Below are 141843 nucleotides of genomic sequence, written 5' to 3'. Positions count from 1 at the left end.
CAGCATCAAGTCAGGCTATTCTCAGCACAGAAAACTATCCCTGGTGAAGTCCTTTGCCATCATGCACAGTCTTTTGGCAAGACTGACACCAAATGCACATTCCTGGCAAAGTGGTTCTTGAGAATGTGTCTTATTCTGTGTGTACTGTCCTGATGAGTAAGACTAAAATCCTTCACAGCAAAACTCACTTGTTTGGTTGAGCCTGACAAAGATATTGTGTACTTTTTATTCCCAAAGATCATTTCTTTTTAATTACTCTTTGAACTGAGCAAGAGAATCCAAGGTAAGTTAGCAAGCGGGAATTAAGCTAGATCTGCAGTTAGGAGCTGGAAGCTCAGGCCCCGTGGATTACCTTCTTGCTAGGGCAAGAGATCAACAACAGAGTTGTTCGGAAGTTGTGGGAGAGGGGTGCAGGAGTACTCCTGTTTCCTCATAGTCCACATAAAATGTGAAATACTGACAAGGAACAGGCCTGGTAAGCTTTTTTCTGAATGAGAGGCTGTGGGCTGATTGGAGCAAAGCTTCTCTTCTGTCTGGGAACACCCTGAGGAAAGAAAGTGGTGGTTCCGTGTGCCCTGCTGTCACTGAATTGCTGAGGACTGCTGTGAGGTGGGAATGGTGGACAGTGTTCTGTCACTCCAGTCTCCATTTAAGCAAAGTCTTAAAGAGTGCGTGACTAACAAACAGTCACTGTGGCTCCATGTCAAGATGCAGTCCTTCCTATCTACAATACTCCTTGAAAGTGGTTGCCCTTATTATTGGTTCCATTTCACAGATGAGCAAGTGGAAACAGAGAAAGAAGTAATTTCCATAATATCTACAGTTTGTAAAAGATCTCAGATTTCAAGCTTATTGTACCTGAAAGCCCTCACATATAGAAATAGTATAGCTTTTAAAATAGACTCTTACTCTCACTTCCTTTGCATGGTGTTCCACCCTTCCTGCTGCTAGTATTGACAGCATGCTTTCCAAGGCTTTCTTTGTACTAGTGAGTAAGTGTGGGTCTTCTGGTCATGAGAAACCTTGGCTGGTGTAGATTGTCAGCTGTGGTATGTGCCTCAGGTCCTCTAATGCCAGCCCTTTTTGTTCCCTGCTGCTGCTTTCAGTGTACACAGCCACAGTGAAAAAAGGGACTTCTAGATTCCCTAGAGTTAACCTGCTGATGTTGCTGTGTAAAGAGAGAGCCTTATCAAGAAAGGTTACAGGAAGCCACTTACTCATACAGGAATTTGGCAAAAATCTATGATGGTGTATACTTATATTGTTATATATTTACTGTATCCTGTTTGTAAGGGTGAGTTTCAAAACATGCCTGGAGAAGTCCAGCCCAGTATTTCCCAGTCTTCCATGACCGCCAAGCAGTTTTCCCCGAGACTAACTTGTAGTTCAGGAGAGCTGCCCTTGGGAAATGTCTTGGGCACGCCCATCACTCAGGAGAGAAAGTGGGATGATGGGGTGCTGGTGTGGACACACAAAACTTGACTTGAAAAGTCTTGGTCATCAAAGCCGGAACTTCCTTGGAAGAAAGTGATGACTCGGCAAGGAGACAGTGAGCAAACCAAGTCTGGAGGAACACCACAGTGGAGACACAGAGGGACTCAGTGTACCTACTGATCTACATGAGCACTGGGACCCAGCTTTTGTATTATTAGTGGGTTTTGTGTTAGCTTTGTGTTGGTAGTGAGGCTTAGTAGGGACAATATCGGGTAGAACCATAATTGTTTACATGCTTGGACACTATTGATGGTTGTTGATGCTCTTGACATAAGCAGTGGTGGATGAGGACCATTTCTTGATTTGATGTAGTGTTCAAATTGTGGGTAGTGTGACTAGCTGTGTGAGACAGGTGGCCTGGGTTGCACGAAAATAGGGTGCAACTGAGAGATGTTAAGAATTTGAAGGCCAGAATGCAGAGGGATGCTGTGGGTTGTCAGAAGGAAGGAATTCTAAGAGGTGAAGCCCTTGGCTTGCTACTCTGTAGGGTGTGCCTGGGGGCTTAAAATTAAGTCCCTAAGAAGCTATGTTGAAATCTTCTCCTAAATACACTGCATCCTTGGTAGATATGGTTGGGGCAAGAGAGCTTATTGTGTGAGGTTTTGTCCTGGGGTAGAAATTTCCAAAACCCAGTCATGCAGTCAACAAGGTGAGAGTGCAATTCTGCTGTTAATTATGGCGACTGCTCTCAATGAAATCAAGTTTTATGAGTATTCTACTGTAAGAAACTGACAGTTTACACAGCATCCCAAGATGTACTTTTAGCTCTGTGGACATGGACTATTGACCAAAAGGAAGAAAAAGCAAATATTTTCAAAGCTACACAGAAGCAGAGTTGAGTTATCACATAAATATTACAGTATAGCTACCTTAGTTTTGTTGTTGTGTTTTAGGTTACAACATTTTATAGGTTAGACAAACATAACTTCATAAACTTCAGGAGCAATACATTCTTGTTTAACAAAGACAAAAAAAAAAAACCCAAAACAAACAAACCCAAAATATATTCCAATTTTACTCCTTCAGAATAGAATGGGGAAGCTCTTTATTGATTGTGGGTTTTTTTTGAGACAAGGTGTTACTGTGTGACTCAAGCTGGCCTTGACTGCACCGTTGTTTCGCATCAACCTCCTGAGTACTAGGATTCCAGGTGCACCGCCACATTCCACACGAGAAAACTTGAAACAGGTTAACATCATCGTCCTTCCACAGACAGGTGAGAAGAACCTTGGCCATCACTGCATGTAGAATCCATTAAGTCTTGCACTTAACTGGTTGTCCATCAGTGAAAACTCTTCATTATGCGATCCTTCTTCATCACTTGAGTTATTCCTTAGTAGGAGTGACCTGCTCATGTTTGCAATCCTTACAGTAGCTATGGTGTTTCATAAATATTAAGGTAAAAATTTCCAGGGTCTAGAGCGATGGCTCAACAGTTAGGAGCACCTGGTGTTTTTGCAGAGGGACAGAATTCTGTCTCCAACAGTCAATAGCAAGGCTCACACCCTCCAGGGACTTCGGCTTCAGGTCTGATACCTTCCCTCTTCTGGCCTCCACAGCTACCTGTACACATATCCTGTGCTCACACAGATACATTCCTAAAATTAAATCTTTATACTTTCAGGGATGATTGCTATACTCGGTTACTAGAGAAGTTTCTCTGATTATAAATAAATAAATAAATACATAAATAAATAAATAAATGTATGTTTGTTTTCAACTTTGAGTCCTCTATTTCTTCAGTGATGCTGCTCCCACAAATGATCATGAGGGGAAGAGGGGAGTTGAAAATTGATACTTTTCTTTTGCTCAGGTTGCCTTTTAAGATAGTGACTGAGTTTTCAACTAGTCAGCCTGCTTGGGAGGAAGGTAGAAGGGTAGTGTGAGTCCACCTCAGCGGACAGTGTGGAGATCCTTGCATTACTTTTTTGTGTTGGTGCCTGGAGAATGGGTACTTCCTTTTCCCTGACTCTGCCAGTGAATGTCACCAGTGAAATTGAGAAAGAATAGCACATATTTCTCACAGACATTAAAACCTAAGGTTTGAGTAAAAAACAGCAATAAGACCTGTTGTAGTTACACATTGCACAGCTCAGGTGCAGCCCCAGTGACTTAAGAGCTCAGTCAAAGGTAGGCATCACTGGCCAAGCTGAGCTGCCTGGTCAGCACACATATTAATAAGCTCATTGTTCACTTGGTAAGAGGGCTTTTAAAGGATGTCAGCATTCATTTCTTTCTTTTTTTTTTTTTTTTAATTTTTTTTTCAGAGCTGGGGACCGAACCCAGGGCCTTGCGCTTGCTAGGCAAGCGCTCTACCACTGAGCTAAATCCCCAACCCCCAGCATTCATTTCTTGAAATCACTTCTTATTGGTTAACTAGTCTTATCAAAGAGCTGGAGAGATGGCCCAGTGGTTCAGAGCACTGACTGTTCTTCCACAGGTTCAGTTCCCAGCAACCACATGGTGGCTCACAACCATCTGTAATGGGATCTGATGCCCTCTGCTGGTGTGTCTGAAGACAGCTACAGTGCACTCACATATATAAAATAAAGAAATCTTTAAAAAATTATTAAAAACTAGTCTTATCAAAAAATTCACATGTAGTTATTCATTCAATCCTGTTTGTGGTTCTGAGAACCCAATTGAGAATCTCAGGCATGCTAATAAGCAAGGGCCTTCCCACTGAGCTGCACTTCTAGTCCCCAGATAGAGTTCTTTCAATAGCCTGCATGTGTTGTCTATTTAAGCTTGGATGGATGGCAGAACTTTGATTTAGTAAATCCCAAGTCCAAATAGTTTTTTTTAACTTGTGGATTTTTAAGAAGTGAATCTTAAATTAGTCTTAACACTCGCCAGTTTCAGAATTCCACCTTCAGATATACTCTGAATTCAGATGTACCCCGTGATGTGTTTATAAATGATAAGGGGGGGTTATGTTCTATGGAGGTGTGGTGAGGTATGGGGGAAATGGGTGCCTCTGTGGGCCCATGCTGAGACATACCTTCCCCCTGAGGGACCAGCCCTACGAAGGAATAGTATAGAAAAGAGTTTATTCAGGGCTTGAGGAAGGGAATCAAAAGGGTAATAGAGGGAGAGGGAGAGGCTGGCCATGAGCACGTGGGCGGGGGGGGGAGGGAATGTGGGGGAGAGTGGGGGCAGGAAGGCAAGAGCAAGAGAGGAGCAAAACAGCATGAGAGTGAGGAGGGGGCAAGCAGCCTTTTTTATAGTATCAGGCTTACCTGGCTGTTGCCAGGTAACTGGGGGGCAGAGCTTAGACAGAATGCTAACAGCCAGAATTCTCACTGGGTCCTCTTGCAAGGCTATTGTTCCCACTCTTCTTTCCCTTTTTTGTCCTGATGTTCTGTACATCAGAGATGGAGTAAAGAAAGCCTGGATGCAGGAGTGGTGTGTACAGTCTGCTAAGCCAAAGGCTATTGCCCAAGAAAGGATTCTGAATGTCACAATAGCACTAGCTAAGGAGTGCTCCTCAGTGCCAGATTCAAATCACTAAGTTCAAATCACCAGTTCAAATCACCTTGTTTATAGATGAGAGACAAGGCCAGGCCTACCTGTCTTCAGTTCTCTCTACTCCCATAGCCCTGTTACATTTTCTCATTTAGACTGAGTGATATTTTTTAGCAAGTTTAACAACGAGGGGGTCTTTGGCACCCCACATTTGATCTGAAGTATCTAGCCTATTCATAACGATTTCTTTCTTTTTTTTTTTTTTTTTTTTTTCCTTTTTTTTTTTTTTTTTTCTGGGGCTGGGGACCGAACCCAGGACCTTGCGCTTCCTAGGCAAGCGCTCTACCACTGAGCCAAATCCCCAACCCCCATAACGATTTCTTAACCAGTGGCACAAGTGTCTGTCTCTAATGAGGCTGGAAGTTGACAGCCCCAGTCAGTGTCATTCGGGGCTCTAAATGGAGCAACTTTACTTTGATGTGAATAGAAGAACCATATTCGTGTGTGAAAGCCCTAGTGTAAATCTCCAGATTCCTGACCGGCATCAAGCTGGCTTAGGCGGAGTGTGCGGGGCCCTAGTGATAGAGCTTGTGGGTTATTTTTATTATGCTGCAGCAGCAGGTTTTTCTTAGAGCGTTATTTGAAAATTTAAAAGTTACTGAAAATTTTAAGTGTGTTTAAGGATTCTAGTTTTAATATGTTATAAAAAGGGAAGAGGAGGAAGAATCTGTGTCACCTTGAAACTGGAATGCTTTAGTTAATGGGCTAAGTGCAAAGGAAGTCGAGCCTTTGATACACAAAAGCCAAGTATGAATGGGTGATGCTGCCTTTCTTCTGTCTAATTCAGCCACTTCCTATTCAGTCTCACATCCTGGTGGGAAAGCAATTTCCCTCTCTTGACCCATTTTTTTCTACAGTGTATCAGAGTACTTTTTTTGGGGGAGGGGGTCCTTTAACACAGAAGTTCACAGGAATAGAGTCTTGTAAGCCTCAAAGTCTTCCTGGCAGAGAGACTCACACAGCTTTGGGATGAGCATGTTATCGTTTGTTTCTTTATTTGGCTGGGTTTTACTTTTTAGTTTGTGATTGTGCTTTTCAGGAGAGACATGTGGTTAAGTAACTGAAATTTGTAGAAAAGCAGGAAGATCACTTGAGCTCAGGAGTCAAGAGACGAGCCTGGGTCTCATTTTGCATCCTTGGCCGACTTTGAACTCACAGAGATCTGCCTATCTCTGCCTCCCAAGTGCTAGGATTAAAGACATGTCCCAGGCCTGGGACAGAAAACAAAACAAGCCATCATAAGTTAGTAACATAGAAGAGATTTCAACAGACATTTCATCAGGTGGCTAGCATGGGCTAACACTGGGGAAATGACTGAAAGTACAGTGAAGCACCTATGAGAATGGCCACTATCAGAAGCCAGGAACAGGAGGGGTGGAGATGGTCCAGGTGAGGGTCACTGGTAAGTGTATAAAGAAGTGTGCAATGTACTTCAGAGTACTGCTCAATAATCGGAAGTAATGGAACCCGTTATGGGATGGGATGAGATGGGATGGGATGGGGTGGGGTGGGGTGGGGTGGGATGGGATGGGATATATGGCCTGCCTTTAATCTCAGTACACAGGAGGCAGAGGCAGGTGGATCTCTTAAGTGTTACGCTAGCCTGGTCTATATAGGCCAGTCCTAGCTACATCATCATCCTAGAACAAGTTGAGTCTATACTAACTGGGGTGTGGTGTCTCTCAGTGAAGTACTTGCCCTGAGATTGATTCCATCACTGTTGAGCAAGTCAGTCAGACACAAATATATACCAAGTAAAGACCCTAGAATTCACACCTAGGATGGTTTCAGAAAGGGGAATCTTCAGGAACTAGAGTATGTCAGTGGATGTCTGAGGCTAACATGAGAAGGTGCTGACTGAAAATGGGCAGAAGGATTCTTTGGAGATAGTTTCCTGAAAGTTCACTAAGAGGGAGAGGGAGAGAGGTCTTTTTTTTTTTTTTTTTTTTTTTTTTTAAAGATTTACTTATTTGTTTTATATAAGTACACTGTACACTGTCATTGTCTTCAGACACACCAGAAGAGGGCATCAGATCCCATCACAGATGGTTGTGAGCCACCATGTGGTTGTTGGGAATTGAACTCAGGACTTCTGGAAGAACAGTCAGTGCTCTAACCGCTGAGCCGTCCCTCCAGCCCCAAGAGAGGTCTCTTAGTGTTGCTCTTTGATGTTCTGTGTGATAAGGTCATGATGACTCACAGCGATGACAGTGTTTAGCAAGCATCAGCTCTTGCTTACCTGCTGTTTCCTTCCAACCATCAGTTTAACTAATGTAAACTGTTTAGAAGTGCAGTTCTAGGCAGTGGGAGTGCTTTCCTCACTTGCAGAAGGCGCCTTTTCCATCCCCAGCACTGAGGCAGGTGGGGGTGGGGGGGGAGTGGGAGGGGAGGGAGAAGTTACATAGCTCTGTAGAGACTAAGACCCAGAAACAAAGGCAGACAGTCACTCATTCCCAGTCTTGGAGAAACTAGTTCTGTGCCTCTGGGCCTAGATAACTGTCAGATATGTAAAGAAGAAAATGTGTGAAGTATATTAGTTGACAAAGGTTCTTTAAATGGTCTTCTTGCTAGTAGCCAAAGAAAAGTTAAAGAAAAATTCATCAGGAGTTAAAAATTACTGGGTTGGCAAAATGTGCACACAAGTGTGAAGACGATGAGGGAGTGTGATCTTTCAGTGGCTGCTCAGGGTGCAGCAGGAGCTGCAGAGACCCCAGGGTAAGAACGATGCCTAGAAAAGGCCTTTTTCCCTCCCCCACGAGGGTTTCTTTTCTTTTTTATCTTTTTTTTCTCTCCAGACAGGTTTCTCTGTGTAGCCTGGCTGTCCTAGAACTCATTCTATAGACCAGGCTGGCCCCCAAATCAGTGGGATCCACCTGCCTCTGCCTCCCAAGTGCTGAGATTAAAGGAGTGCACCATCATCGCACCCCCACCACCCCAGATTTTCTCTCTCTTTTTTTAGCATATATACTAAGGATTTTTTCTTTATAAATTAGTCAGTACATGTTTAAAATATGCTAGGCAGTAAATTTTGATAAGTATGTGCTTTTAAAATCATCTCCACAATCTGAGTAAATAGCTCTCTGCTGAGATGAAGTTTTGGATTGTGTGAGTGGAAGGAAAAAGCAATGTCTTAAAAGTTGGGCTTCCCTAGAAAGACAGTGGACAGCGTTCTCTCCAGGAACAGACCTGATAGAATGTGTGATTGGTAGACAGTGTAAAAGAGTGGTTATTAGAATGCTAGGCAGTTCAGCAGTGGCCGTCTGTGTTCTGGAGAGGCTGCGGACCTGGTAGCTCTACAGTTTCAAAGGTGACAGCAGCAGCAGAGCAAAAGCACACGCCCAGCATGCAGTGACGGCAGTGAGCAACTGGTACCTAATCCCTGCCTGGGACCTTTGGGCCTGGCATACTCTGGAAGAGGGTCTCCTCCCTGACCACCCTGAGGTGGTATGTTTTTTAGTTGATTCTACATTCGATTAGATTGACAGGATTGGTCATCATAGCAGTCCTGTGATTCTACCTTGTACATAGCTGTACATAGCTGAAATATTAAAATAGTTTATTTTAGGAAAGTAATAATCTCAAATATTATTTTGTCTTTTTTGAGTAAAATCTGTTTTCTGTGATAGGATCTTGTATAATCCAGGCTGACTGTAAACGCCTAATTCATACATCCTCAGCCTACCAAGGGCTGAATTACAGGCATGTACCACCATGCACAACTGCAAATATAAATCCACATGTGTTGGCTCACCCCTGTACTGCTAAAAACTTGGAAGGGTGAGGTCAAAGGATTGCCATACGTTTGAAGCAGGCCTGGGGTAGAAAGAAAAGGAGGGAGGAGGATGAGAATATAGGAAAGCATTGTACACAAGTGAAGCTTCCATGAAAATGACAGCTAGTATGGTGGCTTTCTTTGTTGTTTGTTTTTCAAGATGGGTTTCACTGTGTTGCTCTGGCTGTCCTGTGTAGACCAGGCTGGCCTCAAACTCACAGAGGTTTGTCTGCCTTTGCCTCCCAGGTGGTGGGATTTAAGGTGTGGGCCACTACACCAGCAATTGGCGGCTGTCTTTTAGCCTTGGACCATAAAACATGGATAGAAACCACATCCACGGGGTTGGGGATTTAACTCAGTGGTAGAGCGCTTGCCTAGGAAAGCGCAAGGCCCTGAGTTTAGTCCCCACCTCAGAAAAAAAAAAACAAAAAAAAAAAAAAAAAAAAAAAAAAGAAACCACATCCACTCTTCACCATTTCTTTGTAAAACAGTATACTGCCAAGCAAAAGGGCAAGGGGAGGGGGAAGCCACGCAGATAGTAGACTAGTTACCTTTCTTGTTGCTGTGACATAAGCGATTTAAGGAGAGAAGGGGTTATTATTAGTAGTCTATCCTGATAAGAAGGCATGGCAATGGGAACAGGAAGCTGCTGGTCGGTTACATGGTATCCTTAGTTGGGCAGAATGCTGCTGCTCAGGTGTCTTCCTCCTCTGCCTTCAGTCCAGGACCCTAGCCAGTAAGATGACACCCCTCCCCATGAGGACTGAGGATGGGGACGGAGACACACACACACACACACACACACACACACACACACACACATAGAGTCTTCTTCAGGTAAACTTCCCTGAAAACACCATATGGGTATCCCAGGAGTCTGTCTGCCAGGTGATTCTAGATCTTGTCAAGATGACAATCAAGGTTAAGTATTTTAGATACCTTTTTTTCCAGCGTAGTCCTTTATGTTAAGAATAGCTATGAAGACACCGTATCCTTTTATTTTTTTCTAAACAGTTGATACTAGTTTCTGACAACTACTGTCAAGTATGCTCTTGAGAAAGTCATTTCTGGTTTGTATTCCTGGATATGTCACTTGTGAGGTGACTTTAGCTTAATTTCTGGGTGCCTTTGCTATCTCAGCTGAAGGAGGTACTTAATAATGTACCCTGTGCAGTGTGCACGTGTTTTCCACACAGCACAAAGATAGGTCGTCTGTTTCTCAGTCACACCTCTGCTCTGTAATTACCTACTTGTATATGCATTACTTGTAATTTCAAAGAAGAGCTTCAAGTCTACAGAGTGGCATTGTTTTAACCCTATCATGCACATGGCTATAGTAATTGATTGGTATAATTTGTAAGGTGGGCTAGGAAGTTTCTTTACCCTGAAAATATCCACAAATGCTGATATATAAAATTACTCTTCAAGCAAGTAATGTGGAGTAGACACTGTAGCCTTTGGTTAATGTGGAGTAGACACTGTAGCCTTTGGTTAATGTGGAGGAGACACTGTAGCCTTTGGTTAATGTGAAGGAGACACTGTAACCTTTGGTTAACAGTGGAGGAGACACTGTAGCCTTTGGTTAAGACTATTTGTATGAGGGGTTGGGGATTTAGCTCAGTGGTAGGGCGCTTGCCTAGGAAGTGAAAGGCCCTGGGTTTGGTCCCCAGCTCCGAAAAAAAAGAACCAAAAAAAAAAAAAAAAAAAAAAAGACTATTTGTATGTTTTCTGAGCATTAGTAAGTTTTTTTTTCTTTTTTTTCGGAGCTGGGGACTGAACCCAGGGCCTTGCTCTTGCTAGGCAAGCGCTCTATCAAGTAAGTTTTAATCTCTGCATTTTACAAAGAGAACTGTCAAAGGTTTGAGGAATACTTACAAACCTGCCTCTTATGCTCAATTTCTGTGATGTGGTGGAGGTTGGGAACTTTAACAGTGAATAAGATGCCTGTGTGTACGTATGTGTATGTGTGTACATGTACATATCTTTGTGTCTGTGTATAGCTTGGTTTCCTCCATTTTAGAGGCTTGTGAACAGTAAGAATAAAATGCTTAACATGGTGTTGATACTCTGCACACACTTGGAAGAATTGTTAGTAGCAAATGTTTCAGGGTTTTCCTTGGGTGTCTTTTTTTTGTTCTTTTTTTTTTTTTTTTTGGACTTTTTGTTATCTTAATTTTTACTCTGATTATTTTTTGCTTTTAAGACTAAATAACATTTGTCCATGTTTTTATTTCTATTTTTTGTATTTATCCATTTTCCAACCCCTGGTGTCTTAACTTTTTTTTTTTTTTTTTATTAACTTGAATATTTTTTATATACATTTTGAGTTTTATTCCCTTTCCCGGTTTCCGGGCAAACATCCCCCCCCCTCCCCTTCCTTACGGGTGTTCCCTCCCCACCTCCCCCATTGCCGCCTCCCCCCCAACAGTCTAGTTCACTGGGGGTTCAGTCTTAGCAGGACCCAGGGCTTCCCCTTCCACTGGTGCTCTTACTAGGATATTCATTGCTACCTATGAGGTCAGAGTCCAGGGTCAGTCCATGTATAGTCTTTAGGTAGTGGCTTAGTCCCTGGAAGCTCTGGTTGCTTGGCATTGTTGTACAGTGTCTTGACTTTCTATTCCCTTTTTTTTTTTAAGATTTATTTTATTTGTATAAGTACACTGTAGCTGTCTTCAGACACACCAGCAGAGGACATCAGATTCCATTACAGATGGTTGTGAGCCACCATGTGTGTGCTAGGAATTGAACTCAGGACCTCTGGAAGAGCAGTCAGTGCTCCTAACCACTGAGCCAACTCTCCAACCTGACTTTGTATTTTTTTTTTTTTTTTTTTTTTGGTTCTTTTTTTCGGAGTTGGGGACCGAACCCAGGGCCTTGCTTTCCAGGCAAGCGCCTACCACTGAGCTAAATCCCCAACCCTGTATTCTTTATAATGATCATAGATTACTACCTTTTTGCCTTTCTTAGACTATTAATCTTGTAGGCAGGATTTGTGTTTAAATAAAATTTAGTTTATTGACTTAGAGTAGGCATGTGGTACACTGCTTGGCTGGTGAAAAAAACAGTGGATGTTTTGGGGCTGTGGTGACTGCAGTTCCATGAGCTTTGGATGACAAGGGAGGTACAATGAGCAGTGACATCTCATTTTCAGTTCCACTGATTTCTTTCTTGATCTTTAATCTCCAGAATTATAATGTTAGAGTTCATGAAAAAGCAACCTTCTATCTTAGAATCAGAAAATAACTTTTTATGGCTGGTTTATAACGAAACAGAAACTTTTTAAAAAAAATTGGTGGTACTGGAGGTGGATCCGAGGGACTTGCTTGTGTTGGGCAAATGCTTTATTACTGAGCTTAGTGGGGTGGGTGTGTGGTGTTGTGTTTTGTTTTAGTTGTTGTAGAGTCTTACACATAACTTAGGCTTACCTCGAACCCTTGGTCTTCCTGCTTGCTTCTTGAGTATTGGAATTATAGGTATATGCCATCTTACCTGTCTTTAAAAGTAATATCTTCTAGGGGCTAGAGAAATGGCTCAGCAGTTAGGAGCACTGGCTATTCTTGCACTGACAGTTCCCAGCACCCACATGTTAGCTCAAATCCATCTGTAACTCTAGTTCCAAAAGGTCCAACACCTTCTTCTGGCCTCCATGTGTACCAGGTACACAAATAGTACGCATGCATACACAGCAGGCCAACATATGCATAAGGTAAAAACAAAACACTTTTTCTGTTTTAGATTTGTTCACTTTATTTGTGTGAGTGTTTTGTCTTCATGGAGATAGCCGGATGTCCTCAGAGTTTAGAAGAGGTCATCTGATCCCCTGGAACTGTGGTTATTAATGATTGTAAACCACATGTGGGTGTCAGGACCTGAACCTGGGACCTCTGCAAGAGCACCAACTGTTTTTAATTACTGGGCATTGTCCCAGCCCCAAAAGATTCATTTATTTTTATGTAGGTGGTATGAGTGGTTTACTTACATTTATGTTTGTACCACATGCATATCTGGTCCCTGTGGAGGCCAAGAGAGGGCATTGGGTTTCTTGGAACTGGAGTTACAGATGGTTGTGAGCTGCATGTGGGTGCTCAGAACTGAACTCAGGTTCTCTGCAAGAACAGCCAGTGCTCTTAACTGTCGAGTCATTTCCGCCAATACCTCTCCCCTATTTTTAAAGTCACTTTTTAGAGGAAGGAAATAAATGTTTATTGATCTCTAAATTTGTGTTAGGTAGGATCTTCACTTTTCAATTTGTGTTAGTCTCTATAGAGTCCAAAAGCTTAACCAGGTCAAGGAAGGAAATTGATAAAATAACTTCTCTTCTAGTGGCTGGGGGGGTTTAGCTCAAAGTTAAGGCCTGAGTCCCCACAACCAACCAAGTGAACAAACCAACTCTAAACTTCTTTCCCATAACTGCCTACCTGTTTGCTGTGTGTGATGTGTGTGTGTGTGTGTGTGTGTGTGTGTGTGTGTGTGATGTGTGTAAGCCACCTGAAAACTTAGAAAGGATTGGTTGTCTAACTTATTTTATGAAACTAGTTTAGTTATGAACAAAGAATGAAAAGTGATAGCCAAAATGCTTTAGTTTTTAAGCTTAGTTAGGGTTCTCTAGAGGAAAAGAACTTATAGAATGAATTCCCCTCTCTGGGAGTGGGGGAGGATTTATTAGAATGGCTTATAAAATGTGGTCCAGCTGACCCAACAGTGCCTGCCTACAAACCAGAAGGTCCAAGAATCCAATAATTGGTCACTACATGAGGCTAGATATCTCAGCTCTTCTTTCGTTTTTATGTTCTCCAGAATCTTGAAAAAGAGGGCCAGTGAGGGAATGGACTTGCTAATGAAAGCAAAAAGAGAAGCTTCCTTAAGAGTCGTTTGTACAGGCTGCTGGCAAATGTGGTCCAGTTCTTTAATCTTTAACCCCTTTGGGGGTTTTCCCACCTCAGGAGATGAAGATTAAAGGTTTGTTTTCCCACTCAAAGATCTGGATTAGAAATGGGTCCTCTACTTGAAATGATTTAATTAAGGGGAAAAAAGTCCTCACAGGTGTGCCCAGTTATTTGGGTTTTAGTTAATTCCAGATGTAGTCAAGATGACAACCAAGATTGGTTAACCAGTTAACCAGAAATTCCCCCCGCTTCTGTGTGGAGTTGGTGAGTGTGCACCATGCCACCTGTATGTAGGCCAAAGGCCAGAGGTATAGAGTCAGGTATTAGGCATTTGTAGCAAGTGCTTTTACTCCTGAACCATTCTCCGGCTCTAGAATTGACATTTCTTTCTTTCCTGTTTTGTTTTTTCGAGACAGGGTTTCCCTGTCCCTGGCTGTCCTGAAACTTGCTTTGCAGACTAGGCTAGCCTCAAACTCACAGAGGTCTGCCTGCCTTTGCCTCCTGAGTGCTGGAATTAAAGGTGAGCACTACCACTGTCTAGCCTGGTGTTTCTTTAAAATCGGATACTTAAAGAAAATTTGAGAAGTGCAATCCAACCACACTAAAACAAATAGACTGGGGACATGTCTTAGTGGTAGAAACACTGGCCACCATGTGTGTGAGAACCCTGAGTTCCATCCACAGCCCAGAAGAAAAAAAACCAAAAGAATATTAAGATAAAGAAAAATTCGCCTTTGGACTACACAGAACATTAGAAAACAATGTTCTACACTGTAGCAGGTCAAGTGAGAAAATTTGTTAAGATTCTCCCTGTTTCTTAATGGAGAGAATTGCCATAAAGACTCGTTTCCTTCTGCTTCCTCTGCATTGAGTAGTCCAACCTTCTGCCAAAGACTGGAAGGCAGGTACGTGGTTGAACCAGTGTCTGAGGTATTGCAGTTGCCAATGTGTGTGTACTTCTGAGAAGCTCGATTGTTGTTAAGGAGAGAGAAACTCCAGTGCCTTTCAAAGGCAGTTGCCGGTTGCATGCTTGGAAGGACAGAACTGAACGGCAAAATTAAGACATTGAAGAGAGTTAAAGCAGACACACAAACTGGGACTTAGAGACTGAGGACTCCAGAGAAGGATAGCAAAAGAACCCAGTTTTTGTTGGAAACCATCTGAGGGTGTATGTGTATGACAGTTTTTACATTCAGAGTCAGAGTAAGGTAAATTTGGAAGTTTTGAACCAGCTGGAATTAAGTGAATTGCCCTAGTCTTAAATGCACAGCAAAACAAAATTGTATCCTTCCTAGAGGAAGGTAACATCCAGAAGTTTGCACAGTCTACAGCTTTTGACACAAAGACCAGCAGTTGGCCAAACAGGAGATGCAGAAGATGACCTTTCAGAGTAAAGATGGGAGATCCAGAGTGAGACCCTTGTCAGGTGGGGACCTCAAGGCCGTGTCAGTGAAGTGGTTGGTGAGTGTTAGTGCACTTTTAAAAGTGATAATTTTTTCCTTATTCCAGACAGTTCCCAAATAAATGAGATAGGGAACTATAAGATTTATTTCATCAAGCTTTAAGGCACAATAATTGAGCAGATATTATTCTATTCTAATCCTCTAAGCTAATCTGGCTACCTCCCAACCCAAAATCCCCAAGATACATTTTAATACTGATTTGGCTCTCTCTGCCCCAGATGTGTCCTCATGGTGGCTCCTGGAACCTTTCTTTGTTACCAAATCCCCTCTTCCTCTCCCTCTCTCCCCTTTCCCTGGCTGAGATTGGAAGTTGAGCTTTAGTCTCTCTTCTCTGCTCAGCCATTGGCTGATCAGCTTTTATTGACAAATCAGAGAATAAATGGGGAGCAGTGCTTACACAACATCGACACAGGAAATTTTTAGAATAAGCCTTACAATGCCATGTCTGGATTACTGGGGCATTTGAATAATAGGATAGTCTTTATTCTGTGCACAATAACATTATGCCTACAGGTGAGTTAGGTGACAAATGGACCATTCAGCAGAAAACTGGAAGCTATAGGTATTTACATAGAAATTTTAGGATTGAAACATATAATCACTCAGGTTAGAAAATTTGCAGTTAGAACTTCTGTTAGTGAATGGAAGATAGACCAGGAAAAAAAATCTTCAGCTTCCCAGCCATGAGATAGAAGGCTAGAGAGTAAAAAGAAAATAAAAATAAAAATACCCCAGAAGGAAATGGGACACTGTTAAAAGTCTAAAATTTATAATTGAAATCTCAGAAAGAAAAGCAAAAGAGTGAAGTCAGGAGTTGTGTTTTAAAAAAAATGTTTCCAAGACTGGAAAGATGGCTCAGTGGTTAAGTGGTTAAGTTGTTCTTCTAGAGGACCCAGGTTTGATTTCCAGTACTCATAACCATGTGTAGCTCTAGATCCAAGGAGTCTGAAGCCCTTTTCCGGCTTCCACAGGCACCGCATGTATGTAGGGCATAAACATACATGCAGGCTAAACACCATGCACATATAAACATTTTTTTTAAAATTACTAAGGTCTTTGACTGTCACTCAAAAATTCAAAGATTCAAGAATCACTATAGATCTGCGCAGAATGATGGAGAGAGGTGGACAGAAGGAAGAGGAGGAAGATGGCTGAAACAAAAACCCAAAACCTTGACATGGGTATCATCCAGGGGAACAAGCCATGTAGTGGGACACACCTATACTTTCAGCTATTCAGGAGGTAGAGGCCAGAGGATACTTGAGCCCCAGAGTTCAGATCAACCTGGATAACACAGTGAGACCCTGTCTTAACCAGCCAAAAGGCAAGAAGACACATTTGCTTCAAAGGAGCAATAATAAAGATTAGTTGTAGAATAACTATAGAGACCAGAGGACAGTAGGCAGGAATGTGTCCTGAGACAATAACTGCCAATCTAGAAATCGGCATCAGAATGCCTTTCACATGTGAGGGTGGAATATAGGTGCTTCCAGACAGGCTTTCAAGGAAAGCTTGAGAGACCATTACCAACAGACCCATGTTGGCAGAATTTCATCAATAGAAGGAAACTTTTTCCTCAGTGGAGGCATAGAAAAACAGGAAGGGGTGAAGAGCACTGGGGAGGCTAAGTGCTACCAACTGAAAGACAGGAAAACAGTGAGCAGCAGCACAGAGCCCTGGGAACAGTGTAAGTGTCGTGTGCTCCCTGGAGTTTGTGTTGGACTTCTGTGATGCCACATCCCAATCAGTCTTTCCTACACTGTTAGTGAGAATCACACTCTAGTGTCCAAGGGTGGGATCAGTAGTTCCAGCCTGGTGCCCTTAGTGGACAGCTGTGGCTGTTGGAGTTCTGTAAGCTCATGCTCCCACCATGTCTATTTGAACCTGCGTGTGGTCTGCATGTCTTTGTTAAGAAGGGGCATTAGATGCATGCTTCTTTCCCTCCATTTGCTCTCCACCCGTGAGCACATCTGAAAGCCATGAAGAGGCTCTACCATAGCTCAGCCATGCTTGCTCCCTGATCTTGTTGGTCACTTCTACCTCTACAACAGACATGCTATTTAAACTACTCATTCCGGGCTGGAGAAATGGCTCAGGGGTTAAGAGCACAGACTGCTCTTCCAGAGGTCCTGAGTTCAAATCCCAGCAACCACATGTGTCTCTCAACCATCTGAAATGAGACCTGGTGCCCTCTTCTGTTGTGTCTGAAGATAGCTACAGTGTACTTATATAATAAACAAACCTTTTTTTTTAAAGGTTTTATTAAAAAACAAAACCTATCCATTCTGTGATGACTAAAAGCTCTGTGCTAAGTCCTCTGTTGTCTATGGTGAATCAACTTCCTAGCAACTAGAATGGTAGAAGTTATGTATTATACTCATAGGAAATGAAGAGTTCTACAGGACATGATTTTTTTAAAAATGGAACTTCAAGTTAAGAGAAGCCAGAAAGAGCATTTATTGACTACCAAGGTAATGGTGGAGAGAGAGGGGAGAACTAGAATAAATAGTAACTGTTCAGAAGATTGGGGAGAGAGAACAAAACCAGACAGAAAGACTAGATAGGGCAAATGTAGGAGCAACACAGTCAGCTTGAGTGATTTACAGATTCCTCCTTTCCTGCAAGTCAACAGTGTCAAAGGAGGAAGAGGATGTTCCGTGTTCCATCCGCACAAACTCACAGTCCTGTTTTCAGTGACGTACTTAATGGCCGACTCCTGAGAGCAGCCCTGCTAGTTTCACATCTGATAGCACACCCAGAACGACCTCTTGTTTTCCTGGCAACTTTGAACTGAGCTAGGATTTGAAATAAATATTTCTACCAGAGGTCACAGGACAGTTTTGCTGGATCAAAAGATAAAGATAGCACCTGCTTAGAGCTCTTCATGCCAGTGAACCAAAAAGTAGAGGAGAGATTGCTCTTCTCCCTGGAATACTTAGTCCTAGTGGCTGAGGAGACCGAGGTGATGCTGTGCAGTGAGGCATGGGGGTATCTGTAATTAGGGACTCCCTGGGTTGTGTAGTAGAACTTCTGTGCTGAAGACTAATGGAACACCACTGCCCTCTGTTAGTCATCCTGTCAGGGTGAGAACACTGGCTGGCTGACATTCTGATGGAGAACAAAGGGAGACATAGGGTGGGTGCTAGGAGAGGAAGCCAGGCGCACTACTTATGGCCTGGAAATAAGGAGTAACTTCTTTTCCCCTATATTTTATATACATACATTTAGAAGTTAGTTCAACAGTTTGTCTTTAGAGAAGAGACTGTTTGGTAGGATTGTGCTTGAACTGCGATGTGTAATTAAGTCAGCTTCTTATCTAGGGAAGAGAACATCATTAAGTAGAAATACCATTTTGATGTTTTATGTGAATTCAAATCCATGTTCATTTGCCAAGAGCAAAGGGGATAGGCTGCCAATAGTCAGTCTATAAGATCCCAGCCTGGTAAATCACATCCATCCGCCTTGCTTTTAATGCAGCCAGCACTATGAACATTTCATTTTGGTTAGCTAGTTTCATGTTAGGCCTCCATAAAGGGCTGTGTCAGGACAGTAGAGAGGGGAGAGGGTCAGAGGAGGCTTTCTTCCCTGCTTTTAGTGTGCTTGCTTCTGATGCAGCTACTAGAATTGTCTAAGAGTTTGTAGGGTCCTCATTCTGGTTCTTACAGAGCACCCCCACCCCTGCAGTGTCTGCCTACGCAGAAAGCTCTTCTGTTCGGGAGTCTTGTCTTGTTTTTTTGAGACAGGGTTTCACTATGTAGCCCCTGGTTAGCCTGCATCTAGATCTGTAGATCAGGCTGGTCCAACTCGGACCTGAACCCTCAGCTGGAATCCCTCATTGCTGACTGACCATAGAGCAGCTGTGTTCTCTCTTCGAACATCCTCTTCAGTGCTGCAGAGGGAGGGATGTTCTTTGCAGCTCTTTGCCCGTTCCCGATTCATAGACAAAATGTTCATCTTGTAGGTACTAAATATCTGCCCCACCATTTTGCCCCTTCAGGTCTTCTTTAGCCCCCTTAAAGCATATCCACTTTTTTTTTTTTTTTTTTTTTTTTTTTTTTTTCCCGGAGCTGGGGACCGAACCCAGGGCCTTGTGCTTCCTAGGCAAGCGCTCTACCACTGAGCTAAATCCCCAACCCCAGCATATCCACTTTTAAATGGTTAACAAATCCTTTTAGTAAGTTTACTCTGTTGTAATTACTGGGATAATATGACTCCTGGCTGTTCCTGAACTAAAACTCCTGAACAGAACTGGGCAGGGTGGTGCATGCCTTTAATCCCAGCAAGAGGATCTCAGTGAGTTTGAGACCAGCCTGATCTAGGTAGGTAGGTAGGTGCGTGTGTGTGTACATACATACAGGCTAGACAGGAGCTACACAGTGAGCCCCTGTCTCAAAAAACAAGACAAAACTCCTGAACAGTGTTTCTACTTAGGCCTCAGCATTACCTTCAAGTCCAAAGCACGTGAGTGAGGCAGTTGTGTTGGTTTTCTGTTGTGGCATAGCAGGTGACCGCAGCTTAGAGGTTAAAAAGCAGTGAGTCTTAGGTCACAGTTCTTTAGATGAAAGGACCAGGATGGGTGATGGCCCAACCAAGTTTCCAGATGGAGCCTCTATATAAGCTTTTCCTTGTAGGCTCATTCTTGTTGCTAGCAAAATTCAGTTCCTTGATAGGCCTTTATTTTCTGACTGCCTGAAAAGTTTCTTACAACTCCTCCTTCCTCCCATTTTCAAATCAGCATTTCTGTCAAATCCTCATCATATGTTGAACTTCATCCTCTGCCTGTGCTCACAAAGCCCAGACTTAAAGGGTCTGTGTGATTAGGTCAGGTCTACCTGGGTAGCTCCTCTGTCTTGAAGTCAGTTGATTAGCAACTTGAAGTACACCAACATCTCCTGAAAATTGTACTTAGCTTGGTGTTTCGATGTCTGGGAGAAGGTTTATGTACACTGGGGGCCAAGACCTTTGAGGTAATCCTAGAATTGGGCCTCCCACAACACAAAGTAGAAATGAGGAGTGAGAAGATAGTTGGAATTTACAGCTTGAAGCACTCAGAGTTTAGCTGATTTATTTATTAAGAGTGCGTGCGTGCGTGCGTGCGTGCGTGCGTGCGTGCGTGCGTGCTGGAACTAGAGCTGCAGGCAGCTTTTAGCTGCTGTGTAGTTGCTAAGAACTGAACCTGGGTCCCCAGCAAGAACAGCAAGCCCCTCTTAACTATTGAGATGCCTCTCTGACCCCAGTTAGCTAGTTTTTTTTTTTTGGAGCTGGGAACCGAACCCAGGGCCTTGCGCTTGCTAGGCAAGCGCTCTACCACTGAGCCAAATCCCCAACCCCAGTTAGCTAGTTTTTAAAGGAAAAATAAAAATAGGTAAGTGGGTAATTTTACTAAATGCCTACCATTAGGCAGTACATGTAATATCTGCTCCTTACATAAGAACATATTAAAGTCATAGAGCACAGACATGAATTCACTGCATTTAGAAAGTGCATGGAAAGAAATGGAGCGTAGCTCACTGGTTAGAAGGTGTGGGCGTGGCCCTGGCTTCATTAATACACATAAAACGACAGTGTTATTAAAGAGGAAAGAAACGATGGAGAAATGTTTATGAATGTGGAAAATACAGGGCCAGAGAGATGGCTCAGCGGTTAAGAGCACCCGACTACTCTTCCAGAGGTCCTGAGTTCAATTCCTAGAAACCACATGGTGGCTCACAACCATCTGTAAAGAGATCCGATGCCCTCTTCTGGTGTATCTGAAGACAGCTACAGTGTACTTATATAAAATAAATGAATTTAAAAAAAAAAAAAAAAAAAAGCACTGACTGCTCTTCCAGAGGGCCCGAGTTCAAGTCCCAGCAACCACATGGTGGCTCACAACCATCTGTAATGGGATCTGATGCCCTCCTCTTCTGGCACCTGGTGTACATGCAGATAAAGCACTCATATTCATAAAATAAATGAATAAATCTTTTTTAAAAACCCAACGTTTTAAAATGTGAAAAATAAATACAGAGCTTTCAGTTTAATTAGGTTTAAGGCAATTCTGGGTTTGGCTTTCTGAGATGAAGTATTACTATATAATCTAGAATGGTCCTGAATTTGAGGTCCTGCTGCCTCTACCTTTTGTGTGCTAGGATTATAGAAGCTTGTAACCATTCTTAGCTAAAGAATTCAGATTATTAGTTTTGTTTGTTCATTCATTCATCCATTCATGCATTTATTTGTGTGTTTGTTTGTTTGTTTTTTGGTGGGGGGGGTTATTTTTGAGACAGGGTTTCTCTGTGTAGCCATGACTGTCCTGAAACTCACTCTGTAGAGCAGGCTGGTCCCCAAATCAGAGAGATCCACCTGCCTCTGCCTCCCAAGTGCTGGAATCAAAGATGTGCATCACCACTGCCTGGCTTATTTATTTCTTCTGAGATTGGCTCTCACTATGTAGCCTTTCCTGGTGCAGAACTCTCTGTGGAGACCAAGCTAGTGATGAAATGAGAGGTCTGCCTGCCTCTGCCTCCTGAGGGTGAGGAGTGACTGAGGCATGTGCCACCGCACGTGGTGGTTCAATTCGTAATTTTAAAAAAATTATCTAAAATATTTTAAATGTATTAGTATTTGTAAGAGAAAGCAGGTGTGTGTGTGTGTGTGTGTGTGTAGACAACTTTTGGGAATTGATTCTCTCCTTCCACTGTTTTCCAGTGTTTCCCGATTGAACTCAGGTTTTTGGTTTTTGGGTTGGTTTTTTTTTTTTCTTTCCTTTTCTTTTTTTCTTTTCTTTTTTTTCCGGAGCTGAGGACCGAGCCCAGCGCCTTGTGCTTGCTAGGCAAGCGCTCTACCACTGAGCTAAATCCCCAACCCCCTAAACTCAGGTTTTAAGTGGCAAGAACGCTTGCCTGCTGATCCACCTTTCCAGCCCTACATATTTTTCTCTTCAAAATATAACAAGATGATTGTAAATTTCACTTGAAAGGATGAAAGAATAAAGAATTTTTAAAAGAGAAATAGTAGCAGTAACTGTGACTTTATGAAATAGAGTTAAGAAAGAAGAGGAGCCCTCAGGAAATTCATAGCAAATACAGGAGGTATGTCATTCATAATCACGAATCGTGAATTAAGGCCAGTAAGATAGTTTTTCAGAATTAGCAAAGATGAAAAATTATATTGTGTATATATGAGGAAGTTTTGAAATAAGCACATTGATGCTTAGCTAGGAAAAGCATTATTAAAGTCTCAGCACTTTCTGACAGCAGTTGAGTGATGTGCTGAGCCCCCCAGGAGTCCCCTCTGAGGCCTCCCTTCAGATGGTGATGAAAGCACAGAAGAGGCCCCACTGTGAGCGCTGGTATAGGCCTTGTGGGATGGAAACATGGACAGACCTGGGATCTGAGTGTGCTGTAGAGCATCCATAAACACTCTGTCTGTCCTCTTTAATAGTTAAACTTGTGAGGCTTGAAAATGTGCATTTACATGAAAATTGTGGCAATCATGAGGTTTTGTTTTTGTCCTTAAAATATTCTCTAAAGCAAATGAAATACTGTCTCTGAAAAAAGAAAAAAGTATTTTAAGTCTAATACAGAATGCACACCTTATATTCCAGTACTTAGGAAGCAGAGGCAGGCAGATGTTTGTGAGTTTGAGGCCAGTCTGGTTTACATAGCAAGTTCTAGACTAGCCAGGGTTACTTAGTGAGGTTCTGTCTCAGAAGACAGAGATAGAGTGACAGACAGACTGTCTGCTCTTCCAGAGGACCCAGGTTTGATTCTCAGCACCCATGACTGTTTACAACCATCTGTAACTCCAGTCCTAAGAGATTTGACACCCTCTTCTGGCCTTTGGGGGCACTGCACTAATGAGATGCACAGACACACATGCACACAAAATACCCACATACATACAAATAATAAATAATGTAAAAACATTTAAGTTGTATTTTTGATTATGTGTTAGAGTGCAGGTGCCCCTGTTGCTATTCGCATTGCAGGCATTTGTGAGCCCCCTGATAGAGGTGCTGGGAACTGAACCTTTGTCCTCTGTTAGAGCAGCTCATGTTCTTAGTCACTGAGCCTTTTCTCCAGCCCAGTGACCAGAGCATTCTTGGGAGAGGTGGCTCAGCTGTTAAAGGCTAGGCTCACAACCAAAATATACGAGAATGTAAGTTAGGATGGTGGTTTCCTGTATCCCTGTGACCCGTTTCAGGTAGAAGGATCTAAGGGCTATTTATTCTCTCACTGCATCGTTGAGCCTCTCTGAGCCTGTCTGTCTTGTGTCCACTCTCACAGGGATTACTATCGAACTTTGAGACACTGCCACCATAGCCTTTGCTTTGTTTTGATTTTGTCTAACTATTTGTAGAGCTAAGATTCAGTACTGATTAACATTGTACCCAATAATATCCAGTGCACATTTCACTCTGGGATGGACTCCCTCAGTGGGCTTACACCATTCCCCTTTGTTTTGCACCTCACTGGTTGGGTGCTTCAGATTTAAATTTCGGTTAATGGTCCACATGTGTGGAGATAAATGACAGTGAGGGAGTGGCATTATTTTTTGAGGAAAAATATAATTGTGTTTTATTTATTTTTGAATGTGTCCATGCGTATTATAGCATGGAGGTGGAGGTCACAGGATGGTTTGGCTTTCAAGAGTCAGTTCCCGGGGTTGGGGATTTAGCTCAGTGGTAGAGCGCTTGCCTATCAAGCACAAGGCCCTGGGTTCAGTCCTCAACGCCAAAAAAAAAAAAAAAAGGGTCAGTTCCCTTCCTCCACCAGGTGGATTTCTGGAACTATCCCGTACTTTGCAGTAGTCTACCTGTTTCCTGCTGAGCCATTTTGCTGGCCTAGGAAAGTTTTCATATTTTTTCTCTAGACATGGTCATATATTACAGTCTGGCTTTGAACTCGCTGTGTAGCAGAGAACAATCTGGAATTTTTATTATTATTGTTGTTGTTGTTGTTATTGTTATTATTCTCCTGCCTCCACCTCGGAGGCTCTGGCATTATAGGCATGTGTTGCCATACCCAGCATTTTAAGCGCTAGTAATTAGTCCCAGGGCTTTCTGCATTCCAGGCAAAGGTTTTACCAACTGAGCTACGGCTTCAGCCCAAGTTTTATACTTTACCTCAGACACATAAAGCTGTATGGATCTAAAACACTGCGATCTCATTCGGGACCATTGCTTAAATGGCTTTGCTGACGGACTCTGAAGACAGGAACCAGGCCTTCAAGAGGTGGAGTGCAGCCAGTCTCGGTCAACCTGAGCTCTTCACCTCTGGAAGCTGCTTCCTCTGGAGGTCTTCCCACGGAGACCTACCTCAGCATTGCTATTTCTTGGCATCTGTGTCTTTAGCACAGTGCCATTCCGTTGCCTTAACAAATGCATCTTGACAGTCGAGGCGCTCACAAGTGGCATCAAGTGGGCGTTAGGGAGCGTGGAGCTATGGGCACCAGGGAGTGGAAAGCTGTGTGACAGGAGCTGGGCACAGTGCTGTTGCTGAGCAGTTGATCTGGGGGCCCTCGGTGCTGTGTGCAGTCTAAACCAGTTCTGGGATGACTATTGTGTCTCAAGGTTTTTGAAAATGCTGGCTATTTATGTGAGAAACATGAAATTTGACTCCTGTCTCTGCTTGTGTGTGATGCATGCCGCCCCCTCGAGGAGAGCAACATCTTGTGTTTACAGAGATTATACCTCTGTCTGGATTTTGTTAAAGCTCATCTCTTAACGTAGTGCCACTTAGGACATTTCAGTCACAATGACAGTTTAAACTTCTCAGTTGTGCTTAGGCTTCATCACTGTATGCCACTGGAGAGAGGGAACGGGGCCTCTTACGTGTGTGTAGTCACTGCTTCCTGGTGGGTGTGTGTGACCAGCTTGTAACAGGGAACTTTTGGTTTACAGTGTTGGTGTCAAGTCACATGGTCCCTGTAGAGTCACATACTCCATCCAGTATTAAAATTGTCACTTTAAAGTGGGACAGTTGATAGACATTTGATTTGTTGGGTGATGATATTGAGATATCGAGGAGTAGGAAACACTCTTTACAAAGTGGGGGGTTCTCTGGTCTCGTCTGTTTGGTCCAGTGAAGATTATATGACTTTGTATTTGTTGAACAAATGACCAAAGACCAAATTTCACGTATTTCTTTCAGGTTTCCTAAGCTAGTGGCTCTCAACTTTCCTGATGCTGTGACCCTTTAATACAGTTCCTCATGTTATGGTGACCCCCAACCATAAAATTATTTTCATTGCTATTTCATAACTGTGATTTTGCTACTGTATGAATCATAATGTAAATATCTGATATGCATGCAGGACATCTGATATATGACCCCTGTGATAGGGTCACTTGAACCCAAAGGGGTCTTGAGAATCACTGCTCTAGATTGATATTTAGACCTCTCTTTCCCTCTGATCTGAATCTGATGTGGAATTGAAAATAAAATTTAAAAAATATTTTAATAGGATTTTTCAAACATTTTCTGAAACAGTTTTTTTACATTACGTATTTTCTATGGAAACTCAGTAAATATTTTTAGTAGTAATGTCTTTACTGTAGTTACAATTAGTCACAGAAACTTGTCGTGTTGCTAAGTTTTGTTATAGAAATTGGGCAGATGTCTGTGCTGCAGCCACATCGTTGCTTATTTAAGGCAGGCCCTCAGCTTTAAATGTTTCTAGATCAAGGAACAGCTTGGAGGGTGTTGTCTTTTTTTATATTTGATTTTTCCTTTGCGTAGATTGTCATCAAGTTATTTCTGCCCAGGTCTTGTCTGCCTCTCCCAAATTAGAATCCAGCTTGAGCACAAGGTAGCTTAATGACTCCTGAAGCTGAATGTCTATGTTAACAGCCCTTCTTGTTCACAGAACGAGTTGCAGGGGCTTTGAATAGGCATGTCCCCTGGAGACACTGGTTGATGGCCCCCGCTTGCTTCCTCACTTCAGTGACCGGCCTGAGGCTGTGGCGCTGGGCTCTAGGTCCTTTTCCTTTTTCAGTGGTGAAGGGGCCGCCTGCCTGCCTGAAATGCGGCTGTGTGTCCTAGAGATGACACAGACTCCACCCACAGCCGGGGCGTGTGTGTGTGTGTGTGTGTGTGTGTGTGTGTGTGTGTGTGTGTGCGCGTGCTGGACTAACCCCAACCCCCTGCTGCTCAGAGAGTCCAGGCTTATGTGATGATAGTTAAATTCAGCTTATAGTGTTATACTCAGACTTAATTTATCCATCATTTAAGCACATCTGTGAATTTGTTTATTGGTGTGATAGTATTTTTAACTTTCCAGTTTATTGGCAGGCTTTGAAATAAGCTGTCACTTGAAGGTTTCTCTATCAGTGAAGAGAAAACAAACAAACTTGTAATCGTGTGATCAAGGAAAACAAGCCTGAGAGTCAGTGTATCGAGGGTTAGGGTGGGAAGATGAGCCCTTGTAAGAGGTCATATCACTGTGAAGGGTATGTGGACCCAACCTGCCAGAAAGCTCCAGTCCCCACAGTGTGTCCTTGCAGGAGCCTGCCCTGGAGCACCCAGCTGGGAGGTATAAACTTGTCCTCTGCTTCTCTCCAGCGCCCTCTGCCAGAGAAGCTGGACATCATGCCAGCTGGTGAGGGAAAGTAGTTAAATGTCACAGATCCATTTTCACAGAGCAGGCAAGAGGCAGAGGTTGGCACTGTAGATAGTAAATGAATAACCAGCCAGTTCCCACCTCAGCAACAGGAAGTGCTGGTCATGGGTATATAGTGCATGTTGTCAGATCTCCCAGCAAGCAGTGAGATTCCATCATTGTTAATAACTGAACATTGTGGCACACACAGCAAGGTGAGCCGCCAGAGGCTACTGCTCAGACATCAGCGGGATTTCCTTTGTATTCCAGGCTGTGCTATACACATGAGCACAGAGAGGGGCTCTGTGACTCTGACCCCGGGACTGTTGCTAACACTGGCTTTCTTTAGGGTTCTTAATTACATGTGATAGAAAACAACAGTAATTTAGGGAAGAACAAAAACAAACTTTGCCCAGACAAGAAACGAGTGGCAACCCAGAGAACCTGGGCAGCTGTCCCTGGTGGACAGGAGACAGCCAGCAATGCAGACTGGTTCCCTGCGACTGCCGCCTCCCTTCCGAGCCTGGTGTGTGTGGCTGAAGCTTTCTCTAGTCATCGGCCAGCTTTGTGCATTAGGCTCAAGGCTGAGCTCTGGACTTAGCCACACACAGCATGCTTCCCTGAACCTACAGCCCTTCAAGGACTTTGAATTGAAGCAGCTCTGTACAGGAAATTGAGGTGCAGTTCCTAGTGAGGAAGGAAAGGGTGTGATGTGTGTAGGTGTTCACCATAGTTCATAGAGGAAAGCCTGCAAAAATGAAAGCCAGTTGTTCTGTGTGTGTGTGTGTGTGTGTGTGTGTGTGTGTGTGTGTGTGTGTGTGTGTTTTAAAGCCACACAACAGACCATCTAGAACATAGGAGAACTCCTGTGGGACCAATTGGTATTCAGAAGACAAGCCTCAGAAAGATGTATGTCTGAGGTAGGCAGCAGGGGGCATTGCTTCTAAAGTCAGATAAACTGAGAGTTGCTGCTGGGATCTGTCTTGCTTTGTTTGGGCCACAGTAGTTAATCTTAACAAGTGAATCTTGGATCTGAAGCCCACCTTAACACCAAATGGCAGTAAGCTGGGATTTCTTTGAAAAGCTGGAGACCACTGTTCAGATCTCTGACTCTTCTCCACATTCCAAAGTAAAAGTCACAGTTGTCTCCAGACCATTTCATTCCGTGGGACCAGGCTCCAGGGTCAGCCCTGCACTCCTGGCCTCTGGTCTAGCTAGGGCTGACTGGATTGGCACTGGGAGTGGGTATGACTGTTGGAGGGTGTTGTCCTTGCACTGCACGTCTCACAACTTGCTGTTTGTGTCCACCGTGTGCAGTGAGACCAGAGGTAAGCCCATCCTCTGACAGCTGCTGTCAGAGCTGGGAGAATCCCTCTCCCTGGCTGATTCCTCCCAGGCATCATACCATCCCAGCTAGCTCCTGGGAGCCCCTTCTACTGAGAAAACTGGATTCTGTCCACTTTAGCTACCTGGGCCACCTTTACCCCAGCACAGCTGTGAGGGTTACCTAGACCCTGGTCAAAACTTAAGAGAGAGATGAGAAAGTCACCTCACACAGGTTGAATTCCTCTCAGCTGCTCTTCGGAGAGTCCACATTAATTGTGCTTACTCCTCCTGCTTGTATTTCATTATATTTTGTCTAGTGTCATTGTAAGTCAGCAGAAGAGTCAGTAGTGGGCGCTCTCTCCTTTGGTCAGCCTGAGAAGTTCTAATTCATTGTATTTTTTATGAGTAACAGGTTTGTGAGCTTGGTGGCTTACAGCAGTACCTACCTATTCAGTGTTTCACGCCTTCTGAGCATTAGAGGTCTATAATCAGGGCAAGGTTGGGTTTTTCCCTGAAGGTTCCTTTGGGGGGAAGGGTCAGTCCTCAGTCTTCCACAGGCCTTGAATGGGCAAAATTCAGTTCCTGTAGTACTGTAATAAGATTTACAGTAAGTTGTGACTTCAAAGCCCCTCTAATCAATAGAGAGATTTTAACAGTCTGCTAGAACAGTGTCACATAGTGAGTAAGGGAAGTTGTTGGTATCAGGAACTGCATTGCCTCCGTACCTAGCAGTGATGTCCCTGCAGGCCGACAGGGACCTGTGCTCCGTCTGTTGCTATGGCATACATTCCCAGCATACCTTTGGTTCAGCTCCCACCTTCACCTGGGAGCAGTTACATCACAGTTTAAATAAAAGGCAGACCCTTCCTGTCCCCTTTCTCTTTTTCTTCTTTCTCTCTCCCTCACTTCTGTCTCCATTGTCCTCAATAAACCTCTTCCACATGGGACTGTATTAGTCTGGTGTGGTCTGTCTGGACAAGACCCGCTATTCTTTTTTTTTTTTTTTTTTTTTTTTGGTTTTTTTTGGAGCTGGGGACCCGAACCCAGGGCCTTATGCCTTCCTAGGTAAGCGCTCTACCACTGAGCTAAATCCCCAGCCCCAAGAGCCGCTATTCTATCACAACATATAAGTGACACAGACCAGTGTGGTGTTGTGATGGTTAGAAGCAAGCCACAGGTTTTCCCTCTCATACTCAAGAGAGGTCTGTCAACTTGTTACCCTTTAATGCTCGGAGGACATACTTCCCAACTTCATGTCCTGTCCTTCAGAATCACTCAGCTCATGGGTCCTCACTGTTGTAATGTGTCCTGCCGGGTGACCCAAAGCGTTCCAAGCACCTACTCCAGGACCTTTCTGCCCCATGACTTTCCCTAGTCGATCAGGTACTAAATGTTACTCAGACCATGCTGCGCCTTTCCAATCAGATTTTCCCTTGAGGTCTTTGCCGATTCTGTTGTCCAGCCCTGAGTCCTGTACACACTTTCTGAGCGCAGCAGGTAGCAGAAGTTGAATAAAGTGAGGCTTAAATGTCTGTGCTGAGCGGACGAGATGCCCCTCACATTTACAGTCCTTCCTAACTAGCCTAGCCTATCCAACAGTGCCAGGAAAACGTCCTCAGTTAGCCAGGCTTTCTAATGATGGTGGGACCTGTGCCCTCCTTCACTTAAAGAGTGAGCAGTGCTGAGAAGAGTCTGGAATGTAGCCAGATTGACCCAGGATGTGGATTCTTGGGTTTCTTGCAGATGAAACTCAGGATGAGAAACAGTTTTGATTTCAGGTAACTAGCTAGCCCCCAGAGGCAAACACAAGCCCCAGTCCTTTTATTGACTCCTACTTTATAAATTCAAGGAATAATCAACTAACAAGAGTTTGAGAGTGAAAGAAACAAATGTATTGAAAAACTAGCTCGCCAGACACCCCCACCCCACGCCCTCACCACCCAGCAAAATATGTCTCACAGGTGCTTCATGTCCTGCTCGTCCTGCACCTTAGAGCCCCACATCACATTCCTCCTTCCTCAGTTCCCACTGCTACAGAACAGAAGCTGCACTGCCAATCAAAGCAAGGCTGTTTTCTTTAACAGAAGCTGGACAGGAGAGCGGGAGCTCCTTTGTAGTGACAGTAAGCTGAAACTAGAGTGAGCAGTGAGCGTGATGACTGAAGGGAGGGTGGAGTGCATTAGAGGAGAGTCACAGCACACTGTGCTAAAGAGCCATTAAAGAGGGGATGCGTTTGCTGCGGGTGGGGACTCCTTCACCTTAGCTGTACAGTAAGAAGAGCAAGGCGCAAAGTGGAATACGAGGCGGGTCTCAGTTTTACAAAACGAACAATTAAATAACATCCTTTGTGGAAAACACAGATGGATAGAGATGTGGTAGTTGGCATGGGCTTCTGGAGGTGTGGGAAGTACACAAGAGGATGAAAGATCTGGACAGAGTGGAAAGGATGAGTTAAGCTCAAGGTCAAGGAAATTAGAAACAAAGGTGGTACCTCCCCCTCCAGGGAAGAAAGCTGGGCATGGTGGCTCGTACCTTCAGGGAGGGGGAAGCAGACTATCTCTGATCTCTGTGAGTTCAAGGCTAGCCTAGTCTCCGTAGCAAGTTCCCAAACAGCCTAGATTACATACTGAGTCCCATCTTTAAAATAAAAATTAGAAGTAAATAAATGAAGTTGTAGGACTATGAGATGACTCGATGCGGGGAGGGGGCAGAGACCTGCCTATGATTCTAATACAGGAGAGGGATGGCAACAGGAAATTTCTGGAACGAGCAATCTGGATAGCCAGATGAGCCAAAACAGTGAGCCCCGGGTTCAGCCAGACACCTTGCTTCAATATAGAAAATGGAGAGAGACTGAGGAAGACCTCCTTCATCAGCCTCAGCCTCTAGAAATGTACACACACACGCACATGTGTACCTACACACACAAACATGAGCCCACACACATTTTTAAAAAAAACTGACTTAATCCTCATTTAATCTAGCTTTTTACAGCTGTCCCATAGGTCCAGAAATCTCTCCAAATTCAAGCTTACAATCTCACTAACCCCACAAGAGAGGTAGTAACTTACTAATTATTGCTTGATCAGAAAAGAATGTGCACTCTTGGAAGAGCTGTCCTTTGTGAGCATTAGCTGAGATTAGGCACCAAAAGAGGGAGATAAGATAAAGAAGCTTTAAATGGCTCTAGATTTTTCCTGAGGTCAGAGAGACAGGAGAGGAGTCTGCCACCAGGGCACCAACAGCCCAGAAGACAGAGGAAGCTATTTCAAAGCCAGGAATATAGTTCCCCTGGCTGTCCTGCACCCAGGCCTGCCGACGATGACGACGCATTCTCAGCCACCCCTTCCCTTACTGTGACCAAGAGCAGTGCTGCTGACAGCCGCTGGCCAGTGCCATTAGATGCATGTCCTCGAGTGTATACATTGCCTTGTGCTGTGATTCCAGAGGACACACAAAGCTGTCAGCTGGAAATGCGTGTGAAGTGAATCAGTCCTCCCTCCCAGGTCTGCTGCCTTCCCCAGCGAGGAGCACGCTTTCCATCATACAGTCAGTGAGCACACAGGACGGTCCTGGGAGGCCATCTCTTTACAAAGGAAGGTAATGACAACAGCTTGTAGGGCACGCAAGAGTCAGGAAATAGATGTTTCAGTGAGGGTCAAGAGCAGATATAGCAGAAACAGGAATACGGACAGAAAGTCAGGGTGAGGATCCAGGACTGTCCAGGACAACTCCAGCAGGGGCTGTTTTGGGTAGTTAAAGCTAGATCAGATTCCTGCTAACCAGGAGTTTGAGGCTGCTTAGCATGGCAGACAGCTCCTTGACTGACCTTCTAAGACAGGAATCCACAGTGAAGTAAATCTACCCACAAACACTAAGCTCCTCAGCTGAGCGATTATTAAGGAAGAACAGACAGGAACATGAGTGTGGGAACAGAGACTGGCTTTCCTCTCCATCTGCAAAACAGGGGCAAGGTCATGAAGCCGGCACTCAGGAGGGAGGAAGGGGAGGAAAGGTACCTACGGAAGAGCTGATGGATTTACTGGCTTAAAGATCCATAAGCCAAACGCTGAGCATGAACAGTGGCACCAAACCACTGAGGTGCACACTCAGGAAGTTTCAGAGCTCAGGCGGAAGAGGCACATAGGGCTCTGTTGGGGGGCGGAGGTGGAGAAAAGCATTTGACTGGAAAAGAGTTTAGTACTTAGTGGCATGGCCTTCTGACAAGGATGGTGTGCTGAGATGCAGCCACATGGTGCCTTCAAACCACTTCTCAGCCAGTCATGCCACCAGTCCAACGAGAAGGAAGCTTGCACAGTTTCTAGAAATTTACTTCTGCAACCCTTTCTCTTTTCCTTTTTAAAAATTTTCTTTATATTTTATATGTATAGGTGTTCTGCCTGTATGTGTGTCCATGTACCATGGTGCATGCAGTGACAACAGAGGCCAGAAGAAGATATCAGATTGCCTGGGAGTAGAGTTACAGAAACATATATAGTAATGGGTTCTGGGACTCAAACCTGAGTCAGTTCAAGGGCAGTCAGTGCTCTTAACTAGTGAGCCATCTCTCCGGCCCCTTCCTCCCCACCCTCATTCCCACTCAGACAGGGTCTCACTATGTACCTCTTGCCATCCTAAAACTCATGATATAGACCAAGCCGGCCTGAAACTTACACAGAACTGCCTGCCTCTGCCTCTAACCCTCGCCCTGCCTATGCAGGTATTAAAGGCCTGCCCATCCATGCCAGGCTTCTTCTTCTTCTTTTTTTTTTTTTTTTTTTCAGAGCTGGGGACCGAACCCAGGGCCTTGTGCTTGCAAGGCAAGCGCTCTACCACTGAGCTAAATCCCCAGCCCCCCCATGCCAGGCTTCTTAAAGAGACTTTTGTTTTCCAGCAGGATGAGCTAGCAGTTGCAGGAGGGCAGGTCATGGGATAACTGAGTTAAAACATTGAAGTGAACAGTACTGGATAGGTAAGGATGTCAATGATTCCTTAGGATCCATTTCTGTCCTTGTCTCTCCCTGTCAGTTTAATCAAATCACAATGAGTGAATCAGGGGTTCAGGATAGAGCTTAGCCGTTAAATGCACTTGTTCTTAGAGAGGACCTGGATTCAGCCCAGCATCCACACAGTGGCTCACAACCATCTGTAACTCAGTTCCTGGAGGTGAGACACACCCTTTAGCCTCCACTAGCTTATGTATGCAAATGGTGCAAATGCACACATGCAGGCATAATACTGATGCACACAGAATGAACATCAAAGTTTTTGATTCAAAACAGAAGTTGAATGTAGAAAAATAACTAGACCTTGACAAAGAGTTACCATAGGATCCTAGAAAGATGTACAAAGTGCCAGTGGCCTATGAGAGTGTGCTCAGCATTGCCGAATCCATAGGAGGATCTGGATCACAGCTGAATTAGCTAGTTAGTATAGTCAGATTCTCAAAGAAGGACAGAAGAGGCAGGAAGAGGGGAGAAATGGACAGCTTCTGTTTGGAAAGGGGAAACATGCTAGTTCCATGGCACTGAAAATAGTAACACTACTACTTTTTCTTTAATGATATCTGCATGTGCATCACGCTCACCTTCCTCTTATTCCATGCTCCCTCCCTCCCAAATGTTTAATTATTACTGTTACATATATATATTCATATATGTGCATGTGTATATACCCACATTATACACAACTTTATGCAGTCTGCTGAGTCCATTCAGCACTGCCAATTTGTATGTATGTGCAGGGTTGATCTCTTGGGATTGGACAACCTATGAGAGAGCTCATCCATGGAAAAAGTGGTTCTCCTTCTCTAGCAGCCGTTGACCATCTGTGGCCCTTCATTTAGGGGTAGGACCTCGTGGAGTTTCCTGTATCCATGTTGGCGTGTGTGCTGGTCTCGTTAAGGTGATGATGTGAATTCCTGAGTGCTTTTTCCCTGGCATGCATGACTAAACAGAACTGTTTAACTGCAGGTGCCCCAGTCTGCTCCCTGAGCTTAGGAGTTGGGGTTGTCCACTGTCACTGCTCTCTGCATGTGGCCAGTGTGGACCTCTGTAGTAAGACCTTTATCTATTGCAAAAAGAAGAGTCTTGCATAAGGGGAGAAAACTAGACTCATTTGGTGGGGCCTGAGGCTTATGAACTGCACAGATAGACCTGAGCTGCACATGCTCGAAAATGCTTAAAGGGGAAATTGCAGCACACACTTTAGCAGAAGTTTTAATTTTTAAAAACTGGTGTGCATGTTATGTTGTCAGTTCTAGTAAGGACTGCTTCCAGCCAAAGGAGCTAGAGCTCTGGAAATAGCAGCACTTGGGAGATAAATGTACCTAGATCAGGAGTTAATGGTCATTCTCGGCTACATACAGTTCAACACAGTGCCAGCCTTGATAGATACATGGGGCCCTGGCTTTTGTTTGTTTTAAAGGCTGGGTTTTTAAACTTTAGGTGAGGGGAGAAGTGTAAAATACGATCACATGCAGGAATAATTAAAAACTTAAAACCAGAGATGGCTAATCTGTTCTGAGCACTGTCTGCTCTTTAGAGGAACGAGGTTCAATTACCAGCACCCACATGACAGCTCACAGCTGTCTGTTATTCCAGCTCCAGGAGTTTTGACACCCTCAGACAGGCTGGCAAAACACTAATACACATAAAGTAAAAAAAAAATCATTAAAAAATAAAAGACTTGAAACAGCAGCTGAGCCTGGTGGTGCACATCTTTAATCTTAGGATTTGGGAGGCAGAAGCAGGTGGATTTCCATGAGCTTAAGCCTGGTCTGACCTACATAGTGAGTTCCAGGCCAGCCAGGGGACTACATAGTGAGACCCTGCCTCAAAGGAGTGAAGAAAAAGTTCCACAGAAAAGTTAAAATGTGACCTCCATGTGCCACATGTTGTTCGCCTGTTTGAAGCAACAACAGAGTCAGGCTGTAGGACAAAAGATCAGATTCCTCTCTTGAAATCTCTGCCCTGGGACCTCCCCCTCTAAGAAACCCTGTGTAAAACTTGTCTCCTGCGCAGTTTCCTGCTGCTTCTTGCCCAGTCAGGGGCAGCTTCCCTCCTAGGTCTCATCCAGTAAATCCCTGGTGTGAGGTTTGTTGTGTAGTGTGACTTAGGGTATTTATTCCTTGGCTCTCCTGTGCTAGGATGTCTCTCCCTTTAGAGCTGTAATACCTTCACTGAGGAAGCATTCCTCCACAGACCTGTGAGCCCCACTTACGCTGGTCCCACCCACCATTACCAAAACCACAAAAAGGAAACAAGCCCCATCTCCACTGGGACAAATCAGTAAGTAATACAGAGGAAAGGGGATAATAAGTACACCTCGTTCATTGCTTTTAAAAAGAAGCATATAGCCAGGCAGCAGTGGTGCTCTGCAAGTTAGTTCCACTACTCAGGAGACAGAGACAGCGGGTCTTTGTGAGTTCGAGGCCAACTTGGTCCATAAAGCTATTCCAGGCCAGCCAGAGATGTTAGACAGAGATACTCTTACCTGAGACGGCCGGGGGTGATGGGGGAGGAAGAATTGAAGGGAAGAAAGAAAACGCACATGAAGAATGTTTTGGTTTAGTTCACTTTCAAGACACTCCAGCTTCCTGGGATGTGCAGGTGCGCACCACCAGCAGCCACCAGCGGGTCACAGCTGCTTTGTTTTGTGAAGGGTGGTGACCCAAGGCCATAGATGTGCTGGAGCAAGTGCTTTGCCCCCAGTCCTTTAAAGAGCATTCCTGGATCCCCAAGAAACTTTCCGCTTACATTGCCTCTAAGATGATACCAGTTGACACACATGAAGGGAGTCTTTCCTTTCGTTTTTGTACTATGAGTGCTTTGCCACGGGCATGTATTAGGTTATAAAATAAAAGCGTGATTAGATGTTGGTCTTTTAAATTAATAATGAAAAGTGGCAGATGTACTGTAAGAGTTAGAGAGTAGGAGTGACGCTGCTGGGGCGCTTTGTCATGTAAACAAGGAGCTGTAAGGAGCTGGCCTTAGTTCTTTAATTTGCTGATGAATAGAATTAAGCTGAAGCCATTTTCTTCTTCCTGCTGTTGAATAAATACCTCTGTAGCCAGAACAAGGCCCTACCTCCCTACCTGCTTTCTCACATTCCCTCTCGGGTAATTTAAGGCTCTCCATGTGCTGCAGATTAAGAAAGCCTGAGGGCAACATGTTTTCTTTCTAGATGTGTGACTGAAAGCTGCATGGTTGCAACATACCTGGTCATACTCAGAACTGCCTGCAGCTAGAATTCTTGCATGCAAATGGCTCAGCTATATGTACATCGTTTACCATGAAAACATTCCTGGAGAGCATCTCTCAGATCATTAGATGAGTAGTCACTTTTCAAAGTTCATAATATGTAGAGATTCAGGAGTCATGGAAAGTTTTAAATACTGCTAAGGCCAGAGTCTCGTGCACAAAGATTTCATCCATCTGGTTGAAGCAGTCTTGGTTTTGGAAGTTTTTAAGCTTCCCAAGTTAATTCTGATTGGAAGTCACAGACTGAGTAATCACTGTTTCGAAGGAAGAATATTCACAGATAACCCCCACCATATCAATTTAAATTGGTTTTATTATGATAGTATTTTGTTATGAACAATCTGGCTTTAGTTTGAAATTCCTTATATGGATAGTTGTATGCAAAATACATTGTTAAATGCGAAATTATTAACTACAAAGCAGCATCTATGCATGGGTGAGTGCTGCTTGGACGAGGCTTGGGTTATGTTGTTGTTCTAGTTTAGCTGTTGATCTCACTGGTACCTGCATTAGTCTAGGTCCAGTAGGGATATGGAAGCCTTGTAAATGGATCTAGTTCATTCAAGGAATAAGTCATGATAATAGGATTAACTGTAAACTGGGCATGGTGACACATGCCTTTTATTCTAGTGCTCAGGAGTCAGGGGCAGGGGCAATCTCTGCGTCTGAGGCCAGTCTAGTCTGTCTACTGAATTCCAGGCCAGTCAAGGCCACATACTGAGACCCTGTCTCAGCAAACAAACAAATGAAGACTTAACTACAGAAGCGGCAGAACCCTAAGCTGATGAAGCCCCGGCTAAGAAGGGAAGCCCCACTGGAAAGCTGGTGCACGTTCACAGGGCATGGCACAGATGTGCTGAATGAGCACCAGGAAGCACTTTAAGCTAACTCCCTGTTCTTCAGCTAGAGCACATGCAGAATGCAAGCCAGTCACAGCCAGGAGCCCCTCAGCTTGTGCTCCTATTGGAAAGGAGCCCTGGGCGTGTTGATGGATGGCTAGGTGTGTGTGTGGACTATTGGTGCAGCAGACTTGGAGTCCGGTGTGTGTGTGAGGAGGAGTCCCATGAGAGACCGTTGGGAGGTGGCTAGTAGTAGGGACTGGAATTAGTTCAGTGTTAAGAGTGCCATTGGATGGGATGCTAGACTGCCAGAGCCAAGGTTGCCCATGCTAAGCCTAGGCCTGTAACCAGCCAGCATCTGGGCTTCAAACCCACATACTAACCTCACAGTGCCACAGTAACAGGTGTCAAGAGGGCCCTTCCTCCTGCAGCTCCCCATGGTGCTGACTGAAAGAAGGGCCAGAGCCTGTGTTACTGGGAGAGCATGGAGCCATCAGGAAAGAGATAGTGACCCCTGATGCATGCACACCACTTGGGCTAGCTATAGCACTACAGCCTAGCTGTTAGCTGTCTTCACTTTTTAAAACAGAGTTCTTCCATGTTGCGTATCTTGTAATAGCTCTCCAGCTGAACAGGGCTCTGTATAAAAAGATAATCCGTGTCAGACAAACATGAAGTTAGAGCATACATGGGAATCACCTCCACAGAGCCTGATCTGTTGGATGAGGTGGATAGAAATCACAGATCATTTCTAATAGGGAGCACCAGTGATGGCAGTCTCTGAGACAGCACTGAGTGTCCTTACTCTGTAGACCCCACACAAAGCCCTGCACTAGTCGATTTCTCCACAGTTGTGGGCAGAACAAACGAGACAGCTAAGCCACTTGACAAAAAAGCAGGGCAGCAGCTGTCATACTGGAGGGGAACCTCCATTTCTGACTCCTCTCAAAGTGGCTCTATCATGTTGATGACATTGTCTAGCTCAAGACTTTGTGCACAAATAATATCCCTGCCCTGTGTCCTGAGTGTGGAGTTTCAAACCCAGGGCCTCACGTACAAGGCCACAAGCACCTGAGCTATGGCAGCAGCACCCTCCTACATACAGGTTAGTCTAGGGGTTAGCCTGTGGGCCACTCTGGCCTTAAACTTGTGATTCTCCTGCCTCAGCCTCCCAGACAGCTGGAATTACAGTCCTGTGCCCTCACTCCTGGTTGCTTCTTTACTTCTTCATTGGCTTTAAAGTAGTCATCATACTAACACTGCTTCTTAAATATTTAATAGGGTAAAAGAACAGGAAACACAAGAAGAGGAACGTTTGATGGAAGAAAAGAAAAAGAAAAAGCAGGAAGACAAGAAAAAGAAGGAAGGTGCTCAGAAAAAGGTTTGCTAGGACTCCTTCCATGTCCTCCCATGTCATGTCTGCATTAACATGGCTGTCTCGTGTCCACAGTTGATTCTAGTACTGTTTTACGTCAATATGCTGAGTCTGTAATGAGTAAATATAGACACTTGGCTAGTGAGGCGAGTACAGAGTGCCAGTTACAGAAGGTCTTTTCTACAGCGTCGGACGCACTGAAGCTATGTCCAGGGCAGCGTAGCTTCTGTGTAAAGAACGCACTTGCTACCTCCTGAGAATGGACTGCCCAGCCCAGCCCACCCACAGTAGCCCTATCTGAGACATCAGGGAGAACCAGGAAACTGACAGTATTAGAAAAGCTAGAAATAATTGTTATAGTCTTAGTAAACATTCTTTATAAATCCTTATAAATAAATAAGTTCTGTAAACCAGTTTGGAGAGATGACTCAACAGTTAGAAATATTTTCTTTTAAAAAAATTCTGTTTTTTAGAGCTCTAATTTAAACCTTATAGTCATATTTTTTATTTTGTTGCATGTAAAATAGCCAAATTATACTACCCACCCTTGCTTTCATCTCTGTACTGAGCTGTGAGGTTGGAAGGATCCTTCTAGACTGACACACAGGGAGTTCAGATAGTGTCCATTAAAATGTTTGCCAGTCACTAACTTAGCACTGTCCTGTAGTCAGAGGAGGATTTTTCTCAGTAGTAAATTAGCTAAATAAAAGGTTTGCTTTTAAAATTTTAAGAATTAAAAGTCTTAGTCCCAATAGTCACTCACACTCACTCGCTTGCTCCCCCGACCCCCAAATTAAAATGAAAGGAAAACAGAGGTAGGCAGATTTCTGTAAGACTGAGGCCAACCTGGTCTGTGCAGTAAATTGCAAGACAGTCAAGGCTCCATGTCTCAAAGAAACTAAGAAAAAAACCCTAAGATAATTAAAAGTCTGCCTATAAACCTTCATCAGTGTGGACATTGCATTCAATTGTCTCTAAAAAGTTTCTCTCTTTTTTTTCTTCCTCAGGCTGCTGATCAAAAAACCAAAGGTAAGTTTTTTTTTTTAATAATATATTTTGTGAGGGGAATACTTTTTATAGTAGCTTCAAACTTTGCAATGGTGTGACTTTTGTAAAATTTATTTTATGTTTATGGGTATTTTGCCTGCATGTTTGTCTGTGCACCAAGTGTGTGCAATGTCCAAAAGGCCAGAAGAGAGCCTTGGATCTCCTAAAACTGGAATTAAGACAGTTGTGAGCCACCATGTGGGTGCCCAAAACTGAACCAGGTCCTCTGCAAGAGCATCAACCTCTTAATTGATGCCTGGCGGGTGAAAACAGAGGCTCTAACTGTCTTCGATTGTACTTTCAGTATACATTGTGAAGCTCTTCATTTATGACTGATTTTATTCTGTGTTTTTTTCATTGTCATTAGATTAATATAAAACTGCCTAGAAAAGGTCATCTGCATTTTAAACAACACTTTAAAATTTCCTTTTGATTTGATTCCCACCAAATAAGGATCAAATTCAGGAATAAGAAGACCCAAAGAAAACAATATTTTTAAAGCTTGAAAGTCCTTACTGCCAGCTACTTCTCGCAGCGTAGCTTGTTTCTCTCTTCCTGACGGTCAGAGGCGTCTTTCTTTCCAGGGCTGGCTGGCCTGTTGTTTTGACAGTGTCAGTGGGAGCACAGGCAGCTCTCAGTGGATGTAGCTCAGGCGTGCTGGGTATGCTAAGCTCAGGGAAGCTGTACTCCCAGACGCCCACCTTCACACCTGAGTCCATAGGGACAGTTAGGAGAGGCACACGCCGTGGGTCACAGAGGCCAGCTCTGTTCCATCGTGCAAGGCGCTGCTTTAGTCTTCAGGTGCCACATCTTTAAAATGAGAGAAGGCGATGGATTGCTCCTGCCTGCTAGAGCTGCCGTAAGGACAGATGAGCCAGCCCACACGGGAAGGGTGGTGTGGCAGCTGGAGTCGCTGGGGTCCAGTGGAGGACTGCGGCACTGACTGGTTTTCCTTCTTTTGTCTTCCCGGGGACACACAACTGCACATGCAGATGCTTACATCATAAGGATTTTTGCAAAAGTTCTGTCACCTGCTCTGTATAATACTTCGTATCTAGTTGGCATCTTGTAGTTTTAATATCAAAATTATGTGTAGAATCTGAACTCATAATTGAGCAGGACTTAGATTAAGTTGTTGGTTTTTCTATTAGTAAATGCAGAACTAGTGGAACTACAGCTTTGACCCTGTATGTCAGTCCTTAGTCTTAGTTCCTAGAGATGGGTTTGCTGGTAATGGGCATTAGAAGCAGCAGGGTTCAAGGTCGTCTCCTCTGCTCTGTTAGAATCTTTTCAGAAGGCTCCAAAAGGACTGGCTATGGCTGTATCTGAATTTATGATCTCAAATAAAACAGTGGTTTTTTCTGCCATTTATAAATGTGGGACTCATCCTACACTGTTGATATCCTCCCCACCCCTCGTTCGTGTGTGTGTGTGTGTGTGTGTGTGTGTGTGTGTGTGTGTGTATGTGTCCCATTTTCACAACCTGTTTCATTGTCATTTATGATTCTTTACTTCTCAGGCTGTGACTGCTCACAACTGTGTGGTGACTGAAATCCATCTCCTGCCCCTTGTGGAATTACTGGTTTCTGTTACTATGCTGATGAGTGTTTGTACTGGGGATTACTGACTGCCAGCTTCTTGTATCTCCCCTGAGTTGCTGATTTTTTGGGGGGAACAGTTTGTTGGTAGCTGTATGTGGCCTTTGGATTTGTCCTAAACACAGTTGTTTGTGTCGTAGAATTATAAAGGCTCTAAAGTCTTGTACATAATTTTCTACTTTAGCTAATTATTTCTATTTTATATGTATGAGCATGTTGCCTGTATGTTTGTATGTGCACCACATGTGTGCCTGGCATTCTTTGAGGCCAACAGAGGGTGCTGGAGCCATTGGAATTGCAGGGTGGTTTGAGCTGACCTGTAAGTGCTGAAAGAGCAGCAAGTGTTCTTAAGCACCATGCTGCCTCTCTGGCCTAGTTTGTTCTCTAGGGAATATTAGCGATGTCAGGTTTTGATTTTTCTCAGATCCTGTCACTGCTCAGCCCCACCAGAATCAGCTGCTGCGAGGCGCACTCATGCCTGGTGCTGGTTTCAGACAGACACTGGTGTGGTGAGATGCGCTACACAGCGGCTGAGGCAGGCTTGCATTTATGAGCTGCCCTCGCTGTGGTGTTTGCTTCGCTGCCATGGCCTGGCCTGACAGCAGGTAGTGCAGGGACCACACCTGCCTGTTCCCACCTCTCCCCAGGACCCTCACTGCCTCCGTGCTTGTTCTAGGCCTTAGCATTAATGAGTCCCCTTGTTGCTCTGTTGTCATAGGGGATAGGAAGAAATCTATAGCTACAGAGTTCACTACCAAGCATGGAGGATTTGTGGGACATGATACAGTGGACCCTTGCCCCCTTCTCCATGTCTACAGCCAGTGGGGCACTTGGTATCAGGAAGGACAGCACCATTCCTGGCAGGGGTGGGCCTTAGGAGTCCCTCCCCACATGTCAGTCTGAGACCACTTCTCTCCCTTATAAATTTGAAATTGGGTTTTCTAGAAATTCTCTTTTTCAAAATCATAATTAAAGTAGAGATTGTCTCTGGCTATCTCTTCTTTTTTAAAAAAAAAACAATCATTTTCCGGTGGGTGGGTGGGGGAGTGGGGAGAGGCTGGAGAGATGGCTCAGGGTTTAGGAGCACTGCCTGCTCTTCCAGAGGTCCTGAGTTCAATTCCCAGCACCCACATGGTGGCTCACAACCATCTGTAATGGGATCTGTTGCCCTCTTCTGGTGTGTCTGACAGCTACAGTATACTCGTATAGACAAAACAAATATTTTTTTTTTTTTTTTTTTTTTGGTTTTTTTTTTTGGAGCTGGGGATCGAACCCCGGGCCTTGGGCTTCCTGGCAAGCGCTCTACCACTGGGCTAAATCCCCAACCCCAAAACAAATATTTTAAAAAAATATGTATTTTTATTTTATGTGTTTGGGCATTGTGCCTGTATATATATCTACAGAGGCTGTATATACATCTACAGAGGCTGTGTATATATCTACAGAGGATATATATATATATATATATATATATATCTACAGAGGCTGTATATCTATCTACAGAGGCTGTATATATATAATGTGTATATATATGTGTGTGTGTATGTGTGTGTGTATATATATATATATATATATATACACACACATACATGGATGGTAGATGGTTGTGAGCTGCCTCGTGTGAAAGCAGCCAGTGCCCTTTAACCACTAAGCCTTTTCTCCAGCACCTTTTCAAGTCCTGGCCAGTAATTACTTTGTGGAAGCCTCATTCTTGTTTACTGATGAGTACATGAGTGTAGATCATCCTGCCCTCAGGTTGTGCTGTCGGGAGCCCTGTTTTCTTTGTAGACAGGAGACACACACTGCTGCTCCTCTCTGCAGCTCATTTGCAACTGGTGGGTTCATTCTTGTCTTTCACCAGGATCTCTCTCTCTCTGGGCCTTCACTATCTCTGTTGCTACAGGAAGCTCAACGTTAATGCCTTTGTTACAAAAGCAAAACAAAACACTTTGTTGAAAATTTTTGGTTAAAATCAAAAACTGAAGAAGGGTCATGAGTTCAAGGTTAGCCTTGGCTACAGAATGGAGACCTTGTCCAAGGTATGCACAGGCGTGCGCACTCGCCCCCACCCCACAATCCTGAGAGAACTTTCTTATTTCCCAGTTACTGTTTATTAGCCATCCTGTATATCTCATTATATGTTAATGTAAATACATATCGTCCACTGCTTTCCACAGCTTATGCTCCCTCCAACCTAAGCACTAAGCCATTTATGAAGCCTTCCTGCCAGTCTGTTCACAGACAGGGTCAGCCTGGACATTCTCTTTGCATTGGTGACTGAAGAAGGGCAGCTGAACACCAAGCCCTTGCCCCAGTGAGACCCTCAGTGTCTCATGGCAGGAGCAAGGATGGGTGGATAGCGTCCTGCTGTAAGATGTGCTACCTTATATGCTACTCCTGCCTTGTTCAGGAACTGGTGTTCAGATAGCAGCAGTCGCTTTATTTAGGGCCCTGCCCTTAATTTGGATATGGAAAGTAAGAATAGTTTTATCTGTGAACTTTGTGAGCCCCAATTTTGTATCATGTTTTCTGAGACTTTTTCATGGGTTGAATTGGGAGGTAGAGGGCAAAATTAACCACAGTCACGTGGCACTACTCATAAATGATTGATTATGTTCATGAAATAGCAAATGCTTTGATGTTTGGTTGTGGCTCTTCTCAGGAGATTACTGAGTTAAGGTCTCAGTGGGCTGAGTGTGGGGCTGACTGTGCTCACTTTGTAATTGTTAGTTCTCAGAAAACCTTTATTGAAGTCAGTGCAAACCGTGTGAAACCATATTCTTTCAGTGTGAAAGAATGGAGGTGGGGTTAAGTTTCAGACTCACAGGTCACATGTACTTCTCCCAGCTCACACAAGCTTTGGCTGTGTGTGTGTGTGCACACAGTAGCTTTACTGAGTTATAATTGAAATGCAGTAAATTGCACATATTAAAGGAGAACAATTTGCCACATGTTGGAATGTGTGCCCTTGTGAAACCATTACCACCATCAAAGTGACACCAAGCAACCCCCAAGAGTTTCTCTGATCCTCTCCACTCCCATTTCTTTTACCTCCTCCTTGGCCATCTGCCCTGAGCAAACACTGGCCTTTTTCTGCCGTGGAGTTCACTCTCTTTCATAATGGATAATGAATGGGCTCATATGTCATTGTCTTGCTGAGCAGAATACCTGGGAATTCATGCACGCATGTGCCCCTGGTTCCTCCCCCTTTTCTTTTTTTTTTTTTTTTTTTTTTTTTCTTTTTTTTGGTTCTTTTTTTTCGGAGCTGGGGACCGAACCCAGTACCTTGCGCTTCCTAGGCAAGCGCTCTACCACTGAGCTAAATCCCCAACCCCGCTCCCCCTTTTCTTGCTGGGTACTGTGCCATTGTGCATGCATACCATGAGCTTGCACATCCGTTCACCCGTGCCTGGGCGTTTGGTTTTTCTGTTTTTCAGCTTTTCTGAGCATTCGTGTCCAGGTCTTAGAATGCTATATACCTGGATTTACCTGAGCAAATACATGGAAGAGAATAGCTATAATAATTTTCTCAAGAAGCTGCAAAATGGTTTCCAAAGTGATTATACTGTTTCACAGTTCTGCCTTCCACCAGTATGTGTTTTATTTGGCCTTGTTATGATTACTAATAGTTAATGGTGTTTGCTTTGATGAAACACCATGGCCAAAAAGTAAGATAGAGGGCCGGAGAGATGGCTCAGCGGTTAAAGAGCACCCAACTACTCTTCCATGGGTCCTGAGTTCAATTCCCAGCAACCACCTGGTGGCTCACAACCATCTGTAAGGAGATCCGATGCCCTCTTCTGGTGTGTCTGAATAAGTACAGTGTACTTATATATAATAAATAATCTCTAAAAAGGAGAGGAAAGGTTTATCCGGCTTACACTTTCATATGGTTGTTCATCATCGAAGGAAGTCAGGACAAGAACTCAAACAAGACAGGAACCTGGACACAGGACCTGAGGCAGAGAACATGGAGGGGTGCTGCTTACTGGCTTGTTCCCCATGACTTGCTCAGACTGCTTTCATACAGAAGCCTGAATCACCAACCCAGGGGATACTCCACCCACAATGGCCTGAGCCCGCCCGCCCTCCTCAGTCACTATGTAAGAGCATGCTCTACAGTCTCGCCGACACCCTGATATTATGAGGTTGTTTTCTCTATAGAGGGTCCCTCCTCTGGGATGGCTTCAGCCTACGTCAGGTTGGCGAGCACAGTGTGCAGCGTTATTCTCAGGGCCCTACTTGCCATCTGTGGATCTGTTTGAGACGTGTCTGTTCCCATCAACCACCTGTCCTCACACTGCTACTTGTGATGCTCAGCTATCCTCATAGGCTGCACAGAAGGTAGCCTGATGTCTGTGTCACTGTCCTCTTTGAGACCATGTGTGACTCGATGACGTTCCTACATAGTGCGAGCTGCATTACTCACACTCTGCTACTGGAGTTTACTAGTGAGCTCACTCACTGACTTTCCAGGAACAGAGACCTGTCGGGTGCTCTGGGTGAGCTCTTGTTCTCGCTGATGCTCTCACAGAGACTTGGGTACATAAGCAAGGAAGTGCAATCAGTTTCTTACGTGATTTACTTACATCAAATTTTCTACCTGAAACGATTGACGGTTAGTCATCTTTTCATTGAGTATCTCTGTCCTTTTTTTTTTTTTTTTCTTCTCGGAGCTGAGGATGGAACCCAGGGCCTTGCGCTTGCTAGGCAAGCACTCTACCACTGAGCTAAATCCCCAACCATCTCTGTCCTTTTAAGGACTAGAAGATTATTTGCTTTTAAAAATAAACGAGAGTAGGGCATGGTGGCACACATATTTAATCCTAGCTTTGGGATAGAGGCAGGTAGATCTCTGTAGTTCAGGGCCAAGCCTGGTCCACATAATGAGTTTTATAGGTCAGCCAAAACTACATAGAGAAACCCAGTCCCGTGGAAGAGAGATAGAAAAACACTTTGTTCTTGTCTTACGGAGGATGGATGCAGATCACAACCATCTACTCCGAGTGCCTGTGGTAACTGCTGTGGCGCTGGACAACACAGGGACTTGGTTGGATGAGGATAGAGGGCGGGGGAAACTGAAGTAGACAAGGAATCTGTGAGTAGTGCTGGACTGAGATCTGAGAGGTGACCAGAATTTCATAAGCCTGGATGAGAGACAGGAGAAGAGTTAGACCCCCACAGAGGGAACAGGCTTTGCTGGGCTTGAGGTTGGGAGGTGGGACATTTTCCAGAGCTAAACAGAAGATGGGTTCAGCACTTGGGGAGCTGGCAGTGGGGAGTGTGTGATGAAGGCTACAGGGTGCTAGCCTGCCAGAGGTGACCTTTGTAAGTCTGCTGTTGTGGGCCCTTTTCCTTCTCTCACCAGCTCCCCTCACTAATGGGTGATTTGACATGGGCTCCCTCTTCTGGCAGTTTGCACATTCTACATTTGCTGGGAAGTAGACCTAGACTTTAGCTCCCCTCACACTTACTAGCATGGTAAAGCTGATGCACATAGCCCTGCTGGAGCCGTGTTCATCATAGTGGCCCGAGCACCTGAGACCAAAGCGTACTCAAGCCTCCTCCTGAGGTGCAGGGAGCCCTGTCTGTCCCCGAGCTTGCACACTGAGGGCGGCAGACAGACTGAGCAAAGGAGAGCAGGAGAGCAGCCGTGAGCTTTATGCATCCTTGGTCGTCTGCCCAGGGTGTTGCCATGGTAGAAACTGACATGGAGGAGTTCAAAAAGGTTGGCGGGCATTAGTGCTGCACTGTGTTGTGTTGCTCACTCAGCTTGATATAGCACGGCTTTCAACCTGGTCTTCCTTTAAATGAAATTATTCTTGTTGTCAGTAGCCACTATTAAGATAACTTTACATTTAACTTTGTTATTTAGGGCACTAATTGCAAGTAGCACTTAATTTAATTTTAATTCCTTTCAGAGTCACTGGTGTGATGCCTTGGTACAGAACATAGCTGCAAATGTCAGTTCTCAGGCCCACTAGATCACATAGGTGGCTCCTAGCTGCCATCCTCCCTACAGCCCCAGGCCAACAACTGAATAAATAAATTCATATGGCTGTTGAGCGAATGAGCACCTTCTTCCTCAGAAGACCATAAGGCAGAGAAAGGCATGGAGAGGTGACTGAGTTACTAAGATTTGTGTCGTAAGCAGTGAGGGTCGTTTGACCCTGCACCACTTTGAGTGTGTATGTAGCAGAGCTGGAGAAGGAGCGGGTAGGCAGCCAGGGTCATCCTGTCTGAGGCCAGAGCAGTGCCAGGAAACTGGAAGCAAGGCCGCAAGTCAGCAGAGGGTGGCCAGGAGCAAGAGCGTGGTGATGGCTGTGGCTGGCTGTAGAGGCTCTGCGAGGGCAGGACCAAAGCTGAGCAGCCCGGGACTGGAGGCTCTTTAGAGATGCTGAGTTCAAAAGGTTGGAAAGTTTCCCAACTGACATCCGACGTCTGGAGCCTGCTTGGTCGAGGACTTGGTGCTGCTGAAGTCCTGACTTCTGGAGAGAGCGAGCCTTCAGAGACTCACTTCTTAGATGACTGTCTTTGCCAGCAGGTGTCGCCCTCACTTCAGAACAACATGAAATGCGCATTAGGCAGTGATTCTTAAGAGTTTTGTTCTTTTGTAGTGTGGCCCTAGATGCATTTGTCAGAAGAAGAGGATGGCAGAGTGGGCTCAATACCCTGTGTCTTAGGGCAAGAACAGAATCAGAAATTTAGTTCTGAAAAAGCAGAGGGCCAAAAATACTGACTTCAGTCAGAGGCTTTATCAGCGCTTCATGCACAGAGGCCGGCAGAGCAGCTCGCCCCGCTCAGGGTTGCGGGTGGGCTGGCCCCGCTCAGGGTTGCGGGTGGGCGGCTGCACTGCTCAGGGTTGCGGATGGGCTGCCGCACTGCTTTGCTCACTCAGCCATCTCTTCTTTCTCTGAGTCCCAAGGACCAGCACCAGCCCAGGGTGTTAGCTGTTCTGTAGCAGGCAGCTGTCTGAGGAAAGAGACAATGTAGACCAGGAACTGAGCCTGTTCCTTCTACTCTGTAGGACCCCAGTCTCCATTAGTGTACATCAGTGTGGAGCACATCAGCGTGGAGCACAGAGCTGTAAGTGAGATCTGCCACCTGAAACAGCCTGTGACCTCTCACGACTGCTGGGCTCCTACTCTGCTTCAGCTTCAACCAAAATATATTTCTTTTTATTTTATGTGCTCAGATTGCCCCTCCTCCCGTGTGTGTGTGTGTGTGTGTGTGTGTGTGTGTGTGTGTGTGTGTGTGTGTGCGCTCGCGGGCACGCACATGTATAATTTGTTTATATTTTATTTGCATTGGTGTTTTGACTGCATGTATCTCTGTGTGGGGATGTCAGATCTCCTGGAACCTGAGTTACAGGCAGTTGTGAGCTACCATGTGGATGCTGAAAACTGAACCCAGGTCCTCTGGATCTTAACCGCTGAGCCATCTCTCTAGCTTCGAGAGAGCAAATTTTTAAATGTAATATATTTCTGAGAAATTTGCTCAAACTTTTCTTCTTAAGGAGAGCATACTAACATTTCTGGAACAGTACTATCCAGCAGAATCATAGTGCAAAGCGCTGTGTGTACCTCAGTGATAGAATGTGTGTGTTTAGTGCATGGGAGGCCCTAGATGTGATCGTCAGAAGGGAGAGAACAGGACAAGAGAGATGACGAGGCAGGAGGAGGAGGGAAGGGGAGACAGAGCAGAGAAGAAATTCCAGTTAGCTTATGGTGATGACATCTGCCTACGTCTGTACAGGTGACTGAAACAGAGGATCCCTTGAGCCCAGGTGTGTGGCTTCACATTTTGTTTTGTTTGAGACGTGGTCCCATGTAGCTTGCGCTAGCCTTTAAGCTCGGTGTGTAGCTGAGATTACTTTGAACTCCCTTATTCTGCCTTCCCCATCCAGGTGCTCAGACGGCAGGCTCATGCCACCACGATTGGTCACAGGGACTGTCTGCCTTACACTCACAGCACATCTTGGTGGCCTCGTGTGGTTACAGTTTTTGTTTTCCCAGTTGTCGATTCAGCTGGGTAAGAACTCATGGGTCGTGCCTTCCTACTGTCCTCCAGAAAGAGACCCTTGGCCTATCCCCAGGGCCTTGTTGCTCCACTCTTGGCTACTTTCATTTGGAAGGGAAATGACTTCCAAGTGGCCCTACCCAGCTGATGGCTGAAGATAGAGCCTGTGCCCGGGGCTGGAGGCAACACTGGGGCTGTGTTTGCTTCAAAGATGAGGCTCCCTGAGTGTGGGTGCCCATTCTTGAATAACCCAGAGCATGACTGAGAACAAGAATTTGGAGTCCGTTGGTATGAAGGATCCAAAGAGCAGTGGGAGATAGGCAGCTGCCACCGACCAGCCTGCTGAGTGGGATGGAGAGAAGGACCTGTCTCTGAGCGTGGTGTTTTCCTGTGCCATTCTGTGATGATGAACAAGAGCTTCACAGCAAGGAACATGGTGGGGGGTGGCAGTCATATTTGTTCAGAATTGTCTGCATGCTGTGCAGTAATATGCATAGGAGACACGAGGATACCGGACAGCTGCGGTCCTTTCCTAGGGGACTTGTGTGTCCAGTAGTCTAACAGCACAAACAGCTTCTGTTCCTGTACCAGTCAACAGCAAACGTCTCCTGTAGTGGGCTGGACGATAGCGAGTGTAGACTTAGGAGCCCATAGCTGGTCTCTGTGATGCATTCTTTGCTTTCTTCCATCCTTTAAAATCATGAGAAGCATTTTTCTGAATTTCTGTCAGTCTTTATTCTCTCCTGGTAGCAGTTAACAAGGGCAAAGGGAGGTTCCCTGGATATCAGACTCACCTAATTTGCCAGACAAGCAACATGGGACAAGGAACTGAATATTGTGTTCGTATGTCTTAGACTTTGGTGGCTTAGATGGAAAAACAAAGTAAGTGACTTACAGCAATTGCTTACTTAATGTGAATTTCTTTTTTTTTTTTCCTTTTTCTTTTTAGATTTATTTATTTTATGTATGTGAGTGCAGTGTTGCTGTCTTCACACACACCAGCAGAGGGCATCAGATCCCATTACAGATGGTTGTGAGCCACCATGTGGTGGGTGGCTGGGAATTGAACTCAGAACCTCTGGAAGAGTAGTCGGGTGCTCCTAATCGCTGAGCCATCTCTCCAGCCCCGTGAATTTCTTTTTCTGTAATGGATTTAGCAACAACAAAAAATAGTCCTGTATCTGTCCTTTTGTTTAGTTAGTTAGGTGATATTGCATAGGACAGGAGGGTGTGCATTCCACAGCTACACACCAAGGTCAGAGATGAATGCATCAATGTGTGGGATCAGTTCTCTCCTTGTACCTTTACATCGGGCTCCAGGGATTGAACTCAGATCTCCAGGTTTATGTGGCAAATACCTTTATGTGATGGACTGCCTTCCTGTCTCTTTTAATCTTTTGAGATCTGTGGCTGCGTTGTCATTTACTTAGTCATTTTTGTGGCTTAGACAGAAGGAAAGAAGACTAGGAAGGCAAGAGTGACTCTCAGTGGTGACCACAGAAGAGGTCTTTGGGCTAGACTGTGGCATTGGATTTGCGCTTCAGGAAGTCATCATCACCTTGCACAGTGTGCCTTATAGGCAAACGAAAACACCACAAACAGAAGAGGAGGACAGGGACCAGCAGGTGTTATCTAAGGCTGGGACAGTGGCTGTTACATTCTTTTATCTGAACGAATGGAATCTGACCCAATGTTTGGGTCTTCATCTCTGCTCTGGAGTCATGGGTGGAAAAGCACAACCCATGAAGGCACCATCACCTTTCTTCCTTCCCTGAGACCCGCCAGGCACACACACGCCGCGAGGAGAGAAGAAAGCAAAGCACAAAGCAGTGCCTCTGTGCGACGCTAGTGTTTGAGAAGTGTGGCACACCACCCGGAGAGGCCACAGTCCTAGTCTTAGATGAGTGTTAACAGGTGTGTGGCACAGGGAATAGTGTGGTGATTGCTCTTATTTTTTCTGCAGAGTAAAGTCAAATTTATCTTCTGGGAATGAGAGGCAAAGATAGGGTGGTAACGCAGTAGAGGCTTGGGAGTGAAAGGCCTTTAGATGGACATAGGAACACATAGGGTGCTCTAGAATGGGCACGCTGAGAGGCTTAGAGTCACTGTAGAGAGAGGATTCTGTGCTGTTCTTGACAGGCGTGTGTGATAGAAAGATAGAAAGGCCCTGAGGGCACTGACAGTGTAGTGGTTACCTAATACACAATAGAGTCTATGCTGGAAGATCAAGACTGGGCTAATTGGATTTGTCAATAAAAGGAAAGGAGAAATAGCTTATAGACCCTAGTGTTGTCTTATAATAGTTGTAACTTGGAAGGGGTTTGTGTGTACCTAAGAGAGATACCTGAAATGGCTGGAGAGAACAGTCGACCACACTGGCTCTTCATCCAGTGTGCAGGTTCTGTTCCCAACACCCACATAGCAGCACACAACCATCTGTAACTCTAGTTCCAGGAATCTGATAGCCTCTGCTGGCCTCCATGGGTACCAGGCATGCACATGCAGACAGAACACTCCAGAACATAAAATAAGATACCTGGAATTGTTTCTCAACTCATCTGTGTAAAGCTTTTATTCAGCCATAAAAGGAAAGGAGTTGACAAGTTAACTAGGTAGACGCTTTCCCTCTTTGTTTGGATATCGGCTCACACTCAGGATGAAGATAAGTCTGAGTATTATTAAGGGTCAGATCTTTTGTGCCTGACACAAATTGTCTGTCTCACTGACACACTTGTTAGTGATTGTAAAGCACACGTCTGTGACAGCACAGCAGTGTTGGAGGTAAGGTCTCCATAAATGATCACTGCTGTCGTGCAACCCAGTGTGCAGAGGTCGGTGGTTTCTGTAGAAGCCACATACAAGGTCATGCCTCCACTCACTCATGTACACGTGAACTACACAAGCAGTGCCCCCTCAGGTGCTGTGCATGTCTTATTGGCATTTAAAGGGTTACTGAAGCTTTGGGTCATTTTTCCTTTTGGATCTTTTCAGTGCCAGAACTTACTAAGACCTGTTCAAGCCAGCCCCAACCTGCGGGTACCAGTCCCAGTACTTCCACCAGCACTATTTCTAGCGGCAGCAATGGCAAACGTGCATCTGCCTGTGGCCAGCAGCCAGCTGCATCCCGTTACCTGCCTCGGGAGGTGCCTCCACGCTTTCGCCAGCAAGAACAGAAGCAGCTGTTAAAGAGAGGCCAGCCATTGCCCACAGGGAGTCTGACCAGTGTGAGCCCAGCACAGGCTGCTGGACCTGCAGGGGCCAGCCCTCCTCCCCTCCCTGGAGCTGGGGCACAGCAACATCCCAGCAAACTCCAACCAGGTAAGAACCATGAAGAGTGGGACTTGTTTGGTGTTAGGGTTAGGACCAGGACCACCTTGAACTTGCTAGGCAGGTGCTTGGCTATTGCACTGTTCCCTAAATCCTGAGACTTTCTTTCCATGGCCCCCTCTACTCAGGCTGAGGTGAGAGGATCTTTTGTGTCCTACCTAGAGTTTGAGGCTAGACCGTGCACCATAGTGGGACTCCATCTTGAAAAGTAGGTTCACACATACACACAGACTGGGCAGGAAGAATCTCTAGATACTTGCGTGATCACCATAGAAAACACACACACACACACACAGTGTAGTATATAACTCTTTATGGATAAAAAAAAAAAGCTTGAAAATTAAATCAGTCTATATTGAGAGTAAATGAGAAATATTTTACGCCGTCTCTTGTCTCCCGCCAGCGTCTGGCAGTGCTGCCCACTGGATGTTCCTTTCCCCTCACTGACCTGGCAGCCCTCAGAAAGCTGCCATATTCCTCACGTGCAGTCTCAGTTTTCCTGCCACCACAGCTGTGTCTGTGTGACCTCAGAGTGATGACAGTGCTTTGTTTTCCCTGGAGGGCTATGTGGAGGGCTGCCCTCCATGTTTCTGTTCTGACACTCCTGTGCCTGTGCCTGTCACTCCCTCTTGGAGCTGTGATGTGTCCGTCTGCTGAGTTTATTGGAGTCTCAACCGTCAGCGGAGTTGAAGAGAGCCTGTGGAGTGTCAGAGCTGGCCGTATGTGACTGACAGTGCACCTCTAACACTGCACTCCTCGTTTAAAAGGAGAGGTCTGCTCTCCAGAATCCATCTTTCCGACTCAAATATTAGTCCACAGAGGTTGAGTTGTCCACAGTGGGCACTGCGGGAAGGACAGTGTTGTAGAATAACCACAGATGTCTAAGCAGCTGTGACAGAGCCAGGTTAGACTGTCCTTCCAGACATGCCAAGTCACTTACAGCCTTGGCACTTGGGACTCCTATATAAAGGTTCCTCCTCGTCACATTGCGTCAGCTCGCCTGTAACAGGCATCCGCACAAGGAAAACGCACCTGGGTGGTGCTGCTTCGGAGCAGAGGTGTCTAGTGAGGCAGCTCTTTCCCTCTCTGCTGTTGACTCCAGTCTGCCACGCCGTGCAGTCCTGTGTGCTCCCTGTGACTTGTATGCAGCACCCTGTGATTTAGGCTTTTGCTGTCCTCTTAGAGTTGACTATGTAGGAGCTTCTTCTCACGTTTCAAATGCTTTGCTAAAAGCAAACGTGGGTCCAATTCTGTTAGTACATTTCAGTGTATTCCACAAGGATCATAAGTTTCCTGCTTGCATCGAAATTGAATTTCTCTTCTTTTTTCTCCTCTGCCTTCTGCCACCCTCCCCACTTCTTATCAGAGCTCTAACAGCATTCCCTGTTAGGCCAACAGTATTATAGTATTTATTGGGTACTTCTTTACCATTTGCAGATCTAAATGCTAAGTACTAATTCTTCAGTCCTTTCCAGACTCAGAAACCACCAGGCTGTGACAGGTGAGCCTGTGGAGCGGAGCGGAGTGTGCATAGATGCAGACTCTCAGTAAATACCTGCAGGTAGCTGCTACAAGTGTGCCAGAGGCAAAAGGACTTGATCATGGCCTCTTTGAAGCTTTGCTGTTTTTACATTCAGTGTTGGTATATTGTCACATGACACTGATGTCGACCTAACCCATGCTGTGTAGGATGACCAAGATTTCTGATACTTGTGTGCAAAAATAAGTTCTGGCCAGGAATGGCGGTGGATGCTTTTAATCCCAGCACTGTGTTGGAGTCAGAGTCAGGTAGATCTCTGTGAGTTCAAGGCCAGCATGCTCTATATAACAAGTTCCAGTCAGGACTTAATAGTAGAACCCAGTCTCAAAAGTCGTCGTCGTCGTCATCATTGTTGTCGTTGTCCTCCCTGAATAGTTGTAATGGTCAGTCATATGAGATGACAATGAAACGTAGTTAGGTTTAAAGCAGAAACAGACTTTTATAATGATCTACCAAATTCAAAGTTGTATTTTCAAGCATCAGGCTTTAATAGTTTATTCTATGCCTGAAGTTTACGCATAACTTTGTGGGTAACTCCCTCATGGGAACAGGGCTCTCAAATAAATGTGCCCAGTGACAAGTGACAGAAGCCTAGCAACACCTAGGAAGCAACTGAGGGGAGGCTTCCTGGCAGCCTAAGCCAGAGCCATGGGTATAGAAAAGATAGGCTTACTAAGTAGGAGACATGGGCCACAAGCCCTTACCTGGGCAGGGTGGACTCTGTGAGGGCCTCTGCTCCTTCCCAGAGGTAGAAGGGTCTTCCTAGCCTCAGTCCAGATGCTCATTGTTCAGTCTGCTGCTGGTGAGTGAGACCTGCTTTCTCACAGAAGAGCCCAACCGGAAGTTGACTGGGAGAAGAGCTTGTTTCACCAACTGGAGGAAAGGCTACCCTGCCCTGATCACACGGACATCTGTGCATACACAGAGGAGCTCCCACAGTGCTCAGCTCTGCAGACGTACACATTCTCTGTTACCTTGTCTTCTCTACAGACCCTGGCTTTGCAAGGGTTCAGAGAAACTGCAGCTTGAAGTTCTTGACTTGTCTTTTTTCACATTTCTCTTCCCTCCCTCCCTCCCTCCCTTTTTAAAGAGTTTCTCTGTGTAGCCCTGCTGTCCTGGAACTCACTCTGTAGACCAAGCTGGACTCAAACTACCAGATCCGCCTACCTCTGCCTCCCAAGTGCTGGGATTAAAAGGTGTGTACCAGCACCCCCCAACTAGAATTTTTTTCTTTAAAAAAATTTTTTTAACATTTTTTTCCTTCTGCTTAAATGTATGACATTCACGTCTGCCCTGTTCATTTATAAACAGAGCTCTGGTGAGCGAGTGTGTGCTTCTTATACCCTTTTTGGATTGAGGCAGGAAAATAATTAAGAAGTTGGACTCGGGGTTGGGGATTTAGCTCAGTGGTAGAGCGCTTGCCTGGGAAGCGCAAGGCCCTGGGTTCGGTCCCCAGCTCCGGAAAAAAAAGAACGGGGGGGGGGGGGAGTTGGACTCATGCCAGTTTACATGTGGACCTTACATAAAATATTTCATTGCTGGTCTGCAGGTGTTGAGGGAGTTGTGTAGAGGAAGGCAAGGAGGAGTGTAAAACAAAGGGGAAATACTAGTTTTTTGCGTTCAACCAATAGGCAACATGCCATTATTATTTTTGCTAGCTTTCAAAAAATAGAAAAGGTCGGTGAGAGTTGGCTCTGGTATGAATTGTCATTGGGTCCTGAAGTAAAATGTTTTTGAGACTTGAGAGAATTTAGTATCAGCTATAATTAGATCAATCAACGCTTAAAGGACCTGCTTGGTGGACAAGTTACTCTGGTGGCCAAAGGCCACACTCTCCAAGGGCTGCAGCTCCTGGGAGGTGGACTATACCATCAGCAGGTTTTTCCTCATCCTTAAAGCAGGAAAGGACCAGACCCTGAGCCTGGAGTAGCTGCTTCTCCCAGCCAGAGCGTGTGTGGCAGTTCGTGGCTGCAGTGCTACACCAAGCAAAGCCATGTCCATGGTCTGCCTACCCTGTTGCCAGGGGCTCCAGACAGGCACACCCTCCCTACATGATTTCCTCATTGTCCTTCATATTCTCAACCTTGAGAAGTTGTTGTTTACAGAAACACAAAGCAACAGATTATTCTAGTGGACACATTATCGTTTACAGCGAATGTTTCTGTTCCACATTACTGGTTGCCTGGGCTTATAACAGCAGACAGGTGAGACGTGAGAGATGCTGCCGCTCCATCAGTGGAACTTAGAACACAAAGTCCTTTCTCCATTAAGTTTTTGTCTGAGGTAAAATTTTACATGTAGTAGAGAGAGAGGTCTCAAGAGCTAAACACAGCAATGCTATTTATCCTGTTCCCAAAAACCAGGGGCAAGGAATCTGTGCTCTCAGTAAATATGAAGGAACACACTTGGTCAACCATTGAAGCCACCCAAGGACTGCTTTCTCCAATTTGTGGTTTATTACTTTGTCAGGTAAAAGACCTGTGGTGGTGAAGAGCAAACACCTTTACTGTTTGTATGATTTCTAATAAAAAGCATTCAACACACAGTCCTAACTTTCCTATCTGACCACGTCAATGCCTAATTAGGACTTGGCTTACTATAGCTTTTGGGAGGTCTGTGTTAACTTCTCTGCCTAGAACATTTTATCCTGGTAGGGTAGCAGGTGAGTATTTAAAAATCAAGAGGCTCAAGTTAATTAAAAAAAAAAAAAAAAAAAAATCAAGAGGAAAGCTTTTCCCTTCCTGCTATGATTTAATCCTTTTTGATTTAATCACGTAAAACAGTTTTGTTGCTTAGATTTTTAAAAACTCCTGTTTATAGAACGTATAAGCCATTTAAACAGAAAGGAGAATTTATTTAGCATTACACCCGAACCTCATTTATCTTTCCTTTTTTCGGGGGAGTTGTATTGACGTGTGCTAACTAACAGGAGAGTCTTGTTTTGAAGCATGTGTTTAGAGGTCCCAGAATTCAGCTAGTCAGCCCACTTCCCTCACCTCCTCCTCCCTATGCACCATGGACCAGGCTTGTTTGTGGGACTCACTAAGCTGAGGAGCACACCGTGGTCAGGATCACCTTTGAGAAGACAGCCTTGTTGCCTTCGAGCCCCCAGCTATGTCGGTTTCACATCAGCCAGCAAAGCTTTCCATTTTCAGAGGGTGATGCTGACCACCGTGTGCTCCTGCTGAGGACTGTGATAGTTGTCACGTGGTGTTCCCTGAGCTCCATCAACATTAGGAGAGTGAGGGCTGGAGAAATGACTCAGAGGTTAAGAGCACTGGATGCTCTTCCAGAGGACCCAGGTTCAATTCCTAGCACCCACATGGCAGCTCACAACTGTCTGTCACTTCAGTTCCAGAGGATCTGACACCCTCACACAGGCATACATGTAAGTCTAATACCAAATATATATAAAAAAAAAAATTAAAAAGTTAGAGTGTATTAGTCCGAGTTCTCCGGAGGAACAGAACTTACAGAGTGAAAATTGTGTGGGATTTGTTAGACACTAATCCAGCAGTGACTGTCTACCAATGGAAGGTCCAAGATTCCAGTAGTTGTTTAGTCCATGAGGCTGGGTGTCTCAGCTGGCCTTCAGTATGCACTAGAATTCGAAGACATAGGCTCCACTGCCAGTAAGGGCACAGACTTGCCAGCGAGAACGAGCAGCCGAGATCAAGCTTGCTTCTGTGTCCTTACAGAGGCTGCCTGCCAGGGTGTAGCCCAAGCCAAGGGTGGATCCTCCCACCTCAGAAGATCCAGGTTAAAAGTGTCTTCCCACTGCACATAATTTAATTCAGAAAAACTATCCCTCACAGGTGTGCCCATCACCTGGGTTCTAGTTAATTCCAGATGTGGTCAAGTTGACACTGCAGATTATCCCTCCCAGGTACACATTTGTCAACTGCACTCACAGTTATATCTCAGCAGAAGGCATTGTATCAGGAACAGAACCCGTAGGCATTTGGGCTTGTGACTTCAGGACCTGCTTGGCCCTGATCACACATGTGCCACGTCCATTTAGTAATGGACTGCTGCTGTACACATCCTAGTCTGTGACTTGGAGGGCCTGAAAACACCCAGCTCAGTGTGGCAGTTCCAAGTCGAGTCTGTTGTCAAATGATCAATTTCCACTAAGACCCAATAGCAAGCCAGAACTCTCTTTCTAAGGGAGAATAGTTGTCTGCAGCTAAGGACAGAGCCTTGCTCCAAAATCCCAAAGTTCTCTTCTGTGAGTCACCTATAGGCCTGCTAAAAGCCCAAACAACATCCCTGTCTACCACTGAGACCTCAGGTGCCATCAGGTCTGCAGGATCCTATGGTCCCAGCACAGCACAGCAGCCTGGCCCTGTTGAAGAGCCTTCTCCTGTTCCAAGCCCCACACAAAGCTAGCAGCTTTCCGAGTCACTGGGCCTATGGACCTGAGTCACACCCAAGCGAGTGAATGCTGTCTCCAGAATCCAAGCAAGCCCACTAAAGAGTGTGCTCCTTTCTTGGTGGTGGGAGGGGCCAAGTGCAGTAACTCAACCTTCTCTAGAGAAGAAATGGTGTCCATGCCCCACACCATTAGATTCTTAAGAATTTCATGGAGGTAGATTTTTAGATGTTGGTTGTTGTCTCCTGCACACTCAGTCCTATCATCTTGATAACGTCAAGGAAACGTGGGGTTTTAAGGGGGTGGGTTGGTTGGTTGTTATTGTTGTTGTTTGTTTGTTTTTGTAGTCCTAGGATAGAACCCAGGACCTTAGATGTGCTAGGCAAGTGCTCCACGTCCGAGCCACACCCACAGCCCCATAAGGCTTGGTCCGTGTTTTCTCATTTAGAATTGAGAACATGAAATAAAAGCTTAGTTTTCTCCCCAAACGAGTTGCTTCATTGGCAGTGGGAGGAGAGTGTAACTTTGAGTTTTGTTTCTTGTTTTTCCAGATCTTGGTCACAGTGGATTGGCAGGTCACTATGAAAATTCTCACTGGGGACAGCATCCCTCTTACAGAAGTGAAGCGGACTGCAGCTGGGATAAAGTGATAATAGACAGGACTGACCAGGAGGTGTGGCCGTCCACCCCAGTAACAGAGACTGAATCTGCCTCAGAATGTCCTACCGACACTGACTCTGCCTCCAACTGTGGCTCCGAGAACAGTAGCATGGCTACAGGGAGCACCCAGAGCAGCTTCCCCGGCCACCCGAAGAAGACGAATGGCAGTCATGGTACCAATGGCACACTCGTCCAAAGCCCTTCTAACCCGAGTGCCCTTGGGGCAGGAGCAGCCAATGGGAATGGGGGCATGGCCAGAGTGTGGGGTGTAGCCACAGGCTCCAGCTCTGGCCTGGCTCACTGCTCTGTTGGTGGTGGAGATGGGAAAATGGACAACATGATTGGAGATGGGAGAAGTCAGAATTGCTGGGGTGCTTCCAACTCCAATGCGGGCATTAATCTCAGCCTCAATCCTAATGCCAACCCAGCTGCCTGGCCTGTACTTGGGCATGAAGGAACTGTGGCAACAGGCAACCCTTCCAGTATTTGCAGTCCAGTCAGTGCCATAGGTCAGAGTATGGGCAGCCAGAATGGGAACCCAGTGGGCACCCTAGGTGCCTGGGGAAACTTGCTGCCCCAAGAGAGCACAGAACCACAAACGTCCACTTCTCAGAATGTGTCTTTCAGCGTACAACCTCAGAACCTTAACACTGATGGACCAAATAACACTAACCCCTTGAATAACTCTTCACCAAACCCTATCAATGCAATGCAGACAAATGGACTGCCAAACTGGGGCATGGCTGTTGGTATGGGGGCCATCATCCCACCCCACCTGCAAGGCCTTCCTGGTGCTAACGGATCATCAGTCTCTCAAGGCAGTGGGAGTGGTGGGGAAGGAATGGGCAGTTCTGTGTGGGGACTGTCCCCTGGTAACCCTGCCACAGGAAGTACCAATTGTGGGTTCAGTCAGGGGAATGGAGGCGACACTGTGAACTCAGCATTAAGTGCTAAGCAGAATGGATCCAGCAGTGCTGCGCAGAAGGAAGGGAATGGAGGGAACGCCTGGGACTCGGGGCCTCCTGCAGGGCCTGGCATCCTGGCCTGGGGAAGGGGCGGTGGCAACAACGGCATTGGGAATATCCATTCGGGAGCTTGGGGCCACCCCAGCCGAAGTTCTTCTAATGGTGTGAATGGGGAGTGGGCGAAGCCCCCAAACCAGCATTCCAGTAGTGACATCAGTGGGAAAGGATCAACAGGGTGGGACAGTGCCAGTGCTGCCAGCCAGACCCCTGCCCTGCAGCCTGGCAGTGAACATATGAACTCATGGGCCAAAGCCACATCTTCTGGAACTACAGCAAGTGAAGGAAGCAGTGAGGGGTCCGGCAGTCACAATGAAGGAAGCACTGGGAGGGAAGGAGCAGGAGAGGGCCGGAGGCGAGACAAAGGGGTTCTAGACCAAGGGCACATCCAGTTGCCAAGGAACGATCTTGACCCAAGAGTCCTGTCTAATAGTGGTTGGGGACAGACTCCCGTAAAGCAAAACACTGCCTGGGAATTTGAAGAGTCCCCTAGGTCTGAAAGGAAAAATGACAATGGGACAGAGGCCTGGGGTAGTGTAGCTACTCAGCCTTCAAACTCAGGGGGGAAGACTGATGGGTCCATCATGAACAGTACAAATACCTCTTCAGTATCGGGGTGGGTCAGCTCGCCACCTGCCGCCGTGCCAGCAAACACAAGCTGGGGAGACAGCAACAACAAAGCGCCAAGTGGCCCAGGAGTTTGGGGGGACTCAATAAGCTCTACTGCTGTTAACAATGCTGCTGCCACCAAGAGTGGCCATGCTTGGAGTGGGACTGTAAACCAAGAGGACAAGTCACCCACCTGGGGTGAGCCTCAGAAACCCAAATCCCAAAACTGGGGCGATGGACAAAGAGCAAACCCAGCCTGGAGTGCAGGAGCAGGAGACTGGGCAGACTCACCATCCGTCCTTGGACATCTAGGGGATGGAAAGAAAAGTGGATCTGGATGGGATGCTGATGGTAGTAGGTCAGGGTCTGGTTGGAATGATGCCACGAGGTGTGGGACCAGTGGCTGGGCCAGTGGCACCAATGCTAAGGTGAATCCAGGTACAAACTGGGGGGAGTCTCTCAAGCCTGGTCCCCAGCAGAACTGGGCTCACAAGCCCCAAGACAACAATGTGAGTAACTGGGGGGGAGCTGCTTCTGTTAAGCAGACAGGGACGGGGTGGATTGGGGGGCCACTGCCAGTCAAGCAGAAGGACAGCAGTGAGGCGACTGGCTGGGAGGAGCCTTCCCCACCCTCCATCCGACGCAAAATGGAAGTTGATGATGGTACCTCAGCTTGGGGGGACCCAAGCACCTACAACAATAAAACTGTAAACATGTGGGACAGAAACAATCCAGTCATCCAGAGCAGTACCACAGCCCCTGCCACCCCCACGACCCCCACCTTGAGCAGCACCACACACCGGGCCGAGACGCCGCCTTCACACCAGGCTGGCACTCAGCTGAATCGGTCACCACTGCTCGGGCCAGGTATGCTGGGGTCCCTCTGGTCATACCATTGGTGTGTACTCCGTGTCTGTGTGAATTCTCTGACGGATACTCTTGTAGCAAATGACTAAATAGTGTAGCTGTTTTCCAGGGATAAGAAGTGCTGGGTGGCATGCTCCATGCTACCAGGGCTCCAGCCAGTGTGGTCCTTCTCATGCTTCCAACAGCAACAGGCTAAGTGTTAATTTTGTTTCAAGTTTCCCTGTATAGTACTCTGCTTGTCTGGGTTCTGTCAGTTATGGAATCATTGGGCAATTGAAGTTCTTTTATAGGAGCAGCTCTAAAGCCTTTCTGCCATGTGGCTGTAGTCAGGGCCTGCCTATCACCTGTTAGAGGTTTTGTGCATCTCCTTGGCTTTGCCCGGTTGATGGAGCTTTACTTGATCATAGTCACCATCCACAAGTACAAGCTCATTCTTCTGCCCTGCAGTATGCAGCTGGCCTGGGGCTGCCTTGTACCACAGTCCAGCCAGCCTCTGCATGAGTGCCCAGGAGTGGTGAGGGAAGAAGCACAGTCCTCCTCAGGGAAGCCTGGGGGCCTCACGTTATTGTGTGTGCTTCTGCAAGATGTCTTCTTTACCAGGTAGAAGAAGTGGTTCTCAGTCCTTAAGTTGCCTTGGCGTTTGATGAGATAGGCTCTCAGTCCCAGAGAATCTGATTGATGAATCTGCGCAAAGCTGTTCACTGGTAGTTTTAAAGTTCCGCCCTGAAAATGAGATAATGTCTCAGGTAAAACATGAAAGTCATTAAACAAGTATTTTTATTTCAGTTGCAAGTCAAATGCTAAAATCAGACTAAGATTTATGTTTGAAGTTTGTGCTCTGTAAAAGTAGAAAAGAAGATTCTGGGATAACCCAGCAGGAGCCACAGGAAGCTCAGGTAGCTGGGAGAGAAGAGGAGCCTGTGTCAAAGCACAAGTGACATGGGTGGGATGCAGGTGGGCTTTGGGGAAGCAGCAGGAGCCCTAGGCTTCTAACTGGAATATTGGTACAAAGTGCTGTGATTTCCAAGCACAAAGTCGGCCTGATTCTTGAGAACTGCACTCATCAAATGACAGCACTTGTGTGTTTAAGGGAATACTGTCCAGTTCACAGCAAAGCTGTGTTCTGACATCAGATACAAGTGAGGAACTAGAAGAGGCTTCGAAGAGACCTTGCCCCACAGATTGACTTCCTGGCCTCCTCTTCTTTAGCCCTGAATCAGCCTTGTCTGTGTAATAGCACTTAGAACTCTATCCTTGAGGCCGTATTGCAGAGCTTGAACAATGACTGAGGTCACTGTGTCACTGTGTCTCTGCGCCCATTTGCAGGAGCCCCTCAGGTGACAAGCAGTTTCCTGCAGTGATACTTTGTGGTGGGTTCAGTGGTCTGGGAAGCGCTGAGCTTGCGCATGCCCCCCCAGAGCTGATGGCCTGCTGTAGATGTGTGCCACACTGCATTGCTCAGACTGCAGCCCCTTGTCACAGCGCTGCACATGTGCCTCTCAGATTAAGTTTAAAGTCAGGTGGCTTCTTGGTAAAGCTACTCAATTCTGACACCTGCTCTTCCACATGTGTCACTGAGTCCCAGGTGTACATCCCTGCTGGTGGTTTTAGCTTTTCCTTCCTGTTTGTCTTTTTTTTCCGGGGTTTGTGGGGGGGTGGTTAATTCTTTAAGAATTTTGGGGGGGAGTGTAGATGTAGTGTGTTTATGTGTATTTACATGTTCACATGTATGTGGACATGAGAGTGAGTGGGTGTACAAAAATATTACTTGTCAGAGGTTGATATCGGGTGTCTTCAGTCACGTCCCACCTTGTGTATTGAGACTCAGTAGTCCACCTAGATAGCTTGCCCCGTGGATCCCTTCTCCCGCTCCTGTTCACGGCATTGCAGGAAGGCCTAAAGTACAGTCCGCTTACTTGGACAGCAGCCATTTTACCTACTGATCCCCCTGAGTTTACATGTACCATAAAAGGCAAGAGGAGGAAGTCTTTCCACCTAGGCATCTTAAGGTTTCTTCATAGTCATCCCGAACCCAGTGTACAAGAGAGTGTCACTTCCACTAGTGGTCTTGGTAGAGTCTGCTCAGAGAGGCTGTTAGAGTAGGTGCTGAGTGCTGGATGACTGACACATGTAAACTGGCTTCTGTGGCCTCAGGATGGCTCAGCAGGTGAAGGTGTTTGCCTCTCAGCCTTGTCAGCATTTGGTTCCTGGAGCCATATAGTAGGGAAAGAACCAACAGGTTATTTTCTGGCAGTACTAGTCTTATCTCCTCAAAAATAAGGAATTGTAATTTAAAAAAAACAAACAAAACAAAACAAAAAACCTGTAAAGATGTTGGCTTAAAGCACTATCCTGGCCAATCAGACTTCTGAACAAGAGTGAGTGGACAGACGGTCAGCAGCAGCCTTGCTCCATGCCATCACCAGAAACAGTTGCAAGCTCTTTGTATCCTCTGCTCCCGTTCCATGATGTAGACAGGGACAAATGGGAAGAACAGGTGGGAATTCTTGAGTAGTTGGACATCATGAAGAAGGTCTTACAGCAATAAGCACCCTGCAAAGAGGCCCAAGGGCAAGTGAGGCTTTTGTAGGCATCTGGACAGTGTCTAGAGGCCACGGGCACCATGAACCGGTTCTGAGCAGAGTCTGAAAGCTTAGGCTTAAACTGGTCATTCTGACTCAAAAACATTTGTGCAGGGAAGCCTGTGGTGGCAGTTGGGGGTTGGGGGAGGATATATCCTCAGGGAAGAGGGGGTAGGGGATGACACCAAAGTATGTACTTGAAAGTTGAGATCTCAGCATAGTTAGCTGAAAAGACCTCTGTGGGAAAGTAACTGAATAAGTAATTATGGTTAACAAAACATTACTTAGAGGCTGGAGAGGGTAGGTGCACTGAGGTACAGCTCAGTGAACAAGCCCTTTGTTAACATACTGAAGGCCATTGGGTTCAGTTCCCACCCCACAAAGAGAATGCTTCAGGTAGCAGAACTGGACACGTTTAAAAGCTTGTAGAAAGGGGTGTATAGAGAGCACGGATGCAAATGGAAAGGCCCCGCTGTTTATCAGGTAAGTGACCCACTCGAACCTGTACATGAGGTAAGGACGAGTACCCAGCCAGGCCATCTTAGTGGCCAGGGGCTTGAGGGCATCAACACTAGCCGTGAGGGGAGAGAAGGTATGAAAGCAGAGATGTGATGTCTGACTGTACCCAGAGAGCTGCCTGGTAATGACATACCAGTGATGAGTAAAATGGTCGTCATTTAACCTATGTGGAGCCTACAGCCAATGAGGAATCCAAACGAGGTGAAGTCTGTGACAAGAGGGAGGATGATACGAGCCAGGGAGGCCATGCATGTTTAAGGATCAAGCCTGGGCATGGAACAGCTCCTGGACTTGGGGTGGGAGGAGTATCCCTTCTGTGTCCATCTGCACGTCGCTACCCCACACAAGCTCCCCAGCTTACTGCATCCTTTAGTATCACTTGCCACATAAGAATTCTGGATGGATCTGTCTGCATTTCTTTGTCCTTGGATAAAAGTTCTAAGTTACAGAGTATACCCAGACCCACAGGTGTTCCTGGTTGGTGCTTTTTAGTGAAAAAGCCAGAGTAGTGTTAGAAGCCTGAACAGTAGGACACAGTGGCATCCATCATGTGGCAGTACTCACTACAGTGAAGGACTGTGCTCCCAGTTACACACGTGCACCAGGCCAGAGGGCCCAGCACTGGGACTTTTAGCACTAACCAGAAGTTCTGGGCCCAGTTCCTTCTACTGAACTCAATTATAGTAACTGGCTGCTGCTTTAGCATCTGAATATCTGGCTCCTGGTTTGATGATGTATATACATATGTCTGCATAAGATATATGATCACATGAGTACAAGTGCCCTCAAAGGTCAGAGACATTGGATTCCTTGGAGAAGTTCCAGACCCATTGTAAGGTGCTTGGCATGGCTGCTGGGAACTGAACTCAGGACCTCTGGGAAAACTGCACGTGCTCTTAACTGCTGAGCCGTCTCTCAGGTCCTGGTTCCTGATTTGTAACTGATAAATGACTGCTGCTAAGCACTCCAATCTCAAGGACTTGAAAGAATGAAGAAAATGAGGAAAGGTAACTGGTGAGGGTTGGGGAACTAAAGCTAAACATAGTGGTGCATAACTTTAATCCTAGCACTCAAGAGGTAGAGACTTCTTTCTGTGAGTTCAAGGCCAGCCTGGTTTATATAGCATCTAGGAAAGCCAGAAAAAGCAGAATTTGAAAATTAAAACTCAGTGTATGGAATATATGTTATAATATATACATCCTTGTAATCTCAGCCCTCAGAAGGCAATGGCAGAAAGATGAGAAGTTTGAAGCCACCCTAGACTATGTAAATTCTAGGCCAGCCAGAGCTGCAGGTGAGAAACTGGTTGAAAACAATAAATGATACAGTGTAGCAGAAGAGAGGCCAGTACTATGTCTCCACATTGTGATCTGTATGTGGTAAAAATAGAAAGGGTTTGAAAAGAGTTAGTTCTTTAAAATGGCCACCACAAGCTGGGGCTGGTGCCAAGCTCCAGGACAGTCAGAGTTTCATAGTGAGACCCTGTCTCAAAAAAAGAGGGGTGGGGGGGGTATCACCATGGCCCTCATAGCATGATGAATAGTCCCACCATATATGCACATGTGTGCACTCAGGTGTATGTAAATGTGTGCACATGTGTATGGAGACTGGAGGGCAACCTCAGGTGTCATCCTAAAGAATGCCTAAAAGGTAGTGACTCACAGGACTAGAGCTCACCAGTTTGACTAGATTCGATCTTACTGTCTTTCCAGTACTGTGATAAGATCTTACTGTGTAACTGTATTTTATAAAAGCACACATGACTACCAAATATAAAAGACTATATTGACTACTCCTTCCACATGCAAAGCTTGGCTTCCCAGACCTTGTGTCCCACTCCAGCTTCTGGAGTCTGCAGTATTTTAGAAGCTTCTGTGAATTTAGACACCATTAACAAAGACAAAATCATGTTTCTTCTATCTGGTCAGCCCCTGCAGAGAAACGGTCAAGTTCGGTGTATGGTATAGCAAGTGATGTTGTCATGTATTTTTCTTATAGTGTCAGTCTCTCCTCTCCCACGGGGACAGAGTGGCCACACTTTGCCCCACATTGCCTATGGTATTCAAATCTCAGACCTAAAGCAGGCTACCTCAGAATTGCAAGGAACCAAAGCCCGTGGTTTGTTTGTTTGTTTGTTTGTTTGTTTTGTTTTTTTGTTTTTTTGTTTTTTGGGGGGAGGGTTGGGGTTTTTTTTGCAAGCTTGTTAAGTGAAACTGTTCTTTGACCCCAGAGAAGTAGCAAGGCAGGATCCCACACAGACTACTGTGTGACAGCCATAGCAGCTGCCAAGCAGGACCAGACAGGCTGAAGCACAGGCATAGGCTTTTCATAGCTCTCCTCAGATCCTTCATTCCAGGAAAAGCATCACTTTTAGTGGTTGGCCATGTTTCTGCAGTTAATAAAGTTGGCATTTTGTAGGAATTCTGATTTGCTTTGACCTGTGCTGCTCTTATGTCATTTCTATTTATGTCAGAAAATACAGCTTCTCTATGAACATAATTTTGTGTATCAGTCTTACAGAGGTAAATGCTACAAGACAGTCTTGCCCTGTTCTTATATTGATACTGAGTTTCCAGGAGTCTATGTAAAACCTGTGTGTGTTAGGAAGTTCTTTGAAATTTGGCTAACTGGATCGTTTGGACCTGACCCAGTCTCACTTTGGGGTTAGAACAGTGGTAATTGCCTGAAGAAGTGTCCCTGTCCCTACTATTTTATCAGTTCCCAACTGTTTGTGGAGGCCCACAGGCTCTGCTGATACAGGATACAAAGTCACAACTCTGCACTGGTGTGGAGTCACTGTCTCCTCCTGATATCTTGTGAGTCAGGCTGTCTGGAGGGACCTGAAGCTGGCAGCCAAGCTGCTATTTTGACCTCTAATAGGAAATGGCTGAGAACAAGAAAGAGAAAAGACAGAAGTTGTTTGTTTCTAAGGGGGTAAAGCAGATTGTGAAAAATGCCAGGCAGCCCGGTTATCTAGTCTAACTGGAGATAAGTGTTCCCTAGCAGTCAATTAGCTTGCAGGCACCCAAGAAGCAGTAAATATTAATAAGACAGAACAATAAGTACTGTTCAGAGGACTGTCCTCAGTGCTAGATGAGTCTCAAAAATGCTACTGTGGGATTTGGATTGAATTAGGTTTTGTTTTGTTGCTAAAGGGCTGGGTTTCTGAGTTCTGTACAGGCTGGCCTCAGACCTGCAGCTACTCTCTCGCCAGCCTGTTTACTTCATCCCTGAGCACTGCTGTTTCTCCTAAATGCTCTGACCACTTTTAGAGGGATTGGTGCTGGGGAGAGGTGCATGCAGAGGGCAGCATAGAGCAGATCCAGGCAAGATCAGTGACCTCCCCATCTCCCATTGGCTCATGGAGACCAACTGTGAGCACAGTTTCAGTTTGTCACGTTCTGGAGCCTGTAGTTCCATGTGAGAGTCCTGAAATCTGAACAAGGGAAGATTGCTCTTGGGAAGCTGATTCAAGAGTCCTGCATCCTACCTGAGGCAGCCGAGACAGGTTTGAAGCTGCTCACCAGGGGCTATGGTCTGGAAAGGCTGACTTTGCTTTTGGGTCTACTGTTCCTTGTTGGAAAGCTTGCTTTTCAGACACAAGTAATAGGTTTTGTAGACTGAACATGAACTAACCATGGAAAAGCCATGTCCTATTCACTACACTGAAGCTTGAAAAAGCTTGACTTCTGCCTAGGTTGGTGATTGGTGGTCTCTTAGAAGTCATAAGAGTAGCAAAAGCTAGACAACTGTCCTTGCTTCAAGCGTCGAGACCTCTCTCTTAGGAACTTTCCTCTTCTGTGTGAATCAGCAGGAGACTGTGACAGCTCTGCTGTTTGGACACGGGGACTCTAAAATTAGCCTCCAGTCACCAGCCACAGTGAGTCGTTTTCAGCAACATTGCAATAGTTTTTAACAAAAGAGGTCTGAGTGATCTGTACTTTGTGTGGCTATGGGCGCAGGGGTGGGGTGGGGAGGAGGGTATTTTCCTGTATTTTGTAGGGCGATGGGATTAGTGGATCTGCTATAGAATGGGAAAGATGCCTAAATATGAAAGCCTGTGAACCTCATACACAACCTTCCACTGCAGGGCCTTCACTTAAAAAATAAATAAATGAATGGTAGTTGGAAATCCAGTGTGGTCCCCTGAAATCCTGTAAAGTGAATACACACACACACACACACACACACACACACACACACAAAGGAAAACTTTTGGCAAAAAAAAAATAGTATTTAAAAATATTTGCTTGCTTGGATTTTGTTGGCTGGTTGATGGGAGGGCACCGATGCTTAGGGTGAAACAGGGTCTCAGGGATGTTGTGTACTCTCCTCCCACTAAGCTTCATCCTCCAGCCCCATCGATGTTCTAAATGTTAAGTAACGCTTGGTCTGCCTGAGTCATCCAACGTTTTCACTAAAAGATGTCAAGTTTGCTCTAGTGACAACACTTAAGCATTGGACATTATTTTAATGCTGTTCATTTAGAACTGTTGTGTATAAACTGAAAATGCTTGCTTTGTACCAGAATTATTTGGTATATTTCAGTTTGTCACATCTCTTCTAAAGACTAGACCCTGGGTATGCATGAGTCTTGCCAGAGATGAGCGTAACCCAGGAAGAGTTTGCTGGGTGGTTCTTCCACTTCTCCACAAGGCTGTGAGATACGAAGCCAACAAATCTTCCACTACTACATAGGGTTTCCGTTGATTCTTAAGAGGAACCAAAACTTCCTACAAAAAATGAGTTAACTAATTATGATGGTTCTTAACTTTAACTTCTTTAGTTATTCTGTTAGTATCCTGTAATCCGGCCTTGAAAGACATGGCCGTGGAGGAAAGCCAGATCAGGAGAGTCATGCTCCTGCTCTCAGCTGCTGACTCAACGCTTGTCTGCTGATTGGTCATAGTAACACGCTTTCAGCTGTGGGAATCTTCTTCATTTAATTGCCCCCTTAAATTTGAAAAACTGCCTTTCAGTTTTGGTTACGGCTTTCTGTGTAATTACTGCTTGTGCTGTAACTGATCAGGATAACTTACCAGTTATTGTTAACAATTTGCTTAAACTGTTGCTCAGCAGAGAGCTTGAAATTTAAAATGATTCATAGCTACATGTCCTTTTTGTCATTAGGGTTACTGCATTTTGTTAGAATAAAGAGTTGTGGGAGGGTTGGGGATTTAGCTCAGTGGTAGAGCGCTTGCCTAGCAAGCGCAAGGCACTGGGTTCGATCCCCAGCTCCGGGGGGGAAAAAAAAAAAAGAGTTGTGGGAACCAGTTCTATACTATCATTAGTAAGAAAATTAACAAATTTCACAATTGAGATGATAATGAGCTTGCTGCCCGAGTCCTGTGCTGTCTCCTCGGGCCACTGAGCTGATACACCCTGAGCAGTTTGCAGCTATTGGCCTCAGATTTGTTGGGAGACCGAGTCTTAAGGCATTAAGGTGAAAGATTAAGCGTGACACTTGAAGTGCAGAGTGACGAGGTTCTGCTTGATTTGGAATGGCACCGCCTGACTTCTCAGTTTCACTTGCATTCTCCCCCTTTTCCAGTTTCGTCTGGCTGGGGAGAGATGCCCAATGTTCACTCCAAGGCTGAGAACTCCTGGGGAGAGCCATCTTCCCCTTCTACCCTGGTCGACAATGGCACGGCAGCGTGGGGGAAGCCTCCCAGTAGTGGCAGTGGATGGGATCATCCTGCTGAGCCCGTGGTGCCATTTGGAAGAGCCAGCGCTCCTGCTGCTGCCACAGCCCTGTGCAAACCAGGTAAGCCCATGCCTGGACCTAGCACTGAGCTAGACATGGTTCACAGGGCTGGGCAAATAGATCAGTAAGATTATTTGTTGTGCAAGTATAAGGACCTGAGTTCACTTCTCTAGGCCATGCATGGCTACATGTGCCTGCAACCCTAGCCTTGGAGGGCAGAGACCGGTGCATCCTGGGAGCTCCCCAGCCAGCTAACATAGTCTAAATGGATAGCCTCAGATTTGTTGGGAGACAAATTTGTCTTAAAGGATTAAGGTGAAAGTAATAGAAGACACCACCTGGTGCATTCCTTTGTCCTTTATGTGCACACATGGGTTAAGGATCTATAGATTTATATGCCTGTATCACAGTTTACATATGCCATACACATGAAATAGGATGGGTATCCTTTTTTTTTTTTTTTTTTTTTTTTTTTTTTTTTTTGGAGACAGGGTTTCTCTGTGTAGCCCTGGCTGCCCTGGTAGAGGGCTTGCTTAGCATGGTACAAGGCCCTGGATGACATCCTGTCTTGAACAAACCGTGAATAGCAACAGCAGACAGCTGCTGTTTCCTTGGCTGCTGCATTGTTCGGTTTTCCTTGCTTGTCAGTAGATGTGTGTCCTGGGTGGTTGGTTGATCTGAGGCAGCCTCACCCTGGCTGCCCTGTCAGTAGACGTGTGTCCTAGGTGGTTGGTTGGTCTGAGGCAGTCACTGTGTAGCCCTGGCTGGTCTGCTGTCCTAGCGTGGTTGGTTGGTCTGAGGCAGTCTCACCCTGGCTGCCCTGTCAGTAGACGTGTGTCCTAGGTGGTTGGTTGGTCTGAGGCAGTCACTGTGTAGCCCTGGCTGGTCTGCTGTCCTAGCGTGGTTGGTTGGTCTGAGGCAGTCTCACCCTGGCTGGTCTGCGACTTTGGAGATTGAGTTGGCCTCAAATTCACAGAGGTCCCTCTGTCTCTGCCTCCCAAGAACTGGGATTAAAGACGAAACTAATACCTAAAAGAAAGGCACTGACGTTTTCAGGAGTCCACATCTGAGTTGCATTTTCATCTGTGAAGAGACTGCTGCCTCCCCTGTGGTCTCCGACTGAGTTGTAGAATGCATGCCTGTGTGTGCAAGAGGAGGGCAGAGTCGAGTGAGGAGGTTTGGAGCAGTGCAGCTGGAGGTGCAAAGGAAAACACCTCACATACATCCTGTACCTGCCTGAGAGAAAAGAAATAGATAAAAGATAACAGTAGTTCCTGTTTCCCCACCCCTCCTGTGCTCTGGTGACACTGGTTTCTTCTCAGGACAAGTGAGTCTGACAGGTTCCTCACTGCTCTCTTCCAGCTTCCAAATCTATGCAAGAAGGCTGGGGCAGTGGTGCGGACGAAATGAACCTGGGCACCAGCCAGTGGGAGGACGAGGACGGGGACATGTGGAACAATGCTGCCTCCCAAGAAAGCAGCTCATCCTGCAGCTCCTGGGGCAATGCCTCAAAAAAAGGACTTCAGAAGGTAGGTGTTGCTGGGGAGACCATGAGGCTGGGATGCCTTTCCTGCAGTCTAGGTGGGAAGACAGAGCTCTCTGTGTAGTCTTGGGACTCTACTCTGTACATTGGCAAGATCAAAACTATTCTCAGGTGGCCGTAGTGGCGCATGCTGTAAATCCCAGCACTCAGGAGACAAAGGCAGGTAGATCTCTGTGAGTTCAAGGACATCCTTGTCTACATAGTGTTAGGACAGCAAGGTCTGCACAGAGAAGCCCTGTCTTGAAAAAAACTAAAAGCTGTTTTTGTATTAATAGAATTTTGTCTTTCCAAGAAGTTCTTTTTTGGGAGTGAGGTTGTGTATGGACTGCAACAAACCATAAAACCTTTACACAACAAGTTAGCCTACCAATTAAAGCCAGAGGTTAGGAGAGAGAATGTGTGTGTGTGTGGGGGGGGGGTACATATCATTTACATCATAGAAAACCTGGTCTCCCTGATGTGCATAAGTGTCCAAAGAGAGAACAAAGATGTAAAGCTGGTCAGAAGGTCGAAGGGAATACAGGTTACCCTCCCACATATAAAAGTTGGCAGTCCCAGCTCACCAAACAGCAGGGACCCAGAAGCTGACTAAGCACTACTAGTAGCTGGGCTACTCTGTCCTCACTGCCAGAGCAGGACAGGGAGTGAAGGGTAGGCTTCGGGTGCTCCCAGGCTGCAGGTGTTGGCTCCCTGGCCCCCTGCTAGCTTGCTGTGCTCTCTGGGCTGTAGGCGTCAGGTCCCTGGCTCCTTGCTAGCCTTATACACTAGTGTCACCTGTGTATGGACGCAGCATTGCCATTGGCTGTGCACATCTGTAGTTCTTTTGGGACATTGTCATCAAACATGAGAAAGACGACACTTTAGTGCAGCAGCCAGTTGGAATCCCTCTGCACATCCTCATGAGAAAGCAAACACTTGCCTTGTACAAAAGCAGGTACAGACCAGCACAGCTAGCACAGACCAGCAGGCTGTCGGAAGATGAAAGGGAGACATGGTTTGTGCATATGGTAACAGCTTGTATATGGTGTTCCAAACCTTCTGTTCATAATAATCTTCAAGAGACTTCTTGGAAGAGATCAGGATTTATACAGATGAGACAGTACTGAGGCCTTTTAATTCATTTCTTTTGTAATTTAGAATGTGGATTTATTGCTGTTTAGAAAATGCTATTGAGGGGTTGGGGATTTAGCTCAGTGGTAGAACGCTTGCCTAGCAAGCGCAAGGCCCTGGGTTCGGTCCCCAGCTCCGAAAAAAAAAACAAAAAAACAAAACAAAACAAAAAAAAAAAAAAAAAGGAAAAAAAAAAAAAGAAAATGCTATTGAAAATCATTCATGAAACAGCAGACAGAATCCAGAAATTGAAATCAGCCTGTCTGTTGGTAAGGAGTAGAAATGATCGCAGACATGAAGAGAGGTTGTTTTACGTAGGGCTGGGTAATCCGGTTGCCATAAGACAAGGAATGCTACAGTGTGAAATTGTAGTGACAGGATCTGGCCCTGGAGCAGGCCTGCCATCCAGGCGAGCTGCCTCCCTGCCGCTCCAGCACCATGTGCTCTGTGCACTGTGCTGCTGCTGCTGCTGCTGAAGCAGGCTGAAGCAGAAGAGGGTGGTGGTGCACACCTGTAACCCCAGCCTTGGGTGGTGAAGACAAGGAGGATCAGGAGTTCGAGGTCACCCTCAGCCACAAAGCCAAGTTTAAAGCCAGCCTGGGCTACATGAGATCCTGTCTCCAAAGGAAGAAATGGAGGAAAACACAGAAGGACAGGAAGTGGGAGAAAGGGAAAGCAAGCACATCACAGCAGATGTTCTGCAAGAGGGGCAGAGTTTTAGCTTGGTTTGTGACTCTTAGGAGACTATGTAGTCACCGTTCTACCTCGTGTACCTGGTTCTCAGGCCGCCTGTGCCCTGCCCCTGGGCCGCCCTTTTTCTGTGGTCAGCCTCTCTCCTCTCCTTTAACATCTCTCTCCATGTTCCTTTCCTCACCTGAGTGAGGATCAGACTGTGGATAGAGGTGGCTTTCCCAGGAGCTCTACATTTTGTTGTTGTTGAGAATAAATTGCATATGAAGGTAAAAAGCATGAAATGTTGAGGAAACTTGGCAGTGCTGAGAGCTGCCGAGGCGTTTGTGTGACCAGTAGTGTACTTGATTACCCTGTTCTTTGTTTATCCATAAATGACAGGCGTGACCAGCCTGCAGGTGCACCCTGCAGTCTCCCACAGTGTGATGTCACCACGAGCTGAGGTCGGCTCTGAGGAACAGCACAATCCAGTGCTCACTCACAGATCCTGTCCCTGCAGTCACCGAGGTGGTGGTGGTTGTTGTTACTGGGTTTTGTTTTGTTTTTGAAACAAGGTTTCCCTGCATAGCCCCAGCTGTCTTGGAACTTACTCTATTAACTATTATTAGCCAGGCTGGACTTGAACTCAAGAGATCTGCCTGCCTCTGCCTCTGCCTCTGCCTCCTAAGTACTGGGTCTAAAGGCATGTGCCACCGACCACCCAGGAGTTGTCCTGCATTTTTTTTTTTTTTTTCCTTTTTTTTTTTTTTTTTTTTTTTTTTTTTTTTGGTAGCTGGGGACCAACCCAGGTCCTTCTTTTCCTAGGCAAGCCCCCTCCCCTGAACTAAATCCCCAACCCCTTTTTTTTTTTTTTTGTTTTTTTTGGAGCTGGGGACGAACCCAGGGCCTTGCGCTTCCTAGGCAAGCGCTCTACCACTGAGCTAAATCCCCAACCCCTGTCCTGCATTTCTAAAACACACTAGAAGTAACTCCTGACCTTTTCCTTTGCCCGCTCTGTTCCAGGGCATGAAGACGCCCGGCAAGCAGGATGAGGCCTGGATCATGAGCCGGCTGATCAAACAACTCACAGACATGGGCTTCCCGGTAACTGTCATCCTGATGCTCCTGCCCCACGGCTCCAGTGACAGCCTGAAAGCAGTCCCAGCCGGTCTATTGTGTGTGACGAGGCACAGAACAGACGCTCTGTGGATGACGTCACTGTCTAGTTACTTGTTGAGTTCCCTTTGACCTGGGCCATAAACAAAGAATTACTCAGTTTTGATCAAGAATGCCTCTTGCTAAATAAAAGTCAATGTATGGTTTGTAATTTCCTTAGACTTAGGCAGTTTCGTGTTTTCTGAGGTTTATAATTACAAGCGAGTTTCATTCCTTATGTAGTAAGTAAAAGGACACAGCACGAAGCTGAGTACTTAGGCATCACCCTCCCTGTGGCAGTCCAACAAGCCAGCCTCATTCCTGTATCTCAGGTGTCCCCCACAGAAGCACCTCAGTCTTCCCAGTGCTTAGGTCAGGTGACAATGGGCCAGAGAACAGGCTAGTTCCCAGGTTCCACATACAAGCCCTTGTCCCAGTGTGCATCTGTTACTCAGTCACTGTGCATGTACCTGAGAGGAGTCCAGAATGGCCCCGTGCCTTACACTGCTGCTATATAAATGAGCAGGCCACTGCCCTGTGGAACAGCCTCTCTAAACCATCCAGAAAATATTGTGATGGGCATCCCAGCATGCCCTCCCAGCCCCATAGACATCCCAGCATGCCCTCCCAGCCCCATGGGGCATCCCAGCATGCTCCCCCAGCCCCATAGGCATCCCAGCATGCCCTCCCAGCCCCATAGGCATCCCAGCATGCTCCCCCAGTCCCATGGGCATCCCAGCATGCTCCCCCAGCCCCATAGGCATCCCAACATGCTCCCCCACATGCTCCCCCAGCCCCATAGGCATCCCAGCATGCTCCCCCAGCCCCATAGGCATCCCAGCATGCTCCCCCAGCCCCATAGGCATCCCAGCATGCTCCCCCAGCCCCATGGGGCATCCCAGCATGCCCTCCCAGTCCCATGGGCATCCCAGCATGCTCCCCCCACACACAGCTCTATGGGCAAGTAAGGTGTATAATGTTAACTGTTCAGCCATCTCTCCAGCCCCTAGCAAACAACTTTGATTTTCTTCAGGAATTAGTCTGATTATTTATCTGATAAAAAGATAGTTACCAGCATGAATCTGATCTGATTGTTTTTGTTTCTTGGCCAGAAGTTTGGGTGACAGACACTGGTGTTCATGACATACAAAAGTTTGATGTTACGTACCTCCTGGTACTCAGAGTGACAGATAAAACAGGGACCTGCGTATGAAGAGTCCAGAACTCTGCAGTTCTGCTAAATTGTCATTGTTCGGTGCAGCACCGAAACAAGTGTAGGTGTGCTCACAAGCTTCCTACAGCCCCACTGTTTAGAGATTGATTTATTCATATGTATGTAATGTATGTATGTATGTATGTATGTATGTATGTATGTATGTATGTATGTATGTATGTGAGTACACTGTCACTCTCTTCAGACACACCAGAAGAGGGCATCAGATCCCATTACAGATGGTCGTGAGCCACCATGTGGTTGCTGGGAATTGAACTCAGGACCTCTGGAAGAGCAGTCAGTCCTCTCCAGCCCCCAAATCCCATATTTTTATTTCTGATGTTAAATACAAGGTTTTTTTTTTTTGTTTTTGAGGCAAGATCTCATTTCGTCACCCTGACTAGCCTCAAATGCATGGAGATCTGTCTGTTGAGATTAAAGGTGTGAGCTGCAATGTCCAGCTAAATATAAGTGCTTGACTCTCCATTCTAGACTTGGTACAGTTAGTTTTAGCTACTGTGTTTTCTGTTACAAGACACCTTCTCTACAACACTCAGGAGGCAGAGGCAGAGTGTACATAGAAGTGCCTGCCTTTAAGAACAAAAAGATGGTGTCTCTGTCCTCAACAAAGAAGAACATTTCCCGTTTCGAACACTAGTGGTTGCCACTCCTCCGCTGGAGTGCGGGACGTTTGGAGTTACTTGGTTGTCTTAACTGTGTGGATTGCTGTTGCTGATATGAGTTCTGCTTCCCCCTCAGAGAGAGCCAGCTGAAGAGGCCTTGAAGAGCAACAGTATGAACCTTGACCAGGCCATGAGTAAGTGACAGGGCATCTATCCAGATGCCTCTTGGGAAGTTTTGCTTTGTAGAACCATTTGCTTATAGCCATCGTTAACCCTGAAGAGGTGGGTAGACAAATCCAGGCTCAGGAGGAGCAACCACAGAGCACCCAGTCAGTATGGCAAGTGCCTCTTCTGGGATAACCCCATGAAGTCTCCCACAAGCCTGTTAGCCACACACCCATTTCATCTATGTTAGTGTTTCTGAGTACTATACTTAACACGTCTTTATAACTAAATGGGAATTCATCGGGATGTAATGTCTCCTGACCCTAGGTCATGTGGTTGTATTTTTTTTATACAGACTGCCAGCTGTGCTATCCATTATGCCTATTTTATTATTGTGTATGTGTGTGAAGTATGTGTGGGCACACGTGCTGTGGTGCATGTGTGAAGTATGTGTGGATACACTTGCTGTGGTGCATGTGTGGGCACACATGCTGTGGTACACGTGTGTGTGACGTGTGTGGGCACATGCTGTGGTACACGTGTGTGACGTGTGTGGGCACACATGCTGTGGTGCACGTGTGTGTGAAGCCTGTGTGGTATATGTGTGTATCGTGTCTACAGCTTTTCTTGGCTTCTGGGGCTCAGACTCAGGTTAGCAGCTTGAATAGTAAGCGCCTCTGCTGCTGACCACACTGCCAGTTACCTCTGCACAGGCGTTTGCGACTGCCTGCAGCTCTAGGCGCACTGTGGGTGTCAGCCTCAGCGCCTCCCGAGGAGCCTCACCAATGGAATCCTTCCTCCTCAATTTCTCTGCTGGGATTTCTTAGCAGACAACTAACAAACTACGTTGCTGTAGCTCATGCCTGAGAGACAATGAGCAGGCATGGGCAGTTTCTCTGCAAGGCACAGCTAGCGTTCTCGCATTAGGAATGCCACACAGCACTCCATTGGGAGCATTCCAAAATCACCCAGCTGTGAAGAGTGTGCAGCAGAGGCAGCACAGATGCTGCAATATAAGGTCCAGTAAGTGCAGAGTACTCCCCTGCCTCACCTGAACTGGATACTTATCAGCAAGGTCAGGTTTCCTCCAACCCACAGGGGTCCACAAGTGACCATAAACATGGGACAGTGAATGAATGCAGATCCATGAATGATGGGGACAGATGGTAGTGTGTGTAAGAATGCTGTGTGCACTGTAAGGCAGGGAGACCAGACAAGTGGCAGCAGTGACATCCAATACAAGTGAGTAGGCCAAGAGCTGCCCACCACGGCAGTGACCATGAGGCAGGTAGTCATCAGGTTATGTCAGTGGGAAGGCCCTGAGATGGTGGCCGGAAGGAAGGAAAGAAGGAAGACCTGAGGAGCAGAGAATGCTAATGAGCTCCCTGGGGACGGGCAGGGGGCAGTGTGGCCAGAGTTGGCAGGAGCAGGGCAAGCAGGTCCAATCCCAGGGTGCAGGTTGGTGCTGGGGCTCCATGACCGCCTCCTGTCCTGCAGTTACTCGCTCCCCCTCAGCGTTGCTGTCCATGTTGTGCCCAGGTGCTCTGCTGGAAAAGAAGGTGGACATGGACAAACGTGGACTGGGAATGACCGACTACAATGGAATGGTCACCAAACCCCTCGGCTGCCGCCCACCAATCTCCAAAGAGTCTTCCATGGACCGCCCCACCTTCCTTGACAAGGTATGGATCTAGGCAGCTGTCTTAGTTATGCCTTCCACAGTTATCTGAGCTGTGTCCTTAAAACAAGTCAGATGGAAAGTTAGGACGTTTAAGGGGCTTTTCCTCAATTGTCCTAACGTGGGAATGTATAACTCAGAGGTACGGTTGCATTACGCATGGCACTGTAAGGAGTGCAAAGTGCTGGGATTGGGAACTGGCTCTCCTTGTTAGAGTGTGAACTCACAGCTTTCCATTCGGGTATACAGCAAGCCAGGGTCATCACGTTTTTCTGTCCACTCACTTGAAATGCTCAATTGCTGATTGGAGATGATACATAGCAGGTTTAATCTCTGAAAAGGTTGGGCCAAACAGGCGCGGCAGAGGCCTTTAATCCCAGCACTCAGGAGGCAGAGGCAGGAAGATCTCTGAGTTCAGTACAGCCAAGGCAAGGCTACACAGAGAAACTCTGTCTTGGATAAACAGAAATCGAAAGAAGAAGAAGAAAAGGAGTGGAAGGGCAGGGCACCTGTATCTAACTGGCCCTGGCCATGGCCACATTTGATACCCAGGGGAATCTCCCTCTATTTTTCAAATCCAGTCAAAACTCTGTCTGTTCCCCTTTAGTGTCTCATGGGAGAATGTCCCTTCTTCAGGTGAAATTCAATTTCCGTATTGATCCCTGAAAACAAAACTGAAGCAAGGACAGACAAATCTTGTGAGGTTTGGTGGCACTAGCTGTGATCCCAGCTCCTCAAGAAACTGAGGCAGGATCTCAAGTTCAAAGCCACCTTATATTATCAACAAGACCCTGCCTCCAAGGAAAGGGAACTTCTGTGGATGTTAACTCTGTAGAGCCCTGGCCTTTACACACACTGGAGCCTAGATCCCATCCCAGTTCTGTTCCCAGAAGGGCTCTTGACACCCTGACAGGACTTGATAGCTCCAGAGTCCCTTCCTGTTCCACACAGACAGATGAGCTGTGGCACATGTGGTCAAGAGCACTTTACACTAAAAAATATTTATCTGAAATGCCAAATTAGTGTCTAGCCTCACTATTCTTATTCTCCTTATTCTCCTGCTGCAACCTCTGGAGTTCTGAGATTGCGCTTGGGCACCACTATGTGTGTTTTTATTTGCGGGTCTGGCAGTGTAATTGGGCCCTGACTCCTTCTCTAAAGCGTGGGTTAATTAAATCTACAAGTGGTTGTGCTGAGGGTGAGATGTTAGATTTGCAGAGCTTGGCGGTTGGGTGACCTTAGCATTTTCTGTGCTTGTTGCTCTCTGAGTCAGCCAAGTGCTGTGTGGAGGTGGAGACAGCCTCCCCGGGAAGCTGTGCGCTTGGAGTCTGCAGGTTAGACTTGCTGCTGTGTCTGTCCCTGCCCACAGTAGCCAGGCCAGAGCAGTGGAGTGGGAACAATGCTAGAAGCTCTCAAGTGTGTGCTTGTCAGGGCCTTAACAAAGCAGCGTCTTAATCCTCTCTCTCTCTCTCTTTTCTCCTCTTCCTGTTTCCATGCCCCCATCCCCTCATTATCCACACATGTCTTACCGTTCAATTCTCTACCCATCCACCCCACCTCACTCCATTATTTCCATGGGAAACTGTTTGGTGCTCTGCGTGCTGGCCGGCACTGCACACAGCTCACCCTTTCTTTCTCCAATCAGGATGGCGGCCTCGTGGAAGAGCCCACGACTTCACCGTTTTTGCCTTCCCCAAGCCTGAAGCTCCCCCTTTCCAACAGTGCACTCCCCAATCAGGCCCTGGGTGGGATTGCCTCAGGGCTGGGCATGCAAAACTTGAACTCTTCTAGACAGGTAAGGCTGTTGGGAAAGAGCAGGGAGTGGTCTGCATTCCTTCTCCTGACTTTTCTAACCTGGTAGAGGAAAAGTACTGTTTTCAGTTGATATCTTGATCTTAAAATATGATGAAATATGTAAAGCTACTGAAATGCTCTCAGGACACCCGTTGGAGTGCTCACAGAAGCTCAAAATTGAATGACAGTTCTTGAAATTTAGTCACTATAGGAATGTTTCAAGGTTGTTTTTATGCTGAACTAAAATGTATTTGAGCTCCTCTCTGTACTCCAAATTCCAAGTTATTGCTACTGATTGAAATACTGGTCTGTTACCAACTGTTTTCACCATGGGGGGGTTCCCTCTCCAGAAACAGAGGGGACTTCTATGAAATTTGCAGAGCCTTTCATGCTCTTGTGTAAGAAGTCCCCAGAAAGAGACAGAGAGACCTGAGTGCCTGTGGCCACTGCAAATTATCATGGCCCTGTGGGCTCTCAGCAGCTCCTTGGTCAGGTTCAGGGGAAGATTGAACCCTAGAAACCCACAGTGCACTGGTCACAGCTCAGGCACGGCAGCAGGCTCTACTGACAAAACCCCTCAGTCGGCTTTCCAAAAACATAGCCACCACACTCCAGCCCGTCAGCTAGGCTGACTGGAGCGCACACCGAGGATGTCTGGTGTTGGACACCAGGATAACTCTCTGACTTTGCTGACTGACTCAGCCTCGGGGCTTGTCGCAGTAACTGCTGCATTTCTCACCGCACTGTGACTTCTCTGCTTTCCAGAGCACATGTTCTCTGTGCCTGGCTGCACGCGGCCTTCAGGGTTGGAAGTGTCCTACTCAGATTCTTACCACCATTGTGTTTGAATCATTCCGAATTATCTCTTTAACTGTGACAACCGTGTTTGGGGACACTTGAAAATAATGCAGTTATGTGTGTTTCCTGTGATTTAAAAGTGTAGGTAGTTCCCTAAGCTGGTTCTTCATCCTCCGTAACCCGTACAAGTCGCATTTGTCCAAAGTGCACTTAGGGACCAGGTTGAAGGGGCAGGAAACAGAAGAAACACTGGCATTCATAGTGGAAACGGCCCTTCCCCAGCTTGCCCGCCCCACCTCTTACTGGCTGTCCTGTCTTCTGCAGATCCCGAGTGGCAATCTGGGTGTGTTTGGCAATAGCGGAGCAGCACAAGCCAGGACCATGCAGCAGCCGCCAGTGCAGCCTCTTAATTCCTCCCAGCCCAGCCTCCGAGCTCAAGTGCCTCAGTTTCTATCCCCTCAGGTGTGACCAATAAGCTTTGCACACTGTGCTTGGTATGGTTTTGATCTGGATCTAGCTGGATCCAGGAAATGATGGTGATAAAGCTGACAGTAGTCTCCTGGGTTATTTGGAATGAAAACAAGCAGACTACTGTTGGCATAGAACATTAGTAAGGGCACCAGGGCACCCAGGGCAAGGGGTGTGTCAGTGAAGTAGCAGTTGGAGTTGTATGATAGCGTATGCGTGCACAGAGCCTGGTGACCTCGCCTTTAACCCCAGCATGCAGGAGACGGGTTAGACAGAGCTCTGACTTTGAGGCTCACCGGGTCTAGAGAGGAGTTGGAGAAGATACTAGCTAATCATTGCCAGAGGAGATTGATGGGGAGGCTGGAGTGTTTGCTCGTTGTTTTCATGGTGTGTGTCCTAGTGAAGGTTGTTACTACTGTGATAAAACACACGGCCAGAAGCAAGCTGGGGAGGAAAGCTCTGCTTGGCTTCTGCTTCTCTGTCACTGTTGATCACTGAATGAAAGCAGGACAGGACCCTGAAGACAGGAACTGAGGCAGAGGCCACGGAGAGGCCTGCTCTCCCAGGAACACGTACAATAGGCTGGGCCCTCCCTCCCCCATCAATCACTAATCTAGAAAATGCCCTCCAAGTTTGCCTACAGCCCAGTCTTCTGGATGCAGAATATTCTCAATTAAGCCCCCCTCCTCTCTGATGACTCTAGCTTGTGTCAAGCTGGCATAAAGCCAGCCAGAGTCGTGTACTTGTTTCCTTCTTCCTTCAAATCTTATTTTCCTTTTTTTTTTCTTTTTTTGAGATGGGGTCTCTATGTAGACCACTCTGGCCTGACCGGGGTCCATGTACTTTCCCTCCACCTCCCAAGTACTAGGATTAATGGCATGCACCACAATACCCTCGAATTTACAGAGACGCCTGTCTGTACACCATGTGCACACCAGTTGCCCCTAGAGGACTAAAGAGAGTATCAGACTCCCTAGAGCTGGAATAACAGAAAATTACGAACCACTATGTGGGTGCTGGGAATCAAACCCAGGTCCTCTGTAAGAACAACCAGTGTTCTAAACTGCTGAGCCATCTCTCTAGCCCAGACCCATAGAGATTCATGTGTGTGTGTGTGTTTAAGATTTATTCATATATAATCATATATTTGTATATATTTTTTAGATAATTTCCCCCCCCTACCCTTTCCTCCCTCCAAACCCTCCCTTGTACTCCTTTTTTTTTTTTTTTTTTTTATTCTTTTTTTCGAAGCTGGGGACCGAACCCAGGGCCTTGCGTGTGTGTGTGTTTAGGATCTATTCATATATAATCATATATTTGTATATATTTTTTAGATAATCTCCCCCCCCCACCCTTTCCTCCCTCCAAGCCCTCCCTTGTACTCCTTCTTGCTCACATTCCAATGTATGGTCTCTTAGAAGCAAGAGGATCTCTGTGAATTCAAGGCCAGCCAGGACTACACAACAAGGTCCTGCTTAAATTCACACGTGTGTGTGTGTGTGTGTGTGTGTGTGTGCGCGCGCACGCACGCACATTTCTAAATATATAAATATGCCCTGCTCATTCCTGTAACATTTCTTGTGTATGTGTCTTCTCAGGGCTGACAATTTGGTGTAGGATAATCAATTGGTCTTTTTTCCCTGGTGAAAACTGTTTCTCTCTCTCAGTACTCCTTCGCTGCCTGTAGTTGTTTGTCTAGGCCTGAGGCCTCAGGAGCTCCCCCTGCACATTAGCACTTCTTCAGATCATCCTCAGGCACCCATGGCGGTGAGACTTCACACACAGGTTCTCTGACCTGCTAGGAAACCGTCTCATACTCAGAGCAAACTTGCTGTTAACAACCTCCAGCCTCCTTCTGCACTAATCCCTGAGGCCTAGGTACATACTCGTTGGGACCAGACTCCACGACTCTGCATAGTGATCAGTTACGCTTGCCGGGTGAAACGAGCAGTTTCCTTGACCGGGGAGGACTACATTCAGGGTATAAGAACAAATATTTATAGTTGAGGTTAGGCTGGTTTAGTGAAGTGGTAATTGTAGGCTCTCCTCCAAGATCCATGACTAAACTAGTTCTGGGCAGTTGGCTAGTTTGCAGTACCAACCATGATTTTCCTCTTGCTGAGGAGGCCTTAAGTCCAATTGGAGATTTATTTCTTGGTTTCTGCCAAGGTACCGTGTGCCACTAGTGTCCCCTTGAGGCTGTTGTGGCATTCCGAAGACTCAGAGAGAGTCTTACTGTACAGCCCAAGTAAAGAGCAGGCCATGTGGGTTTTGTGTTACCACATCTGTCCTTTTTTAAAAAGCATCAGCACTGTTTACTTTTAGAACATTAATAATTTTAGCCTCTGGACATTCATTATCCCTTGTTAAAAATATTAGTAATCAGTTGATACAGATATCGTTTTACCTGAGGTAACTCAGAACTCCAGTCAATATATAATTATGGTAACTGCCTGAAAAGAGCACAAGTGTCCTGAAGCCCCATCTCTGGTAGCTCCTGCTGACAGAAACAGGCTGCTTTGTTATTAGACTCTGCTGCCAACAGGACCCTCGGGATTTCTGAGGAACCTTATTTCTCATCTGTCTTAAAGAGACCATGCTAATCCCATTACCTGTAAGAGGTCATTTAAAGTGCTGGGTAGCTGTGGAGATGGACAGTGTACAGGTGGCTTGCAGTTCTGAGGCTGCAGTTTGTGAGGGCTTACTGATCCTAATGGTAACTTCTGAGCATCCGCGGGGTTGAGCAAGCAGCTTCCCTGGGCTTCATTGATAAGGGCACGGATCCCAGTCAGGACAGAGCCCTCATAACCTCGTCACCTCCCGGAATCCCACCTCTTTAGTTCAGTTGGTTGGTTAGTTACTTTTATATGTGTGAGTGTTTTGCCTGTGTGTGCGCATGTGCACCGTGTGTGCCTGATAGACAGAGAGGTCAGAGGAGGGAATCTAAAGGACTTACTCACAGGTAGTTGCAGGCTATTAGATGGGTACTAGGGCTGAACTCAGATGCCTACAAGGGCACAGACCACTCTAAACCACTGAGCCGGCTCTCTAGCTCCTGGCACAGTTTTCACTTCTGACTGCCACATTTGAAAATGTTTCATTCGTCCTAGGAGTTTGGGGGGACATCTCTTCTGTCCCTGCACATAGGAAGACAGTGTTGACGTGTGGAAAAGAACAGGTCTGTACAGTGAGTTGAGATGGCTCGGACTTGGTAGAAAATAGTTACATGTGTTAAGGAGGACGTAGCAGCTCCTATGGAGACTGGTTGGAGCAGTTAGCTGGATAAATATCTCCTCCAGACCTCGAGGTTCCGCTTTGGCAGAACATAAACTAACCTCTGATGGGAATGGCCTCAAGCCATGAAAAGCAAGTGCACAGCTCAAATGTTTAGAGAACGAGATCTTGTAGATGCTGGCTTGGCGTGATGGTTCTTGCCTAAAGTCTCAGGATGTAGCAGATAGAGAGGCAAAGAGTCAGGAAGAGTCCATCCTGCCCACTCCAGAGCTATTTTTATATTCTGAACATGTTAACTACTAATGTTTAATTGTTCCTAAAATGTTCTAATGGCCTCTCCAGTTCAGCTGTCAAACAAATGGAATTGTCAGTTAACCAGTTTGAACCCCAAAACAAAGCCACACAGACAAGTGAGTGCTTCCATTGAGATGGTGGTTAATGGTATGCTTCTGCTCAACAGGTTCAAGCACAGCTTTTGCAGTTTGCAGCAAAAAACATTGGTCTCAGCCCTGCACTATTAACCTCGCCAATTAACCCTCAGCATATGACGATGTTGAACCAGCTCTATCAGCTGCAGCTGGTAAGTGCCATGGGCCCAGTCTAGACATGAGCGCTCCTGTCCGCAGGCAGCAGAGACACCTCACTGGTGAGCTTGGTCAGTCACTCTGTTTCCCACATCCAACTGTGTTTTGGGCTGTTAGGGATTAGAAGGTTTTTGCTCAAAGATATTGTTCCTACCCTTTGTAAATGCTTAGCCCCTTCCAGTTCATGGTCTCACAGATCTATAACCTGGCATGTCTATTCCTTGGGTCTCTCAGAGCTGCTCCTCTGAGCCATGGAATACAAGTACCTCATGGCTGGATCCTTTCTCACTCCTCCCAAGGATGGCAAACACAAACACCATCATGGGCTCATAGAGGAGAGAAGTTGCTGCCATTCCTGGATCAACCCGCTTTGGCCCCTTGAGACTTACAGAGCCTCAGTTGGGAGCAGCTAATGAGACCCAGGAGTCCTTAAAGGTTGTGTGACTTAGCATACATGAATTCTTTTTTTTTTTTTTTTTTTTTTTTTTGGTTCTTTTTTTTTTTTGAGCTGGGAACCAGAACCCAGGGCCTTGCGCTTCCTAGGCAAGCGCTCTACCACTGAGCTAAATCCCCAACCTCTACATGAATTCTTAATTTTCAGTAGTCTTCTCGTTTTTATATTAAGTGGCCATCCTTGCTTCCTGGCCACACAGTGAACATGTCTCTACTGGGGCGCCAAGTGTGCTTGTCCCCTCCAGTGTCTACCCTCCTGGTCTTCTTAGACGTCTTACCTTGGAACTTCGTTGCCTGGAAAATGAGTCTTGAAGGAAGCAAAGCAAATGAGGAAGGCCAGACAGGAGGTACAGGGGACCGGAGACCTTTGCTTCTGAAAGCAGGCAGCCCCAAGTCGTTCACTTTTTAGCCACATGTCTAAAAGTGCAAGGCTCGACATTGCAGTAGGTAGCAGGGGGGCAGGACAAAGGCAAGTGTCCCAGAGATAATGTGTCTTTGCTGTCCTTGAGGCCCAGCCCCTGGACTTAGGCAGCATGTGGCCTCCCCATCAAGCTGTTTGTAGATTCCTAACTAGGGAGCCCTGTGCCTGTCACCTACAGGGAGACCTCCCTGCAGTGGGCACTCAGGAGGCCATGTTGCTTCCTGGACCCATGACAGTGAGTGGCAGGAGGCAAGTTCACCCAGAACAGGAAGGGGTCCTGGCAGCTGCCCAGCTTATGTGTGGGGGCCGCTGCAGAGCCTGCTGCACTGTCACAGGCCAGAGCTTGGGGCAGAGGGGGAGGGGGTACACAAAGCACACAGGATGCTCTCCAGCCTTCCCTGTGCTGTGAATGGAGGGCACACAGGATGCTCTCCAGCCTTCCCTGTGCTGTGAATGGAGGGCACACAGGATGCTCTCCAGCCTTCCCTGTGCTGTGAATGGAGGGCACACAGGATGCTCTCCAGCCTTCCCTGTGCTGTGAATGGAGGGCACACAGGATGCTCTCCAGCCTTCCTTGTGCTGTGAATGGAGGGCACACAGGATGCTCTCCAGCCTTCCCTGTGCTGTGAATGGAGGGCACACAGGATGCTCTCCAGCCTTCCTTGTGCTGTGAATGGAGGGCACAGGATGCTCTCCAGCCTTCCCTGTGCTGTGAATGGAGGGCACACAGGATGCTCTCCAGCCTTCCTTGTGCTGTGAATGGAGGGCACACAGGATGCTCTCCAGCCTTCCTTGTGCTGTGAATGGAGGGCACACAGGATGCTCTCCAGCCTTCCTTGTGCTGTGAATGGAGGGCACACAGGATGCTCTCCAGCCTTCCTTGTGCTGTGAATGGAGGGCACACAGGATGCTCTCCAGCCTTCCCTGTGCTGTGAATGGAGGGCACACAGGATGCTCTCCAGCCTTCCCTGTGCTGTGAATGGAGGGCACACAGGATGCTCTCCAGCCTTCCCTGTGCTGTGAATGGAGGGCACAGCTGTCTGGTGCCGGATGTATTCTGCTTGTAAACTTTTCTTCCAGAAAAATAGAGAAATGAAGTTTATTACTTGCTACAGAACTTTTAGAACTTCTAGAGAATCCTTAAGTGAACACTTTATCTGCAATTACTGAGGGATTTTAACCGAACAGCACAACTCTATTTGGTTCTGTTTTAACTAACTTTTCTGTGTAGGACCAAATGGGCACTAACAACAAGCCAAAGACACAGTCCTGCCTGGGTCTAAGTTACTCACAGGAACATGGTTGGCTTGGGCAGCTGTTTCACTCAAAAGCCTACCCCAGCGTGGGTGGCAGCTCACAAGCTGCTTTTTGAGCTCCCTGAGGGCAGCTGCACATGGTACTCTCCTCACAGCAACTGTTTTCTGCTTATCTGACCTCACTGAGGGGCTCTGTGAATCCAAGGTTGTTTCATTTGGAAGTAACTACAGGAGTCTTCCAGCCAAGAAATCTCCCAAAATATGTTTTGTGCAGAAAATTAATCAATATTCAGCCAACATTTTGAAATAATCAAATTAAAGACTTTGTACATCAGCACACAGAGTACAGAGCTGCTTTTGCAGTTTGCCCAGGAGACATTTATTGGATAGAGCATTATAGTGTTCCCACATTGTCTAGCCAGTCAAGCCTTTAGTCTAGATCACTGTAAAATATTTTTTTCTATTTCTCAATGTAAAGAAGATTGAATCACATGTTTTGACAGCTTTCTTACGGTATTCCAACTTTTCTGTCAATAGGCATACCAACGTTTACAAATCCAGCAGCAGATGTTACAGGCCCAGCGGAATGTTTCCGGACCCATGAGGCAACAGGAGCAGCAAGTAAGTGTCCCTTAGCCTGGCTTTGCCACTAGCTCTAATTCTAGTAGAAGAAACCCCAGTGGATCAACTCTTAGCCTGGTGTCGGCTTTTCTCTGGTTGAACTCCCTATTTGGAAAGTCCCAGGGCTAAGTTTGGGACAAGGCTGGCCCAGCTGGTAGAGGCTGAGGTCTATAGATGAGCTCTGTGCTCTGCTCAGCCCTGCCTAATATGTGGGGTGTGTGTGTGTGTTTCCACCTGCCAGGTTGCGCGCACAATCACTAATCTGCAGCAGCAGATCCAGCAGCACCAGCGCCAGCTGGCCCAGGCCCTGCTTGTAAAGCAGCCTCCACCTCCGCCACCCCCGCCGCACCTGTCTCTGCACCCCTCTGCAGGCAAACCGGGCATGGATAGCTTCCCCCCTCACCCCCAGGCTCCTGGCCTCCCCGACCTGCAGACCAAAGAGCAGCAGTCTTCACCCAACACCTTTGCTCCTTATCCTCTTGGTGAGTCTTCTGTGGATTTCAGAGGTATACCACCAGGTAGAGGAGTCCCTCCTGTGCTAACCAAGAAGCTGTACAGTAGGCAGAATGTACAGTATGGGAGGAAACAGCTCATCAGAGGCAGATTCAGACAGTGCACCTCTTGAGGCTTTGTCATGAGAGAGCAGCACTGCCCTCAGCATAGCACGAGCCTCACTAGGACCACAGGTAATTCATAGCACCTGGGAGGCCCTACACGGTGGCTCTCACCTGTAACTCAGGCACTGGGGAGACAGAGGAGTGGCCTGAATTACATAACAGGGGCCTACTTGGAGTAGTGCTTACAAAAACCCTCTGTTGCAGCAACATTCAGTTCATTCTGGTTTACTATCTTTACTGTTTTGATTTTTATGGGGTATTTTTTGGAGGGGAGGGGACGGTGAGACACCACCTCAAACTGTAGCCCAGGCTAACTAAAGCTCTCAGCAGTTCTCCTGCCTCCACCTCTCAGGTACTGAAATCCCAGGGCTCTACTATTCTTGCCTAGGCTCTGTCCTCCAGCCTCTCCATTATTGTTCCGTTACTGATAGAAGCACAGCTGTCCCTTGGCAAGGCCTAACTGAGGACTTGGACCTCCTAGAGACCAGTTTCTACCCACTGTTAACTTGTATAATTTGAGTGGTTTTCTTTGCCTCAGTTTTGCTGTTTATATAGAAATATTTATCATATGTGGGTAGTCATGGCACATGCCTTTAATCCCAGCACTCAGGAGGCAAATTTGGGTGGATCTCTGTGAGTTTGGGACCATCCTGGTCTACAGAGTGAGTTCTAGGACAGCCAGGGCTACCCTTTGCTGAAAAGCAACAAACAGACAAAAGCTCTCCAGAATGAAAGGTTTGCTGACCCCACCATGATAGGCTAAAAAGGTAAACAAACCTGTGAACTCGGCATTAAGGAGCAGATGCAGGAGGATTGCTGCCAGCACAAGGTTAGCCTGGGCTGTATAGCAAATACCAGATGAACCAGATCATGTACGAGGACCCTCTCAAAACAAAAAAATAAAAGATAAATAAGATGAAAATTTAAAATCAAGGCCCAGACAAACAGGTTCAGTTCAGTGGGTAATGAGGGTAATGAGGAAATCTTTCCAGATTACAAGGTACAGCAGAGAAGCCCTGGTGTGTTAATTTGGTCCCATAAGAGCACCTTGGATCGCTGACAGTAGCCCTTGTGACTTCTCTACCTGGCAGACTTGTGTGAGGAGTAACAACAGCTGGAAGGCAGGGGCTGTTGAGGAGGCAGTCCCTGGGCAGATTCACACAGCTGCTACTCACAAGCGTGTAACCGTGTAAGCACTTCCAGTGTTGAGCAAAAGCGGCGCATGCCAAGTCCCAGTCCTCGGGAGGAAGAGGCAGCCAGCTCTGTGAGGTCCAGCCTAGTCTGTAATTGTCGGGGACAGGCACAAAGGGAGTTTGTCCCAAAGGAAGAACAACCACAACAACAGGGGGTGCACAGAGCCTGCTTCCCACGTGGCAGTGCCTACCTGGCCCAGTAGTGCCTGATTTTGGCAGGGCAGACCCTGCTTCGTTTGCCATAGGACAGGCCCTTAGGCCATTGGCTTCCTTGCCCTTGGACTGCATTGCTCACTCATGTACCCTCATGAATGTTTGAATGTTCGGCACCTGCTCTAAAATTTAGAAGTAAAATGTCTGACTCTACCTGAGTGGTAGCGGTCCCTCTGCCGTAACATTTGAATGATGGAGTGGGTTACAGTGGTGTCCATTGCCACGCAGGACTCACTGTCGGAGGGTGGTGGTGTTGTGAAGAAAATCTCAGTCATTCAGTGTTACCAAGGAATACTCAGGAGCCAGATGCTGGCTGACTTTATTTAATCCTGTTTACAGAATTCAAGCAGAAAGCTCTTAGATTAAAGGATTAAATAAACAGGATTAAATAAAGTCAATTATAGGTCAAGAGACAACCAGTGACAGGAAGTAAACAGAGGAATATTAAGGGAAAAGCCATAGAGAGTAAGAGGGAGTCAGGAGGACAGGTAGGAAGATGCACAGGAAGAAGGGAGGGATATTCGATTTGAAGGAAGTTGTTTGAGAGGTGTGTGAGGAGGGGTATTCCAGGTGAGATCCCTCGGCCGGGTGACACTCCGAGACCGTAGTGATTCCAGGCCAGTTAGGGTGACACTCCGAGACCGTAGTGATTCCAGGCCAGTTAGGGTGACACTCCGAGACCGTAGTGATTCCAGGCCAGTTAGGGTGACACTCCGAGACCGGAGTGATTCCAGGCCGAGGCCGTAGTGATTCCAGGCCAGTTAGGGTGACACTCCGAGACCGTAGTGATTCCAGGCCAGTTAGGGTGACACTCCGAGACCGTAGTGATTCCAGGCCAGTTATGGTGACAAACCGAGACCGTAGTGATTCCAGGCCAGTTAGGGTGACACTCCGAGACCGTGAGGGATTCCAGGCCAGTTAGGGTGACACCGAGACCGTAGTGATTCCAGGCCAGTTAGGGTGACACTCCGAGACTGTAGTGATTCCAGGCCAGTTAGGGTGACACTCCGAGACCGTAGTGATTCCAGGCCAGTTAGGGTGACACTCCGAGACCGTAGTGATTCCAGGCCAGTTAGGGTGACACTCCGAGACCGTAGTGATTCCAGGCCAGTTAGGGTGACACTCCGAGACCGTAGTGATTCCAGGCCAGTTAGGGTGACACTCCGAGACCGTAGTGATTCCAGGCCAGTTAGGGTGACACTCCGAGACCGTAGTGATTCCAGGCCAGTTAGGGTGACACTCTGAGACCGTAGTGATTCCAGGCCAGTCCTTGTCTCAGAATAAAAGCAAACCAAAGGCTAGCAAAGCAACCTATGCCTGCACCTCCAGCTCCCAGGACTCAGAGGCAGGCAGAACTCCTGAGTTTCAGGATAGCTGGGGCTACAGAGTGAGACCTTCTCTCCAGAGCACTGTAGGGGCAGGAGGTGGAATTACAGTGGAAATGTGTGGCTGTGCCTGAGGTTGGAGGCCAAATCTCCAAGAGGGCTTTCATAGTGGAATCTTTCAGAGAAGAGGCAAATACTAGTGGTGTCTGTGTTTTCAGCCGGATTGAACCCAAACATGAATGTCAACAGCATAGACATGAGCAGTGGTTTGTCTGTGAAGGACCCATCTCAGTCCCAGTCACGCCTGCCTCAGTGGACACATCCCAATTCCATGGGTAACTTGTCTAGTGCTGCTTCTCCCCTGGACCAGAATCCTAGCAAGCATGGTACGTATGCCCTTGACAAATGCCCACCCACAGAAGGTTGCACACCACTTACTGATGGGATAGCCTGAAATATTACTTTACTTTCTGTGCAGTAGTCCCCAGAACAGAAGAAAAGTAGTCTACCATTGCACAATACCTGAGAGCTAGCCATTAAATCTTAGCTCCAAACCCACAAGCACTGAAAAGGCCCCAGCACACGGAACAGCCCAGCGCTCTGTAGTTAGTTCCTTTTCGCTGCCAACAAAAAGAGCCCTGAAGCCTGGAGAGACTGCTCAGCAGGAAGAGCAGGCACTGCCCTTGCCGAGGAGCTGAGTTCTGTCACCCATGCTTGGTGGCTCACAGCTGCCTCCAACAGAAGTCCCATCGTCTCTGTGGGTACCTACAACTCACATGTATATACCCACGGATACACAAATAGATAATGGAGAACGTTTTTTATTTTCTTAATGTCAAAAAAAAGTACTAAAGAAAAATTGCCTTTCAAAAAAGTAAGTCACAAAAGTATCAAATAGAAAGGAGAAAGAAACAAAACTGCTAATCATCATATTAGCCTGGAGTGGGCTAGGATATGACTCAGAGGCAGGGCCACTAACCTGGTCTCCATGGCCTCCATTCAGGGGCAGGGCACTAGTCTTGCTTGTGTGTGGGCCTGAGTTCTATCCCAGAACCAGAAAGGAACAAAAGAAATGCAATAGGGCGTATAGTCCTCTCTTCATGTAATCTAAAGGGAGAATTCCCCGACCACTAAGCAGCAAAGACTCCGTTTGTCCACAGATGGCCAGCTTAGCATGTGTGAAGATTTCCAGCCTCAGGTGATTAGGGAGTGATCTCTAATCCCAGCAGTTATGAACTAGAGGGAGGAGAACTAGGAGAAGAAGTCAAGGCCATCCTTGGCTACTTACAAGTTGGAGGCCAGCCTGTGTTACATGAGACCTGGCTCAAAAAGTCTGTTCAAGAATCTGTTTATAGCCAGAAACCTGAAAAGTATGGTGGCACATGCCTTTAGTGCTAGCTCTTAGAGGCAGAGGCAGGCAGATCTCTGAATTTGAGGCCAGCTGGTCTACAGAGTGAGTCCCATATCAGCCAGGGCTGCATATTTACTAGGTACATGATATGAATTCAGCTGCTTAAGAGGCCAAGACAGTAGGGTCACTTGAGCCCAAGTGTTCCAACCTGCTTGGGTAACTATCTTTAAAAGGTGAGGAGGGAGCTGGAGAGATTACTCAGAGGTTAAAACCACTGACTGCTCTTGCAGAGGAACTGGGTTCGTTCGATTCCCGGCACCTAAATAGTGGAGTACAACTGCCGGTAACTCCTGCTCTAGGGGATCCGATGCCCTCTTCTGACTTCCACAGGGACCAGGCACATACATGGTGAATAGACATACATGCAGGCAACAGTCATACAATAAAAATAAAGATAAAAATGTTTAAAATAAAAGATCAGGGGTTGGGGATTTAGCTTAGCGGTAGAGCGCTTGCCTAGGAAGCGCAAGGGCCTGGGTTGGTCCCCAGCCCGAAAAAAGAAAAAAAAAAAAAAAAAAAAAAAGAAACCCAAAAGATCAGGGAGGGTGTCCTTGGGTAGACAGAGCACTTGGCTGCAGCACAAGCATGAGAACCCAAGTTCAAATCCTCAGAAGTGAACTGGCCACATAGCCTGTAACCTCAGTGTGTCTGAGCAGATGGGAGAGTCACTGAGACTTGCTGGCTCCAGCCCAGCTCCATGTTCAGTGAGAAATCCTATTTGCAGAAGATGAGGAGGATAGGGATAGAAGGCACAGCTGACAGTCTCTGCCCTCCATGCAGATGGGCACGTACACAAATCAAAATGTTTCAGGTGTCCGGGCAGGGGCATTAGCTCAGCTGTGCTTGCCTGGGAGGCAGGAAGCCTGGGCTAAAATAAAATGTGCGGCTGTAGTAAACCAGGCTTGGTGCTGCATGCCTGGAGTCACAGCGTTAGGGGTAGAATCAGGAAGATCAGACATTCAAGGGCATCTTAAAATACACAGCAAGTAAGGTGCATCAGACCCTACCGATCTCAGAAACAAATACACCTTCCAGCCTGACACATCGAACAGTTTACCGTGGCACACGCCTATCATTTCAGCATGGGGGAGGTGGAGGCTGGGAGATCAGGCGTTTAGGATTATTCTTGGCTATATATGACATTCAAGGCCAATCCAGACTACATGATTCCATCTCAAAAAAAAAGCCATGGATGCTGTGTAGCATGTATGAAGCCTTGGATTTGATCCACAATACTACAAAGTGATGATGATGATGATAACAGCCAGGTAGTGGTGCACACGCCTATGATCCCAGTGCTAAAGGGATAGAGACAGATGGATCTGTCTGAGTCTGAGGCCAGTCTGGTCTAGGGGGAAAAAAAATCTCAGCAATAATAGTAATGGTGTGTGGTTGGTAACACGGGTTAGTCAGTGTCTCTCGGGTAGAAGCTTGACCTAGCATACACAGTACCCTAAGTTCTATGCCTAGCACCACAAAAGAATGTGTTAGTCGTCTAAAGACCATGTTTGGGCTAACTGACAGTTCTTAGAGAACCCTAGACTGCGAGGGGTGAGATCCTGGACCTAGAAGGGAAGGTTGTTCTGTATTCCTAGGTGTCTTGGTAGAGTATTCACTCTTCCTGGTTCCTGTTCTGTAGGTGCTATCCCTGGAGGTCTAAGCATCGGGCCTCCAGGTAAGTCCTCTATTGATGACTCTTACGGCCGGTACGATTTAATTCAGAACAGTGAGTCACCAGCCAGTCCTCCGGTAGCTGTTCCCCATAGCTGGTCACGTGCCAAGTCTGACAGTGATAAAATCTCAAATGGCTCCAGCATCAGCTGGCCCCCAGGTAAGACTGCATGGTACTTGTGGGAAACAATAGAGTCAAGGGGAGCCCAAGCCTAGGAGAGCAATTAGAGCTGAGGAGCCTCATCTGCACTGTGTGTCCTGCAAGCATCAAGTCTGTAGCTTTGGGGCTTCCATTAAGACTACATGGGGTATGGTGGTGTCAAGCATTGTTCTGTAGCTTCCCAGTTCGAGGTGAGGGGAAGCCTGAGGCAGGGGGACAGTAGGAAGGTACACGAGCTCCCACCTGGGAAACACAGGCATGTCCGACATGTAGTGGCCGTTCCTGGTTTGTTCCAAAAGAATGAACCGTATGTAAGCAAGGAGTGCCTCTGGACCTAGTCATCAGAATTTAGAAGTTTCTGCAATGGGAAATGAGTTTTAAGTGATGCAGTGTGCAGGTGCCTTAGTGTGCAGCCCCATCTTGATCCCCATGAACAGAGTTCCACCCCGGGGTCCCATGGAAAGGACTTCAGAACATCGATCCTGAGAATGACCCTGATGTCACTCCTGGAAGTGTCCCTACTGGACCCACCATTAACACCACCATCCAGGATGTCAACCGCTACCTCCTCAAGAGTGGAGGTAAGGAGGACTGCACCCCGCCTTCTGTGAGCTGTGAGCCAAGTGTGATATGAGCAGGTGCCAGGCAAAGCCTGTGGGGAGAATGACAAGGCGTGGGCTTGTGTCGAGTGTCCCTTGGCCGATGTACTCAGAATAACATGTGCTTCAGATTTTGGAAGTTTGCAGACACTGTCCCTAATCCACAAACACCAAACCCAACATGACTGTCTTCATTCAGATTCTATTGCTGTGAAAAGACACCATGACCATGACCGCTCTTATAGAGGACAGCATTTTATAGAGACTAGCTTACAGCTCAGATTCTTAGTTCATTATCATCACAGTGGGAAGCATGGGACCATGCAGGCAGACATGGTGCTGGAGAGGGAGCTGAAGAGTTAGTTCTTCATCTTGATCCACAGGCAGCAAGAGAAAGACTGAGCGCCACACTGAGGGTAGCTTGAACATATAAGACCTCAAAGCCCATCCCCACAGTAACAGTTCTTCCAACAGGGCTATACCTCCTAACAGTGCCACTTCTCGTGGGCCAAGTATTCACACACATGAGTCTGTGGGGCCCAAACTTATTCAAACACCACAATAACCCTAACTGTGGATCGAGAATCTTCACCAACAAGTCATTCATAGCATTTTTTAAATTGTTGTGTAAGGCAATCACTACTTCAGCAATTAGCTTTTTATAACAAGTTTTTTTTTTTTTTCTTGAAATCACTTTGATCTGAAAGGGAATTGGGGCCTCTGTTCATCCCTCTGGTCTTTGTTTACTTTTTTGAGACAAGGTCTTAAAATGTTGTCCTGGCTGTCCTAGAACTCACTGAGTAGATCAGGCTAGCTTCAGACTCAAAGAGCTCCCCGTGTCTGTGCCCCCAGAGTGCTGGAATTAAAGGAGTAGTGAAGGCATACTCCTCTGCTCCCAGCTCCAGTCTGTTGTTCTGCCTGACACCAGAAGAGGGCATCAGATCTCATTACAGAGGGTTGTGAGCTGCCATGTGGTTGCTGGACCTCTGGAAGAACAGTCAGTGCTCTTAACCACTGAGCCATCTCTCCAGCCCGTCCTGCCTGATTCTTGATGCTATCTTTGCACAGCCTCTATCAAGCATGAGGGAGTGGGAGCAGTGTTGGACCGTACTGTAAGTTAGAAAGTGTAAGTGTAGGATTGGATGCACTTCTTTTTTTTTTTTTTTTTTTTTTTAAGATTTTTTTTTTTTTTTATGAGTATACCGTAGCTGTCAGACACACCAGAAGAGGACATCGGATCCCAGATGGTTGTGAGCCACCATGTGGTTGCTGGAATTGAACTCAGGACCTCTGGAAGAGCAAGCAGTCAGTGCTCTTAACCGCTGAGCCATCCCCCCAGCCCTTGGATGCACTGGTCTTGTGGTCTTAGATGCTGATGTTGGAGGCTGAGCAAGTGGCTTAGGTCTGTTGGTGGAGCAGACGTCTTTTAAAATTGAAGGTCACAGCATAGCAGTAACTGTCAGCTGTCAAGTGACGCTGGGAGATACCAGAGCACGTACAGTGGTGCACTTGACTGAGCGAGGGTGGCCATGGCTCCTAAGAAGTCATTGATGCGGTGCGGTGAGTGTTGCTGGGCATAACAGCCCAGCTCTGCCTGGGTCGCAGTTGGAGAAGCTCTTCTGCCCTCCCCCAGCAGCTCTGGCACCATCCCCATCCCACAGGGTCTTGATTTTTTTTTTTTTTTTTTCAGTCTTAAGAAAGAGGCGTGGCCAGATCCACACCAAGCTGTGAGGAACCCAGTGTCTCAAGAGTAGCCCTCATGCCCTCATGCCCTCTAGGTGCAGGGACAAAGATCTCTGACTCGAAAGCGAGGACTCGGTGAACACAGCGATTGGACAGATGCCGCTATTACCCTGGTCCCTGAGGGAACTGGAACTAAGATCTAGGATCAGAACATTTCTCTTGTTTTATGTACCAAGGTTTATATTGAGAAGTTTATATTTTTAATTTTGTGTCTTTTGAGTTTAAGAAGAACAAGAAATACCCTATATTTAAATTCTTCTCCTCTGGGGAGGGAAAAGCCTTGTGATATTCAGCATCTTGGCTGGCGTTTAGCTATCTTTTTTTTTTTTTTTTTTTTTTTTTTGGAGCTGGGGACTGAACCCAGGGCCTTTGCGCTTAGGGCAAGCGCTCTACCACTGAGCTAAATCCCCAACCCCGCGTTTAGCTATCTTATTAGTGGCTCTCTTCCTTGTGACTTTCTCACTTCAGGTGGTTCCTACTCATGTCTCCTTGGTTTTCTAGAACTTTCCAGAAGGTCTGTTGTAAGCTTTCCTAGGAGCTGGGAGGTGCAGCCTGTCTTCCTCCCTAATCTGTCACACCACAGCTCCTTGTACCCATCCATGCTGCTCACTGCGCGCCTCCCGGACCCCGGCTTAGTGCACGATTGGTTCTTTGAGGTCTTCCCACCATCCTCTCAGAATGCCCTGACCACTCAGTGCCTCTGGCTACAGTGTCTCTTTGAGCAGCATTGCCTCAGTGTCCTGTCCTGAGGTGTGGATTGGCCTCCAGGACTGTAGGTAGCTTTTCCTTTCTCTCCCTAAACAAACCTGGGGAGGCCCCAGCTTTTCCTGTCAGTCCTATTCCTCATGGGCAGGGAGGCCATGGATGATGAAGCCAGGCATAGCCTCGACAAGCTCAGCAGGAGGAACTTGTGTCTGCACGTGCAGAATGGGGGTGACAATGTCTCTTCCTGGGTGGTGACGACCATGTTGTATGTAGGTCCCACCTGAGTGGGACAACTCCCCTACTCCCCACAGTGGCAAGACAGGGGCTTGTGAGATGAGCAAGGCAAGCAGCAGTTAGCTGTGTGCCTCCTGGGTGTGAGTGGGGTAGAGGAGACTGGCGGGTCCCACATGAGCCCACGTTCTACTGTCCTGTTCTGTGTCCGAAGCTTCTTATGCTACTGCAGACAAACCTCACAACTCCTTCACATGAAACATGTCTTCTAGAGTGAAATAGAGGATAATTGCTTATTATTAAAAACAATTTTTAGACAGGGTTTCTATATGTAGCCCTACTGGCTGGCCTCAAATTCAAAGAGATTAACCTGCATCTGTCTCCCTAGTACTGGGGTTAAAGGCATGTGCTACCCACAATAGGCCTTATAAAAACTCTATTAAAACAAAGGCATAAGATATGTACACATACCCTTAGATTTGCAGATAAGCCTGTATTCATCAAACCTTATCTATGGGGTTGGGGATTTAGCTCAGTGGTAGAGCACTTGCCTAGGAAGCGCAAGGCCCTGGGTTCAGTCCCCAGCTCCGAAAAAAAGAAAAAGAAAAGAAAAAAAAAAAAAAACCTTATCCAGATTTTTAAACGAGTGTGGTGCACCTTGCTGCGTGGAGCTCCCACCAGAAGACGGCTCTGAAGCCTCTGTCCCTTGGGAATTCCTGTGACACTCCATGCCTGGAGAAGAGCACAGCACTGGTGTAGTTCAGCATCATGTTAAAAAAAAAAAAAACACATACACACAAAACTGCTGGATCGTTTCTACTTCTATTAATGTTGACAGAGAAGTGTTTTTAAACAGTTTATCCCCCCACTGGGGTGTGGCTAAAGAAAAGGGAAGAGTAAAAGTCACCATTCCTGATAGCGTTTGGTTTACAGTGTGTCTAGCGTGTCAGCGTGAAGCTGTAGTCCCCCTGCTGGCCACGCTGGCATGAGAGCGGGCAGGTCCCATGAGTGTTGTGATGTCTGAGGAGCACACAGGATGTTGTGAAGCTTGAGCAGGTGAGGGAGCTGGGGCTGGTGGTGGCCATTGCTTTTCTGTTTCTCCCGATGAGTTCTAATTACTGACCCCCAGCCAGCATGCCTGGGCTGCATCTCAATCAAGAAGTAGTAGAAGCATCCGTGTCCACAGCTAGATAGAAAAGATGCTAGTGCTATGGGGGATGTGCCTGTGAGAGACGCATTTCTCTGATAGGCTAATGCCCCTAGACACTGTACAAGAAGCCTGTGTGCAGGCCGTTCTCCTGACCATGACCATCCCAGCACAGCTTGCTGATGATAAGTTAAAGACTGAATTTAAAGAGGCTAGGAGTGTGGCCCAATGGAAAGAGTGCTTGCCTAGCATTCTCTAAGCCCTGGAGCCCATTCCCAATACCAAATAAATCAGGTATAGTGACATATACCTGTAGGAAGATTACCACAGGCTCAAGGCCAACCTTGGTGATCCTATCTCAATTAAACAAACACAAATTTTTTTTCTTTTTTTCTTTTTTTGGAGCTGAGGACCGAACCCAGGGCCTTGTGCTTGCTAGGCAAACGCTGTACCACTGAGCTAAATCCCCAACCCCACAAATTTTAAAAAAGGATTAAACTTCAGAACTACTGTTTCTTTTCAGCCAGGGTTAGCGAGCTGATGAAGTGCCCGCAGTCAGCAAAGTCTACACAGCGCGCGCACGGTGTATTTGAGCAGAAGTTAGAAGCAGATAAAGCTAGGAGCAATGGTAAAACCACCAGTCCATCAGCCCAGAAAGCTGAGGCAGAAAGGTCACCTGAAGCCAGCAGTTGGAGGCCAGCTTGTGCAACAGACAGGGAACATCCTGGGACAGACAGACTGCCCCATGGTGCTTTGTCACTGTTGATCGTTCCAGTCTGCAGTGTCAGGATCCTGCCAGCCTCCTGAGCTGCAGCCACTCTGTATGTGCATGCACATGCTGTCTCTCTCCTTCTAGGTAAGCTGTCCGATATTAAATCAACGTGGTCCTCAGGCCCAGCTTCTCACACGCAAGCCTCTCTGTCTCATGAGCTGTGGAAGGTACCCAGAAACACTACTGCACCCACCAGGCCACCTCCAGGCTTAGCCAATCCCAAGCCTTCCTCTACCTGGGGCACCAGCCCCCTTGGCTGGACCAGCTCCTACTCCTCGGGTAAGCACTGCTCAGGTAACCCCTCTCGACGAGGGCACAGGGCACTCAGCAACTCTACATATGATTTAGGAAGTGCGCCTGTTTTATCCCAGGCCTCTCGTCAGACCCAGGAGCCTGGGAGGTTAGGAAAGAGCTGGAGCATCTTACGCAGGCAGGGCATTGAACACGTGTCACATGGACTATGTTGTTCTCAAAAAAGACCATTTCGCCATTCTGGGCTTCCTACCCTTCTCAGCCAGCACAAAGGTCTTTATTTCTCCACCGGGTTCCATGGAAATGTCAGGGCTTTCCACACCAGAAAGAAAGGCACCTTTGAAGTGTTGTGTAGCACAGTAGGTCCCTCCCACCAAGCTCCTGCATCACATGTGCAGTCACTGGTTCCTCTGGCTACACAGAACAGCCGTAGGTCCTGTGAGCAGCACCCAAGCCTCTGGCAGCAGCCCTGCCCGCTGCATTCACCTTCCTTCACCGAGCAGAGTTCTCAGTGTTGATGCCAAGTGAAGGCTGGAGCACAGCCAGGCAAGACTAGAACTGCAGATGACTCTCAGGGACCCATGGAATCCGGCCTCCTCCCAACACAGACAGAAAGGGATAGGCCTCATGGTGCAGGCCTGTTTGGGAGGTCAGGGTTTTCATATGGATGGAATGAGCAGTAATTATGAGATTGAGCTTATCAAAAGTGTCACAGCTTCCACGGGATCGAAAGACTAAAGCTTGCTGTATGGTTTGGTTCAGACTGAGAATATAGCTGTCGATTGAGTTCTTGTCCCGTGCTTGTCACACAGGTTCTGCATGGAGTACTGACACCTCAGGAAGAACAAGCAGCTGGCTCGTTCTGCGCAATCTCACACCCCAGGTACGGGTGCCACCATGTAGGGGGGCTGTCATGTCATATCCATGGGTAGCTGCTTATAGCCAAGATGATACCTACTTTGCCCAGATAACTCTGTGTCAAGCATCTTCCCTCAGAACCCAGAATGGCAGAGGCAAGGGTGAGTGCAGGCGGGCAGGTGTGAGTGCCCAGGCGGGCAGGTGTGAGTGCCCAGGCAGGCAGGTGTGAGTGCAGGCGAGTGTGAGTGCCCAGGCGGGCAGGTGTGAGTGCAGGTGAGTGTGAGCGCAGGTGAGTGTGGGTAAACACAGGTGGTTCTCTCAGCCATGTTCCTGATGACTTCTTTGCCCTTTCAAGGCTGACAAATATGCTCTTATAAAGAGAACCATTCATCTTATAAACGCATCATTCAAGAGGATTGGCCATCTCAGCTGTATGGTCAGCCTGTAGTCACCATCCTTTGGCACAGAACTGGCCTATCCCTGCAAGGCTACCAGCCTGCTGCTATGTCTTTTGCAAACTGCAGAACCCAGAATGGGACTTTGGCCCTTCCCTCTGACTAATGTGACTGAAGTAGCCCTCACTTCAGCTGCCTGGCCACAGAGGTGTCTTCAGTGCCAGTTACAGCCATGAGCCCGTCAAAGGGAATGTGTTCTCGTATACAGTACTTGCATCTGGGGTTTGCTACTCCAGAACATAGCAAGGGCTTGGAGGAAGTCCTGTCCTACCCTGTGCTTCTCTCTCAGATCGATGGTTCTACACTGCGGACGCTGTGTTTGCAGCATGGGCCTCTCATCACATTCCACCTGAACCTGACCCAAGGCAATGCTGTGGTCCGCTACAGTTCCAAGGAGGAAGCCGCCAAGGCCCAGAAGTCTCTGCACATGTATGTTTTCCTCAGCCCCCTCATACTGCCAGGCAGCCACAAGTGCCCAATAGTGTTAGGAGGGGCGGGTGAGTGCTGTGATACCCCACACTGCACCCCAGCTAGTGAGTGTCCTGACATTAGAACTGTGCCTCTCCCAGCCCTGGAGGCTGGAAGGCCAAGGCCAAAGCCAAAACACGGGCAGGTGACTACTGAGGCCAGTTCCTCTGCTTGTAGGCAGCTGTCCTCACCCTGTGTCTGCGTGTGGTCACTGTGTTAGTTTGTGTCTGTCTGTGTGTCCCCTAGGAAGAGACCAAAAGGAACCCTCCCAGATCCCAGGGTTGCTGACAGCAGCCCACTGAGAGTGCTTTCCATGCAAAGTGCATCCAGACCTGCTCCCCAGTGTCGCCTGAGCTGTGGGACACTGGTGCCAGCTGAGCCCCCATCATGCAGCACATTTAAACATGCACTCCACACATCAATCTTCTGTGGCTGTGCGGAATCTAAAGTGAGGGAAAAACAGCCACTGGCTAGGTCGTGGTAGTGTGACAGGGTGATACTTCTATCTGTCATTCCTGGTAGTACAGACTCAGGACTAGGGGTGACACACTTACCCAGCCTCTTGCCTTGTAGGTGTGTACTGGGAAACACCACCATCTTGGCTGAGTTTGCTGGTGAAGAAGAAGTGAACCGGTTCCTGGCCCAAGGCCAAGCCCTCCCACCCACCTCCAGCTGGCAGTCCAGCAGTGGGGGCAGCCAGCCCAGGCTGGGCACCTCGGGCAGCACCCATGGCCTAGTGCGCAGCGACACTGCCCACTGGAACACCCCATGCCTGAGTGGCAAAGGCAGCAGTGAGCTGCTGTGGGGTGGGGTCCCCCAGTACTCGAGCAGCCTGTGGGGCCCACCCAGTGCTGATGACACCAGAGTGATCGGCAGCCCCACGCCTCTCAACACTCTGCTGCCTGGGGACCTGCTCAGCGGCGAGTCCCTCTAGGGGTCACAATCACTGGGGAGAAGAGAGCTGACCGTGCCAGGCCCGGCTCTGAAGCTCCACCTGATGGACAAGCTGCCCCTTCGAGTACCTCTGTCCAGTTCTGAAGATGAACCTTGGCCTCAGCCCTTGGGAACTGTTGGAGACAGTGCGGGCTGCGTTTGGTCAGTGTCGTGTGCTGACGACAGGATGTTCCTCATAGCTTTTTATTTTATGTCGTCTTACGTTTGTACAGTGTGTTGTCATTTTGAGTTTTAAGTATAAAAGCTGCTTAGAATAGTTCTATCATGAAGGGCACTTTTCAGATTGTGGGCTGGAAAGGGTTATTTTATGGTGGGGTGGGCGGGGAGACTTGAAGCCTATTTACAGTGAGCCTGTGACGATTATGCACATTACCAGAGGCGCCAGGTGGGACAGACAGCGGCTGCGCTGTGCGGGCACAGAGCTCCGTCCCCCGGATTGCCTGCGCACATTACCCTTGTTTCGTTACCTTTTCATGTCATTTTTTTTATCCCAAGAAAATATTTTTTAAAAGTTTAAAAAAAAAAAAAAAAGACATATCAAACATGCAAATACTTGAACCCAGCAGGCCAATACCGAAATGTGAACACTTCACGTTGACATCCGTGCGCAGAGACAGGCTCTAGGGAATGTCTGCGTTCATAGCCTACATGTGCGTGTGCGTGCGTGCGTGCGTGTGTGCTTGTGTGGAACCGTGTGAGTGAGCATGCTCTTGCACAGTCAGTGCTCACTGTGCGTGCGTGCGTGTTTGAGAGCGTGTGAGGGATTTAACTGTGGGTTTCCCTTCGGTTCAGTACATGCTTTTCCCCTCTTTTTTTGGCATTGGTCAAATGTTCTCATTGTTGTTATTTGCTTCTAACTTTGCACTGAGGTGTCCCTGCCCTTCCGTTAGCTAATCCTAAGCAGGAAAGAGAATTCACGGGACAGGGCTGGTGACAATTCACGTGTAAATGTTTACTCAAGGACTCTGTTGTTGCATTTAAAGTTACAGTGTATATCTCTGGAGAAATAATATGTCTATCTACCTTCAGCAGCTTCTCATTGTGGACTAATGCAAGAAGATTATCACCAGAGCATTGCACCACTCCCATCTGGACTGTAAAGTTACAGAGAAAACAAAACTGTTGTTGAACTGTGGCCATAGATACTTGTAGAGACTGGGTGTTCCGCAAGGAGCGGGACCAAGCACTTGGACGTGGGTTGTGACTGCTTTTGGAGGAGCTGTGTTTGGGCTCCCACCTGTTTACAGACGTTTTTTTCTCCTTCAGACTTTAAAATAAAATTTTAAAAAAAAATTTAAAATGTTAAAAGGAATAAAAAAAAAAAAAGACTTCCATCATTTAAAAAAAAAAAAAACAAGCAAACAAACAGAAACCTATTTTCAGAATACAGATGTGTTGCTTCAGAGCTCTGGGATGGGACATGCTGTTCCCCTCCAGCCATCGCGGACTCTGTTGACTGTCCTCACCCCCTCCTCAAGGTGACCAGGCCTTGTGGTCTCTGTCTTGCACACGCCAGCTCGCTCTCAGGAACGCCAGGGCTCCCGAGGGCGGCGCCACACCACTTCATGTATTTTTAAACCCAACTCCTAGCACTGAAGATGTTATTTAAAAAAAAATAAAAGAAAGAAAAAAAAAAGAAAGAAAGAAAAAAGAAAAAAAAAAACCACACACACACAAAGAAGAGAAATCCCTAATCTCTAATGTGTAGCAGTTACATATTTACCAAATAATGGACTCAAAGGAACGGATGTTTGGAGAGTGCTTTATATATTAAAGTTGCTTTATGTTTTAAAGATGATCAATGTTTTGATTGTTTTACAAGGAAGAAAGACAATGAAATAACACACCCTCAAGTATGTTTTAGAAAAATATATGAACATTGTACTCCCTGCCTATGTGGTCAGGAAACTTGTGCATTACATTTTTTAATTAGCTTTTTAATGGTTTTATCAAAACAAACAGAAAGAAAGCAAGTCCTGCAAGGTTGCAGAAAAGCACTGTTTTCTAGAGGATCAGGAACTATGCACAACTGGGTTCAAAACTTGTTCGAGTTTTGTCATGTATCCCACGGAATGGCCCTCCTCAGAGTGACTGCGTCTCATCGACATTACGTGCGTCCTAAATATTTGATGTATGTATACCCAAGTATGTATATCAGATGTGTGCGTGCGCACGTGTGTGCATGCGTGTGCGTGCTCCCAGACGCACGGCTTACCGTGCAGCCATTGAGCCCTGAGGTATAGAAAAACTCCTGTTTAAAAACTGGGGATGGAAGGAAAGGATGTTTTCCGTTTCCGTGGGCTTTACCCCCTTTTTTCCTTTTTGAACCTTTTAAATTTAAAATGTCTCTGACTCTAAGATTAAAAGAAAAAAGTTTGTGGCGCTTACTGCCCTCCTCTTGGAACGTGATGGTTGGACGCACACTGGAGGTTGCTTTCAAAAAATACAGCGCTTTGTTGAGTCTTAATAAACTGCAGTTTTTCTTGGCTGTTGACATAATTGCTGTGTCATCTGTGAAAGGCAGGTATTTCCTCCACATCTCTGCTGAGTTTGTCCTCATTCCTGGTTCAACTCGCAGCCTGGGCCATTGGTCCCGAGTTGTATGTAGCCTTTGCTCTCTGGTTCCACTGTGGATATGTGGATCCTTTGAGGAGCCACTGGGAGGCATCACAGCTTCCAAGTCCTCCCAGGACCACCACCCCCACATTCGCATGCCCAGTGCAGGCATTAAAACAATAGTAATGAAGAGGCTGGGGTGTAGCTCAGTGGTCTTTGTCCAGGCACAAGGCCTGGTTCCATCCCCAGCACTATCTGGGGAAAATCACAGTGGTGCACACCGGTGTCCCAGCATACAGAAGGCCCAGGAGTAGCATTGCCTGAATCCAAGACCAAGTCTGACAACACAGCAAGACCCCCAACTCAGAAAAGACAAGAGTGTGCTTCCCAAGTGTTTAATTGATCTCTTTCCCCTAGAACTATAGTGGCTTATGTGCACAAAACAGCACCACTGCCAGCAAGACCATGGGTAGCATTGGAAGTAGAAGTACTAGGTCAGCTTCTGCCCTTCACTGTTGACCCACCATGTGCTGAGGATGGGCGCTGGCCTACCACGGGGGACTTGCAGAAAAGAATGGGAGCTGCTAGTTCTGCCAAGAAAATCACTGAAGAAGGGGCCCTGGCCCCAGGGGAAGCCAAAGACCAGAGGAAGAATGAGACTCAGAATGTCATGCTGCCCGTGGCCTTCCAGTAACCTGAGCTTTGCTGGCCAGAGTGTCAGCGGGAGAGCAGACAAGACCAGACTAGCAGCGGCCCACGGCATCTGAACTGCTGTTCCTCAGAGGCTTCCAGAGAGTGGACTGTTGGTTTCATGGCGGAGGTGGCACGTGCCCTGGCCACTGAGGCTGTGGTGGATTTGAAGACCAAGGGAAAGGCCCTGTGTGACTGGATCGGATGGAGCAGGCCTGATGTCAAGGATCCAGGAAGTGGGAGGTTTGGACCTGTCCTATCACCGCACTGTGCTGACAAGATTGGCACAGCAGTGAAGGCAGAAGGCAGAGCGCCTGGCCAAGGTGGGAGGGCAGAGGAGAGGCCTGCAGAGGTGGGCAAGCCCCTGACTTGGGCATGAGCTAGGGTGGGAGCGTCTGTGGGCTGGCCTGGGTGGGAGCAGGAGGTAGACGGGATCAGGAGGAGGTCAGGGGATCTCAGGAAGCTCCCGAGCCACAGGACTTTGAAAAGACCCAGAGGCCAGGGTGAGGTGTGTGTACCCTTGGGTGCCAGTACTTGTCAGGGAGTCACTACTGATGAAGGCTTCCGCATAGGCTCGTCTCCTGGACCCTCAGCCCCATGCTTGTGAACAGTCTTCAGCTTAGATGTCTGGGTCACAGATGGTGCCAGAGCAGTTCTCCGCCTTGGCCTCCTACCTGTGCGCTCATGAAGGACCTCTGGGTAGGTCCAGGTTCCAAACCCCATGTGACTCCTCTGTGCAGCCAAGACTGAGAAGCAGTAGTGACAGGAACGGTGATCCCAGCATGGGCTGAGGGGTAGAGTTCTGCATTCGGTGTGATGTGCAAGTGGACAGCTAACTCATCCTCCTTCCCTCCCTCCCTGTGACACCGATGACGGTGGCCCTGCAGTAGAGCCCATCCCAAGGTAAAGTGTGAAGGAGAGACAAGGCCTGGGTAGCAGGCCCAGACTGCTCTGCAGCTCTCCAGCAGCGCCTGCATCCTCGTGTCAGGAGTCTCCACGCCTGGGCCTGGGCTGGTAGAAGCCAGTGCTGGTGACTATAAAACACCCTGGGCAGGTTTCCCTTCTCAGTGGAATGTCCTGAGCTTGTGAGGCAGAGCTGGGCTCTGGAGGTCTGAAGTGATCACTGTAAAAGCTGTCAACCGCTGTTGCCTTACTCGGTTGGTTAGAAAATCTGGGGTGCCCACAGGTGTGTGGTCATTACTCATGCCTGGAGACAAAGCCCCATCCAGCCTAGGTCAGCTGTAACAGGCTGAGACACCAATGGCACGAGCACTTCATGTGGCTGGCCTTAGGGGTGACACTGGATCAGCTGGGGAACAGCTGGTGACGGCTGGTGGCCAGCAGGGAAACAAATGGAGAAGGGAGGGCCCAGTGCTGTTGTCATGGCCCACCCACCCAACCCAAGGTAATGCCCCAGAAGATGCAGCTAGTGAAGGCTCATCCAGACTTGGAGGGTGCCCTGCAAGCTCCTAGTCTCAGCCCACCCAGGGCGTCCCGCCAAATGAGAACTGTCCACCTTGTAGACAGCATGCTGGCGGTCCGACCCTCTTCTGTGGGCCTTTGTACCTGAAACATCAGGTCATCCCTTGTGAGCCCTCCCCTGAATCTGCACTCTTCTTTTATCCAGGCGACGTCACCACTGGTTGGTTTCTTCCCCCAGGCAGACACTTCCTCTCTACCAGTAGAGGGCGACCTTCACACAACCCAAGCCCTTAGCTTCCCGTGGAAATCCTAGTGGGTCCCAAGCAACAAGACCCAGACACATTTGCGGGTCCCAAGCTCATCCCTAAAAACAAACTCAGACTGCAAAACCCATTTAATCGGAATTTTAAAAGGGGGTGTACATCTTTGTTCCAGCACTTTGAAGCAGGTGGATCTGAGTTCAAGGCCATCCTGGTCTACAGAGTGCGTGCCAGGACACCCACGGCTATGAAGATTCACCCTGCCTCGGGAGGGGGCGGGGGGAGGGGGAGCATCCCATAGCCTTGTTCCATGCCAACTCGAGTTTGTGGAAAGTCACTCTAGTCACTCTACTGTCAGGTCCTATGGGGATCTCAGGTCCAAGTCTCTACCTGCAGGGTCATGGTGACTTGGGGTACAGGGTTCCTTCCTGTACCCTCAATCCTCAGGAGCTGCAGGTGGTATGGTAGCTTCCTGGGTTCTGCCAGGCCTGCCAGAAACACGAATGGTGGGTCAGTGGCTGTTCTAAGGCCCAGAGAATTCGAGTCAGGCCCCACATACAGCAGTGAAGGCAAGGCCGGCATGGGGGTGTGAAGAACCACCAGGATTACGGTCCTGGGACTTGCTGGGAAAGCAGCTGAACCACGTGAACTGGCCACTGTGTAGGCCAAAACAGGAGTCTCGGCAGCCTTGTGGGGATCGGTTTGCACTAACAGCCCCCTCAGTGGAGGCCTATCGTCGATAAAGGATCTCAAGGAGCACAGCACACATGCCAGCTGTGAGGACCAGATGGGCCCAAGACCACCGCTAATCCCCACACACAGCCTTGCTAAGCAAAATGCCAGTCTCTACAAGGCACAAGAGCAGGGCTGGGTGTCTGACCTTGGGCTCCCCTGCAAGGGAGCCCAAGGCCCAGGATGACCAGATGATCTGAGATGCCTTCAGTGCGGGGCGGGGCGTCAGCCTTAGAGTGAGGAGCCCTCTGGTTGCAGCTGAAGACCTGCAAACATGGCCTGAGGGAACAAACCTCAGCTTGCTATTGGATGGGGGCCTCAGCAGGTGTGCACTGTAAGGGGGGGGACCTCAGCAGGTGTGCACTGTAAGGGGGACCTCAGGTGTGCACTGTAACAGGGGGGCTCAGCAGGTGCACTGTAACGGGGGGGGAACCTCAGCAGGTGTGCACTGTAACGGGGGGGGGAACCTCAGCAGGTGTGCACTGTAACAGGGGGGCCTCAGCAGGTGTGCACTGTAATGGGGGCCTCAGCAGGTGTGCACTGTAAGGGGGGGGTCTCAGCAGGTGTGCACTGTAACAGGGGGGGACCTCAGCAGGTGTGCACTGTAACTGGGGGGGACCTCAGCAGGTGTGCACTGTAAGGGGGACCTCAGCAGGTGTGCACTGTAACTGGGGGAGGACCTCAGCAGGTGTGCACTGTAACGGGGGACCTCAGCAGGTGTGCACTGTAAGGGGGGACCTCAGCAGGTGTGCACTGGGGGGGACCTCAGCAGGTGTGCACTGTAAGGGGGGGCCTCAGTAGGTGTGCACTGTAACAGGGTGTCTGTGCCCCACTCAGCAGGGAGAAGAAAGTCTGTTTTCAGGGTCACTATAAAACTAGTCTGTGAGAATGGAGAGATGGCATTTGCTCTTCCAGCAAACCCAGGTTCAATTCACAGCACCCACATAACTTAATTCCAGTTCCGGGGGATCTGATGCTCACAGACCTCCACAGGCGTAAATGCAAGCAAAGCACTACCCATACACATAAATTATTTTCTCTTTGCCTTTAAAAAGACAGTTTCTCTGTATAACCACCCTAGCTGTCCTGGAACTCACTCATAGATCAGGCCGGCCTCAAACTCATAGAGATCCAGCCTAATATTTAATGTTTAATGTTTAAATGAAGATAAAGCTGGCCTGCCTCAGTGGTGCCTGAATGTGGCTCTTCATCCCCTCGGGTGTCTTGATTACACAAGCCCTGCATCTCAGCAGCCACCACCCCAGCTTTGAGGCAGCAGGGACACTGAAGGCACTCCAGGAGCTGACTCCTAGAACCCAGAGATCCCTCACCAGAGGATGCCACTGAAGCCAGTGCCCCCTTCCATGTACCATCTTTCTTCCCCAACCCGTTCACACAGGTTCTCTGCCATCACCTGCTCATTCCCTCCTCCTCGTAAACAGAGTGAAGCTTGTTGATCAGGAAGATCTTGTCCTCCCCCTCCTAGAATGGCGAGAACACAAGCATGAGAAACGTCCAGCCCTCCACCACAGAGTTGGAGCTCACATGGGAAGCACAGCATCACAAGAAGCAGACGGTCCAAGAGGGGGCTGGGCACGGCGACCCACACCTCTCCCAGCGCAGCAGGCAGAGGCAGGGCCCATCTCCACAGAACTCTAGGCTAGCTAAGGATACCTAGTAAGACTATGTCTCAAAAATGAAAAAGGTAAAAGAGAAAGAGAAACACTGAAGTGAGCATATGTGTGAGTAATCAAGGTAAAAATGGGAGTTTCACTGTGAAAGCCTAGGAGCCAGCCCACTGCAATTTCAAACTGGCCCTGCCTCTGCCCTAGACAAGCCCATCCCTCTTCTATTACACCCTCTCTCAAGAAAGTCTCCTGAAGCCCAGGCTGGTCTCATTATGTAACTGAATGACCCTGAACCAGAGCTCAAAATTGCTTCTGAGAGCCTGTGTATGTACACAGCCCCAGAGATACCTAGCACCTCACAGTAAGTGACGTATGCCCACACTTTCCTACACCTAAAGCAGACACCAGGTTCCTTGCCCACTCCATCCCAAGGCCTGGCTGCTTCATGTTTGCTCTCTGCTTAACCCCGTCACACACAAGTGTCTCACACTAATCCCAGTACTCAAGCAGCTGAGACAGGAGGATCACTCTGAGATTAAGGTCAGCCTGAGCTACAAAGTAAGACCCTGTCTCAAAAACAAAAGCCAAGGCTGTCAGATGGACCCCCAGAACCCACAAAGAAGTGGGAGAACCGACTCCGCACACCATCACTAAATTAAAAAATTGAAAATAGGGCTGGAGAGATGGATCAGCAGTTAAGAGCACTGACTGCTCTTCCTGAGATCCTGAGTTCAAATCCCAGCAACCACATGGTGGCTCACAGCCATCTGTAATGAGATCTGATGCCCTCTTCTGGTGAGTCTGAGGACAGCTACAGTGTAGTTATATATAATAAATCTTTTTTTAACTTGAAAATAAAAGCTTTTAAAAATTAAAAAAAAAGGGGGGGTTGGGGATTTAGCTCAGTGGTAGAGCGCTTGCCTAGCAAGCACAAGGCCCAAGGTCCCCAGCTCGAAAAAAAGAAAAAGAAAAAAAAAGTGTTGGAAATGTAGCTCGGCTGACAAGAGTGTGTGGCACACAGGAAGCCCTGGAGGGGGGGGTGACACCCAGCACTACAGAAAGAAGATGTGGCTGAGAAACCAGACACAACTGCCTAGGCTACAGAGTAAAACTCCTCTCCAAAAACAGCAAACACAGGTGTGCTAAGGGGAACCCTACGAGCCCAGTGCACAGGCTGCTGCCACTCACATTCCGGATCTGTTCCTTGAGCAGGCAGATGACCTTCCTTTGTCCTTTCACCACCTGGATGTTGAGGTAGATGACAGCCCTGAGGAGATGGGGGCTCAGGCTGGAGGCTGATGACAGAGCCAGGACAACACAGGACACTAGCTCAGGCCAGCCTCTCACTGCCACCCCCACCTTAGAACTCACAGCAGCAGGGCTGACACCAGGAAAAGGAAGAAAGTATTCTCCACAAGGAAGTGATGCAGCCAGGGGAGCCAGGAGGCCCCAGAACCTGCGTGCTCCAGGCGACGCACCCAGACCGTGCCAGCCTCATACATTGTGTTCAGAGTCCGGAAGGGGCCACAAGTGCTTGAGGGCCTCACCCTGGAGAAAAGGGAGACCAGGCCCTGAGTCCCACTCCCAGCTAGGACAAAACATTGCCTGTGTCACCCCAAGCCAAAGAACAGTCCTCCACTCACTGCCAGACAGCGTAGCAGAGGAAAACGGCTGCACCCAGGAAGGACGGGAAGCAGAGCAGGGTGAGGAAGACGGTGGTCATGTGTGAAGCCAGCCAGGGTCGTCCAGGTGCCTGGCAGTTGGCTATCAGGCTTGCCTGGGGACAAAGGCTAGGATTTGCATTCCTATAATGCACCATGCCCTGCCATCCATCCCCCAACCCTGATTACCCGCCCAACAAAGCTTGGCATCCCTGTGAGCATTTCTAGACTCACTTAGCTGGGGGGGGGGGCAGGGGGACCCACCCTGAATGCTGGGAGCACCACCCCAACAGCAAGCTAAGGACCAGCATTCATCTCGGCTTCCCGACCGAGGACGCCGTGTGACCAGCCGCCTCATGCTCCTACTGTCGTGCCTTCATCCTCAGGGACTGTACCCTCCCAAAGAGCCAAAATAAACTCCCTTTCCCTTAAGCTCTATACGTCAGGGACTTGGTCACAGTGACAGTAAATACAGCACAAAGAGGAAGGCAAACGCTGGCCTGGAGCCAGGCCCCAAGACAGAACTGAAGATGAAACAGAGACCTTGCCCCCCTCTCACCCCAGGCAGTGAGAAGCAGCAAACCTGGGCAAAAGGGGCCTTCACAGCCACATGCACTGACTGAGCAGCACCATCTGGACCTCAGCTTCCCACAAGGCAGCGGCCTGGTGAGAACATCACCCAATGCGGGCAGCTGAGGAGGACCAGCAGGGGACCCAGAGCCACACAGCAACTGGGGAGAGACCCAGAGCCGCTCCCAAGAGACATGGGAACCAGCAGATATCTCTCCAGCAGATGCCTCAGACAGATGTCAGGGAGGGCAGCCCAGTGCCACAGGTCCACTCTGCTACCAAATTAGCACCTCTTTTTTTTTTTTTTTTTTTGGGGGGGGGTATCTCACTATGTAGCTCCAATTACCCTAGGATGGCCTTGAACTCAGCAAACGCCTGCCTCAGCCACCCGATTGCTGGAATCAGAAGTACCCGCCACCACACCCAGCCCATGTTACTACCTTCTTGATGTAGAAAAGCAGGAGCAGCCTGAGAATCTGCACTGCAGGCAGGAGCGGTGAGAACAGGACGCCCAGCCTAGGGAGAGCATCAGGCAGGGCCAGTGAGCATCCTCCCAACCCTGCCCAAAGAGTCACCCACCCCTCTACCCTCTACCCACTGCCCACCCAGAACCAAAGGAAGGCTGCCGTGGCCCAGGGAAGGAAGGCACTGGCTGATGGCCAGCGGGAAGCAAGTGGGAGACCCTCACCAGGTCAGTGTCTGTCCATAAATCAGGTCCAGAACATTCCTGGCAATGTCAAACTCGGGCTTCTGCCCCGTCTTGAGCTTCTTCTCTGAGATGAGCCTGGACAGAGGAGCCCCTGAGAGATGAGCATGGGAGACTCTCATCCCCAGAGCACCAGGCAGAGCCACTTAGCACCCAACAAATGTCAGGAAAGAGTACAGACACCCAGGACCTGAGGGTTGTCACTGCAGAAGCCTGTCTGAGCCTCTCCCCAAAGCGAAATACCAATCTCAACACAGCATTAAGAATTGCACTGCAGGGGGTTGGGGATTTAGCTCAGCGGAAAAGCGCTTGCCTAGCGAGGGCAAGGCCCTGGGTTCGGTCCCCAGCTCCGAAAAAAAGAAAAAAGAAAAAGAAGAAGAAAAAGAAAGAGAAAAAAAAAGAATTGCACTGCAGGGCTGGAGAGATGGCTCAGCGGTTAAGAGCACTGACTGCTCTTCCAGAGGTCCTGAGTTCGGTCCCCAGTACCCACATGGTGGCTCACAACCATCTGTAATAGGATCTGATGCCCTCTTCTCGTGTGTCTGAATAAAAATTAATTTTTAAAAGAATTTTTTAAAAAACAGTTGTGCTGCTTGGGGCTAGAGAAATGGCTCACAGACTGAGAGCACTGGCTGCTCTTCCAGAGGAACTGGGTCCAATTCCCAGCACCCACATGGCAGTTCACAACTGTCTACAACTTCAAGATCTGACACTCCCTCACAGTCATCCATGCAGGCAAAACGCCAGTGCATATAAAATAAAAAATAAATGTTTTTTTGAGCTGCACTGCTCTAAAACCAAACAAACAAAGCAGGTGGGGGGCTGGAGTGGGCTCAGTGGTTAAGAGCTCCTGCTGTTCTTCCAAAGGACCTGAGTTCAGTTCCCAGCACCCACACCAGGTAGCTCAAGACTGCCTGTAGCAGCAGCTGTGACTGGGGAGGGATTTCTGACTCCCTCTCAATGCCTCCACCACCACCACCACCCCACCCCCACCCCGCAGACAGACAGACAGACAGACAGACACACACACACACACACACACACACACACACACAGCAAGTACACAAATGAGAAAATAAAAACAGAATGGTAAGGTGGTACATGTCTGAAACAACGGCACTCAGGAAGCTGAGACAGGAGGATTCCGAGAATAAGGCAGGCCAGAACTACACAGTGAGCTCCAAGGCAGCCAAGACTCAGAAAAGACAAAGCACTCAGAAGGCCAAGGCCAGCCTGTACTACAGGGTGACACCATGTATCTTGTATCAAGAAACCAACAGGTGCCAGGCATGGCGGCTCATGCCTTTAATCTCAGCACTCGGAGGCAAAGGCAGGCAGATCAGTGAGTTCAAGGCCAGTTTGGTCTGCGTGGGGAGTTCCAGACCAGCTGGGACTATATCAAGACCCTGTCTCAAAACAAGACAAAAAACAAGGACTTCTGGGTCGGGTGGCATAGCTGTGCACTCTCAGCCCCTCAGAAGGAAGAAGTAGGGGGAAGTTTGAGGTAAGGCTGGAGGACTATCAAGATTTACCTCAAATGGGAAGAAAAGGGGCAGGTCCTGGTAAGATGGCTCCGTAGATAAATGTACCCAACCTAATGAGTTCAATCCCAGGATCCGCTGATCCGCTATTAGGGAAAACTGACCTACACACACACACACACACACACACACACACACACACACACACACACACACACACACACTCAGTGCACATATCCCTGCACTTGGGAGGCAGAGGCATGTGGATCTCTGAGTTCAAGGCCAGCCTGGTGCACAGAGTAAGTTCAGGACAGCCAGGGCTATACATGAAAAAGCCCTGTCTCGAAAGACCAAAAAGAAAAAGGGTTAGGGTTGAAAAAAAAAGTCTTACTTTTCAACTATCATTAAGTCCACAAATTCTCAAGGGAAATGCAGAAGGAGTTAAAGGTTGATCAAAAAACTAGAAACTATGCCCCGCCCCCAGGACATTTGAAAGACGATGACTCCTCTCTCTTCCTCTGTCTCTGAGCAACACTGAAACCCCACTTTCCTTTCCATCTGAAACTACCCCACATCCTGCCTCCCACCATCCTCCTTGTCTAAGAACCTCTCACAGGCTGGTGCCCGGAGCCCAGAGGACAGGGTGGGAAGGCCTCCATGCTCACCTCCACACTAACTCGCCGAAAAGGGAGTCCAAGAGCACGAAGATGAAATCCACCACCATGAAGCGGTACAGTTCCTGGCCCACGAAGTCCTCCCAGCACTGGTCCTGCAGGGCGGCCACCCTGCGGCCCAGCCAATGATAGCAGAGCACTCCCAGGACAGCCATCTTCAGGATTAGGTTCCTGGACAGGTGGGGGTTTTGGAGGCTAAGGGGGAGGCCAGGCAACAGAGAGCCCTATCCAGCAGCCCGAGCTCCCAGCCACACACCTGCAGATGGCCATGTATACCTCCAACACGGGGGAGTCATGTCGCTCCAGAGTGGCCAGACCACGGAACAGGTAGGAGGCAACCAGGTTAAGGACACTGACGACCATTGGCAGGGCCAACATCTCCAACCCCTGGCCACCAGAAGCAGGTCTCTGTGAGAACAGAGAGGGTTCTGTTACAAAAGGTTCATGCATGCACATGAACAGGCACATGCCATCATGTGGGGAGCAGGGACTACAGAAAGGGTCTGGCTGGAAAACGGGGTGTACTGGCTGGTTTTGTGTGTCAACTTGACACAAGCTGGAGTTATCATAGAGAAAGGCGCCTCCCTTGAGGAAATGCCATTGTGGGTGGTCTTGGGTTCTATAAGAGAGCAAGCTGAGCAAGCCAGTAAGTAACATCCCTCCATGACCTCTGCATCAGCTCCTGCTTCCTGACCTGTGTGAGTTCCAGTCCTGACTTCCTTTGGTGATGAACAGCAATGTGGAAGTGTGAGCTGAATAAACCCTTTCCTCCCCAGCTTGCTCCTTGGTCCTGATATTTGTGCAGGAATAGAAGCCCTGACTAAGACAGAGGCAACAAGGCAGGTAGCAACGCCCTCTCCTAAGTGAGACATACAACGTGCTCCAGGCCTCGGTTCCAACCACAAAGGAAGCAGGGGAGGGCGTGAGAACCACGGAGGGTGACCCGGGCCTGATGGGGCCTGATGACCCAGTGAAGACACTGGGTGTTTTGTCCCTTGCCTTACCTGAATCATTGTTTCTGAGAAGGTAAGGACAGCCACTGTGCAGCCCACGGTGGAACCCAGACACAGCAGCCACCCCAGACCTAGGACAACAGCCTGCCTCAGTTGCCCACACACACTCCGAGGGCGCTTTCGCAGTTGCCATTCGGCCAGCAGCTCCTGCAGGTGATAGTGTGTCTCTGTCACCAGACAGCCTGACACACAAGCAGGCTGCCCAGCCCCTCCCTTCGCTAAACTGGATCAGGCCACACATCTAGGACACAGGGAGTACAGGATGGCCACCGCCTTGAGGCCTGTCTCTCCTCCCCCCTTCACTAGAGTTGTCTCCAGGAAACCCCAGTGCCTGACCTGTGGCCTTTGCCCCATTCCATGGGCATGGGCAGCCCCTAGCCAAGCAAGCCCCTTGTAGGGTGGACACCTGTCCCCAAGAGGAACTGTCACAAAACCCCAGAGGGGCAGAGAATTCCCACCAGGCCCAGCAGGCCCTGGGACCTTGGACAGATGATTTGACCTCTGTGCCTCCATGTTCCCTGCAGTCCTTAGCCCCTGGCTACTACAGTTACTAGCGACTATAGAGGGAGCTGTTCACCGCTGACAGGTTCAGGGTAGGAAGACAAAGTCCCCCGCAGAAAGGTGACCCTGGGTCCTTTCTGGACCCCACTCCTCCTCCTCCTCCTGGCCCAAGCAAACCCATTGGAGCAGCTTCTGTAACTCCGGCTCCTTCATGTCCCTGGAGCTCAGAACTAATGCCACAGAGGCAACCCAACTGAAGTAAGGTGTGGGAGCATCAGATCTCCCAGCCAGTATTAGGAAGAGAAGACCACAGCCTAGAACCTCAAGGCCAGGTCCCAGCCATACACCACTTCCACACAGACCAGCTATTTGATCCCAAGAGGCTAAGGTCTGCAGAAACTGGGCAACCATGTGTGGGACAGGTAGCTGCTTACCTTCAGCTGAGTGCGGATGCTGTCCTGCTGGACACGGGAAGCCCTCTTCTGTGTCACCTTGTAGTCCCAGGAGCAGAAGACGGTAAGAGCATGGATCCCCTTGGTACTGCCAACCCGGTAGCTCTCCCCAAAGGAGTGAGACATGCTAGAGAGCAGCAGAGATGAGTGGTGACAATGGGAAGGATGGGTGGACAGACAGGAAGATGGATGGATGGATGGATGGGTGGATGAATGGATGAGTGTAGGGTGGGTGGATGGATGGGTGAGTTGGTGGATTGATGGATGGATGATGGATGGACAGATGGACAAATGGAGTGATGGATGGATAGATAAGATGGGTGGGTGGTTAGATGATGGATGGGTAAGTTGGTAGATGGATGGATGGATGGATGGATGGATGGATGGATGGATGGGTAGGTGGGTAGATGGATGAACTGATGAATGGATGGGTAGATGGGTGGGTGGATAGATGATGGATGGGTGAGTTGGTGGATGGATGATGGATGGACTGATGGATGAATCGGTGGATGGATGGACAGATGGATGGATGGGTAGATGGGTGGGTGGATAGATGATGGATGGGTGAGTTGGTGGATGGATGGATGGACTGACAGAAGAAAGCACAAGTAAGAGATACAGGGATATTTAGATGGGTAAGTGGGTGTACAGGTGAACAGGCATGTAGATGGACGGGTTTGAGTGGATGAATAGATGTACCGCATAGAAGACTTAATCAGGATAAAGAGACGGATGGGTAAATGGGTGGGTGGGTAGATGGGAATGCTCAATAGGAACATGGGGGATACGAGGGAACAAAGTAGGAACATGGGTAGGCAGATATGGGGGACAGATAAGGAGGAGGGTGGACAAAGAACAGGAAAGACAGACAGAAGGAGGACCCACGGGTGAGAGGAAGGTGCGAGGGCACGTGGTTAAGGTATACCTGTATACCAGAACGATGCAGGTAATGAAGAAGGCAGCCCCCACTGTGAAGAGGTAGGCCAGCGGCATGTTATAGGGCAGGCTGCCCAGCCTGGGACTGCACAGGCCACCTTCCCGAGGGGAGGCACATGACTGTCTCAGCGTGGTGTTACTGTAGTAGCCGTAGTACATAACGGTGTGTGTGAACCGGCCCTGTCAGGAGGCCAAGCACAGTCAGACATGCTTCCTCCCTTCCCCTCACCAGGGGCCTCTCAACCTTTGTAAGACTGGGACCCTTTAATACAGCTCCTCGTGCTGTGGTGACTCCAACCGTAAGATTATTTTGTTGCTACTTCATAACTGTAATTTGGCTACTGTTATGAAACGTAATGTAAATATCTGATACGCAGGATACTTGATATTGGGACTCCAAATGGGTTGTTGGGACCCACAGGTTGAGAACCACTGCCCCAGCCCATTCTTAGGCCTCCAGAAGAAGGGAAAACTACCCCTAGGGACATCTAGGGAGGGCCTACCAGGAAAACTGGGACAAGACCAGAACAGGAAGCCAAGGCAAGAACTGAAGGCCTCACCCCGCCTGTGAGGAGTTCCAGACCAGAGAAGGTAGGCACGGGGCCGGCTGGGTCAGGAGGAAAGGCAGCTTGCACACCCACGAGGAAGGCCAGCAAAGGCAGCAACATCAGCGTGTTGAAGGCCAACAAGGTCTTCAGGAAGAGGAAGTAGGAGAGGACGCTGGAGCCAAACTGGCCACCGATCTGCTTCAGAGCGTAGCGCCATGGCCTGGCAGCATACAGGCCTGAGAGCAGTGCCAGCCCCAGGCTGTGAAGGGCCTGTAGGAACAGACAAGGATAGCCCTGAGGGGCCGGGATGCCAGGACAGATTACACACGGCCCCAGGGAAAGGCTGGAGTTAGAAGTCCATTGATGGAACAGCAAGGGGGGGGGGTGTCCTCAACCCCAGCCACCCACATCCACAGCAGATGACCTCACAGCGCAGAGCTCATACCAGCATGCAGGTGTATCTGAGCCGACTACAGCAGGAGAAGGCCCCGCGGCGGCGGCCCTGCTGGTCCCTCCGCTTTACCTTTGGGCTCCAACTTTTCTCTCTGAGGACAGAGACAATACCTAGACCACAAATGCCTAAACTGCAAAGAGATGCTGTTGCACCCCCACCCCAACCCTCCCCACCCTCCCCCCACCCCCCCACCCTGCTCAGGAAGGCCGGCTGAGGCCAAGGAGCACTACCGAGCCAGCCGTTTCTCCCCAGACTCAAGGGCATGTTCGGACCATGTGGTCCCTCTGCGCCACCGACAGACCCTGAAGCTCCTTCACTAACAGACTCCGCTTCTCTGCCCAGAGGAAGAAGATCCCTCAGTGCCCAGCATCCCTCCTGTCGCATTCCAACGAGGGCCCTGGATGGCCTCCGGCCCAACACAACCCCCTAAGACCATCCAGATGGCTCCCCTCTGCTCTTATAACCAAAGCCCGACCCAGGCAACAGTCCAGACCATCCTCTGACAGCTCTCTCCTTCCATTTTCTTCTACCTCTCAAGCCCAGAAGCCCATTCTCCGGTCCACCAGATCCCAACATCCTTGAGGCCCAGGGGGCCCAGTACTCCCCAGCAGTGATCTCCTCCTTGTAGAGTAGAGGGGGCAGAGCGGGCTGCCACCCGCCCACACCGCACTTCTCAGGTACCCTGAGACTCAGCATAAAGACTTTGAGGGGCCAGCGGTGTTCTCCCCCATCTTAGAGGTCCCCAGCCTGTCAGGATCGATGCACAAAGCGGCAAGGGAATCATGGCCGCTGTGATGTCAGTGTTGCCAACTTGACAGACTCTAGAGTCACCTGAAGATGGGTCTCTGAGCATGCCTGGGAGGGGTTATGTTTGGACAGGGGGTCTTGCATGATATAAAGTGGAGGAAGTGAGCCAAGCCCCAGGGTTCGTTCATTCATTCATTCGCCCTAACTGGACTCCTTGAAGCCCCTGTCACCTTGACGACCTAGGCACACTAGGCTGGTGTCTGAGCATGCGCCACAGTGAACCCTGTGCTCCGTGTGTGCCTTTGGCAGGGCACGGCACCACAGCAACAGGAAGAGAGGTTCACCACACTTCCGGCCCCACAATATAGGGAGACGCGGCCCTCATCTTTATAACCACCCCGAGGAGGGAATTTTTCTAACTCCAACTTTACAGACAAATCATCTGGGGAGGCAGAAGGACCAGAGTTCAAAGCCAACCTGAGCAAGAGCCTGAAGACACAGACAGCAGCAGAGTGTTTGCTCTAACGCTCACACTTCACAGCACGGAGAGGGAAGATGAGGGAGGGAAGGAGAAAGAAGCCAGGAGAGCCGGCCTTCAAGAAGGTGGAACGTGCGGTTAAAGAGCACTGACTGCTCTTCCTGAGGTCCTGAGTTTAATTCCCAGCAACCACATGGTGGCTCACAACCATCTGTAATGGGATCTGATGCCCTCTTCTGGGGTGTCTGAAGACAGCGACGATGCACTCACATACATAAAATAGATTAAAAAACAAAACAAGGGGCTGGAGAGATGGCTCAGCGGTTAAGAGCACCCGATTGCTCTTCCAGAGGTCCTGAGTTCAATTCCCAGCAACCACATGGTAGCTCACAACCATCTGTAAAGAGATCCGATGCCCTCTTCTGGTGTGTCTGAAGACAGCTATAGTGTACTTATATATAATAAATAAATAAATCTTTAAAAAATAAAAAAAAGAAGGGGGCTGGGATTTAGCTCAGTGGTAGAGCGCTTGCCTAGGAAGCGCAAGGCCCTAGGTTCGGGTCCCCAGCTCCGGAAAAAAAAGAACAAAAAAAATAAAATAAAATAAAAAAAAAAATAAAAAGAAGAAGGTGGGACATGACCGGGTTGGCAAAGTCCATAGAACCCACGCCCCTCCAACCCACTTGGCTCCCACTATCAGTAGCCAAGGGTTTGCCTCTGTTCCCAAGTCTCTTCACGTTGGCTTTGAACACAACCAGGTTTGTTCAGGCCTGTGGGCCTTGGCACCTGCCTCCTCCACTCCAGTCAGTTGCTCCAGGAAGCCTCCCAGGATATCTGGGCCAGGCTGCTTCCGGGCCTCTCCCCTGAGGTCTTTTCCAGTGCTCGTGCTCGTGTCTGAGCTTCAGGCTTCTGCTCACCCATTTGTCAGCTCATGCTGGAAGCCTCCCCAGCGCTCAGTGATAGATTCGGTGGTGGTGGGTGGAGGCTTAAATACCTGCCCCGGAGAAGACCTTTGCAGCTCATGTCTGATCCGCAAAGGCGGTCCTCAGACAGCAACAGAAAGGGGCTCCCTGACCCTGTTGCTTGCGTTCCAGCTCCTGCCCCGCCAGCAGGCCGGGTTATTCAACTCACCATCCTCCTCCAGGATCGTGGGGTCCAGCTCCAGGTCATACAGGCGAAGGCTGGGCCGGGCAGAGCGCACCACATTCCCCAGCAACGGACGGCTGCTCCTGCGCCGAAGCCTCACCGTGCGGTTGTAGTACTGGGAAATGATGGCCCCCCGGCTGCGACCTTGGAAACCAGGTGGCAGGGTGTTAGAGAGGAGGAACAGGACAGCTTCACATCCCCCTGGCAAGTTCACATCCCTCAGCTCTTCCCAGGGCTTGGGGAAATAACCCAAGAGCCTATTTTACCCCTATGGTCATGTTTAGAATCCAGCAAGGGTAGTGATGACCCAGGCATATGATGAACTTCAGGCTCCCACAGCAGTAAAGTCAAGCGAGAGCCGGGAAGAAGTGACCATAGGTTCACAGACCCCAGCTGGGGTGAAGGCTAGCACTGGGACAGAGGACTCCACTCACCAATGGTACGACTGGGCATGCTGGCCAAGATGCGGAGAGTGGCCGTGCTAAAGACAGGGGCGCCTTCAGGTCTAGAGAGGGTCTGGTCACCTCTGCCTAGGGATGACAAGATGCTGCAGTTCAGTTGTCCCACCCAGCCCACCCCACCCACTCCAATCCTGTAACGTGAGGGCAGATATCCCCAGGTCCAGCCCACACCTGGTCAGAGGGCAAGCCTGGGCTCACCTGGACCCAGGGACAGTAACTCCAGCCCCTCCTCGGCCACCCGAAGACTCTGCTCTTGAATGAGCTGGTGGAAGGAGTCGTGGACTTCACTCTCTTCATAGGGGCTGGGCTCCAGGCTACTAGGGAGGAGGAGCATGCGTGGGAATCCGTGCTCGCGCCCCGCCCCCTCCCACTTGCCGGAGAAGGCTTCACACCGGACAGGGTAACTAACACAAAGACATCGAAGACCACCAGCCCCAGGGTACTTACTCTTCGTCCCCTCCTGTGGTCTCTGGAACATCGAAGGCTAAAGCCAGCGGCTTAGCCATGGCTGTGGTGTACACCCTGCAGACCTAGGGGAGCTCAGAGACTAGATGCAGCCAGTGGAATCCCATACGGTCCATCTGTTGAGACAAAAGGAGCTTTCAATGCTTGGGGCCCATACATCAGGCACAGACACACACTGCAGGAACCCCCACCCCGCCCCCCATCCACAGCTAAACACGCGGTTACATGATTGGGCCCAAATAACATTCCCACAATGACGGGCCGTGGGGGAGGGAAGAAAACAGGAAGGAAGGGTGAGGCCGCGGCTCCCACTTTGGTTTCCTAGATGTCGCTAGTACCGGGAGAAAAAGGAAAGACCTGTGAACACTGCCCGTTTCTGGTCTGTTTCCAGGCGAGGCCCTAGGAACATCCTTTTAGAGCAGGGGTTGGGAGGACTTCCCTGTGCCCGCCCTATGACCCCAAAGTGCTTTCTCTAGCAGGAAGTGCGGCCAGACAGCTGCAAAGCCCTTCCCCCAGCACCGGAGGCAGCTTCCACACACTGGACTCCTTGAAACCCACCCCCAACACTCGGGTCTGGGTGCTTCAAGGTCCTCGTGTCCTCGGGAGGCTGACTCCCTACATTCCCGACTCAGCGGAAGGCTGGAGGGAGAAGCTGAGCTGACACAAGCTCCCTTTTGTCCAGCTCTGTCACCGGGCAAAGTTGCAACCAGAGCGTTGTTAGGGGCTCATTGTCCTCCTGGCCCAAGGCCCGAACGGAGAGCGCGGCGGAAAAAAGCAGCCAATCACTTGACTCCTGCAGGATCGCCCCCTAGAAGGCAAGTCCCGCCGTGTCGGCCGCTCGTCCCTGCCTTCGCCTGCCTAGTGAACTCGCAGTTTTCTGAGCTCCCCCGACGGCCGAGAGTCCCCACACAACCGGGACTGCCGCCCGGCACGCCCCCGCCTGCGCTGCCGTGGAGCACAGCAGGGAGAGGCCGGCCGGGAGCTGGCCGGCCGCGACACAGCCTGGTTGGAAAGCAGCCAGGAGAGGTAGCGCCCTTTTAGTTCCAGGGTTCCCTCCCTGGCCACAGAACTTCTCAAGCTCAAGGCCCCAGGCGGGCCCACACCTCTTCTCCACAGGAAGCTGGGGCTGCTTCCGAGGCTACGGGCCGGGCCGGGACTCCAGATCTGCCTGGGCTCCTGGTCTTCAGTCCTCCTGCGGCCCGCCAGGTGTGCGCTGTTCCGGGGTGCACCATCCTGCGCCCTGAGCCAGATTGGGAGAGGCCGGGCAGTTTCCAAAAACCCGCACCCAAGCTGTCAACCACCTGGCGGGAGCAACCGCCCCTACACCGGAGCTGCGACCCTGCACCCGGGTCCCGGCGCCCAGCTACTTGAAGGAGCCCTGCTCCCCCAAGTGACTCACCTGTGCGCGCACCCGCCGCGGGGAACCGCGAGTCTCAGCCCCACCAGCAGACAGTAACTAAGGGTACAGGGTAACCTTTGATGGTTTCCAGACTGGCAGCTGGAGGTAGCCTCACCACCCGCCCCTGTGGCAGCGGGCCCCGGAGGTCACGTGATTTGTTCTTGCCTGCCGGTAGGCCCCGCCCATCCAAAACGATGCCCTGTGGGAGCCAGCCTGGGACTCCACCCTAGCACACCACCCTCAAGTCTGAGTAAAGTAGGCGTGTCCCAGCACTTGGATGTACACAACCCCTAGGTGGAGTCCCTAATTTTCTCTGAGTTTCTAAAGAGGGTCGGTATTTCCACGTCCCGGTGTCACTTACCAGTCCCTAGCCTTCCCACTCAGGATTGAGTAATCCCCTCCACCCAGCCTGGTTAACTGTTCCCTATCTGGGGCTGAGGAAAGGAGTTACTGCCTACTCCGCCCTGGGCGTGGTGTCTGTTTCTAAAGCTAGAGTTAAGCTGCTTCCGGTAACCATTGCCCCAAATGCCATGCCAAGACCTTTGTATTTCACAGATGAGGAAATTTGAACCTGAGAAAGTGTCACCAGCCTCTAGGTGTCACCAGCTGGAGCAGGGGACTTGGCCACCAAGATGCTCCATAGGATACAGAGAGGGGGACAGTGAGAAGTAGAAGGGAAAGACGAGTCCCTCAGCCCCCCAACACACACACACACACACACACACACACACACACACACACACACACACACACAAAGGTTAACAGACACCAGGAAGTGTGTGGGGTTACCGGAATGAGATGAAGCCTGAGGTACACTTTAGCTCAGGGAGGGGAGGGGAACTCCTTAGCCGTTGTCTCTCTGTGCCTGGGTGGGTTTACAAAGATGTGTCTTGGCCTCCAGACCCAGCCCTCCTCAGCTCCTTGCTGACTCCTTGCTCTTACTCTGAATTTTGAAAGTCATTTCCTGGGGAGCCTTCCTGTATGAACTTGAGAGTACAGAGCCTGTGGGCAGGGACACAGGGAGACTCAGAATCCAGAGCTACGATGACAAGGTTTTAAAAGATGTGAACAGGGAGGAAAGGCTGGGGCTTCCAGAACTGGGAAATGGCCAAGATGACTCCTAAAGGTCTGGTCAGTGAGTTACGAGTACGCGCATGAAGCTGCTTCCTCAGCACTTAGGCTGGGCATGGTGCCAAACCCTGACCAGGGCATAGTAATGGGGAGGGCAATGCCCGCGATGAAGGCGGGAAGTTCAGAAATAACCTGCCACCCAGTGGTAATGACACAGACCTTTAATTCCAGCCTTGGGCAAGTATCTCTGTGAGTTCAAGGCCAGCCTGGTCTACATGATGAATTCAAGACAACCAGAGTTACATAGTGAGACCCTGTCTTGAAATAACACAAAGAGAAAAGAAAAAACTCCAGAGTTCTGGAGAGCCAACAGCACCTCCACCTATCACTATGCCATGTCACTCTGCGGTGACTGCCGACCGCAGATAAGGGTTCCTGCACCAGGACACGTCTAAGGACTGGCCGCCAGGAAGGGGGCTTGCGGGAGCGGGAGCACAGAAAAGCAGGTCGGCCTGGTGCGTGCCCACCGCACACCTCTCACCTGTGCCCGTGTCCCTCCAGGACAGGAAGTGCACGCAGAGGGAGAGGAAACTGTGCGGAAGGCGGGAGTGGGTGGAGGGGAGGAGACACAGTGGGCCCCCACCCCCGGGTTCCTGTCACGTGACCCACTCCCCACTCCCTCACCACCCTGTTTGGTGTGTTGAGAGCTGGTCATAGCAGGGGGCTCCTCGGGGAGTTTGGTCCCTTGCCCCTTTGTGAACTGCTTGCTCCGGGACGATAAGGACGGTGAGAGGGGAAGAAGGCCAGGGCTATTGCTTCCTTCCGGACGGTTTGGAGGGGGTCCCTTCTTTTCTCTTGGTTGGGGATATAGCCACGCCTCCTATTCTGGGTCCCTTAAGAACGCCAGAGCAGACACAGCCTGGGCAAAACACACAGAACGGAGCCCTAGTACATCCAGGACTGGGGTGTTGCAGGAAGCTGTATTGTAGGAGCTGTCCGGGTTCAGGACAGGGGTGACTTCCCAAAAAGCCAACCAGCACATGGAAAAAGAGTGGGGATGATGTTTTTCCAAAGCTTAAGGTTTATGACAGCCGGCCTTTGCTTTGCCGGTGGCTTCTCTTTCCTCACATCCTGGAGGCCTTTCACCGCATTTGACAGGCAGGAAACTAAGGCCTTTGGTCAGTGGGTCTGTTTAAGAGGTGGAGTGGGACAACCCGGGCTCCGACCCCAGCAGGCTTCTTTTCACTTGTGAACATTGGCAGGGCCAAGGTGGAGCTCACCACTCGGCTTCCCTCGTTACTCCTGCGAGCAAGGATCTTGCCAGTCTGTCCCGCGCGCCCACTGGGATGTTTCGCCAGTGGTCGGTGCCGTCAGGACCAGCCCCCACGAAGATCTGAATCCCAGGCGTCCTCGGAGGATCTGTGGAAGCAAGAAGTGGAGCGGCTATGCGCCTCCCGGACGCCTGTGCGGATGCTGCCCTACGCCATGGCAGATAAGCGCTTCATCCGGTGGGTGCTGCTGAGCCACACCGGACCAGGGATGAGGGTGGGGGCGCCCGGGGACGCACCTGTCAGATGGATGACTCAAGGGCGCCCCATCACCATGGTCCTGCAGGAAACTGCGGGAGCCCGAGGGCGTGAAGAACTCCTGCTGGCAGCGGTGGCATCGCCCGAGGCAGGTGGCGCGACAGCAGCTGGGGGAGGCAGCAAAACGGCTGGGCCGCGGTTTCGGGCTCTGGGAGGGAGCTCTCTACGAGATTGGAGGTAGGATCCCATGCCGACCCTCTCTTCCCACCTCCCTCGTCAGCCCCTCCGTCCTTGTACACTCCTCGAATTTCTCCTGTACACACCTAGCTGGGCGATTGCCTTTTGGAGTTAATTGTGCGCGAAGCCCTATTTTTGCCCTGGGCTCGTCCACATTGGCACACGACACACAGTCCTGGGATTCTCATCGTGGCTGACTCTCCATGTTTTTCTCCCACAGGCCTCTTCGGGACCGGGATCCAGTCCTACTTCACTTTCCTTCGCTTCCTGCTGCTGCTCAACCTGCTGACCATGCTGCTGACTGCCTGCTTTGTGCTGCTGCCCCTGCTCTGGCTCCGCTCCCCTGAGCCAGGCCCTGCCCTGAAACTGAGTGAGTGCTGACCCTGTGGATCTCAGTCTGGGCATGCTGCAAGGGCTAGCTTTGGATTCTCCTCCACACGACCTTCTTCCCAGTACCTCAGACAGCCTCAGAATTAGGGTAGAGACAGTGGACTTGGAAGACAGAGTGTCCCCTGTTTGGGGGACCCTATCCTGATGCTTTTCTCTTCCCACGCAGCAGGTCTCCAGTGCTCCGGCAGCCCCCTGCCCCAGAGTGACATCCCAAGGTTCCACAACCCACTTTGGAATGTTTTAACTGGCAGGGTAAGTGGGGTATCTTCTGGCAATGCTCTAGGACATCTGGGAGACCACAGTCTGAAAGGACCCCTGCTCCCTCGAGAGAGATTTTGGCTTTTAAGGGAGACTCTTCCACAAGGCAGCCAGGCCAGATCCAGGGACATAGGGATGTGTCCCCATGACCTATAGAACCCAGCAAGAGACAAATGGCAGAAGGAATCCAGACCTATGAGCTTAGCACCTCCCACCAGGTGTGGTAGCCATGCCTTTAATCCCAGGACTTGAAAAGTAGAGGCAGGCAGATTTCTGGGTTTGAAGCCAGCCTCATCTACAGAGCGAATTCCAGGACAGCCAAGGCTACCTAGAGAAACCCTGTCTGGGGGCCGGGGGAGGGGGTACCTCCCAATTCCTGGAGGCCACTGAGCCAGTATCTTGATCCAAATCCGTGCAGGCTTGGGCAAGTTACCTGGCTTAAGTGTCTGTAAAATGAGTCTCTTAGGCCAGGACAGTGGCACATACCTGCAAGCACAGCGCTCTGGAGATGGAGGCAGGAGGATTGCAAGTTCAAGGCTAGCCTGGGACACCCAGGGAGAGCCTGTCCTTCCAGGGCGAGCCTTAGACCAGGGCCCTGCACTCAGCTTTGTTCATTCTCCAGGCCTTCAACAACACCTATCTCTTCTACGGTGCCTACCGAGCAGGGCCAGAGAGCAGCTCAGCGTACAGCATCCGCCTGGCCTACCTCCTTAGCCCGTTGGCCTGCCTGCTACTATGCTTCTGTGTGATACTGCAGAGGTGAGGGAAGATCCCATGTCACCTCCAGGCCTCCTTCCCCGGGCAAGGAGATCCTCAGCTAGCAGTGAGGCTTATCCTGGTCCCCAAGGTGGCGAGACCCCCACAGAAGTCTTTCTCTTCCTCCAGGATGGCAGAAGGCCTCCCACAGCAGACACTCGTGGGCCAGCGCTACAGGACGCCCCTCAGTGCCAAAGTGTTCTCATCCTGGGACTTCTGCATCCGGGTGTGGGAAGCCGCCACCATCAAGAAGCACGAGATCAGCAATGAACTGAAGGTGCGTGCGGCAGAGCGCGCGCCCAAGCACACGTGTGTGCTGATGGGAGCGGAGGAGAGGGGCTGTGTGAGTGTGCACGAGTGTGCCGGGCTTGAAGACATTCACAGTGTATATTTAAATGAGCCCCAGGTGCGATGGGATAGTGTGTGACTGTGAATAAGAGTGACCGTGGCGCTGGAGAGATGGCTCAGCGGTTAAGAGCACTGACTGCTCTTCCAGAGGTCCTGAGTTCAATTCCCAGCAGCCACAAGGTGGCTCACAACCATCTGTAATGGGATCTGGTGCCCCTTCTGGCCTGCACGTGTACATGCAGGTGGAATGCTGCATACATAATAAATAAATCTTAAAAAAAAAAAAAAAAAAAAAAAAAAAAGAGTGACCCTCACGCTGTGAGCCAGCTGTGTTTTGAGAACACGCAAATGTTCTAAGAATGTGTGAGCCAGGCCCTTGGGAGGCAGAGGCAGGAGGATGTCTGTGGTTTTCAAGTCAGCTGGGGCTGCATAGTGAGACCCTGCCTTAAATAAATGTGTGAATGTCTAGGTATTATGTGCATGTCTGATCCCAGCACTGGGATCCCGGGCTGAGGCAGGAGGATTGCCCTGAGTTTGCGACTAACCTGGGCTACAATTTCAGAAATGCCAAGCCAGCCAAGATTATGAGACAAGACCCCATCTCAACAAGGAGGGGTTGGCGGGATGACTCTTCAGGTCAAGGGCCTTGCATGGAGACTGCCGGCTTAAAGTTCATCTCTGGATCCCATGGTGGGAGGAAAGGACCAGTTCCTACAAGCTGTACTCTGACCTCCACGTGTGCACCATGGCATTCACACACACACACACACACACACACACACACACACACAGAGTGTAAAAATAGAAGACCCAACAACAAAAGGCATGTACGCACACGTACGTGTGTGCATGTGCATGTGTGTGTAGCTGAGTGAGTGTCTGATCAGAGGTAGCTAGTGATTGGGTGAGAGTGGGCATGAATGTGGAGTGCTTCAAGGCCCCTCCCTGCTGCCCGTCAGGTGGAGCTGGAAGAGGGCCACCGCTTGGAGCTGGCTCAACAGCAGACCCGGGCCCAGAAGGCCTGCCGCCTGCTCACCTACCTGCGTACCAACGTCCTCATTGTACTCCTAGTGGTCGGAGCCATCAGCGCCATCTTCTGGGCCACCAAGTACTCACAGGACAACAAGGAGGTACTGGACAGTTAAATTCCTTTCTTTACTGTTTGCTTTTTCTGGTGTGGACCGTGGGAGGAGGAGAGTGCTCCCACTCGGCAGAGGAGAGAAATGGGGGCTCAGGTCAAGACCCTACATGGGAGCCCCATCTCCGGAACCCTGACCTCCCCTCCTTTTCCCTACAGGAATCCCTTTTTTTGGTGCTCCAGTACCTGCCTCCTGGAGTCATCGCCCTGGTCAACTTCCTGGGTCCCCAACTGTTCACAATCCTGATCCAGCTGGAGAACTACCCTCCCAGCACCGAAGTCAATCTCACCCTGTTCTGGTGAGCATACGGGGGTGGGGCGTTGTGGTCCTCAGGCCCTGAACTGAGAGACTCACACGTTCACCACTACACCAAAGGGGAGGTGAGCAGTGCTTCTAGAACATTCTACCTTAGGGACCCAAATCTGAGGCTTCCCCTGAAGGGCCCCATCAACCTGCACCAAGCAGAGGGCCATTTAGAGGGTTGGGATGTTCTTTGGCTTTGGGGAGTCAAAAACCAGCTGTGGACACTTGCAGTGGTGGCATCGCACACCTTTAATCCCAGCACTCGGGAGGCAGACGCGGGCAGACCTCTTTGAGTTGGAGGCCAGCCTGGTCTACAAGTGAGTTCCAGGACAGCCAGGGTTACGCAGAGAAGCCCTGTTTAAAACAAACAAACAAACAAACAAAAACATTTAAAAAGTCCACAGCTCCTGCAAAGCATGAGCACTAGGTGCCAGACCCTCAGCCTAGAAATGCTGGACCCATTCTCTGCATCCCTCATGGTCGATTCTGATTTGCTTTGAAACACACACTAAAAAACACCTCAAACTGGGCCAGGCATGGCGGCAAAACTAGCACTTGAAATGCTGAGGCAGGGAGTCCCAAGTTCGAAACTAGCAAGGGTTACGAGGCAAGATGCTGTCAAAACCGTCCAAGTCAACATCTGCCAAGAGGGCTCGGAGGGTATGAGTCCATGCTGTGTGAGCGAACTTGACAGCCCGAGCTAGGATTTGACTCACACGTAGAAAACCAGATGTGGTAGCACACATCTGTGACCACAGCAGCCCTGTGCTGAGACAGGGAAGAGACAGGGACTTGCCTGGGAGCACCCAGGCTAGCAAACCTAGAGTACACAGTGCATCCTTAGAAAAGTGAGGAGTTGGGGATTTAGCTCAGTGGTAGATCACTTGCCTAGCAAGCGAAAGGCCCTGGGTTCGGTGCCCAGCCCAGAAAAAAAAAAAAAAAAAAAAAAGAAAGAAAAAAGAAAAAAAGAAAAGTGAGGTCGTGCATCAATTGTTTGCTGTTTGTTTTTAAGATAGGGTCTTGCTCTGTAGACCAGACTGGCCTTGAACTCACAGACACCTGCCTGCCTCTGCCTCCCAGTGCTAGGAATAAATGTTTGCACCACCGTACCAGGCTTGATGTTGTTTTTTTGGTTTGGTTTGGTTTTTTTTTTTTTTTTTTTTGGGGCTGGGGCCCGAACCCAGGGCCTTGCGCTTCCTAGGCAAGCGCTCTCCCCCTGAGCTAAATCCCCAACCCTGGTTTGGTTTTTTAAGGTACCCCAAAGGGCAGCCATTTCTGCCTCTCAGCTCCTAAACTGGAGACCAAGCCTCGGTTGCCAGCCATTCTAATCACATGGACACTATACTGTCCGGGTTACAAGCATGTCACAGATCCAGGCCATAAGGCTATGTGGTCCTGACACATTCAAAAAGTAGGTGTGGCTTGTGTTTCTGAAGCACACAATGCTGAGCTATGAGCCCGGGAGTTAACTAGTGGGGCTGGGATGTAGCTCAGCCATTCGGTGTGTGCTTAGCATGAAAGGAGACTTGAGTTCAGGTCCCAGCAGCCACATCAAAGCTGGGTGTTGTGGCATGTGCTTGGAACACTCCACACAGCAGTGGTGGGGTCAGGGAGATGGGCGAGTCCCAAGACTTCAGTGTCCCATGTAACTTCAAATGCAGAGCTTTGGGTTTAGTGGGAGACCCTGTCTCCAAATTAAAATTTTAAAGTGGACCCTTGAAATATGGCTCAGCAGCTATAACCAGGCACAGCTCTTCCAGAGGACCCAAATTACCTTCCCAGCAGCCAGGTCAGGCAGCTCCTCCAGGGAGGTTCAATCCCTCTGGCACTGACTGACAACTACATTTACAGGCACATGCCCCCACACAGACATATAACTCATAATTTTAAAAATAAAGATAGGGCTGGAGAGATGGTTCAGTGGTTAAGAGTGCTGACTGCTCTTCCAGAGGTCCTGAGTTCACTCCCCAGCAACCACATGGCAGCCCACAACCATCTGTAATGGGATCTGATAGATAGCAAGCATTCGGAAGTCAAAGACAGGCAGGCAGAGTTTGAGACCATCTTGGTTCACAGAATGAGCCCCAGGCCAGCCTGAGCTACATAGTGAGACATTGTCTCAAATAAATGAGCAAAAAATAAATTTTTTTTTTTTGAGCTGGGGACCAACCCAGGGCCTTGCGCCCTAGGCAAAAGCCCTACCACTGAGCTAAATCCTCAACCCCGCAAAATAAATTTTTTTAAAGATTTATTTATTTATTATATATAAGTACACTGTAGCTGTCTTCAGATACGCCAGAAGAGGGCATCGGACCTCTTTACAGATGGTTGTGAGCTACCATGTGGTTGCTGGGAATTGAACTCATGACCTCTGGAAGAGCAGTCGGGTGCTCTTAACCGCTGAGCCATCTCTCCAGCCCGCAAAAAATAAATTTTAAAAATATATAAGGAGAGAAAGAGAGAGAAAGGCTGACCAACGACTAAAGTCAACCTCTAGTCTCATGCACATGTACAGGAGAGTGTACCCAACACACATGCACCTGCATATGCACGCACAGACACACACAGAAGGTGACCAGACTTGGTGGTGCTCACCTTTAACACCAGCCCTCAGACACATAGGCAGACAGATCTCTGTAAGTTTGAGGCTAGTCTGGCCTACAGAGTGAGTTCCGGGCCATCCATGGCTACATAGGAAATAAAAGAGGAGAAAGAAGATGTTATCTGACCTGAAGCTTTGAGGACCCAGGAAAGTGCAGTTTCTCTTGTGGGACTCATCCGAATAAACTGTAAAGCTGGCAGCAAGGAGAATAGCTGGGTGGCGCAGTATTTCCCTAACTGGCTTAGAAACGGGACCCATTCCCTGGGAATCATGTAGCGTCGGATTTGAGGAACGCATTTTGAGAAACACTGACGGGAGCAAAAGCAAGCTGGAAGGAGGCTGAGCTCTGAGAGAGGGGCAGAGCCCAGGACACAGGATCTCAGACACCAGCCTGGATAGAGTCGTACCGACCCTCTGACGTATCCCCGTATGGCGCATGCCCCGTCTGCAGGTGCGTGGTACTGAAGCTAGTCAGCTTGGGGATGTTCTCCTTCTCCCTGGGTCAGACGGTGCTGTGCATCGGCAGAAACAAGACCAGCTGTGAGACCTACGGCTACAACGCTTGCGACTACCAGGTGGCCAGCAGCCCCATCCTTCCCCATAAAGCCCCACCTCAGACTCCAGAGTCCGGTCCATTGTAGTCCTTGTCCCTCCCTGGGTCTCATTTTTGTGAGTAGCTGGAAGCGGAGCTGCCATACCACGGCATGCGCCAAGGGGGCGCCCTGCACCCTGCTGTAGCTCTCCCGGCATGGGAGTCTTTTGCTTTAGTCTATCCCTGAGGTCATGTCTGATTGCAAATGGGCACTGAGACCCACCCCAGCCGCCAACCCACTCCCGCCCTAACTCAAGAAAGCAATGGGTGAGGAAAGAGAATCTGGAGGAACCTGAGGATAGTGATGGGTCTGGTCTCCCCCTCTCTGCACCGCAGTGCTGGGAGAACTCGGTGGGCGAAGAATTATATAAATTAATCATCTTCAACTTCCTGCTCACCGTGGCCTTCGCCTTCCTGGTCAGCCTGCCTCGGAGGTGAGCTACATGGGGACACCCCAGGGTTTGGCCAGAGGCCACAGCCAAGCGTGAGCTAGGTGTGTCCCCTTGAGTGAGGGTATGGTGGGCCATAGGGAAGACCTCCTGGCTTGAATACTTGCCCGGAGTGTACCCAGATCCTCCCTACCCCAGGCTGTTAGTAGAGCGCTTCTCAGGCTGGTTCTGGACTTGGCTGGACCGGGAGGAGTTCCTGGTGCCCAAAAACGTGCTGGACATCGTGGCTGCACAGACTGTCACCTGGATGGGTCTCTTCTACTGCCCCCTGCTGTCACTACTCAACAGTGTCTTCTTCTTTCTCACCTTCTACATCAAGAAGGTGAGGGGGCGGGTTGGGGATTTAGCTCAATGGTAGAGCGCTTGCCTAGCAAGCACAAGGCCCTGGGTTCGGTCCCCAGCTCCGAAAAAAAGAAAAAAAAGAAAAAAAAAAAAAAAAGAAGGTGAGGGGGCTGGTTCAGGCGACCCCGAGGCTGCTTTCTGTTTCTACCCTCCCTTCTCTGAACTCCCTGGTCTACAAAGCACCCTCGTAAGTCCTGTTATCGCCCACCCCCCAGTACACCCTCCTGAGGAACTCCAGGGCATCCCCGAGGCTTTTCCGAGCCTCCAGCTCCGTCTTCTTCTTCCATCTGGTGCTGCTCCTTGGCTTGCTTTTGGCTGCAGTGCCTCTGGCCTACGTGATCAGCAGGTGAGGAAGGCTGGAGACTTGGGGGGCTGGCCCAGCAGCTCCTACCCCAGGTTCTGACAGGCCTGTCTGCTCCCATCTCTCCAGCACCCACTCCTCCTGGGACTGCGGCCTCTTCACAAACTACTCGGCCCCCTGGCAGGTGGTACCGGAGCTGGTGGCCCTCCAGCTCCCACTTCCTGGCCAGTATGCCCTCCATTACCTCAGCTCCCATGCCTTCAGCTTCCCACTCCTCTTTCTGCTCAGGTGACTGTCCATCAGGGCGCAGGGAGAAAATCCAGGGGTTTCCTTTCTCCCCCAGGGTGGGTGGTATACACTTGAGCATCTCTAAGACAGTGTCCGGGAGTGCAGGAGCCAGGGAAATGAGGGCTCAAAGATAGGTACCTGGGGGCATACTGTAAGGTACTTCTGACCTCCTGGGATGCTGTGAGGACTGCATGACCACCGAAGAAAACACAGCCCCAGGTGAACCTACTTGCCGTGCTGGAAGACTCCAGGGCTGTAGGAAGAAGGGGTGATGGTGGTAAAGCAGTGTGCACAGGGATCTAACGGTGAGTCCGCAGACGGTGCACACCTGTAATCCCAGCACTCAGGAAGCTGAGGCAGGAGGATTACTGTGGATTTGAGGCCACCTTACCTACAGAATGAGCTTCAGGCCAGCCAGGGCTACAGCACAAGGTCCTGTCTCAAAGACAGAGACTGGGAGGGTGGGGGTGGGGAGGAAGTCAGACCAGATGAGGATGACTGCGATCTGAGAGGTGACTGAACTGGAGTCCTATCTGCCTTAAGCCTCGTCCTGACCGTTTGCATCTCCCAGTCCCGGGCGAATGCCAGAGCCATCCATGAGCTGAGGAAGCAACTGGTGTGGGTGAGTGTGCATGGCACTGTGGCCAGACCCTTGAGTGTGTAGCTAGCTCCTCTGAAGGACTGAGCTGGGAAGGTGGGTTTCTTTCTTCCTTGTGGTTGGGTATACCTCCAGGTTAGGAAGAAATCCGCCGCTCCTGCGACAGGCAGCCTACTTCGGTGGAGGCGTGACCTTGGGTTGAAGCAAAGCCTTAGGTTATTGGCGTGGTTGAGTAGGGACTGGGACGCCTTGGAGGCGGGGCCATGGTGCTTCCTAGTCTTAGGTTAGGGGCGGGGCCTCTAGTGGCCTCCCGCTACTGCATTAAGAACATGTCCTGACGGGGGCGTGGCCTCTGGTTGCGTTGCGGGCGTGGCTCCTGGCTACAGCTTGTTTCTAACTAACGTCTGCTCTCTTGTTCTCCCTGCGCAGCAAGTCCAGGAGAAGTGGCACCTGGTGGATGACCTGTCGCGGCTGCTGCCGGAGCTGAGCCCAGAGCCCGAGTCCCCTCACTCTCGAGCTTCGCGTCCACGATCCTTCTGCCCGGGATTCCCATGCCCAGGCTCACCTGGTCCCAGAACACCCTGGCTGGGCTCCTCCACCAGGCTGAGCTCCTCAAGCCTCGGAACCCCCAGTGCCTCGGTTCCCGCCTCCAGATTTCACTTCCCCAGCCGCACAGAGCTGTAGCACCGACCCCACGTCCCTTGACTCTACCTCAGCTTCCTCCAGCGCCTCCACTCCCGCCCTTCCACCTCCTTTTGCCCATGCTTTCTGCCCCACCCCCACCCCACCCGGAACACAGCCTACAAATGGCTCCTGGCCCTCTGGCAAGGTTCTCCAAACTGAGCCACACCCTCAGGTCAGCAAGAAGAACAGAATTTCTACCTCTTTTATCTCATTCCTTCAATTTTTATTGAGTGTTCTACAGTGTACAAAACAGTATGAATATAAACTCACGGATGCAATTTATAAATATATATATATTTTTTTGAAACACTGGAATTTCTTAGAGTTGCTCTCAGAAACATTTGTATATTTCTCTCCATGAGGCTGCAAGAGCTGGTCTGGAACAAACCTGCACTTCTGTGCCCCTACAAAGGTGAAGCCATGCTCTGCGAGAAGCAGTGCTGGGGCTTGAACCAAACACGTGGGCCCCAAAGGCACACTAAACCAGGGTGGAGCTCGGAAGCCACCCCAGAGCCGGAGAATGGCTTGCTGAAATTCAGTGATGTCTGCGTCCCTTGGGGAAAGTAGATCATGGCTGTTGTGTTTTATAAAGAGAGGCCAGGGATATGTTTGGTGAAGGCGCGGTGGTATGATGCAGAGGAAGAGGGTGCCTCTGCGAGCCCATGCCGAGGAATCCCTTCCCCCTGAGGTGCCAGCCACACTCTGATATAGTATAGAATAGAGTTTATTCAGGGCATGGGGAGGGGAGTTGAGGGGATAGTAGAGACAGAGAAAGATGAGACAGAGAGAGACAGAGACAGAGAGAGACAGAGAGGTAGTAGAGGTCATCCACAAGGCAGGTGGAGAGAAAGGGGGGAGGGGAATGGAAAGAGAGGGGGTTGGAATGGAGAGAGGGGTGATAAGGAGGAAGAGGAGAGAGCAAGAAAGCAAAAGAGAAAGGAGTTGTCGAGCAGCCCCTTTTATAGTGAGTCAGGCACACCTGGCTGTTGCCAGGCAACTGTGGGCGGAGTCTTAGACTCAATGCCAACAATGGCCACACCTCTGCAGAACCTTGTTCTGGCAGCGACTCGGAGCCTGCAAGGGGTGACAGTTCACACCCCGCCAGTCTCTCAGTGCCCGGTACAGACCTGCCACTCTGAGACCTGGGGGGGGGGGTACGTTCTCTCGGGGCTGTAAAGGCAGGGCAGGGGCGCGGCCTGCAGCTGTGCCTGGGATTCCTTTTCTCCTTCCCACCCTCCATGAAGTTCTTTGAGTTTGAGAAGCTTTGAAGTTGGAAGCTGCAGCGGCTTTGGACCCACCGATTGGAAGGCATGCTCTACAAAGTTCTGAAGCTAACGAGCCAGCAGCCTGGGGGGCCAGTTTCTGAGTTTCTTGACTTTTGTTTGTTTTGTTTTTGTTTTCTTTGTTGTGTGTTGGTTTTGAGACAGGGTCTCTCTACATAGTCCTGGCTGTCCTGCCTCAAACTCACAGAGATCCTCCTGCCTCTGCCTCCCAAGTGCGGGGTTAAGGTCTTGGTCCCCGCTCTATGAGGACATTTTAAGCAGCTAGTGTGCAGAGCTGCTAGCTGGGAGGCAGAGGGAACCCTGGGAGATGATTGGAACTCTTCCAACAGGAAACGTACCCCAGACTGGCTTGGAGCTCCTGATCCTCCTGCCTCTGCTTTCCTAGTGCTCTGTGACGATCACGGTCCCCTCCACCCAGCTGAGACACCTGCAGCGACTGCCTTGATTTCTGTCACAGATACCAGAGTCTTCTCAGGTGACCTCTGAAGACTTGGCCACTTCAGGCCCCCCTGAGACTTCCCTTGCTTCAGTTGCCTGGCCACCACATGACCTCCCCCTCCCATCTGTAATCAAGCACCAATTAGGTGCTTCTAAATGCAAGGGTTTCTGCAGCAAGTACAGGTCTACACTTTGAGATGCATGGAAAATGTACTGTAGGAGGTGGCCCTGTACTGTAGGAGGGGCCACAAACAGGGCAGGGGTGCAGGGCCCTGTTCCTGGAGCAATGAGACTTGGAGGGGCACAGGTAGGCTCTGGTGCCCAGTAGGAGGAAGGTCACAAACCATCCAGGTGAACAATAGCAGCTTTTTAGGGTAGCAGCTACAGCCGCAAAACCACCTGGGAGCAGCTTGGAGACAGATTCCTGGGCCTGAGCTTCTACACCATCAACTCTTTTTTTTCTTTCTTTTTTTTTAAATTTTATTTATTTTATGTATGTATGTATGTATAAATACACTGTAGCTATCTTCGAACACACCAGCAGAAGGCATCGGATCCCCAGTTACAGATGGTTGTGAGCCACCATGTGGTTGCTGGGATTTGAACTCAGGACCTCTGGAAGAGCAGTCAGAGCCATCTCTCCAGCCCTACACCATCAACTCTTAAGACACTGCCACAGTGGAATCTTTTGGGGTTATTTGTTTATTTGTGGGGTTTTGTTTATTTCTTGTTTTTGTTTTTCAACCAGGTTAATGGCCCACACCTATAACCCCAACCCTTGGGAAGCCAAGGCAGGAGGATTATGAGGTTGAGGTCAGTGTAGACTCCACAGCAAGACCTTGCCTCAAAAACAAAACCAGTGGGGTTGGGGATTTAGCTCAGTGGTAGAGCATTACGTTTTAGGCTAGCCTGGTCTACATAGTGAGTTACAAGGCCAGCCAGGGCACAGGGTAGAACTTGTATCAAATATGACCAGGATCCCCTGGTACTAGAGTTATACAGGGTTGTGAGCCAAGATGTTGGCACCGGGAGCTGAACCCAGGTCCTCTGCAGGGGCCCTTGCTGGCTGAGCTCTCTCTCCAGCCTCTATTTACCTTTGAAACAAGGTCTCACTAATGTGGTCCTGGGCAAGCAGAGCAGACACATCATGTCACAGTGTGTCGGTGCATGCATGACCAGGCATGGTGTTATACCCTTTTAATTTTAGCGTTCTGGATAGGTGAGTCTCCATAGGTTCAAATCCAGCCTGGTCTACCTGAGAGTTCATGAGCCTCCCCCAACCCTGCCAGAAAAGAAAAAAATAAAATAAAATAAAAACCATCTAATAACAGCATCAGCGTAAAACTAAGCCAAACATGGTGAAGTTGTGCTCAAAAGACCCAAACAGGAGAAGTAGGAAGAGGGCTTGAGACTAGCTGCCAATCAGACAACAACCAGGGCCTCTGGAGATGGCACTTCCAAGGGAGGGGTTGGCTTGGAGCCCTGCCCCCCCCCCAGTACAGCTTGGGGAACGGGAGGTGCGAGAAGGAGATGGGGGTGCTGCTGAGAAAGGCTTGCAGATGGAGTTACACTGTCCAGGTGTGGGCAGCTGAGCCCCTAAGGCAGTGGTCAGAGTCCAGGAGGCCGAGGCAGCACCTGCGTGTATGCCACAGGGCCTAGATGACCCGTACTGTGACATGTGTCTGCTCTGCTTGCCCAGGACCACATTAGTGAGACCTTGTTTCAAAGGTAAATAGAGACTGGAGAGAGCTCAGCCAGCAAGGGCCCCTGCAGAGGACCTGGGTTCAGCTCCCGGTGCTAACATCTTGGCTCACAACCCTGTATAACTCTAGTACCAGGGGATCCAACGCCTTCTTTTTTTTTTTTTTTTTTTTCGGGGCTGGGGACCCAACCCGTGCCCTTGCGCTTCCAAGGCAAGCGCCTTACCACTGAGCCAAATCCCCAACCCCCCAACGCCTTCTTCTGACTGCCACAGGTCCCTGCACACACATGGCAAACATATGTACTCAGGCACACATGCCTATGTGGATGGATGTCTATATGCAGGTTAGGGCAGGCACAAGATAAGGCAAGGCCTGGGATTGGGCAGTGAAAAAGAAAGTCAGGGGCAGAGTTTTTGTAAGGTGGGAAAGATAGGAGAGAAGAGGAAGAGAAGATGGAGAAGGAGAAGGACAACCCACCCCTGTGGGTCTTTAATTAGCCCTAGGTAGTTATGAATACCTTATAAGGGATGGATTATTAAAGGACAATTTGTCTTATCTAGGTGGGCAGCTTATATCAATATCAACTGGCTCTGAGTTTATTGTGTGGACGTTTTGTGAGTGAGAATTTACTGCTATAAATCTGATTGATAAATTAAAAGCTTCTAGAACTTTGATTTTTAACAGGTTACTGGGAGTTGGGACTATAACCATGGGGTTGGGTGGATGCTGGGAACGTGAACAGAGTCTGCAGCAGAGAGCCCTGAGATAGATGCTGATGGAGATAGCCATGGAGGTAGAGAGATGGGTCAGCGGTAAAGAACACTGACTGCTCTTCCAGAGGTCCTGAGTTCAATTCCCAGCCAACCACATGGTGGCTCACAACCATCTGTAATGGGATCCAATTCCCTTTCCTGGTGAGTCTGAAGACAGAGACAATGTACTCACACACATCCAATAAATAAAGTCTTTTTTAAAAATCCTCATTTCAGAAACAAATTCTCTTTTTTAAAACTTACTTGCCAAGCAACCAGAGCTTCCAGGGACTAAGTCACTACCTAAAGACTATACATGGACTGACCCTGGACTCTGACCTCATAGGTAGCAATGAATATCCTAGTAAGAGCACCAGTGGAAGGGGAAGCCCTGGGTCCTGCTAAGACTGAACCCCCAGTGAACTAGACAGTTGGGGGAAGGCGGCAATGGGGGAGGGGGGAGGGAACACCCATAAGGAAGGGGAGAGGGGAGGGGGATGTTTGCCCGGAAACCGGGAAAGGGAATAACACTCGAAATGTATATAAGAAATATTCAAGTTAATAAAAAAAAAAAAAAAAACTTACTTTATTTTTTTGAGAACACTGTCTCTGTCTTCAGACACACCAGAAGAGGGCACCAGATCCCATCGCTGATGGCTGTGAGCCACCATGTGGTTCACAGGTCTTGAACTCAGGACCTCTGGAAGAGCAGTCAGTTAACCGCTGAGCCATCTCTCAAGTCTCGAGAAACTAATTCTTCTTTTCTTTTTATTTTTTCTTTCTTTTTTTTTTTTTTTTCTTTTTTTCGGAGCTGGGGACCGAACCCAGAGCCTTGCGCTTGCTAGGCAAGTGCTCTACCACTGAGCTAAATCCCCAACCCCGAGAAACTAATTCTTTTTTTTTTTTTAATTTATTTATTTATTATATGTAAGTACACTGTAGCTGTCTTCAGACACACCAGAAGAGGGCATTGGAACTCTTTACAGATGGTTGTGAGCCACCATGTGGTTGCTGGGAATTGAACTCATGACCTCTGGAAGAGCAGTCGGGTGCTCTTAACCGCTGAGCCATCTCTCCAGCCCGAGAAACTAATTCTTTTTTTTTTTTTCGTTTTTTTTTTTTTTTTTTTTTTTTTTTTTTCGGAGCTGGGGACGAACTCAGGGCCTTTGCGCTTGCTAGGCAAGCGCTCTACCACTGAGCTAAATCCCCAACCCGAGAAACTAATTCTTAAAGAACAGGAATTTTGTGGGGAACTAAGTCAAAACGTTCTCCCCTTCCCCCAGTTCCCACTGAAGAAACCTAACAGCGGGCGTGGGCAGGGTGTACACTGCTGAGTATCAGAGCTGGCTCAAGGCACACAGCAGGTGTCCAGGCGACCTGCCTCCTTTGTTAGCTCTTCCCACGGCTTTTCCCTCTGCTCCCTTGCTGTGGGGCCACAGCACAGCTTCCTGATAAAACTAGGCCTCTGTAGGTCCTCCAAGAGTGGCAAGAGGGGACCAGGCTAGAGTGGCCTTCCTAGAGAAAAGGGCTGGACTAGGGGCTTAAGCGCAGTGACCAGGCAGGCTCTGTGGAGCATCTACACATGACAGGGCTGTGACTTGGCAGCCGGAGACCTCTGCTGTGAAGGAACTGCCAACGATGGTGGGCATCTCCTGGGTAGTCATTGAGCCTGCCCAGAATGCCACAGGTTAGTCTACAGGAGACTGGAGGGAAGAGTTCAGCCACATGGGTAGGCAGATAGGGGTGGCCTCCCATGGGGTAGCATATTTTAGGGCTTATCTCACCTGCTTCTTTGATTCTCCATCCCTCAGACCCTGTGGGTCTGGCCCTGGTGTAGCCTTAGGCTTGGAAGGA

General features: G+C 48.5%; 3 protein-coding genes and 1 long non-coding RNA gene across 6 annotated transcripts; 2 read left to right on the top strand and 2 right to left on the bottom strand.

Annotated features, from left to right (window-relative positions):
- The first annotated feature begins 32857 nt into the window (after nucleotides 1–32857).
- On the top strand, nucleotides 32858–105448 carry Tnrc6c (trinucleotide repeat containing adaptor 6C). Of its 3 annotated transcripts, XM_032914063.1 has the most exons (22): nucleotides 32858–33021; nucleotides 33793–38530; nucleotides 39532–39553; nucleotides 52180–52506; nucleotides 58979–61585; nucleotides 70238–70450; nucleotides 71753–71919; nucleotides 74736–74816; nucleotides 76840–76897; nucleotides 78408–78550; nucleotides 80168–80341; nucleotides 81463–81600; nucleotides 85301–85420; nucleotides 88092–88175; nucleotides 88417–88657; nucleotides 91742–91909; nucleotides 94574–94765; nucleotides 95203–95346; nucleotides 100047–100241; nucleotides 101027–101097; nucleotides 101817–101956; nucleotides 102569–102929. In XM_032914063.1, exons 2-22 carry the CDS (start codon nucleotides 38468–38470, stop codon nucleotides 102927–102929), a joined length of 5709 nt encoding a protein of 1902 aa, XP_032769954.1. In that variant the 5' UTR covers nucleotides 32858–33021; nucleotides 33793–38467. The 3 variants fall into 3 exon arrangements, with proteins under 3 accessions (XP_032769954.1, XP_032769953.1, XP_032769955.1); XM_032914062.1 differs by having other exon boundaries at nucleotides 32858–38530; nucleotides 102569–105448; XM_032914064.1 differs by having other exon boundaries at nucleotides 32858–38530; nucleotides 80192–80341.
- A 1006-nt stretch (nucleotides 105449–106454) lies between these two features.
- On the bottom strand, nucleotides 106455–124213 carry Tmc6 (transmembrane channel like 6). The gene is given in 21 exon segments (XM_032914197.1): nucleotides 106455–106539; nucleotides 108312–108365; nucleotides 110024–110091; nucleotides 111426–111504; nucleotides 111609–111785; nucleotides 111881–112014; nucleotides 112909–112984; nucleotides 113157–113252; nucleotides 115321–115500; nucleotides 115586–115737; nucleotides 116334–116489; nucleotides 117278–117422; nucleotides 118221–118411; nucleotides 118792–119049; nucleotides 119225–119358; nucleotides 119496–119567; nucleotides 121590–121748; nucleotides 122039–122134; nucleotides 122264–122379; nucleotides 122513–122646; nucleotides 123930–124213. Coding segments are annotated over 20 exon segments (2487 nt in total). The 5' UTR covers nucleotides 122572–122646; nucleotides 123930–124213.
- A 2075-nt stretch (nucleotides 124214–126288) lies between these two features.
- Nucleotides 126289–136115, top strand: Tmc8 (transmembrane channel like 8). Its single transcript, XM_032913710.1, is given in 16 exon segments — nucleotides 126289–126382; nucleotides 126384–126508; nucleotides 126615–126763; nucleotides 126984–127133; nucleotides 127320–127405; nucleotides 128034–128170; nucleotides 128297–128444; nucleotides 129475–129645; nucleotides 129813–129952; nucleotides 133011–133134; nucleotides 133488–133585; nucleotides 133739–133922; nucleotides 134158–134288; nucleotides 134373–134531; nucleotides 135075–135153; nucleotides 135559–136115. Coding segments are annotated over 16 exon segments (2172 nt in total). The 5' UTR covers nucleotides 126289–126346; the 3' UTR covers nucleotides 135814–136115.
- Nucleotides 126574–133011, bottom strand: LOC116909937. Its single transcript, XR_004389113.1, has 4 exons — nucleotides 132553–133011; nucleotides 129840–129949; nucleotides 129556–129721; nucleotides 126574–126693 (listed from the first exon to the last, which is right to left on the bottom strand). It is a non-coding gene; the product is annotated as an uncharacterized LOC116909937 (long non-coding RNA).
- Nucleotides 136116–141843: the final 5728 nt, after the last annotated feature.

Source organism: Rattus rattus, chromosome 9, assembly GCF_011064425.1.
Source record: "Rattus rattus isolate New Zealand chromosome 9, Rrattus_CSIRO_v1, whole genome shotgun sequence".
Classification (NCBI taxonomy): Eukaryota; Metazoa; Chordata; class Mammalia; order Rodentia; family Muridae; genus Rattus; species Rattus rattus.
This window is presented reverse-complemented; position numbering and strand designations above follow the sequence as displayed.

What these genes read in the sequence shown, in the direction of transcription:
- Tnrc6c (XM_032914062.1), top strand. Translation starts at nt 38,468, where the DNA reads ATGGAAGAAAAGAAAAAGAAAAAGCAGGAAGACAAGAAAAAGAAGGAA. An exon ending in AGCTCTATCAGCTGCAGCTG is followed by an intron (nt 85,421 to 88,091) that starts GTAAGTGCCATG and finishes TTCTGTCAATAG; the next exon opens with GCATACCAACGTTTACAAAT. An exon ending in CAGCATCAGCTGGCCCCCAG is followed by an intron (nt 94,766 to 95,202) that starts GTAAGACTGCAT and finishes CCCCATGAACAG; the next exon opens with AGTTCCACCCCGGGGTCCCA.